Source organism: Chelonia mydas, chromosome 2 (genome assembly GCF_015237465.2).
Source record: "Chelonia mydas isolate rCheMyd1 chromosome 2, rCheMyd1.pri.v2, whole genome shotgun sequence".
Taxonomy (NCBI): domain Eukaryota; kingdom Metazoa; phylum Chordata; order Testudines; family Cheloniidae; genus Chelonia; species Chelonia mydas.
In genome coordinates this window covers 56,562,022-56,706,200 of record NC_057850.1, presented here as the reverse complement: position 1 = coordinate 56,706,200, position 144,179 = coordinate 56,562,022, and the positions used below count along the sequence as shown (strand labels likewise).

The window sequence follows — 144,179 nt, the reverse complement described above, 5'->3', positions numbered from 1 at the left end:
CAGTTATTACTAACCTCTTGAAATGAAGCTCTGCTAATTAATCAAAAACTTCTTACAGGCTCAACAATCCAACCCGAACTGACCCTGAGAGTAAATGAAAACACAGAAGTAAAAACAAGAATCTCTCAGCCAAGGAAAACATCTTTATTCTTTAAATAGGCCGGGGGAAAGGCTATTTAGTACACGAGACTCCACAAAAAACCATCTTTTTCACTGTTGAGATGGAGCAAATGAGAAATATGCCATTAGTAATGGGGTTTTCAAAAGCACTCAGTGCTGGTTTGCATCCACTCCCATTGAAGTCAACGATAAAATGGTCATTGACTCCAATGGGAGCAGAAGTTAGGCCAGTGTTGAGTGTTTTTGAAAATTGCATCCTAATTGTGCTGTTGCCGTCCCAGGATTTCCTCAAGCTGCTGCAAAAGAGGGTAGTTTGGAAAATCAGTTGCCTCAGAAATTCACCCCCATTCATAGGACCAACACTAGGCCTCTGAACCATTGATATCCTTCTGGCAACTATAGCACTTATTCTGCCTTTGCCATAGGGCTTAAACTGTTCTTTATTGGAATTTGTCCTCAGAGCTCTTGCAAAGGGGTGTAGGTCACTCAGTGTGCACTGTGGGCATTGGTCTGCAGGAAAGAAAGCTTTTACAAGAAGAACTTTAGTTTTAGTTGCTGCTATTTTAGCAAATGTATACGCCCAGTCAAAGAATGCTTCTGGTTGTGGTTTGAAGCAGGCAGTGTGAGGAAGTCAAAGGGCTGAAGTAATTCAGGGATTTGGTTAAGAGGTCATAAAAAAGGATCAAAAAGCCACTTAGGAAAGTGTCATAAAAATTTCAAGATGAGGAGAAGACTAGTCTGCAATAAACTTGCACTTTCTTTCCATTGTGCCTTGCCAACACCTCAGATGAAGGACCTTTCAAAGAGCTGTCTGAATGTGACACCTTGTTACTGGTTTAAACATTGCATTAAAGAAGGTGTGGTACTACGCTGCATGTGTTGCTTTAAGGGGATGCCAGGTAGCTGTTCAGCAACACATGTTCCCCATGGTTCACTGGGCTGGATTCAGTTACTCTCAACTCCTGCCATATGGACCTTTCCCCATAAAGCCTTCCATTGACTTCAGTTGGGCCATTTGAGGAGTATTGTACTACTCAACAGAAGTAAGAATTTCTTCTTTGGAACACCCCTGGGATGGTGCCACTGATGTGCTGCCTCTAGCCCATTGTTATTTCCCACCCCTGTTTTCCTGAATGTGACAAAAGCACATGGAGCTCATTGGGAACTACCAATAGCCTAAGGCTGTACTTTAAACATTACGACCATTTAAAGTCATAGGAGTTTAAAGCAATTTCTGAAAAAATGTTATTTGCTTTAAAATGCCACATTTTTCACGCTTAAAAAGAGGTGAACAGATTTCCTTCAGCTTTTAAAAACACTCTCGGACTGAGAACAAGGACGGAAAGTTTCATCTCTGAAAGTCCTTTTGTTGCTGTCTTTCTGAAAGAGGCTGACTATTAAGTGCATGGAACAAGCTGTGCGATAGATCCAGAGTCCTCCTATTTCTCCCTACCCCCCACTGCCTCAAAATCTAACAACAACAACATGGCTGCTTAAAGGGTGCACATAGTAATTTAAAATAGATTTCCAAACATTTAGACTTAAAAACTTCTCCTTTTTAAGGAAAAGTTGGCTGGCTATCCTTTGGAAGTACTGTCTTTTAAAAGTTATTTATTGTTATGCAAACACTGCTGCTGTCTTCTCAGTCTTAAATTAGAATATTTATCCTCAGAGGTTCTAAGACCCTAACGTTAAAGATAAACTAAGACTGTTTGTTTCCCTGAGGAATCCCTTCCTCAGTTACAGCGCCAACCACATGCTGAAATGCCAGCAGTTTCACAAGTTCATTTTTATCTTGGGCTTGGATTTTAAACTGCAACGTTTAGCAGGAAGCTATTGTATGTATTCCCAGTGTATTCTTACATATAGAGTAAGGGAGTATTTAGCTCATGGTTCTGGATGAGGCTAACCAAATACTTTCAATTTAATTATAAAATAAAGCAAACACTCATTAAATAATGATATACTCTGCAGTTTCAATATTCATACTCAGACAGTCTTTCCAAGATATTATACCAGCAGTGGCGTTAAATCTATCGTTGCAGACTCGCTAACAATTAGAGATCTGCTGTCATAATTTTTAGCTTTCTGTCTTTCTCACTTCTGATGTGGATTAAAGTCTGCAGTCACAACTCTTGCTGATAGTTTAAAGATATTTGATCCTATAGTATTTATCCATTATTGGCTCTGTTTACCCAAGGGAAAATTAAGTGCTGTGCTTTAGAACAGTAAGATCTGTAATCCACTGATGCCTTAACTGATCTCTGACAGATGTTGGTCTTTGGGAAAAAAATGAAAAGCTACGTCATTAGCTTGGGAAGCCAGTTTTACAAACTTACTGTGCTTCTGCAGGTGCACATGCAGTTATTTGTCACAAAAACTATACAAGGGTGAGAACATTTCTGATGAAAATGGTGATTCCATTTTATTTTATTTTGCCTGCCTGACAGGTTAAAAGGTGCCTTTTAACACTGAAAACATGTTTTTTCATGCACTTAGTTCTGTTTCATCTTCCATGGATAGAAACCTTGACGTAGATACAATTAGTGATTTTTCGGCTTTACTGAATGTGCCTCTAGCTTTTGCAAAGTAAACCATGGAGACGTTTTTCTCTATAAAGTTTAGAGGGTTCAGAGGTTGTTTTTAACCTGGTAATAAGAAGAGTATAGATTGAGACCCTGTTCCAACACGACAGTATATACATTTGTCCAAGGAATAATATGCAGTAGGAACTCCCTCTGATGTTGGGGAGCGTGCTTAAAAACATACACAATAATTACTTAGGATCTGATCTCTCACCCTTACCCACACTGTCAATACTCATAAAGGCAAGTGTGTACTCACAATGCATACAAGAGCATCCTAGGTCAGTTAGTTTACCTGAATGTTGTCAGTAGGAAATATTTCCTTCCTTACAGATATTGCTTCTCAGTTAGACTGTGGATGGCTAATTTGAGGACCACAGCTAATCTGCAGACCACTCAGATTCCCTTCTGTCTAAGAAAACAGAAAATAGATTTGTCCTCAACTAACTGCAAGTCTGAAATGAACCATTCATACCATAACCTATAAGCAATCCCAACACTGGAACAGATTAAAAGCCCAGTCTTGATAGATGTTGACAGCCCTCACCTCCCATTGGCTTCAGTATTAAGGCATGCAGCACTTTGCAGGATAAGATCCAATAGGATTTAAACCTAGATCATCCTGGGGACTCTGACAGTGTCTCTGGCAATCCCCTCTAGATTGGTTCTGGAACAACATAAAACATGGGCTCCACAAAGAGCTGTTCTCATATACTTTGGGTAGGTAGCAACATGGTATATTACTTGTCTGAAACACAAACATGGATGAGCAGAATAAGCACAGAAGGTTAATTAAAAAGAAAAGTCATGACCCACTCTGATTTACCATAGGAGAGTTGCTTTCTGGTATAAATGTGTATAAATTCTGCTTAAAAGACTGAAGTGATTCACAGCAGACTGAGGGAAAAAACATTGAAAATACTATTTTAGAGTATTTGCTTTCAAACCAGCTGAAAGAACAAGGGTCCCAATTCTCCTACCTTTACTCACATCACTACATGACAGGTTTCAGAAGTAGCAGCCGTGTTAGTAGTATCCGCAAAAAGAAAAGGAGTACTAGCGGCACCTTATAGTCTAACACATTTATTTGAGCATAAGCTTTTGTGAGCTACAGCTCACTTCATCATGAAGTGAAGCCAAGACAGAGACATAATAAAGCACTAATCTAGGGGCCAGCTCCAGATCCTATCGATGTCAGTAGAATTATTCCCACTACATTTAATGGGAGCTGGATCAGGTACAGTGTAAGAAAGAGTGACAGAATAAAGCCCTTAACCCCAGATCCTCAAAGGTATTTAGGTGCCTAATTTCCATTGATTTCAATGGGACTTAGGGGCCTAAATACCTTTGAGGACCTGGACTGTGGGAACCATGTTGTATGTTTCTTAGAAAGATCTCCAGCATCACAGGCAGTTTCTGGACCTTTTCCTCAGTGTTATTATTTATCATTACAAAGGAGGTCAGTATAATTATTTCCATTTTACATATGGGGAAACTGAAACACAGAGATGGGAAGTGATTTGGTTATGGTCATCCAGCAACAGAATCAGGAACAGATCTCAATTCTCCTGACTCCTAGTCTGCTGTTCCATTCACGAGGCCACACTGCCTCCTCACAGCCTACATGTAATACATGCTTATGTCATATAAAATAGTTTCAAAGGCTAGAGGGATTGATTGTGTCAAAGGGTTGAACCTTTTGTTCATCCATACTACAGGTATTACCTTGCACCTGCCTGGTTTGCTTAGCTACTGATTCCAAAACGGTTCTCTAGTGGATTTGAGGGGAACGTCAGGATTTTTGATCATCAGTTCCATACCTTTTGGAAAAAGAGATCATGCTGAAGTATTTGTTTTGAGGGGGGAGGAATGTTACATTTATGGAGACAAAAACGAAGCCATCCACTATACAGTGGGGAAACTCCAGAGGCAAATGAGATCAGAGTCTGGTCACAAGATCTGTTAAAGCTACAACAAACTTTAAAGTTGTATATAACATGGCTGCCACAGCATCTCTAAAACAAGAGCAAAACAATGGTTAGCAGAAGGATTTTTGAGGTAGCCTGGAACAAAAATTAGGCAACAAGAAGCATCCTAATTTTTAAGAAGAAAGTTTTACTTTCCCTTGCAAATATAGTTTGAAGTAATATTCGAAAAAAATTGGGGCCAGATCAATATATCTCCATTGAATTCGATGGAACTAACCACTTTCCACCAGCTGATGTTTACAAAAACAGCTGTGTTAAAAAAAAGAGGTTAACAAAACTAGATGTGTGTAAAACAAGCACACTTAGAATTCTCTATATTGTCACAGTACTATGGGCCAAATTCAGACACTGTGTGAAAGAATGTAATTTTTGTGGCCTTAAATATACAACTTAGATCTTCTATCCCAAGCTCAATGAGATATATGAACGTACCTATTTGCAATGAAATATTTTTAATTGTTTTCATAACATGACAATGACAATTATGCAGCTATTGATGGGTTGGGTTATAAATGTTGTCCTTAAACAAAACTGTCTGTTTTTCAGTTGACTGGACTGCAGCTACATTTCTGCGCAGACTGTTACAGTAGGTGGTGGCAGAGGCAAAAAATGGCCATTCAGGTAAAAGGGAAAGTGTAAGTTCCCAGTCCTGAGAAAGGCAAGAACTATAATATATTATCTACTGAAGCCACTGTACCCAGCCCTTTCCAAATATGCAAGAATGATTGATTTAAGACACTATGCAAAACTTCCCTTTTTCAGTAAGTGTACAGTTACTATTGAAACATATGTGCCTTGTTTTAAACAATCTCCATGAAAGAAGGACACAAAAGGCTCATTTGGGCTAAAATTATTTCACAGATTATGGAATTTACTGTGTCTTATTTATATAAGAGGCTACCATCCCAGATGTGAACTGCCCAAACAGACAGAACTGATTGATTACTCCATAGATAAACTCATTTCACACATCATCAAGAAAAATTAACATTTGAAATATGGGAACAAGTAAAGAATCAATTCAATTCCAAGCAGAATAGTGCAATTAAAATTAGTTTGTTAAATGGAAACTAAAATGATTTAGAAAAACCTTGATATCTAATATTTAATGCTAGTCAGATTTGATTAACAGAATCATTACTTAGTCCAGTTTTTGTTTGCTGTTTGTTTTCCTTCTTAAATAACATTTATAGTCAAGTCTTGCAAGGCTATGTTATCACCACCAAACAAAATATAGGCTATATCGAACGGAGTGTATGACTGACACACAGTAAGCTGAAAGTCTGCTTTTTTGTGTCTTCATGAAAGATATAAATAATAATGTAGTTGTCTATAATACCAATGCCAGCAATAGGATTGCTTACAGTAACATCTGCTTTTGACAGTAACCCAAAATATAACTTGTATTAAAAAATATGTTCCCTTTGAACCATCTTTCTAAAAATTCAGGAATGAAATCCTGGCCCCACTGAAGTCAGTGAAAATATTGCCCCTGGCTTCCATGAACTAGAATTTCACCCCAGCAGCCTCTATATATGCAATCCCTGCTTAGTAGTAGTAGTATTTATACTACAATAGTGTCTAGAGGTTTTAACAGAGATCAAGGCCCCATTGTGCTAGGCACTGTACAAACACCTAGTGAGAGACCATCCCTGCCCCAAAGACCTAAATAGACCAAACAGATAAAGGGTGGGAGAGGAAGCACATATACGAGCAGTAGAGTGACAGGCCAAGGGCAAACAGCAGGTTAGTAACAGAGCTACAAATAAAACCCACGTCTCCTGGCTCCCAGTCCAGTGCTTGAACCCCAAGTCAGTGCTCTATCTACTGGGTCACACTGCTTCTCCTCTGTGTTTAACCACAAAGTATTACCCCAATGGGCTGGGTAGTTCCGAATTACCTATGCAAACTGTTGCTGGGGTAAATCGATAGTGGAGGGGACAAAAAGCTTTAAAAATCTCAGCAAGCCTCAAAGGTCATTCTCTCTCTCATGAGCTCTGCAATTTGCACAGTAGCCATTTCAGTGTGTCTCCGACATTCAGGGAGACAAGTTTTCCTCTGCAGTGATGTATTGGAAAAGAAATTAAAACCAAATTCCTCACTGAAATTTATACCAAATCACAGGTTGCATTGATAGTAAAGAATCCACATGTCTTGGGCACAAAGTAAAGACAATATCTGTATTTTATATTGTTCCAAAGTTCTGTCTTGGAATATCAGCCACCAATATCATTCTCCTTTCACTATCAGTAGCATCCACAAAGGGATTGTGTGTGGTTCTCCCTGATACTGGGAACTCCTTAAATCCTAGCAATGACATTCAGCTGTATCTATGAGCTCTTTCTGACCTGCAATGTATGACTATTCACACAACACTCACTAAATTTCCAAGATCCTCCTATTCCAGCATCCACTTGGCACAGTGTAAAATGTGGGATGGATTTTCTGGGGGAAAGTCTCTTGTTAGGTTGTTCTGGTCAGGAATGTAGAGTGGCAATCCCCAAACTATTGCACTGTGCATCACACCAGAAAGTAAACACAATTGCTAGTTTAACAAAGTTTTCTTTTGAACACACTGTATTGGATCCTGAGTGGGGAGAGGTGTGAGGCAAAGACTTTCCACCTTCTCTGGTCCAGTCATTTACTTCTTATGATGATGATGACTTGGATAGTGCCACAAGTGTGCTAGGCTAGAGCACCATACAAAAAATATAATACAAATTAACTCCCCCATCCTGCAAGCCTGTCTGTGCAAGGTGGGCCCTGCAGAGCCCCACTGACTTCAATGCAGGGATCTACCCACATGGAGTTCCTCATAGGATCAGGGCCTAACTTTTTAATTTGCAACAAGGTCATGGAACTAATTTTAGTGTGAACAGGTTTTCTGGCTTTCAGGTTGGGTATCAAACTATAATGATCACATGAGCTCAGGCAATACAAGGCCTGATGTAAACAATTAGCTTGGAGGACAGGCAAACATAGGTGCAACTGCAGTGTGGAAAGAAAAGGGGATGTGAGGGACATGCATCACCATTTGTCCCTCAAACTTTTGCTAGGATCCACTTTTTATTTAAAATGCCACATCTCATGTCCACAAGGAAGGAGGAACTTTCTGTAGGTTTTTGGCTGCCCAGTAGACTAATGAATGAATCCCGTCTTACTTTAAATGTAAAGCAGGCTGGGCTTGGGAGAAAAGCTTTGAACAATGGAGCATAACCAATTTTTCTCAGGAAGCAGCCCTTGCACTATTTGTGCACTGTTTAATGAACTATGGGAAGCCTGTAGCTTACAAGGCAAAGGAAGCTCCAACTGTAATTGATGAAGCAGGGAATGATATGAGCAAATTCAGCATTCACTCAGCAAAATTATCCATTTTCCTGTCTTGATAAGTTAAAAACATACTTCTGCAGATCTGTGACACAGAAGCACCTCAATTACTTTGCTATTTTCAGTGCATGTTTGGAAAGATTGGACCTTACTAATCTTTCAGTAGCAAGGGAGTGTGTCCAAAAATGTGACTCACGATGTGGTACTTCTGGAAATGTCCAGTTAGATTTTAAGAGGTGTGTTAGTGTAATCCCAGTCACTGTTATTTTTTTGCACTGTTTTTGCATTGCCTTTGTATTGTATGACTAGCTGCACTGAATTAGATATTGTCCTTTTATATTTGTTTAACAATCAGCCAACCCTGCATAAACCAAGCTCATGTGTGGTCCAAAGTTAGTCATCACAAAGCCAAACAAACATACGTTCAGACACCTTCTGTGTGAGCTTGTATAGCACAGGATGGGTTGTTTTAAGGGGAAAAGAATCAGGCCTACATACACCCTTGCAGTTGCAAGCCTGTATGGTGCAGGATAAGTCTCATATACCCTTTGCATGCATAACCTGCTCTTATTTTTCCATAATTTTGTGAAATTGAGTTTCATGTCATTTTTAAATTCCACAGCTAGATCATTTAGTCTAATACGAGGCATACCAAAGGACCTGGGCATTTTTTTAGAATACAAGTAGATATAGATAATAAGATTTAATTGCATCTGAAGAAGTGAGGTTTTTACCCACGAAAGCTTATGCTCAAATAATCTGTTAGTCTTTAAGGTACCTTGAAGATTTAATTTGTTTTTCTGTGCAGGGTTTGATACCCAATTCTGAAAAACAAAAACCAGCAGCTGTTTTGACATTATCCAACTTTTAATTAGAGCATGTGTCTAGTTTGTCAACCAATGAAATGATTATCAAATTCTATGGGCAGCAATACCAAAAGGAGATCTACATACTGCTCTTTTCAAGGGAAAAAGGTGCTATTGGGTTGACAGGCTGAAAATGACATTGAGGGAAAAACCAAATCTTAAAAGAACCCCAGGAAATATTTTCAAGGAGGGCAGTCTTTGGTGAATGTCACTAAGGAGATGCTGCCTTAGTAGAATTTACAGATCATTTTTAACTACTGCGCAATCTTTCTCTCTCAAATGCAAGGCAAGAAGCCCTGTGATGTTTGCTACTACCCACATCTAATTGCAGTTCACCTAAGATTTTCCAGCAAGATAGAAGTTACAAAAGACAAGCCAGAAGATAAATATTTCTGCAGATTTGCTACATTTTAGCCAGCCAAAAATATTCCTTCCACTGCCCAGCACGCAAACACCCGTTCTACTGCTAGGTTTTATGACTGCTCAGGATGGAAGTTGTAAATTATGTGATACTTTTGTGCTATAGCATAAACTGCTTTTCCCCCAACTTCTTTTGGGAAATCTAGCTCAAAAAGCAATTTTTGTGCAGGAAACTTAATTTATTAGCAATATCATTTTTAGGGATACAGTAGAGAACATTACCATAAATATGTTTTACAAATTCTAGACACAGATCACCCCTTATTATTGCCAGAGGCTAGAATCCTGGGATTCGATAGCACCATGCTCCTTCTCCACTTCTAACAGCTCTGCATTAATATAGTGCGAAAAACCTATATATAGAATACTTTTGTTAAAATCAGATTATACTAATTCTATATGAGGTGCTTTAATGAAAAATGTTTAATGGATGAAATACTATAAGACTGCAGTTAGAGTGCAGGTGCAAAAATGATATTCTACACTCCCTGGAGAGCAAACTTGTACATACTGTGAAATATCAATTAAAGTTTATAGTTGCCTGTGCTGGTTAAATGTCTTTGTCATGGGAAATTTTTCTCCTCTCTTATGAAGCAATCATTTTGGGTTAAAATGTGCACTGAATTATGTGGGCATTTTGAGTTATTAAGGAATAGGTTTGTTTTACAAGCAAGCTGTAAGCATTCTTTGCTGTTTTTATGAGGTCATCGACATGACTTTTAAATGGGGCTCTTGGCCAACACCGATTCTCACATCAGTTCATTAATTCACACAGCTGTCTTTAAAAACTACAAGAATAATATATACTGCAGTCTGAAAGAGAGAGGTGGATTTCAAGGCTGTATTTCAATCAAGGGGTCCTGCTGACATCATAAACTATGAGAAGACAGCTTAAGCTGTTTTGTGAACAGCAGCAACCCCTTGATTGAAATACAGCCTGTTTTAATTGATTTTTTTTTTTTACTATATGGAGAAAGGATACAGACAATCATCTTCCTGTGAGCACAAATATTACAGAAAAGGACATAGCCATGCGCAACACATGGCCTAGGGCACGTACAATACTCAAGGCTGGCAAAGGTCATTCCAAAAAACCTGCCCATGCTATATCATCACGTGCCAAGGCAGGTAGTGTGGCCTACAGTAGTAGGAAAGGTCCTGTAGATAAGGCACCAGACTGGGATTTAGAAGATCTGGGATTAGTTCCTGGCTCTGACACGGACTTTCTGGTGATGTTCTGTGCCGCAGTTCACAGTTGTCCACTTTTATGTTGTTTCCCTTCCTCCCCCTCCCCGCCCCCCCCCCCCCCGAGCCTTTGTCTGTCTTGTCTAGTTAGCCTATAAGATTTCTGGGTCAGGGATTGTCTCTTTCTCTTACCCTAGCACAATGGACCCCCAAGTCTTGGTTGGGGCCTCAGGGCACAACTATAATAAAAATCATAACAATAAATCAAATGATAAATAACCTAATAAAATACTTTGTGTTTGACATACAGAGCGACTATTTTAAAAATACTTTAGAGAATTCATCCTGGGTCAACAGATATGGAAAAAGAGGACTACAATGTGCCCTCAGGAGCACTGTCAAAATTTGGTTACCCTGCTATACTCATTTCCACAGGTCTCTAACACATTGTCGTTTTGCTGCGACAAGAAGTGGATGCACCAAAATATCTGAGATGGGGATAGCGGGGGGGCAGAGGTGTAAATTGTCATAGATCCATTGATAATGCAGCTCTGACAACTTACACCCAATGAAGATCTGCCGCAGGATCATCTTGTGGTATTTCCAGCTTGACTGCTAACAGGAAATTCCCCAAATCTCAATACAAAGCCAATTCTCATGAAATCTTCATCCTGGTATCTATAGTCAGGTGATTTGGATAAATTAAAATAAGCTTCTGATAGGCATATCTGAGCTGAACCTCCTAACCTCTGGAGGATAGTCCTTCATTAATGTTTTTCAACAGTTTCTACGCTGTTCTGGTTTCTGAATTGGGGCTTTGGGTGTTGATAATAGGATCCAGACCCTCTCCTCTCTAGACCACAAGTTCCAATCCAGTCCTGGTCAGTAGTGACCAAAAGCTAGAACCATCTAATGGCTGTTGTTTCGCCTATGTGGAATGAATTGATGGTCTCAGACCAGGTCCTCGTTACAAAACCTAGTACAACCGTCATGTGGTTGTGACGCTTCCCAGTGGTACTCAGGGTTGTGAGGCACCTTGCTACCACATGCTCTTAGCGTGGGGAAACCTTGTATGGGCCATCCCAACTCCACTGGCCATGGGCAACACAAGCACTCCCCTCTAGGTCTATGCAGGCCCCACTGTCTATCTAGAGGCTAGCAATATGCACACTCCAACTCCCGGCGTGTCTCCCTGGAGTGTCCAGCACCTATTCCACTGCACACTAACAGTAGTCACAGCTCTGCTGTTTCCAAAGAACCAGTACCCCCAGCTTGCCACTTCCTCCCCAGATCACTGATCAGCTTAACACACAGCACTTGGATATGTCTATAGTGAAATTAAGTGTAAGTTTACTGAACAAAGCACAGAGATTCAAAGTAATAGCAAGCAAAAGTACTGGAAACAAATGGTTACATGAAAAATAAAATTACAACATGAATTCTAGAGCCTAGACTTAATTAACAAGATACTTTCATGTCTAATAAAGTATTGCTCACCAGCACTTTACTGCAAGGCTGATTGTGATCTGGTTTTCACGAAACAACCCAGGCTATCAAACAATCCAGAAAAGCTGGACGAGCACAAGTCCATGGGACCAGATGTGCTGCATCCGAGGGTGCTAAAGGAATTGGCAGATGTGAATGCAGAGCCATTGGCCATTATCTTTGAAAACTCATGGCGATCGGGGGAGATCCCGGATGACTGGAAAAAGGCTAATGTAGTGCCCATCTTTAAAAAAGGGAAGAAGGAGGATCCGGCGAACTACAGGCCAGTCAGCCTCACCTCAGTCCCTGGAAAAATCATGGAGCAGGTCCTCAAGGAATCAATTTTAAAGCACTTAGAGGAGAGGAAAGTGATCAGGAACAGTCAGCATGGATTCCGCAAGGCAAGTCATGCCTGACTAACCTAATTGCCTTCTATGACGAGATAACTGGCTTTGTGGATGAGGGGAAAGCAGTGGACGGGTTATTCCTTGACTTTAGCAAAGCTTTTGATATGGTCTCTCACAGTATTCTTGCCAGCAAGTTAAAGAAGTATGGGCTGGATGAATGGACTATAAGGTGGATAGAAAGCTGGCTAGATAGTCGGGCTCAACGGGTAGTGATCAATGGCTCCATGTCTAGTTGGCAGTCAGTATCAAGCAGAGTGCCCCAAGGGTCGGTCCTGGGGCCAGTTTTGTTCAATATCTTCATTAATGATCTAGAGGATGGCGTGGATTGCACCCTCAGCAAGTTTGCGGATGACACTAAACTGGGAGGAGTGGTAGATACGCTGGAGGGTAGGGATAGGATACAGAGGGACCTAGACAAATTAGAGGATTGGGCCAAAAGAAGTCTGATGAGGTTCAACAAGTCCTAAGTGCAGGACTCTGCACTTGTCCAGAAGAATCCTATGCATTGCTACAGACTAGGGACCGAGTGGCTAGGCAGCAGCTCTGCAGAAAAGGACCTATGGGTTTCAGTGGACAAGAAGCTGGATATGCGTCAACTGTGTGCCATTGTTGCCAAGAAGGCCAATGGCATTTTGGGCTGTATAAGTAGGAGCATGGCCAGCAGATCAAGGGATGTGATCATTCCCCTCTATTTGGCATTGGTGAGGCCTCATCTGGAGTAGAGTGTCCAGTTTTGGGCCCCACACTACAAGAAGGATGTGGAAAAATTGGAAAGAGTCCAGTGGAGAGCAACAAAATGATTAGGGGGCTGGAGCACATGACTTATGAGGCGAGACTGAGGGAACTGGGATTATTTAGTCTGCAGAAGAGAAGAACGAGGGGGGATTTGATAGCTGCTTTCAACTACCTGAAAGGGGGTTCCAAAGAGGATGGATCTAGACTCTTCTAAGTGGTACCAGATGACGGAACAAGGAGTAATGGTCTCAAGTTGCGGTGGGGGAGATTTAGGTTGGATATTACAAAAATCTTTTTCACTAGTAGGGTGGTGTAGTACTGGAATGGGTTACGTAGAGAGGTGGTGGAATCTCCTTCCTTAGAGGTTTGTAAGGTCAGGCTTGACAAAGCCCTGGCTGGGATGATTTAGTTGGGGATTGGTCCTGCTTTGAGCAGGGGGTTGGACTAGATGATCTCCTGAAGTCCCTTCCAACCCTGATATTCTATGATTCTATCAGCTTGTCTCTTTGGTGAAGGATCCTTTGTGTTTCTTTGCATTCCCTGACACACCGGATTAGTTCTTGGATCTCAGTCATAAACAGGACACTCTTCCTCTGATTGTTTTTTCTTGTAGGTTTTCTCTCTTGTAGATTTCGCAATCTTTCAAACTGGTATCTGGCTTAGTATGCAAATAGGCATCAATTATTAGACACACAATACACAAATGGCCAGACAGTGAGAAAAGTACCTATTACTTCCTGCCTGAAAGAGGTATGTCACCTCTTGATGACCTGCCTTAACTCCAAGACCATAAGAATATAATTTTTATTATAGGTACATAATTCCATAAATATTATCTGTATGTACATTTTGCAATGGTGAGGAGTGGGCTCTTGGCTCTCAGGAGAGACCTCACATGCCACCCTTTGGTGAATGATTATGCATTTATCTGACCTAGGGAATCCCTGTAAAACCATATGCCTACCCTGTGCCTTCTGCCAGTTGGCACCAAGAGATCCCTGAGTCACAGTGGTGGTCAGTGATCACAGAGTGTTTAAGGTGCTTGCAAGAGGACTGATATATTTAGTGTCCCATTCCAACTGGCAGTACATAACAAGAGCTTCTCAGTGCCCCTCCAGGATCTCTGCCTGGGAAACTCAGCCCTTAAATGCACAGACCTGAATACCACATATTACATATGGTCGTCTCAGCAGACAGGTCCAAGTTCAAATGAGCACACAGACTCATGTTCAGTCTTGCATCATGAAGAGGTCCCTGAATGTCTATTCTGGGAAACACCAGCAAGGCAGTGTGGGAAATCTGGTACTGCTGCTGCCATACCTTACCTGCTGAGTAGACATAGGACTTCAGTGCCCAGCGTTAAATTAAGCCCTTTACACAAACACTTTGAGAAGAATTACAGTTTTGCGTCATAGCAAATATCCCTAAGAGCACGTGTACATGATAAAAACTGTAGTACTCAGGGAGTCTGGAAAAAATTATCTGGCCAGTAAGTTTACTTAAAAATACAAAGCACACCAAACCTCTGAGTCTAGAAAGAATTTCATTAGATTTTTTCCATTTGCTAATTGCCCCACCACACTTTGTAGATACACATATATAAATTTAAAACAATGTAAATTAAAACATTATAAAACAAAACTGTCACAATGTCACAGCTCAAAACATCCAGCAAATCTTCTGAACTAGAAATTCAACTCTCTCAAGCCAGTCCCTCTGACAAAAGCCTGGATTAGTAGATAGAAGTCACGAATTGCAAGTTGGGCTCTCTCAGAGCAACAAGGCTAGTGAATTCCAGACAGAGTCCAGGTCCCACACTGAGAATGCCCTACAACTAGCCCCCTCAGAATTGAAACCTGGCACTGACAGCCCCTAGAGCTGCTCCGAATACAAATTTTTCATCCTGTGAAAAACTTCAAGATATGAAAAAAAAATCATCTTGAATCAGGATGAAAAGCCAACATTTTGAAAATTTTTTGCAAGATAAAATTTTGAAAGCATTTTGTCAAATTCATCAAAATTGGTATGATTTTGTGAAAAGTGCTTGGTTTTGACAAAATGACATTTTCTGACAGAAAACTATGTTGATGAAAATGTTTCAACCAGCTCTAACAGTCTGGAGGATCTCATTTATCAGACTGAAGCACAAAGAGACAGGCTATCTTTAAGGTAGCCTAAACCTTCACTCTAGGAACTAGAGAAAGAGAGGAGACAAGAGGAGGACTATGAGAAGAACGGATCTTTTAAAATGATCAGTGGAATTTCTCTCTAAACTCTCCTCCCAATTTACTCTAAATAAAAGTTTCTGCAGTAGGTACTGCAAAGAGGCCAGCAGTGACACAAACATTGTACACTATTGTTGTGTATGCCTTGCACACTAATAATTGACCTTCAATTTGCAAGCTGTTTGGAAGCAGCTTTTGTGGAGATGAGCGACTTATACAAGGAAGGATGACAGTGTGTCCTGACCATAGGCTTCCACTATAGCTGACCAAATGTTTGATTTTCCCCAAGAAGTGTAAAAGGCGTATGTCAATCACCCTCATGATCCTCAGTCTTTGGACTGAGACAAAACAGGACCCAGTGATACGGGACAAGGAGCAAGAAGAGGGTACGTTTACAGAGTGTTTTAAAATGACCTCTCTAGAGCAGGGCAACCTGCAATGGGAATAGAGCTTTCCTGGTCACTGAGTAGAGTTCATTACAGTGGGGCATGGGCAGCAAGCTACCATGTAACATGAAAAGCAAGAGGAAATATCTAACAGAGAAAAAGACAGCCAGAGTGCCTGTATGAGAAGCTGGTCAATAAGCCATAGGAATTGGCTACTAGTCAAAACATCTGGACTTTGAGAAAGACCAGAACAAATAGGTTCACTCATTTAATTCATGGTTCAGTTTAATACAAGTGAAGCCAATGCCAAGGTGGATGCTGAACAAAGGGAAATGGGTTTACAGTTCCAAGTTTGTAGTGTGTAATGTCAGTAACTAGCCTGTAGAGAGACTGTAAGAACGTAGCTCGGGCACTAACTGTCTTACCTCCTCCTGTGATACTGTGCACACTAACAAGACTAGACAGCCCATAAATGACAGCATGACAGTGTAAATCACCATAGGCCAGATTCAGCCTGGCTCTTAACTGGATGCACAGTAGGAGAGGAAGGAAAGGACACAAGCAATGTTGCCTGCATAAAGGCCAGGCAAAACTGCAGTCCCTCCACTCTGGAGGGTGCAGAGACTGCTCTATCCCTACTCTTTATGGAGCTCATGGCATCCCAAGGTATGTGGGAGGAATGGGAAGGAGGTGGACGACATGCTCCCACCTGCACCAGTCCAGGGACTGGGACTGGAACTCAGGAGAGGAGCAAGCTACAGAAGTGTAGTAGCAGGCACACTCCCCATCCCTACGTGCTGGGGAACTTACAGGGTCATTCCTGTATTACTGCTTCCAGCAGAACCCCAAATCATGCTGCATGCACATGAGCTGCATGTATTCTACCAAGCAAGCTCAGAAATCCCCACCTAAGTGAGTAAGCTCTCTGTGAGTCATCTCTTTGTTTCCCTGCCTATTTTCTCCCATTTCTGCTCATTGTCCTTACACACAGACAATGCCATGTCCTCTGAGCCCATACCCAGCATGTAAGTGAATGTATCTCAGTACTGCATGCAATAGCACAGTATAATGTATTGCACCCCTGAACAATGCAGCCAGTTCCAAGGCCACAGTTGCTCCATTCAGACAGTGAAATTGCCTTTTCAGCATTCAAAATGTCTTCTCCATAGCGTTCTTTGTTCATCCAAAGGCAACGTTGTGTTTTCTCATGGCCCTCTTCTGGAATGGCCAGATGGGGTTAGCAGATAAGAGGCACGTCTACAGCCAAAAGGGAGCCAATCAGAGTCCTTTCAGGCCTACTTGTCCTGTCTAGCCATTCATGCTGCATCCCATATCCCACAAGAAATGGGAACTTAAAACTCACATCTTGGAGCCTCATATCCACCTGGATGTTCAAGACAGAGGTATGCCCAAGTTGCGTCTAGAACATCTCTGTATGTGCCTGGAAGTAGCAGCACTATAAAAAGGTGCACAGCCATATGAATGGAATCCTGGTCATGGTCCCTGATTTACCTGAGAGCCACCCAGAATTAGCAGACATGATCCTCAATTAAGAACATAAGAACAGCAATACTGGGTCAGATCAAAGGTCCATCTAGCCCAGTATCCTGTCTTCCGACAGTGGCCAATGCCAGGTGCCCCAGAGGGAATGAACAGAAGAGGTAATCATCAAGTAATCCACCCCCCGTCGTCCATTCCCAGCTTCTGGCAAACAGGCTAGGGATAATGACTAATAGCCATTGATGGACCTATCCTCCACGAAATTATCTAGTTCGTTTTTGAACCCTGTTATAATCTTGGCCTTCACAACATCCTCTGGCAAGGAGTTCCACAGGCTGACTGTGCATTGTGTGAAGAATTACTTCCTTTTGTTTGTCTTAAACCTGCTGCCTATTAATTTTATTTGGTGACCCCTAGTTCTTGTGCTATTTACTTTCTCCACTCCAGTCATGATTTTATAGACCTCTGTCATATCCCCCCATATCCAAGCTGAAAAGTTACAATCTTATTAAACTCGACTCATACCAAAGCTGTTCCATACCCCTAAACATTTTTGTTGTCCTTTTCTGAACCTTTTCCAATTCCAATATATTTTTTTGAGATGGAGTGACCACATCTGCAGGCAGTATTCAAGATGTGGGCATACCCTGGATTTATATAGAGGCAATATGATCGTTTCTTTCTTATTATCTATCCCTTTCTTAATGATTCCCAACATTCTGTTCGCTTTTTTGTCATGAGAAAAACCAGGAAAACAGGATGGGACACGAGTGATGACTTTCCATGCACTACAAACTGCATCTTGAAATGGCTTCTTGTTCATTACGAAGTGGAATCTCTGCTGCACGTTTGCAAAAAATAGATTCTCTTTGATGTTGCTGGCAACTTAAGGAAAACCAATTATACAGTCCACATGATATTTGAATGCTGCAGTAAACTGGGTAAAACTCGGAGACACTGAAGGCTGTAACAAACTCAGACTTCTGCAGTTATCGCCCTGGAAAGATCTTTTTGATTCACCATTACTTTCTGTGATCTGGGACAATTTCTAGAGACTGGGGTTAGCTGCTCTGCCAAGTGATAACGGAATGCAGCATGACTCCCTCTTTGGGTCTGAACCCATTTATTTACCTATTGTTTTTTAAGCCCAAACCAAAATTGACTGTGAAGAGCCAATCTGCTTTCCTTGTGGGGCCTGCGTTTTCTTGGGCTGGTGCATGTCATTATAAAGAAGAACATGACTGTCCAATATTACTCAGCTTGTCCATCTGTTAACTGTTCAAATCCACATGATTACTTTATTACATAGATCTGTAATATAGTGCTCAATTGTCTCACCTGGCTTCTCGTAAAGAAAATGTCTATTTATTCTATATAGGTTCTTATACCATGAATTTCCCAAGTGACATTTTTGCATGGATCATAGTATTCTTGAAAGTTTTAAATGACTTTGTCTAGCAGTTTGCATTCTCCTTTATTTTCACATTGGAATTTATTGTAGATCCCCATTATTTCCAACTTTTTCTTCAATACCACTTGCTTCCAGGAACAACTGGCAGCACCAAAATCACCTGCTTCAGTTCTCTCACAGTTTCCCTTCTGTACTGAAGGATACAGACAATTTCATTTGTTCCATTTTTGACAAAAGACCTAGTTTCTAACACCATGTAATCAAGACACGACACACAGGAGTCTTTGAAAGAGACCAGTCTGTATTCTCTGGCACCAGTCACATAACATTGGTCATGGTTTCTAAAGGTTACGCCCTGGTGACATGGCAAGGATCAGTATCCACTGACCTGAAGGGATGCTGCTCCACTCAGATGCTCTGATGAGGTGCTGCATGCCCTCCATTTAATTTAAATCAACAGGAATTGAGGGCTCCTGGCTCCAAACAGATAGCGGTCAGTGGGATGGTTGAGTCCTATGTGACTTCTCATTTGCCTATTAGCTAGAAATGCATGGAAAATGCAAATGGTGATATATTATTGCAATGGTTGTTCTAGCCAGTAGCTGTGTTTAATTAATTAGGTTGATGACTGAGATCTATAGGACAGCATTTGAAAGCAATGTGGGAGAGAAGTGTCTGGAAGCTGGTTGTATTGTTATAGTCATCCTTAGCATGCCTAGGCATTTTTGTTCTCTGATTCAATAACAGTACAGCTTTGGTTAAAGAAATCCAAGGATAATTTTATAAATTTTGAATGTACTGCAGGGAATATTTGGCAAGAAGGATGGGATCTTGTTAAGATTAGCTAAAGGTTTTCCAGTTTGCTCCCAGACAAATCATTTTTGGATCTGATCCCAAGAGAACAGTACATTTCTAGAAAAAAAAACCTTCAAATTTTCGTTTCTTTTGATGAAAATATTAAGAGCTTTGATGCTTATCTTAACCATTTGGAAAAGTTCTTTATAGCTAATAATAGTGCCAAAGGGGAAAAAAGGTACATAATGTAATGCTGTATTTTTGACCACTGTGGGAAGAAAAACATACACATGAATATTGACCGACTTAATGATACCCCAGAAGCCAAATTTTGTTTAAGGACATAATAGAGGGCTTTTAAAAGCTCTCATTTTGCCAAAAAAACCTACTTTTATTGCAGAATGTTACAAGTTATGCCTGAGAAACCAGATGCAAGTGAAAACTCTTTCCAAGTACCTGATGAATTTGACGAAAATGACAAGAATATATCATTTTGGGCAGTTCTATACAGTAGAACCTCAGAGTTATGAACACCTCGAGAATGGAAATTGTTCGTAACTCTGAAATGTTCGTAATTCTGAACAAAACATTATGATTGTTCTTTCAAAAGTTTACAACTGAACGTTGACTTAATACAGCTTTGAAACTTTTCTAAGCAGAAGAAAAATGCTGCTTTCCCTTTATATTTTTAGTAGTTTACACTTTGCACAGTACTGTACTGTATTTGCTTTATGTCTCTCTCTCTCTCTCTCTGCTGCTGCTGCCTGATTGCGTACTTACGGTTCCAAATGAGGAGTGTGGTTGACTGGTCAATTTGTAACTCGAGTGTTCGTAACTCTGAGGTTCTACTGTAAAATGCTCAGTGACAGATTTGTTTGTGCACAAAGCTCTGAGCTACAAAGATCACTCACTGCAAGCTACTCACACAAAAGACTTAACACTGTAATTTCTGTGGGGGGGAAAGTAGGAAATTCTTCAACTTGTGATTTCAAAAATATTTGAAGGCTTATTCTTTATTATTAACCTATTTAGTGAATCTCAGTGAGCTTGCAAAATGCAGCAGATTGTCCAGGCACAGTCCCCAATGCAAGCCCGCAACTGCTCTTGCTCAAAGGGGCTTGCCTGCAGACATTCGATCTGAACATAAACAGCACATGTGCACTTATAAAGGAGATAATTGAAATCAGTTTGCCAGTGAACTTAGAAGCCACCAGAGCCTTTGGGTCTGTACAGGGTCTTTTTATAGGATCATTTTCATTGTAGTCTGTTTACTGAGTTTATAATCTGCCATAAACATTTGATATGAGCCAATACTTTGCTAACTTCTAACTATATGTCAGCTTGTGCGTAAATGTTTCTTACTGACACCAAATGTGCATATGTTAAGTCAGAAATAGTATTCTCTAGAGTATAGCGGGCTTAAATATTAGTGTGGATAAGACAGTAGGTATTAAAAACACAAAATTGAAAATGTTGGAAATACTAACACTTTCAACTCAGCTGCTATGATTGGCTAGTGAGAGAAGGTGGATGAAGTAATATATTTTACTGAACTAACTTCTGTTAGTGACAGAGACAAGCTTTTGAGTTTACACAGAGACATTTTAAAGCATAGAATCATAGAAATGTGGGGCTGGAAGGGACCTCAAGGGGTCATCAGGTCCAGCCCCCTGCACTGAGGCAGGACCAAATAAACATAGAGCATCCTTGACAGGTGTTTGTTTAACCTTTTTCTTGAACATATGAAATGATGGGGATTCCACAACCTCTCTTGAAAGCCTGTTCCAGAATTTAACTAGTCTTGCAGGTAAAAAGTTTTTCCTAATATCTAACCTAACTCTCCCTTGCTGCAGGTTAATTGCGTTACCTCTTGTCCTACTTTCGGTGGCCATGGAGAACAATTAATCACCATCCTCTTTATAACAGCCCTTAACATATTTGAAGACTGTTATCAGGTTCCCCACTGTCTTCTTTTCTCAAGCCTAAGCAGGACCCGTTTTTTTAACCTTTCCTCTGAGGTCAGGTTTTCTAAACTTTTTATCATTTTGTTGCTCTCCTCTGGACTCTCTCCAATTTTTCCACATCTTTCCTAAAATGTGGCACCCAGAATTGGACAGAGTACTCCAGCTGAGGCCACATCAGTGCTAAGTAGAGAGGGACAATTACCTCCCATATCTGACATACAGCACTCCTGTGAATACCCCCCGGAATGATCATTAGCCTTTTTTGCAACTGCTTCACATTGTTGCTTCATATTCAATTTTTGATCCACTATAATCCCCAGATCTTTTTTTGGCAGTACTACCACCTATCCTCTCTTTGTAGTTATACATTTGATTTTTCCTTCCTACATATAGTACTTTGCACTTCTCGTATTTGAATTTCATCTTGTTGATTTCAGACCAATTCTCTAATCTGTGAAAGTTATTTTGAATTCTAATCCCGTCCTCCAAAGCACTTACAACCCCTCCTAGGTTGGTGTCATCGGCAAGGTTTATAAGCACTCCATTATCCAAGTCATTAATATTGAATAGTACTAGACACAGGAGTGACCCCTGCAGGACCCCACTGGATACACCCTCTCAGTCTGACAGCAAGCTATTGATAACTACTCTTTAAGTACAGTCTTCCAATCAGTTGTGCACCCACCTTATACGTAAGAACCTACCGCGTTGGAATCTGGGAATATGAGGGTTCTTTACTGCTGCTGCTGCATCACCACTGGAGTCTTAGGCTGGGCTCCTATGGGAGGTCCATGTGAGGCTGGGCTTGGCAGGAAGTACTGCCCAGCAGGACCTAAGTGAAGTCCCCTCACGGCCCACTGATTGGCTGGTACCAGTACTTAAACCAGGAAGCCAGGATGGGAAGCTGCCTGAGCAACAATGCAGACTGTCTACCTGTCTTCACTCTGGACCCTGCTTGTGATGACGCTAGAATCTGGCTTCTGACCCTGGTTTTTTCTTGGTTTTCTTCTTTGATTGCTGTCTGCAACCTGGTGTCTGACCCTGATCTTCTGATAATCTGACCCTGGCTGCCTGCTGCCACCTAAGCGTCAGTCTGCCCTCCAGCCTATCCTGGACTCTAACCTCTTGGTACCTGACTTGGCCTGACTCCCAATTCCTGCTCTGACCACTAGGTCTGACTACACTCATCCCGGTCATTACATTACAGTCATTTCATTTAGACCACATTTTCTTCATTTGCTTATGATAATATCATGTGCTACTGTGTCAATGCCTCACTAAAATCAAGATATATCACGTTTACTGTTTCCCCCCATCCACTATGCCAGTAACCTTGTCAAAGAAGGAAATAGGTTTATTTGGCATGATTTGTTCTTGACAAATCCATGCTATTTCTTATAACCTATTATCATCTAGGTGTTTACATATTGATTGTTTAATAATTTGTTTGAGTATCTTTCCATGTATCAAAGTCAGGCTGACTGGTCTATAACTCCCGAGGTCCTCTTTGCCAGTGATGCAAGTGGAATACATTTCTTACCTGTACAGGGAAATGTGGGGAGCATGTGACAGCCTCACATGACCCTCCATGTGACTCCTCCCCACCGCACCTGCAGCCAGGGCCCCTACGCTCTCCCTGTCCCTTCCCCATGATCCACCCCCCTTACCTGGTGGGGGAGGCCCTCTGTCCTCCTCCCGCTGCACTGGAGACTTCAGAACCGCAACAGCGAAAGGAGCCAAACGTGGGCCCCACGCCTGCAGCTCCTCCGGTGTAGCTTTACCGCCCCAGCCCTTCCACGCAGGGTCTCCTCCATCTGTACAGCAGCCCCGCTAGAGGATGGGGCTGGGGGCAGGGTTGGGGGAGGTACAGCTGCGCCAGAGGAGCTGTGGACGTGGGGCCACCCAGTAGCCCTATGTTCTGCTCCTTTCCCTGCTGCAGTTCCCGGGAGAGCCCTACGGTTCAGGGCTCTCCCAGGAACCGCAGCGGGGAAGGGAGCAGAACTCCAGCCCCGCCCCTGCCCTTCCACGGAGCTGTGTCTCCTCCGGCTCCATCTGAACAGCAGCAGCCCCGCCGGAGGACAGGGCTGGGGGAGCGGGGTTGGGGCAGTACAGCCGCCGGAGTTCCTGCCGGCAGGGCCGGCCCACAACATTTTGGCACCTGAGACAGGGAGCTCAAATGACACCCCCATACCCCCTCGCTTGGGCCAAAACTTTGAAACTCTGGGTCCTAGTGGTGCCCCCCCCCAGTCTGGCACCTGAGGCGGCCGCCTCAGTTTGCCTCATGGTAAGGCCACCCCTGGTCAAAGCACACAGAGCGGTGGAAATTCTGGGCAGTGGTGTGGCCCATAGGCCAGTCTGGCAATAGTGCTGCAACTTAAGTCCCCAGGGCTGCGTGTTCTGTGCTGAGCCTCCTAGAGGCAAAGTGCAGAATAGCATCCTGTGTTTATGCATGCGGGCTACAGCTTAGATGTTACTCTAAAAGCCTACATTTTTAATGGTTACACAGAGCTCTTCTTCAGCACTCACCCAAAGATGAGCTCTGTTGAAGCTTGAAAGCTTGTCTCTCTCCCCAACAGAAGTTGGTCCAATAAAAGACATTACCTCACCCACCTTGCCTCTCTAATATCCTGGGCCCGACATAGCTACAACACCGCTGCACACATTTTTAATAGCAGCAGAAAGAGTTTGTGAAAGTCCATATAGGCAGAGCACACTGGTAAACTTACTGCCTAATAGCTTTTGTTTAAGAGTTATTCAGTAGTATTTCAAATACTGTTTAATGTATTAAATGTAAATATTTGTTTGCTAAGCAAATTGTGTAATTCTGTCTCTCCGAGGGTGAGTGGGAGTTGTTACTAATATCTAAAATCAGGGTTTTGAAAACAATAGCCCTGGGCTTTGTCTCTGTAATGCTTCCTGAAAAGTACTGAAAGAACATAACACTGTCCTGGGCTTTAGCAATGAGTCCAGCTGAAGTGCAGGAAAGGGGAGTGTAATAATAACTGTACATAATTTAACCCGTCCCACCCAACATGATTTTTGCGTGAATCCATAATAAAAGTACCAACTGGATTTTGGATCTGATCCATTGTATTAGACTAGCTGCTTTGGAACCATTATATTGATCCTTGTGATGCTTTTTTGTCTGGTCATCTGTTAACTTACCATTAAAGCACCAGACATAATTCTAACTTTCTTCTTTGTTAGGTACCCAGAATCTTAAACATTACAGACACAGCCTCTCAGTTCAGCAGCCAAACAAACTATTGAGTCTTTCTCTGACAACTCCCCGCTCATTCCACTAACTGCACTTTTACATTCTTGCATTATATATATTTATTCAGTCTACAGATGGACTATTACAACGTTGATACTTGTGAAATCAGTCCTGCAAACAATTTCCGCCAGGTATATTGCTTACTACCACTGACCTCAATAGGAATAGCCATGATAAAGCTTGCAGTATTGGGCCTTTTGATCGAGCCCATTGAAGCCATTGATATTATATTATCTGGTCTGGAGTTAATATTATGATATAAGTTTCCATGTCAGATTCCTTAACGACGGGAAGCTGTTCCAGAATGAAGGTCTGCTGGGAAGAGATGGGATCCACCTGATCAAGAACATGAAGAGCATCTTTGAAAAAAGAAAAGGAGTACTTTGGCACCTAAGAGACTAACAAATTTATTTGAGTATAAGCTTGCATTAGCTACAGCTCACTCCATTGATGCATGCAGTGGAAAATACAGTGGGGAGATTTTATATACACAGAGAACATGAAACAATGGGTATTACCATACACACTGTAACGAGAGTGATCAGGTAAGGTGACCTATTACCAGCAGGAGAGAAAAAAAAACCTTTTGTAGTGATAATCAAGGTGGGCCATTTCCAGCAGTTGACAAGAACGTCTGAGGAAGAGTGGGGGGGTGGCATAAACATGGGGAAATAGTTTTACTTTGTGTAATGACACATCCACTCCCAGTCTTTATTCAAGCCTATTGTAATGGTGTCCAGTTTGCAAATTAATTCCAATTCAGCAGTTTCTCGTTGGAGTCTGTTTTTGAAGTTTTTTTGTTGAAGAATTGCAACTTTTAGGTCTGTAATCGAGTGACCAGAGAGATTGAAGTGTGCTCCGACTGGTTTTTGAATGTTATAATTCCTGATGTCTGATTTGTGTCCATTTATTCTTTTACGTAGAGACTGTACATGGCAGAGGGGCATTGCTGGCACATGATGGCATATATCACATTGGTAGATGTGCACGTGAATGAGCCTCTGATATTGTGGCTGATGTGATTAGGCCCTATGATGGTGTCCCCTGAATAGATATGTGGACACAGTTGGCATCGGGCTTTGTTGCAAGGATAGGTTCCTGGGGTTAGTGTTTTTGCTATGTGGTGTGTGATTGCTGGTGAGTATTTGCTTCAGGTTGGGGTCTGTCTATAAGCAAGGACTGACCTGTCTCCCAAGATCTGTGAGAGTGATGGGTCATCCTTCAGGATAGGTTGTAGATCCTTGATGATGCGCTGAAGAGGTTTTAGTTGGGGGCTGAAGGTGATGGCTAGTGGTGTTCTGTTATTTTCTTTGTTGGGCCTGTCCTGTAGTAGGTGACTTCTGGGTACTTTTCTGGCTCTGACTTACCAATCTGGTCAGGAGGGCTTTACAATAATTTCAAAAGGGGGCAGATGACAAAAGCCCACCAGTAAGAATCAAAAGGAGACCTTAAAAGAGGGCTAGATGTTGGGGGAAGAGAAGGGATGGAAAATTGCAGTAGGGGCAAAGGAGCAACAAGAATGAAATCTGGGGGATTCTGCTCTACATATAGAAGTCTATATACAAATGCAAGGTGTATGGGGAATAAACAGGAAGAACTGGAAGTATTAGTACATAAGCTAAATTGTGACTTGGAACACAGACTAGGTGGGATAAATCTCATGACTGAAATATTGGTATAGTGGGGTATAGTTTGTTCAGGATGGATAGGCAGCGGAAAAGGGAGAAAGTGTTGCATTATACATCAAGAATATATACACTTGTTCTGAGGTCCAGAACAAGGCATGAGGCAGAGCAGATGAAAGTTTCTGAATAAAGATAAAAGGGAGAAAATAGTGGTGACATCATGGGACAGCTCTACTATAGACAAGCAAATCAGGAAGAAGAGGTGGATGAAGCATTTCTAGAACAGATAACGGAAATATTGAAAACACAAGACCTGGTAGTAATGGAGGACTTTAAGTATAAAGACATCTGTTAGAAAAGTAGTATGACAAAACACAGCATTTCCGATAAGTTCTTGGAATGTACTGGGGACAACTTGTTGTTTTAGAAAGTGAAGGAAGTAACCAAGGGGCCGGCCATTTGAGACTTGATTCTGACTAACAGGGTGGAATTGGTTACAGATCTGAAAGTGGAACACAATTTGGGTGAAAAGCAGGGGCGGCTCTACCAATTTTGCCACCCCAAGCAGCTGCCGCCGAATTGCCGCTGCCAGAAGAGCCGAAAGCCGCCACGGCGGGAAGAGCGGTAGAGCTGCTGTCAAATTGCCGCCACGGGACACAGACTGCTGCCCCATTCTAAATGCCGCCCCAAGCACCTGCTTGGAAAACTAGTGCCTGGAGCCAGCCCTGGTGAAAAGGATCATGAAATGATGATTTTATGATTCTAAGGAAAGGAAGATGTCAGAGCAGCAGAACAAGAACAACGGACTTCAAAAAAACAGACTTTAACAATCTGAGAGAACTGATAGGTAAAGTCCCATGGGAAGAAAATCTAAGAAATAAAGGACTTCAGGAGAGCTGGCAGTTTCTCAAGGAGACATTATTAAAGGCACAACTGCAAACTATCCCAGTGAGAAGGAAAGATAGGAAGAATAGTAAGAGGACAACATGGCTCCACCAGGAGCTCTTTAATTATCTGAAAATCAAAAAGGAATCCAGAAAAAGTGGAAATGTGATGAATTGCTCAGGAGAAGTACAAAAGAATAGCACAACTATGTAGGGACAAAATCAGAAAGGCTAAGGCACAAAATGAGTTATACCTAGCAAGGGACATAAAAGCAATAAGAAGAGATTCTGTAAATATATTGGGAGCATGAGAAAGTCAAAGGAAAGTCTAGGACCTCTACTTAGTGGGGAAGGAGAGCTAATACCTGATAGCTTCAAGAAGCCTGGGGTGTTTAATGCCTCTTCTGTTTTAGTCTTCACAAAATGGGTTAGTGGTGATTAGATACTTAACCAAATTAATATTAACAACAAGGGGGAAGGAACACAAGTCAAAATAGGGAAAGAACAGGTTAAATAATATTTAGGTAAGTTTGATGTATTAAAGTCAGCAGGGCCTGATGAAATTCATCCTAAAATACTTAAAGAGTTAGCTGATGCAGTCTTGGAACCATTAGAAATTATCTTCAAGAACTTGTTGAGGATGCGTGAGGTCCCAGCAGACAGGAGAGGATAGTATTTATCTTTAAAAAGGGGAACAAAGAGCAGCAGTGCAAGTAGGGCGGTACGCAAGATATTTGTAGCAAGATATTTATAGCTGGTACGGTGTACCAGAAAGAAACAGGAGGAGCAGCTGTACCGCCCCCAGCCCTTCCATGCAGGGTCTCCTCCATCTGCACAGCCGCCCCACCAGAGGACTGAGCTGGGGGTAGGGCTGGGGGTGGTACAGCTGCCCAGTGGCCCCACATACTGCTCCTTTCCCTGCTGCAGTTCCCGGGAGAGTCCTGCGAGAACTGCAGCGGGGAAAGGAGTAGAACGCCGGCAGCCAGGGCTGGTCTAACCATGAGGCGAACTGAGGCGGCTGCCTCAGGTACCAGACTGTGGGGGGGCACAACTAGGACCCAGAGTTTCAAAGTTTTGGCCCAAGTGAGGGGGTATGGGGGCATCATTTGATCTCCCCGCCTCAGGTGCCAAAATGTTGTGGGCTGGCCCTGCTTTGACCCCATCCAACACACCCCTCTTGCCTCCATTCCTACCCCCTACATTACAAGTTGTTAGGGGCTCCTCTGGAGGAAGCCTTATGACTCTTCCACAGTGCTTTCACCGGAGTATCCTCCCCTGCGGATATACATGGCTTTTAGGGCCCCTTTACACCACTCTAGCTCTTTTACTTGGTGTAAAGAGACCAGAGTGCAGGGGAGGAACTCAGCCCATTTTTCCCGATATTCTTTCAGGATGATTTTCTCCATTTATCATGTGGCCCTAACATGCAGTGTGTGTCATCTCGACTCTGGGACTAGAGGCGAGTGCAAAAGTCTCTCAGACCAGACTCAAATACTTGTCAGAAAAACAGAGGTCTGGTCAGTGCATCCTTCTAGCTGGCAGCTCTCAGTCTTCCACTAACAGATGATGGCCTCTCTTCAGCTTGTGCATCAGATAGTTTTAGTAAGATCTTGTCTATAGCAAAGCTATTACAGATGCTGATACCCAGCCCTAAGAGCCAACACAGCTCCTGGCCTTGTGTCATCTTCATCAGCCAAGTTCCCTTAGGGCTTTCAGTAGCGACTATATTTATAACATTCCCCTTGAGCTCTGATTCACTCAGCTCTCAGGCCGAGTATAGGATATGCAGAACAGCCTGCCCATAATGAAGACTTTCTATATGGCTTCAAGACCCCTACTGAGCATGCTCAGTAACTACTACACTTGTCTTCTGGATGTTTCTGGGCTCTTCCCTACCCCTGTTCTCTGCACATGTGCAGAAGCACAGATGATTTCAAATATCCATCTTTATTCACCACTGCTGCTCCCCCCTTTTCTGCACTTAAAAACAAAATAGTGCAGTATCAAGCATACGGGTTACAACCATCACACACAGGAAAGTATTACAGTTGAATGCATACAAATATCAGTTCCATTTTTCCTCAATGCAAAATTGATGTATGATTTTCATGAAATATTCCCATTGCCAACTATGATGAGAAGCCAACCAACTAGAAATTACAAGTTGTGGCTCCCCCCAGTCCACAAATTGGTTGCATTGTGTGTCTGGTGTTTTAAAATAAAATGTTTAGTATTATACTGCATAGCCCAAATACTGTTTCAATACATACTTCAGTGAATGATTAATCAGATCAACTATGAATATTCTTTAAAATATCTAAACATATTTTGGGCCTGATTCTAATTTATACAGGGCCCCTTTACACAGCTCTGGTAATGTAAGGGGGGGTCTTAAAAAGGGGAAAGCTGTAACTGGGTTACCTTGGGCAAATTGCTTAATCTCCCTGTGCCTCAGTTCCCCATATGTAAAATGGGGATAATCCTACCGGGCTCAGAGGGCTGTAATGAGAGTAAATGTGTGGGAGATGCTCACATACTACTGTGATGGGGGGCCTCGTAAGTAAACACAAAGGATGAAATTCCATCCTCAATTCATTGTGCTCATTCATTGCTGGGGCTCCTGAAAGCAGGGATCATAGGGCACATGCAGAATGACTCTAGAATACTGTGACAGGTTTCAATTGGTCCTCCGAGCCCCGAGGGGGCGATGGAGAGCTATGGTCCCACTGGCAGGCCTTAGTCACACCTTTCGGGCACTGGGGAATTAGCGGGAAAGGTGTGCCGGCCCGGAGTCTGCAGCGCGCCCCTCGGGCAGGGGGAGCGCCGGCCTGGAGTCTGCAGCGCGCCCCTCGGGCAGGGGGAGCGCCGGCCCGGAGTCTGCAGCGCGCCCCTCGGGCAGGGGGAGCGCCGGCAGGTTGGCCGGGGTAGGGGAACGCCGGCCCACCCAACTCCACTGTGTTCCAGCCCAGGGCCCTGACAGTGGCGGGAGCCGAAGATCCTGCCGCTCGGTCAGCAGGGGGCCACCCGCGCCCGCTGACCAAACACACCCACCCCACGGTGCAGTTCTGCCCCTGGGCTACCTCCTACCCGGTCTCTCAAGCGGGTCTCTCCGGTCCCTCCAGCTCATCCAGGTATTCCGCTGCTGGCAGCTCCAGCTCCCTCTGTGTCGGACTCACGCTGGCCTGGGCTACAGCCGGTCCCCTCCAGGTCCTCAGCGGCTGGCAGTCCTGGTCGTCACAGGCCTTCCTCCCGGTCAGGTTCCTCCTGGCCCAGGGCCTCCCCGGGTCGGCAGCAGGACCACGAGGGAGCAGCCAGCAGCCTGTGTCTGTCTCCCTCCCTGGTGCTCTCCCCACTGGGCAAAGGGCCCTGCCCTTTGTACTTCCTGTCCTGCCCCTCCCCTTCCAGGGATTGGCGTAAGCTTGGTCTGGCCCCGCCCACTCAGGCTGAGAGGGTGGCTCTTTACCCTCTGGTTCGGAGGGGAGCCACCCTGGCTCCCTACATACCCCACCCCTCAAATCCAGCTCCCGAGCTGGCGTCCTCACCCTCTCCGAGGCGGGATAGGAAATCCGCATTGGTGTTGTCTCGTCCCACCCGATGGTGAATCGTGAAGGCATAGGGCTGCAGAGTGAGATACCACCGCATCAGCCTAGCATTATTGTCCCTCATCTTATTAAGCCACTTCAGGGGTGTGTGGTCCGTAACCAGTATAAAGGGGGCCCCCCGAGTATGTAGTAGCAGAGAGCATCGACTGCCCACTTAACTGCTAGGGCCTCTTTTTCCACGACGGAGTAGTTCTGTTCTCTGGAGAACAGCTTCCGACTGAGGTAAACAATCGGGTGTTCCTCCCCGTCCACCTCCTGTGAGAGGACCACCCCAAGCCCTACGCCTGAGGCATCAGTCTGAACGATAAAGTCACGATGAAAGTCAGGGCTGAAGAGTATTGGACCGCTACACAGCCATTCTTTGATAGTTCGAAAGGCCGTCTCGCACTTGTTGGACCAATGCACCAGGCGGGGACTGTCCTTGGTCAAGAGCTCTGTTAGCAGGGCCGTAATGCTTGCGAAGTGGGGTACAAACCGCCGGTAATAACCAGCTAAGCCCAAGAATTGACGCACCTGCCTCTTCGTGGTCAGCACCGGACATTCCTGGAGTGCTTGGACTTTCCCGACGAGGGGGCGGACCTGGCCCTGGCCCAAGGTGTACCCCAGGTAAGTGGTTTCCTCCCGCCCGATTCGGCATTTTTTTGGATTGGCCGTAAGCCCGGCTGCGCGGAGGTCCCGGAGGACCGCCGCTACTTGGTTAAGATGTTCCTCCCAGTTATTGCCATAGATGACCACATCGTCCAGGTAGGCCGCAGCGTACTTCGTGTGTGGTTGCAACACCCGGTCCATCAAACGCTGGAAGGTTGCCGGGGCCCCATGTAGGCCGAAAGGCATCCGGGTGAAATGGAATAACCCTGAAGGGGTGGCAAACGCAGTCTTCTCCTTGGACCTGGGATCCAAGGGGATCTGCCAGTACCCTTTGGTGAGATCTAAAGTGGTGATATAACAGTACCGAGGTGGTAGAGGAGCTCATCGACGCGGGGCATTGGATAGGCATCAAATTTTGAAATGGCGTTTACCCTCCGGAAGTCAATGCAAAACCGCTGGCTCCCATCTGATTTTGGTACGAGGACAACAGGGCTCCGCCACTCACTCTGGGAGCGCTCAATAACACCCAGATCCAACATTGCCTGGACTTCCTCCTCCACGGCCTCCCGCATTCGCCTAGGCAATGGCCGGGTTGTCTCTCGGACCACCATCCCGGGTTCTGTCTGGATCACATGGTAGGTGAGCGTAGTCCGCCCGGGTTTCATGGTGAATGTCTTGGGGAATGCCCTTACTAAGCAGAGTGCCTGTTCTTGCTGCTTGACTGTGAGTGTCTCTGCTAGCTAGTCACCATTATCCGACTCCTCGGGCGGTTGGGGCCCCAGGTCTGGTTCGGGGGAATATGGGGCAACTAGGAGCCCTTCCTGGTCCTGCCAGGGTTTTAAGAGGTTTACATGATAAATCTGTTTTTCCTTGCAGACGGGTTGTGTTCCCAAGTCTCCCTCAAGAGGTCCAACACCCCGCGGGGTCGCCGCCCATAGAGGAGCTCGAACGGGGAGAACTTCGTGAACGCCTGTGGGACTTCTCAAATTGCCAGTAGTAAAGGAGGGAGCAGCTGGTCCCATTGGTGGAGGTCCTGGGTGCGGAAAAGCCTCAACATTCCCTTCAGGGTCTGGTTAAACCGTTCGATCAATCCGTCAGTCTGGGGATGGTAGACTGAGGTCTGCAATTTCTTAATCCCCAATAGGGCACATACCTGACGGAACAGCTTAGACGTGAAGTTGGTCCCTTGATCAGTGAGTATCTCCCATGGGAGGCCCACCCTTGCGAAGATCTTCATGAGCTCCGCAGCGATAGTGCAGGCGGTGATACTTCTTAAGGGGATGGCCTCGGGGAAGCGGTGGCATAGTCCATCAGGACAAGGATGTATTGATGGTCCGCCTTACTTTTTGGAAGAGGCCCGACCAGGTCCATTGCTACCCGCTCAAATGGTACACCTATGACTGGTAACGAGACCAGGGGGGCCTTCCGTACCCCTGCCGGGGCTGCATGTTGGCAGTCCGGGCACAACGCACAGTAATCCTTCACCTCACGGTGGACGCTGGGCCAGAAGAATCTGGCCAGGACCCTGGCCACAGTTTTTTCCTGCCCTAAATGGCCAGCAGCCGGAATGTGCCAGCTTCAGGACCGCCCGACGATGAATGCGGGGGACCATGAGTTGGGTCCGGACCTCTTGGGGTCTCGGTCCAGGCGGTAGAGCCTCTCGTGGTTGAGTTCAAACCTGGGCCATTGGGTGGTGCGCCGCATCTTCACGACCTCACCATCCACCTGGGCTAGCTGCTCATAGGCAAACCGGAGTGTAGGGTCCTCCCTTTGATCCCAGCTAAAGTCCACCAGGTTAGGAGGAGGACCAGCCATTTCCAGGCCATCCTGCCCGGGGGTGAGACCTGAGTCAGCTCCAGGGTCGGAGCTCGAGTCAGGTCCTGTCTTCGTCTCAGGCAGGGCTCCCTCGAACACCTCTTTGGTGGGTAGGGATTGGAGCACCTCGACGAAGTCTGGCCAGTCATGGCCCAGGATCACTGGATAGGCGAGGGATGATGCCGCCACCACTACATTCATTAACTGAGTTGCTCCATTCACAGTGATGGGGACCCGAACCGTGGGGTATAATTTTATGTCTCCGTGGATGCACTGAATCCGTACTTCCCCAGTGGTCCGCTTGGTGTCCGAGGAGAGCACCTGGCGGACAAGGGTCTGCCCACAGCCCGAATCAACTAAACCTACCATGGGGACCCCGGTGACATCCATGGGAGCTGTCAGTTTGGCCACGGAGGGCGGACGGGCCCGTCGCTCCCCAGTGCGCACCAGGCCAAAGTTGCAGTCCATCGCAGGACAGCCCCGTTGCAGATGACCGTACTCGCCACATCAGAAACAAGGTCCTACCTCTGGGCACGCTAGCCACGTGGGGGCACCAGTGGGGCTGCAGAGTTGGCTGGGGCCCGGTGGTCGGGTTAAGCGTCCAGGGCCAGAGAGTGGTGTGGGCTCAGGGCGTCGGGAAAACTCAGTCCTGCCGCCATCTGGTCATCGGGTATGGTGGGGTGCATTGCTTTGGGAAGTGGGCCCCCTCCTTTCAAGTTTTGGTGCATTGGGTCCACGGTTTGTGGGTGGGCGGCCGGTCTTATTGGGGCCTCTGCCTCAAGAAAGTCCTCCATAAGTGGGACGGCCATGCTCAGGCTTTGTGGCCGGTGCTGCAACACCCAAGCCCGCCCCTGGGGCGGAAGGATGTGCACGAATTGTTCGAGAATGACCTGTTCAGTCACCTCAGCTGCGGTTCGACGCTCGGGTTGGAGCCATCGGGTACCTGTGCCCTTCAGTTCCTGGGCCACGGCCCGGAGTCTGGTGCCCAGTGGGTAGACCTTTTCCCGAAACCGTCGCCGAAAAGTCTCCAGGGTAATGTCGAAGGCATCCAAGATAGCCGTTTTCACTCAAGTATAAATGCGGTCCTCATCATCTGGGAGCCCACGGTAAGCCTTCTGGGCCAGCCCCGTCAGATATGGGGTGACGAGGGTCACCCATTGGTCAGGTGCCCAACTGGCCACTGAGGCAACCCGCTCAAAGGTCACCAGATAGGCCTCCGGGTCATCCTCCAGCCCCATGTTGGCCAGACGGATTGGTGGGGCGGGAGGGGTCGGGGAGGCTGCCCTCTCCGATTGAGCCCCATCGTGGCCCGGCCACAGAGTTGCAAGCTGCTGGAAGCATTGGGTTTGTTGTTCATGGTGCTGGGCCCTCAGGGTTTGAAGCAACTGCTGCTGGTGGGCCCCCAGCTGCTGTACGAGTTGGTGCTGCTACTGTTGCTGGCTCTCAGCCAGGAACTTGATAAGCCTTTCCATCTCCATCTTTCCAGTAGGGGAGCTTCGGAGGCCCCCTCGCGCTAACCCCTTTCTGCAGGGATAGGGATCGCCTGCCCACATTCTCCACCACTTGTGACAGGTTTCAATCGGTCCTCCGAGCCCTGAGGGGGTGATGGAAAGCTATGGTCCCACTGGCAGGCCTTAGTCACACCTTTCGAGCACTGGGGAATTAGCGGGAAAGGTGTGCCGGCCCGGAGTCTGCAGCGCGCCCCTCGGGCAGGGGGAGCACCGGCCCGGAGTCTGCAGCGCGCCCCTCGGGCAGGGGGAGCGCCGGCAGGTTGGCCGGGGTAGGGGAATGCCGGCCCACCCAACTCCACTGCGTTCCAGCCCAGGGCCCTGACAGTGGTGGGAGCCGAAGGTCCCGCCGCTCGGTCAGCGGGGGGCCACCTGCGCCCGCTGACCAAACACACCCACCCCACGGTGCAGTTCTGCCCCTGGGCTACCTCCTACCCGGTCTCTCAAGTGGGTCTCTCCGGTCCCTCCAGCTCATCCAGGTATTCTGCTGCTGGCAGCTCCAGCTCCCTCTGTGTCGGACTCACACTGGCCTGGGCTACAGCTGGGCCCCTCCAGGTCCTCCGGGTACTCAGCAGCTGGCAGTCCTGATCGCCACAGGCCTTCCTCCCGGTCAGGTTCCTCCTGGCCCAGGGCCTCCCCTGGGTCGGCAGCAGGACCACGAGGGAGCAGCCTGTGTCTGTCTCCCTCCCTGGTGCTCTCCCCACTGGGCAAAGGGCCCTGCCCTTTGTACTTCCTGTCCCGCCCCTCCCCTTCCAGGGATTGGCGTAAGCTTGGTCTGGCCCCACCCACTCAGGCTGAGAGGGTGGCTCTTTACCCTATGGTTCGGAGGGGAGCCACCCTGGCTCCCTACAAATACCCTTTTAGTTGTATTGCAACTCATAGGCGCAATACACAGAGTTAAGCATGGTGTTTCAGACTTTGACATTTCCTAGCTTTTGTAGGCTTACTTTAGAACTTTAATGTTGTCTGGATAGAGTTTCCTGTGCTTTACTAGGAGAGGCATTGTGTAGCTATATACATGTTAATAATGCAGGTTTCATGAATTAGAAGTAAAGATGGTCAAAGCCTACAGTATAAACTCAAAATTTATAGCTGGAGGAAAGGGGAGGGAGTTACAGTTCAGACATCTTGATTGCAGGCTACAATGAATTCTTGTGTACTTCAGTTTTACAGTGCTCAGGATGATAGTTATGGTAAATACATTCCTGATGGCACATGTTTTTAAGGGTCTTGCCTTCATCTTTTTTTCAATTAAGCTTTTCTGTTAGCTACATATATTTTAAAAGACCATTTTCACTTGCTTTGTAGCCAGTGACAATATCAACTTAAAGCAAAGCTGGAGAGAAAATGAAAATCAGTTCAACTGTTATAAATTAATAATTGAATGGGTGAGATTTTAATGGAAAGAGTTTGCAGTAACCAAGACGTTAGACAGAACCATTATTCAAATCAAAATGTCTTACCATAACTTCAGATCAGTCTAAAGCCCTTTTTAAAAACACATTCCATAAAATAAGGACGGGGCTAAGACTGAGTTCCCAGACAGACAGCAATAAAATCTCTGTCATGCCACTTCATTACACATTCCATCAATGCCACTTGTTTTGTTTCAATTTTGATATCATTTAGTCTGCCTTTACTTTTTCCTCCTACAAAGTAGATTACTCACTATGAGGGAGATGTTCAAAGGCACAATTAGCAGTTAGGATCACAACTCCCCACTGGCTTTCAGTGGGAGTTGGGCTCCTAAGTGACATTTGTGCCTTTGAAAATCTGCCTGTATGGATAGACAAGGCCAAACAGAGCAGATGGAACTTCAGTGACTTCAGTGCAGTTCACTGGGGCCCACAGCCGTGCACCTGCTATGCACAATGCATACTGTTGGGAGACAGGGCCACCAGGGGCAGAGAAGGGATAGTTCGCCTTGTGCCCCCGTTTGAGAGGGGCCCAAACCAAGTGGTATTGTGACCTGGAAGGCAGGGTTGCATCACCACTCAGGTGGGGGCTGCCGGGCCAAACCTGAGTGGTGCTGCAACCTTACGTGGCAGGTCGCAGCGCCCAGAGTGGGGAGCCAGGGCCAGTCCCAGAAGAAATGAGCCACCACTACAGTCCCAGGATTGAAGTAAGTGAACATTTAAAGTTTCATTGGTATTTTAATTTTATAAATATCCAAGATAAAAATGTATAATACATTTGCCTGATGGCTGACATTAAATTAGAAGTTGTATTAATATAATCATCAACGTTTTAATTTTTTAATCTGCCTCTTTTGCCACTAAGTGTATGTGTAGACACTATGCTAAGTTAAAGTGAGAGTGGTTCAGTTGTTCATACCATGTGAAAAATTTCTGGGGGCACCCCTTGTTCTCACTTACACCAGGGTTGACTCTGGTTTAACAACATTTGCCTGCATAAGGAAAGAACTGCAGCTATTGGGCCAAAGTCACTTCATTTCTCCTCTCCCTCTATTTTAGAGCTTTTCATAGAATGTTTCACCGTATAAAATGAAATTCTGGCCTCAGTGGGAGTTTTGCTGCACAGTTAGATTCAACTTGCATGAATAAGGTCTGTAGTGGACTTCGCAATGTTTTGAAATCTAGACTGTGGATTGTGGAATACAGGAATTGATGTGACAGTTACCGTAACACATTACTACAACTAATAATTCCCAACAATGAGCTAAGCACCTCATAAAAATGACTAATAGATTCTATCCTTGCCCTGACGTGCATACAATCTCAGATAACAAATGGTAGTCAAAAGCAAACCAGAAAGAAGAGTGGGGAAATGAAGCTGAGGATGACATGTCCCCAGGGTAACACAGTAAGGAATGTACAAAGCTTGAGGATCCTGTAAAAACTCTTTTAAAAATGTGTTATTTTTATTCTCCATTGTTTCTCATAGGTGAGAAGAAGAATTTCCATCCGGTGAAATAATTGTAGTTAATATACTGAACAATGAGACCTTCAGTAAATCAGATAAAAAGAACGAATGGCAGAGCTGGAATTCGCTAGCTGAAACAAGGTAGCTAGTTAATTAGAGATGACCTGCCTCCTTGATATTGCTTAAGGTCTACCGTTACGTTCTTAACACCGGGTCCTGTGAAAAATCCATCTCTAAGAGAGGAGAGTCATGGAGCTGCATAATCTCAGATTTAAAAGCTTTATTGTAGATGTGACAATTTTACTTGCTGTTAAAATAAAAGCTACTATTGCAGCAAAAATCATGTGTTTGTATTTCAAAAGAGTCATTCCACATCTAAAATCCTCAAATCAATTGGACATTGTTAAGAACAGAATTGCCAAGAAAGTTCTGGGAAAGTTATGCAATACAATGAATGTAATGGAGCCTCATAAAATCTCTCTCTCCAACATCTGTATATGAGAGAAAATGCTGTGGGGCAAGTCTCTGAAATGTCTGGCTGAGCTTCCTTCCCCATCCCCCGGATCTGAATAAGACTTCGATTCACTGTGCAACTTCTGATCTTGATTTGAATTGTTCCCTCAACAAGATCCGTGCATAGCAGGGACATTCCCTCTGCAGATCTCACTACTTTATGGCACTGTCCCATCCCCATGGAGGCCGCTCTGCAGGTCTGGGGTTTGCACTGGGAGAGGTGACTGAGAAAGCTGAAGGTGTGTGGGGGGATACACATTGTTCCCCTCCACTCTGGCCCTGCAGAGAATGCCTGGAAAGCATGATACTGTCTGGGGCCACAGCTGAACTGGACAAATATAACTGGTGTGTCCTAAAGACAGAAGTCTTTGTATCACTTTACCAACTTTATCTACAATAATCATACATACTATTTATATACTATACCTATATAATAACTATGATATAATATGTATACTCTCTAAATACTATGCCTTTATAAATGTAACTATAGTATACTATGTACGCTATAACACTATATTACTGTGTTGATATGACATGTAACAAGGCTTCTCCATTTTTTCCCTGGTGTGGACCACATCTTAATATTGTCTCATGGATCACGTCCCTTTCCATTTTTGATCATATAATGTTTCAGTGGCAGCTACAGCATTTGCTTACATGAAAGATTGATATTAGGGATATATTTTAGCTGTCTTTAAATGCAAATATCAGCTGAAAACAAGGACAGGAACCAGCAGCATGTGACCAGCCAGTATGCCGCAGACCATGGGCCACAATCTGATAGCCACTGGCATACGTTATATCTCTACCATATGAAGAATCTGATACCATGTTTCCCCTGAGACCCTTTCCAGATTTGCCTTTGTAATTAAACAATATCATTTTGGTATTCATGATATTGCCTAAACTTCCCTGTAGTCAGTATAAAGAATAGCTACCACAGGGAATACATGTCTGAAGCAATATTTATAGTAATCTCAGGTAACTGAATAAAAAGCCTTTTAAAAAGGTGATCGCTCTTTATTGTATATCTTACATTTATGAATGACCTAATAGCCAAAGAATAGGAAGTACAAATTGTTTTATCAAGTTTTGTTCAGAAAAGAAGTTTGGTTTCTATTGGGATTTAATACAATGAGTACATTGCAGTAGTAGAGTCATAGAAATTAGATCTGGAACTGAATGCTGACAAATTCTTCAGTACCATTAGCTCATCTAATCTATAATTCCAACCAAAACAGGATTGTTCTCGACAATAAATTCGAGATTTTTGTCCAATCTACTTTTAAATGACTCAGGTGATGGACTTCTGTCATTTCCCTTAAGACAATTTTCCCATCTAATAAATCTGTTAGGATATTTTTCATGGTATTCAGACTAAGTTTGCCTTCCATTTACACTTCCTTTGTTCTTTCCTTCCAGTTCATTTTTTAAAAGCATATATTATCATCAAAACAGAAAATAATTTTTCTGTAATCGTTACGTGTACCAATACAATAATATGTTTAAATATTTTTTTCCAGTAAAAAGTCCACTTTTTTAGAGTAGGTCCTAGTCAGTTTGTCTTCCATTTTAACTCAAACACATCACAATATGATCCAAATTTCAGAAATAACATAATAGACAATACACACCGGGCCGTCTCTCTGCCTTTGATGTTCACAGAGAGAATCATTTTATAGGACTGACATACTGTAAAAGAGAGGGTATTAGAGGTGAAATTAGGAACAAATGAGAGGCCCCAACCCAATGAAATATATCTGATCAACAGTGCAAGATATCTTTATCTTCTAACTCCTTCTAGTCTCCTCTCCCCACCAAGGTCAGCCACTCTGAGGAGCAATTTATAAACTCACAGCTCATATTGTGGTTGCAGTTCCAGAAATGACATGAAATTAAATCAGTCTTGAGTGCAGTAGGATACAAAAGTTACCTTCCTAGTTTAGTGAGCCCTTCACAGCTCCCAATAAATCTTCGAAAGGTAGCATTCCACTACAGGTTGCCTATCTTTCTTTCCTTACAAAAAGACCTTGAAATGGAAACAGAGGGGTTTTCTTTGAAGTCATATTTCATACCATAGAAAAAGCCATGCACGGAAGCAACTGACTAAGTGGTTCCCCCTTTTTGTTCGAAGCATTTTATGAAAAGTTTTAAATGGGACTTTTCCCTTAATCCCCAGCATTCCTAATTGCTGCAGCCACATTAGGTTAAAAAGTTGCTGAAAAAGCATGAGCTGATGTCAACAAAGACTTCTTTTAAAAAAGATAAAGGCAAAGCTCTTTAAAACATGTGGGCCAGCAGCAAAGTAGGGTACTTAATCTAACTATAGCCTCTCCTGCAGATTGTAAAACTCAAGCAAACATAAATTAACAATTGGCCTGGAATTGATATCGATCACGGATGTGTATGTAGTATATGCATGTATAATTATTAAATATACTAGACCAGATTCATCTCGGATAGAACATCCTTAATTTCAGTAGAATTAGATCTAGGCTGAATCATTCCCAATCAGATTAGATGTTTGCATTTATACTTCATAACGCAGAACAAAATAGATCTCTCTCTCTCTGAAGACCACATATTGGGCTTGATTCACTGCGGGTCTGTAGGCTTTTGTTGGTGCATAGCCTTGCACAGGTCTCCCTGCAATAGTAAGTATGCTTGGATGGGATATGAGGTGTCCCAAGACACTCACAACCTCCCTTCTACTGGGAGACTTGTAGCCAACCAGCATATCTCCAAAAGTGAGTGGCCAGGGGGATGCACCAATTAATCACATCCACATTGAAGCCTGCAACAGCAGGGCTCTTCTGGAGTTCTTACCTGATATTAACATGCTCCTCCCTTGATGCATCCCCCAGAGGGAGGGTGGCAGTTGAAACACTGGCTCCCTTTCCTTTCCCTGGGGTATTCCCTGGCAAAGAAGCCCTTCCTGGCACACCAGCAAAGGTTAACCTAGTCCACTCTTTAATAAAGTGTTATCCTAATTTCTTTGATATTGGACCAATAAGATTCTCACTAGCTTAAATGCTATATATTAGATATGGACTTAAACAAAACCTTGGAACCTAACCCCTTCCAAACTTATATCCAGATCCAATTCCAAACTTTGTGACTTAGGTCCACCTCTATTTTATATACAGAACCGTCCCAATCTCTCTCTCTGTGAATGTGCTCTGAAAAGAACTCCCATATGAGAGAGCTGTGAAGACTACATTTTTTGTTATGCTGCCTAAAGTGTTATTGGAAAACTTTGTAGGGCAGCTCAAGGGAGTGAAAATGATTTGCCTAGGATGAATGTAACCACCAGTGCATTACTTCACATAATCTAAACAGAGTTTCAGGCACACTTCATCTATCATTCCTTGAAAGAGAGAGAGGCTGAGTTAATGCTCTCTGACAAATATTATGTTTCCCAAGCAGCCCTGGTGCTGTCTTCCACATTTCCTGACCTACTTTGATTAGATATATAAACAGAAGGAGTAAAACATAGTTTGAGTTTTGCTGTTAGAAATACAAGATAAGGATTCCATAAAGATTCATCAACACCCTAGTGCTTTCTGAGTGAGATGTGGAGCACTCAGAAGATCACAGATTCTTTCTCAGTGCTGTAAGATGAGTCAGTTGGCTAATAACTATGATTTATAACAGGGTTTTAATAGATCTCTGGGCTTTCTAACTAAGGCAGGAAGGGGTAAGCGGTAGGGTGTCACACCTCAGGATGATTGCCTCCCCTAAGGGAGGCTGGAAGGAAGGGAGACACTAAGGTGAAGTGGGACAGTAATCTTGCACCAGTGAGATATCTAATGTCTGACATTGTTAAGGGTGCTGGCAGACTTGCAGCTGCTAATAAGCATCACTCAGAGCACTGCTGATGAAGACACAAAGAAGCTAGAGAAACATGTGAAAGGGAGGGAAGTTGATCAAGTCCTAATGAAGGATTCGCAGATAATGGCATTTTCCCCTAAATCTAAAACTAATGTTTAGGTCACGACATAAAGCTGACAAAAGGCAAGAACATTCCATCTCAAATCCACTGTCTTCTTTACAAAAACAATTCTTAAATAATGAACAATTCGGCATGTTTTATTTATTGCAGTGAATGCACAAGAGAATGGGTTAGTCAGCCCCAAAGAACAGTTGTACACAGTTTGTTATTTATTATTATTTATTTTTAAATGGCCCCATCCGAAGCTCTGGGAGCATGTACAAAAAAGTAATCAAAAGAAAAATGGAACGTTATCATGAACATAAAATCGTCGCACACCCACCAAATTAGGATTCCTCCACTATCCAGTGCAATGCGCTCTGTCCACATTCCCAGAAAGAAGCTTTTACAGCATAACCTGAAGGTCAGCAAATGATGTACCTGATACAAAAATTAAGATTCTAAACCCTTTGGGTGGAGAACTACCAATAAGAACAGAAACATTTTTCTTATCTCTGATTTCTATAACACCCTCCCAAAACTTTTGCTCTCCCAAGGAGGAATATTGAATATTGGCGAAAGTACAGAACTACAGAGCATTGATCTGGGTTTTGGTCCCAGCAATGTCCCTGACTTGGGTGACCTTGGACAAGACGTGTGTAAGCCACACCCACTCAGCATAGCACTCTGTCCCCCTTTAGTAGTGGCTGAGCCACACACAGAGGTTGAGGAACCTACTACAGCCTCAGCTAACAGAGCTGGGTCTTTTAGTTCAGACAGTGGAGGCTCATTCTTTAAATCCAGAGGTTCTGGGTTTGATTCCCTCTGCCAACTAGCTGCCCAGGGGTGTCATGGTACACATGCAATTAGAACTGGGTGGGGAGTGGTTTTCCCCTCCTTCAAGAATTTTTGAGATTTCAATAGTCTTTCCTGTCCTATCCCAGGACAAAAAGTCAAAATTGCAAAAATCTTTGCAAACTAAAAATGCAACAACAACAACAAAAATCCAGACCAGGTCAATGAAAACATTGTTTTTATAAACGTCAAGGGTTTCAGCTTGATTTCAGCCTTCTTAATTTACTCTGCTTCCCTATCTGTAAAATGAGAGTAAAGTCAGATACCTCCACGTGGAGCTCTGAGGTGTACAGTTATTCAGTAGTATTTGGAAAGCACTTTTTAAGATGTTTGGATGAAAGATGAGTGGAAAGCACTTTTTTTCCTGGGAAATGTTTTTACAGCTCCACTTCATGTTTCTATCTAAAATTTTCTGCAAGCTGCTAACCGGATAATTACTATAATGCAAAGTGGCTACGTAATACACAGTAGTGAGGAGTTTAGTTCCTTCACTGAAAAGAGGGAAGATGCTAATTTTATAGATGTCTAACTTAAAGTCTCTTTTGGGAGCGTGAATACGAAGAAGAGCATTCTAGGGTCATTTGTGTTGTCATACTATTCGTTATGTGCTGTCCCAAGGTACTTCCTCAGCTACCAAGGGTGCTGTATGGCCTAGCCAGTTTGCATGGTCTCTTATTCACATCACTCACACACTCTATTTCTTTTCTCCAATTGTACCTTTAATCATTAGATTCCAAGCACTGCAGAATATAGCACAGACATGTAACAGGGGGAGCCTTTCACCCAGCTTTCTCTACCACAACCAGCTCACTCTCCCAGGCCTCCCCCCTTACTTCCTCTTCCTGCCAATTCTATATCTTCCCTAGGGAGCTAGTTACCTCATTAGCCCAATCATTGCTCCAAAGTGTCAACAGTCCCCACCACAGCAGGTTAATTGATTCCAATTAGGCCTGTAATCTTCTACAGCTAGCACTCTGTCACCTGCACCTATTTGTATTATGTTTAGTGGAATTGTTGTAAATGATGCATGTTCATATTTTGAAAGAAGGTTTTCAGAAAAATACTTATGAAAATCATTTCTCCTAAGGAAGCAAATCAGCCATTAAGGAATTTCCTTTGTGGGTTTGCTTTTCCTTAGATTGGATGGCTCTTGAGCTACTATCAAGTAACAATATTTCAGGTAACTTTAGGTATCTCCATTTATTACAGCACAGAGTTAGGTTCTATGAATATCCTAGATTTTGTGCAGTAAACCTCCTCATCTAATAAACAAATTACCTAGGTAATAAAATTGCAAATTAAATCCATAAAGCAGTATGCACTAACCAAGGCCCAGAGTCTAAAATTAGCAATGCTACTTGAGAGTTAAGGTGGTACTCAGCATCAGTAAAAGTAGTAGATTTTGGCCCTAATAAAATAGTGGTCAATGTACCCATACCAGTGTATCTTGTGAGTCATAAAGCAATAGAATATACATAATCAGCCAAATAACTAGTTACTTAACCCTGCTATTCTAGACATCTAGCTTCCATTCAGCATTCTCTACTAATAAAAGAAAGGGACAGAAGAAGAAGAAAAAGCTGCTCCCTTTGAATATATATAGAGTCCAACCCCACCTCTCTCCCAGGTGTTAATATTTAGGGATCATATTTTTTCTAGCAAGCTTCAGCTAGCCCATGGCACTTGCCAGGTTGATCAGTTAATGAGGAGATTGATGTATCTTCTCTAGCTTGTTCAGAGAAGCTTTAGCCCTTTGTTTGCATCAAGATACTTAGGGGTGTGAGAATAACCATCTGAGTTCACAGATGGGCTTACAGACTTGAGTTTTCAGGGCTTGTGCTCTACCTTGCCTAGGCAGAATGCTTGTTTGCTCCTGTTTGAAACCTAGTTCCTGGTTCAAAATGTAAGTTACCTCCTGGGTTCAAATGATGCTCCATCTTTCTTCCTGGGCTTGAAATGAGATGAGAGCTGCTGTCTCATGAGATTTTGAGCCCATAAAAGTTGGAGTCATTGGACCTGATTCTGAACAAACTCACAACAGGAGCAGCTTATTCAGGAGTAGCTCTGCTGGAGTCAGGAGGGTTTCAGTAAAGCTATTTTCTCCCTTTCTCCTTTTGCAGAGTTCTCCCTGCTCTTCCTCACAATGGGCCTGACTCAACTCTCACTTGGGGAATTCACCCCTGTGCTGTAGCCACTTTGTGTTCTGTGATGGGTGGGAGCAGGTCGGGGAATGGGTAGATGGTGAGGAGAAGGAGGCATGGCCAGGATGGATCTTCACCCTGGCAATTGTGTGTCACTGTGCATGTCCATAGGGGCCATTGTAACAGAGGGCACAAATTCCTCAGGATTGCCTTAGCTTGCACCTGGAGCCATCCCCCAAATAGAAAGGAACCAGCTGCTTCCCTCAATATCTGCAGCATCCCACATACCCCTCCTCTAGCCTACTCCTGACATGTCACTGGCTGCCCTGTTGCTGCCTACTCCAGCCACATCAGGGATCTGATCCGAAGTCAAGGGGAGTCTTTCCATTGACTTGAGTAAGTTGTGGATCTGGCCCTTGTGTTACTGTGTTCTGTTGCAGGAAGCGGTAACTGCTATGTAGTTGAAATTAGCTTAATTAATAATGACCTGTGTGGGAGAGCACTATAATAGATAGCTACTTTGCCAGTACTTTTACTGCCCTTCCATTCCTGGTGGTGCTGAACTGTGATGCGAGTAGCTATAAAATGCCAACATGAGAAATTATAGCACGGGCATCCACAAGTGTCTGTGACTCGGAAAGCCTTTGGAAGGGTCGTCTGGCTTCAGTTTGTGGAAGACCACGCGCATTCCAGTAGCAGTGCCCCCTGTTGTGCATTTCTCGCCAGTGACTGCACCGTTCTGTTATGGTGCTGCTGGGACACTGGATGCCCTTAAAAACATTCCCATGGTGAGGATTAGACAGCAGTACTGCAGTAGTCCTGATATTTTGCTGTGCGCTTATACCTAAGGCATACCACAGACACAGAGTGTGCTGTTATTTAGCAAAAGCAAAAACAGTTGGTCAAGGTGACCTCTCCAGCAAGTTAAATATTTGCTTGTTTAATAAGGGCACACCCGTGGCTCAACACTGTTTTGGGGGGTTGTCTTTCTTTGACCCTCTTTAAGACAAACAACACGTGTTACAGCACCTGTTGTTTTGTCCTCCCACTTATTGCTCGGTTGAGTCAACCTCCCCTGAGGCGAGTAACACAGCTCCTGGGGCTGCACCCAAGCACTGGCTGTGCTCCCCAGCTGTACGCTTCCTGGCAGCAAGCGCTGTGCTGAGTGCCGTAGTTACTGCTACTGTAACCAAGATGCTCGATGAGCAAGAGCACTCATTTGTGCCGTGGCCGCTTTTGAGGGCGTGAGGCTGTGGGGTTCACCCAGACTGCCGAGGGGCTCTGTCACTGCCTGCCCTTTAACCTTCAGTCCTTCTGTGCTGTGTACAGCCCTGACGCCAGCCGCCTGCTCACAGCACAATGGCCTCACCCTGGCTTCCACCAACAGGCTTACTCCTTGCAGGGTGACGCTAACAACCCCTCCAGTCCCGAGTCTCCCCCAAACCGTCTCCTCTGCAGTGTCCTGTTCCTGTCACTGGCCCCTCACAGAAGTTATTCAGTTGGCTGCCTCCAGAGAGACAGAGCATACGCCTTCCGAGTGGTTTAACCAAAGACACACACTTTACTTTATTACATAGCACTCAGATAATTTTCTAATAAACAAGAGTAAGTTTATTAACAAAGACCAGAGATTTAAGTGATAACAAATAAGAATAGAAGACTCATGTATGGTTACCAGTAAAACAAAACAACGCACACTTTCCAATGACTAGAACTTAATTTCAGCAAGTCACATTCTTTGTCTATGCAGGTTTCTCACTTACCTAACCTCTCCAGCAACTCTTGCATTCCAGGGTAATAGGATCCAGTTTTCAAAGGCTCAGAGGGTGCTGTACCCTATTGTCCCCTCAGTAATGGATGCCAAAATGGTTTTCTACCTCTGCTTATACTTCCCAAAGTCTATTGTCTCTGTTTAGAACCAGGAAGTTGTCTTGGGGGTGCAGGATCTATACTCATGGTGATCACTAAGCAGTCTCCCCACCCCTAAACCCTCCTCATTTAACTTGCTGGCTTTGTTTGCCTTCTATGTAGATGTACTTTTCATTGTCCTTCAAGGAATTACCTGCCTCAATTTACATTGGATATGCAGGAAAACAGATGAAACAACATGCCTTTGTCTAGGACAGGCTGGGATTATAAATGACTTGCAAAACACCTTTTAACAACATATTTCCTAGCATATATAATGCTTTACACACCGCCAAGGCCAGCGTGTTACCAGTTCACATACAATACTCTCATGACAACTTTTAGATACAAATTATGACAACAGTGTATTTGGGCAATGAGTGTGTCAGGCCAGATGTGAGTTATGATGTGGTGTGCCCTCTGTCAGTTGGCATTGAGGGACTCCCTGGGTCACCATGGGTATTGTCTCTCTAGAGCAGTGGTGGGCAACCTGTGGCCTGCAAGCTGCACACGGCCCATCAGGGTAATCCACCGGCAGGCTGCTAGACAGTTTGTTTACATTGACTGTCTGCAGGCACGGCAGCCCGCAGCTCCCAATGGGTGTGGTTCGCCGTTCCTGGCCAATGGGAGCTGCGGGAAGCGGCACGTGCTGCAGGGACATGGGTATTTTGGGAAAACAAAATCTAGTGATCTTACTGTTAGAAAACAAGAAACAATTACTGTGATGGTGAAGAAGCCCTTGGCACCAGCTGCTACTGTAGCAAACACCCTAGGAGTGTGAGATACTGTATTCTCTCATGCTTTGGTAGGGCAAATGGTTTGCTACTATTCTAGATGGAAATTTCGGTAATGAGGAGTCGTGTAACATAGGGCAGGATGTCAATGATGATTCAACTAGGCATGAGTTCAGCAACATTGATGCTGAATACATTTCTGAATCTGAAAATTGGTTTAATATGCCAGAGGTTACATGAATCTCTCAGGGTTTGCAAAGAATGTCTCAGGCTGCAAAGATAACAACTGAAATAAGGTAGTAGCAAAGAGCTTAGAAGAATTAGCATCTAGCAAACTAATTGCTCTGTCACAGGTAACAGTCTGGCAATACATACATTATTCTAGGGGGAAATCTTGGCCCCAGGGAAGTCAAAATAAGTTTTACCACTAACTTCATTGGGGTCAGAATTTCACCTCAGTATTGATCCAATCTGTGCTATTGCTACGAAGATGTTCACCTTGTTTACAGCTTTCTGGTAGGATCACTCTGTGGGAGAGGATGGATAGTCCTGTGGTCAGGGCATGATCTTAGGACTTCAGAGACCTGGAATTCACTGCTCCACCACAGACTTCCTGTGTGACCTTGGGCAAGTCAATTAGCCTCTGTTTCTTTCAGCTCCCCATACATAAAATGAGGATAATAGCTCTGCCCTACCTCTCCGGGGTGTTGTGAGGATACACACAATAAAGATGCTAGGCACATACTTGGGACAGATAGTACATTGAAAACAGTGCTATGTCAATGAGCGCTAGTGCAGGTATGTCCCCTCCAGCTTGGAATCAAACACCCCAGCTCAAAGTGTAGACGTACCCTAAAAGAGAGAGATTCTGATGATGCATCATTCAAATATATGCAACATTCAGACATGTCAGGTATATGGGATGGAACAGAAGATTTATTTTTGCTGAATATAAGATTACAAAATGCTACTTCGCTTTTACCAAAGTATTTTGCCTTCCATGACCTTAGCTAGTCAGATATATTAGAAAACAAAAACAAACAGCCAAGGATTGATAAACACTTAAATGATGTTTTATTTTTATTTTCTTCGGTCTCTCATCTCTCTCCCTGACTGGTCAGATTAACGTATATATTTATGACTATGCAGGAAATATGGGAGGGAAGATTTTCCCATGATTACACATGTATTGTTACTCAGTGTAGTAATCCAAGATTCAGCCCATTACCAATCAGTTTAGCTTTACCTAGAGGCCATTGTCCTGTCGCTGATGTAAAATAGATTTGCAGATAAAGAATTAAAAAGCAGTCTTTTAAAACAGAAAATGCTCAGTGCCGCAGTTAGAATTTCATTGTTTATATATGGAGTCATTAATACATGGTTTATGAGTTGCTTAGGACTAATTTGTATATTATTGAATTTATTCAGAAAACTGGATGATGCTTTTATGACTCTGCTGGAGAACAAACAGAGCTAACGGGTGACTCACAGCGCTTGTTCTGGACTGTTGACTCCATTCTTAACTCCCTCAGCACCTCCCTCCTTTTATCTTTCTTCAATGAACATTATGAGAAGTCTGCCCTTTGTTTCTTTTTGAAGAACACAGAGACACATAGCTCCTTGGCAGCCCCAAAGCCAGGTACCTGCATTCTCCTCTGATCTACCTGTATTTCGTCCCCTCTTCCATTCTATCCGCTCTCCCATTCTCTATGGTTCCAGTTCAGATTAGAGTTAAGCATGTGCTTAAGTGCTTTGCTGAACTGGGGCCTATCTGATTCAAAAACCTGCTTCCTGGATCATGCATTTTCACCCTCAGTTGTCATCTCTTGCCTTCCCCTTCTTTATCCTTATAACACTTTCCTCATCCCAAATAGACTTTTCCTGGTCTCTTGCTGACACCCCCATCTTTGGAAAAATTCCTTGCTTGATTTCTTTTCACTGTCTAACTATCAACATGGTCATTTTCCCTTTTTAAAACAAAGTTCTGGAGAAAGTGCTTTTCCTTGCCTCTCTGACCCCTATCGCTAGTTTGCTGCAGCACAAACTCCTTCACTACTTTCACGCCAGCTTTCAGTCCTTCCCCAGTACCAGCCTTGCTTCTCCCTGCTTGCTTAATCACCTATGCTTCTGATCATGATTCTTTTGACTCCTTTTATCTGACATCATTTCACTGTGACCTTTATTCCTCCTCCAAAATGTTTATTCAATAATACTACAGGGTAACAGAGAACCTTTAAAGACAAGATACAGTTCATTTGTCTCTGATGAAAGAATGAAGATAGCAGTGCAAAGTCCTATTAGCTACTTGACCATATTAATAAAGAACTCCATAAAATAACAAGATTGTTTTCACATGTTCATGGTTGTGTTAACCATGGAACAAAAAGTATGGTGAAATGTTTGTATTGTGTTCATTGTAATATCATGAAACAAATGAAAAATTAGAATAGAAAACCTGGAATCATGGGGTGAAATCCTGGCTCTATTCAAGTCAATGGAAGTATTGCAATTGAGTTTAAAGGGACCAGGATTTCTCATATTCATACTAGACAAGTAGAGAGATGCTTGCCAAAAACAAAATTAAGCAAGCAAACTCAGATCATGTGCAATAAGATGCCCTCATGAACCTTACACATATAATGACAACGTAAGAGTTGTGAAGAATAAGATATGAGCCCATGTGGAGGATTAGCAACAATGTTTTTGACTATGACAAAAGTTTTCTCTGGTGGAATTATCCCATTCTACTGCCAGATAATCAGTCCATTGTGTCTTCATCTTATTTTTCCTTGCCAGATCCATCTTACGTAGTGCTTTATACAAATATGGAATAGCTTTCTCATTAAACTATTTTTTTAGAAGAGGAAGCTTCCAAGTAAGTACTTTGGTCAGTTATTTGTGTAATCTTCTGGTGTGTGTTACATATTTAAACTGGTAGTGAAATAGGTCAGAAGGAAGTGAACTGAAGAGGCAGCTTTCTCAAACATAATAAGTTTTTATCCTTTTATATGTCCATGTCCCCTCCCTGTATGTATCCCTTTTCCATCTATGAAATATTACTCTCATGTGATCATCTGGATCTATGGATGAAACTGGGTTACTATAGCAAATATGGAGATTTTAAACTGATTAGATCTTACTGTGTCCAAGCATTTGTCCAAGGTATTATTAATATATCTAATCATATAGCTGTAGATATATATATATATAGCTGTGGGAGGAGGTTGTCTTCTTCTGCAGCATGGGGCATGGATCATTGACTGGCTTGAACTAGAGTAAATGGTGGATTCTCTGTAATGTGAAGTTTTTAAATCATAATTTGAGGACTTTAGTAACTCAGTCAGAGGTTATGGGCCTATTACAGGAGGGGGTGAGTGAGGTTCTGTGGCCTGCAATGTGCAGGAGGTCAGACTAGATTATCATGATAGTCCCTTCTTCCCTTAAAGTCTATGAGCCTATGATATCTTGCTTCTAGGACAACATACAGGGCCAGTGCTGCTTTATTAATTAATTATTATTATATTTATTATTTATTCTATCCTGGTTGAATATGAAGTAGTTTCTTCTCCAACTTTGAATCCTTTCCTTTCTAACCACTCATTTGAAATTGCTTATCGAGTCATCACACCATTTCTTCCTGCTTTCCAGTTTACAATGCTTCAAGGGTTTTCTTGGCCTTCTCTCCTTCATCCATTTTCTCTTGCTGCTCATCATCCAATTGCTCACTGTTTGCTCGCTTTCCAGCTTCAAGGCTCTGATCCCTGCTCTCTGCCCTCCCATGTGAGCCAGGATCTGGAAGGCTCTGCCTTGTGAGGGGTGGAGGTCAGAGGGTCAGTAAGACCCTCTCCCTATTCCACAGTGTGAGCCAAGATCTGGGGGGTATCAGAGCCCCTCGTCTTCCCTACATAGCATCCACCAGTGAGAAGGGGCTCAAGACTCACCCTTCCCCCGATGTAGTTCCTTCTAGGAGGAAGGGGAAAGTCAGAGAAGTGCAGGGGAGTGTGGAAAGGAAAGGAGGTGGGTCAGAGCTATTGAATGGGAGATGTCAGGGGGGACTTCAGATCTCCCCAGATCCTCCCCATTTTTGTCCAAAACATGCCCCCACAGTGATGGGGAACTGGAAAAGTCTTGTTCAGTGGACAGCACAGGCACACAGTGCTGAGAGGAGATGGGGAGTTGAGAACAGGCTTGCTCGGTTCATGGCACAGAGCTATAATGCAGAGACCAGGGTGAGAAGCAAGAAATGGGCACATTTGCTGCATGGCACAGTACACAGCATTGAAATCTCAGTTGGGAGCTGAGAACAGGCATGCTTGGATCATGCACCAAGAACATAGTGCTGAGGTTGGGGTAAGAAGCAGAGATCAGGCATACTTGATACATGGCACAGACCCACAAGCCCTGACACCGTGAGGGGGGGAGGAGGTACCCACTAAAATGAATGGAGCAGTTGACACTTCTCAGAGCTATTGTTTCAGGCTTCATTCAGCTGACAACCTCTCACTGAGATGAATGGGCTATTTCAGATGTCTCTGAGCCTCCAGTGCTACAGATGGATGTGCAGAGCCCCTTCCCATATACTAGGCCCAGATTGGGGCAGGGACTCCGCATCTCCAGTCTCCTGCCTCTTCCTGCCTCCAGCTGGTACTTGCACTCCTCACAGTCCACCACTTTCCCTCTTCCCCAAGCTGGCAAGAGTGTGGAGCATGGAGTGGCAAGTAGGAACTGTGTGTGTGTGTGTGTGTGTGTGTGTGTGAGAGAGAGAGAGAGAGAGAGCATCAGAATTATGCAGTGGGGTATGTTGTGGGTAATCTCTTTCCTCCAGACACCGCACACCCATGTCCCCCCCCCCAAAGTCTGTCTTCCTCTTCAGTAAATGTCTCCACTGTTTCCATGCTAGCCCCTGTGCCGCTCTTGCATCCTCTCCCCAGCTCTTCAACCTCCGAGGCCTGTGCTGCTCCATGGGGAAGGGGGCTGAAGAAGGAGAACCAGGTTGGACAGGCAGATAGAGGGGACGTGAGGAGAAGATGAAGGGGAAGTGAAGGGACTAACATGCAGCCAGGGAAATCATTGCCAAGGAGGCAGAAGCAGTGGATGGGGAGAGCTAGAAATTAAATGCCCCAAAGCTTCATTAACACAGTTAGTTTCCCAGCAGTACCTCATGCCCTTTCAGAACACTGAATTAGCTACACTCAAACCTCTAAAAACCATGAGATGAAGAGTTAAGGTAACATAAACTTAATCTTCTCAAAACCAGGAAGTAAAGAATTAAAGTACACATTACCCCTGCAATGTAACCTTAACTCTGCCCTCTTTGGGAGATGCCCCGACACACTAATAATGTACAAAGTAGCACTCTACTCTCACAGCTACTAGTGAACACTGTGAGAACGGAGCCCATGAGCACTGTTGGACACAGTCTAACATATTCTCTTTGCTAAGGCAAAACCTGGGTGTAGCAAATGGGAGCTACTTACACCTACTTATGTTCAAACATTGAGCCCATTCCGCACAATCCACCCAGACTTGCTAAATGTTACCACCCTGTCACCTGGGTGCCCCTCAGTGCCACCTGGCAGAGGGCCCTCATTTACTGTAATGCATATCAGGCCTGATGCACTCATTACCCCCAACACGCTGTCATCATAATATGTATCAAGAAGGTGTCATGTGAGGTATCATAGGTAAATTGGTGACATGCTGGTCCCAAAAATCATTGTGTGACATATGTTCGAGTTGAGTACAAAGAATTATAGATGTGTGCTGGAAATATGTTCTTAAAATGGGTTTAGGAGGCAGGGCATACACCCAGCCTGCCCTAGACAAAAGAATGTGTATCTACATGTCTGACCAGCCTGATTACTGTCAGAGGACGATGAAAGGACATTTATATAGAAGGTAAACAAAGCCATTAAGCTAATGAGCTGTAGAGAAGACAGTTTAGAGATCAAGTTGGGGGGCAGTTTCGAAGAAGCTACATGAATTCTTTACATTAGTCTTCACTGCAGAGGATCATGAGGGAGATTCCCACATCTGAGACATCCTTTTCAGCTGACAAATCTCAGAAACGATCCCAGAGTGAGATGTCGATAGAAGAAGTTTTGGATCAAACTAATACATTAAACAGTAATAAATCCCCAGGACCAGATGGTATTCACCCAAGAGTTCCGAAGGAACTCAAATATGAAATTGCAGAACTACTAACTATGGTATGTAGCCTAACTCTTAAATCAGCCTCTCTTACAAATGACTGGAGGATGGCTCACAGTTCTAGGTGCCTTGAGCGGATATCACACACCCTTCCACCCTGGCCCTAAAGATTCCAAGACATTTCCACGACTCACAATGCCCCGGACTGTCCAAATACTGCTCACAACCCATAGGACAAGACCACCTTGGTGCACCACTACTTACACAGTCTATAGCAGTGGTTCTTAAAGTCGGTCCACTGCTTATTCAGGGAAAGCCCCTGGCTGGCCGGACCGGTTTGTTTTCTTGCCGTGTCCGTAGATTCGGCCTATCGCAGCTCCCACTGGTGTGGTTCGCCGCTCCAGACCAATGGGGGCTGCGGGAAGCGGAGCGGGCCAAGGGACGTGCTGGCTGCCCTTCCCGCAGCCCCCATTGACCTGGAGCAGCAAACCGCAGCCAGTGGGAGCCGCGATCGGCTGAAGCTGTGGACGCAGCAGGTAAACAAACCGGTCTGGCCCGCCAGGGGCTTTCCCTGAACAAGCAGTGGACTGGCATTGAGAACCACTAGTCTATAGAACCCAGCATTAAAATGAGGCTTAAGTGATCCTTTGAAGTACAAATGAACCTCTCCTCATATCACAGGAACAATTATGCCACCCCGCGCCAACTAATCCCCCACCACTCAATACAACTACAACTAACACAGGGAGTGTAGCTGGAATGCATGCTGATAAAATGCTGGAATTCAAATCTGTGGAACACAGCACAAATAATGGCACATTCTCTTAGAATTTCCTCATGTCTACGTGTTGCGGCACCCACATCTCTTATGGAACCATTCCCAGTGGCTATTGCCAGATCTGAGGGGCAGAGTTAAGGTTCTGTTGCAATGGTGGCGTGTACTTCCGCTCTGTATTTCCTGGTTTTCAGAATTTTGAGTGTTGCTGAATTCATTGTTCTGGAATGGCATGGACAACGCTGCACAACTTTAATGCTGTTTTGTCCCTCTCTCCTCCTTCACTCTCCAGCCCATTTCTGCCCACATACCTACCTGCTTTGAGTTTCAGCACTTGTCTAAACCATAACTTCCTACTGCTGACTGCTTTAGAGAATGCAATCCTCCTTTCGGGTACATCAATACAATTTCATCTCCCCAAATCATGCTCCCTATCCCAGATTTCAACTTTGCTTCCCAAACTCCTGGGATCAGACTTGACCATGAATCTATTTCACTTCCCATATCTCCTTATCTCTAATACCTCCTTCTCATATCTTCTCTGTGCCCCCTTGTTTACATGACCAGAATTCATCCTTGTCAAGTGAGCTGTAGCTCACGAAAGCTTATGCTCAAATAAATTGCTTAGTCTCTAAGGCCACAAGTACTCCTTTTCTTTTTGCGAATATAGACTAACACAGCTGTTACTCTGAAACCTTGTCTTGAATCTACCTCTACTGAACTCCTTAGTACACACCTTAATCATTTCCTGACTCAGTTACTATAACAACTTATTTTTTGGACTTCCTGATTCCCTATTCTCTACACTACAGGGGATCCCAAATGCTGCAACCAGTCAACTCTCTGACTTAGAAGTCAAGATTCTCCCCTCATCCTTCATCACCATGACTGGCTTCTTATCCATTTCAGAATGCAGATCAAAATTACTCTCCTGCTTTTGGAAACTCTCTGTGAACTTGCTTTGCCATGCCTCTTTGAGGCTACATTCAGCTACCCGCTTAACAGCTCACTCCATTAGTTTGAACTTGGTCCCTGATTCTCATTTGCATGTTAAAACGCTGTATGGTATGACTGGCATTTCTTCATGAATGCATCTTTCCATCCTCCTTTCAAGATAAGTAGCCTGAAGGAAGAGGTTCTTCAATCCTTACCTGCTTATACCATTCAGCTGCCTCTTCTCTGACCCTTCTCCCTGCTGTATCTATTTTTCCCTTGCTGCACTCTGCTGGGCACTGGACCCAGTGCTGTACGACGCGCTTTCCCTCTCCATTCTATGCGTTGCTGGGAAGTGTTTTGTGATGCTGTATATGAAGGATGTATTAAAATAAATGGCATTATACACGCGATTAGGGAGAGCATGATGCGGAATGTTTCTTTTCAAACAGGAAGGCAAAATCACTGTGGTTTGCTTACAGTGCAGCTTGTAATTAGTGCCATTAGTGTAAGATGGCACTGTATAATGGAATCACCAAGTAGGTGAGCTGAAGCACGAAATTCTTTGCTTACTAGGCTCTCTGGTCCTAAAATAGTCTCAATCTATTCCACTGCTAAATAAGGGCTCCAGTCTCTGTGGAGGAAGGGAGTGTCACAGCCCTACCATCTCCCAAATTCACCAGGAATTACACCGGTCTCTGCCAGCAGAACTGCATACAACTCAGGTGGACGGCAATTAGTGTTTCTGCCATTGACCTCCACAGGTTTTCTACCAGATGTGGCCAGCTCTTACTCCTATCAGGGGTCCAAAGGAGCTCCCCTGGCAGGAGGTTGACTGGTGCACTACTGAATCAGCAGGCTCCCCAGATGCCCTGGCCACACAACTTTTCCTGACACCTCCAATCAGTATTGGCTCTTTTTTCCTTAGAACTGAAATTGCTTTTTTTTTTTTTTTTGCCACCATATGCTGAGGCCCTGGCAGGTGCCACCAGCAAAAAAAACATCCTCCAAGGATTATTGGCCCATTGGCATCACTGGATCTTAATACTTGTTTAAATACAGATCTGTGTGTAAGGTGCCCAGGTAAACAACATACATTTGACAATTTTCACTAGTCAGGCTTCCAAAAATAGTACGAAACAATTTAAATAATGATTTACAAGTAAGCATGTATATGTGTAAAATGACTGTATTCATTATATATCATGTTTGCCTTCTCAAACTGTTTTTAAAGTCATAAAAGTGTTTATCCCCTCCCCAAATTACTACTTTTCTTGGCACCCTGATGCACATTGGTTTGGGATTCTGGAGCGAACGGTGGGATTTGGGACCGCCCTGGATTTCCAAGCTGTGTTGTCACCCTGATTTGTGGAAGAGCTGTGGTTATAAATTTCATCTGGCTGTGAACCTGCTATGTCTAGGTCACAGTAAATAAAATAAAATTAAACCACTTGGAGATCGGGGAAGTTGCTAACAACAGCAGTCAAATGGTCCTCTCTGCCAGCCAATCCTCAGAGTGGCTTTGGGGTTAGCCTTGGATGTGTGTATGGGAGGGATGGATACTTTCAACCATAAGGACAGCTGCTAAGTGAGTACAAGAGGCAAGAACATAAAAGAATGAAAATGAAACATTTCAAATTAAAAGTTAAAACCTTAAGAGCCCCCCACTGAAAGCCCCATGTGCAAACTCCTCTGAATTCTGCACACGAAAGGTTTACAGAATCAGGCCATAAAACTCCAGATGGTGATTGCTTCTGTTCTGAAGTAACTGTGTTGCTTCCCTTAAAAGAATATTCTAAAGATCAAAACTTAAGAAATACTAGAGAGACAAGGTGGGTGAGGGAATACCTTTTGTTGGACCAACTTCTATTCGTGAGAGAGACACGCTTTTGAGCCATGCAGAGCTCTTCTTCATAGCTTCATGTGGCTCGAAAGCTTGTCTCACTCACCAACAGAAGTTGGTCCAATAAAAGATATTACCTCACACACCTTGTCTCTCTAATATCCTGGGATCAAAACAACTATAACTACACTGCATTCGGAAATATTGTCATTCACTGCCATCTAGTGTTAATCTGAGAGACTGCCAAAAACAGCAAATGACTGTCCTCTCATTTTTATAGATGTAGTGGTTTTTCATTTACAGACCCCTAAAATATTTTGAATGGAGGAGTGGACCCCTTTGGAAATTCAGCCTGTGGCCTGAGGACCCCTACCATAGAAGTTTTAGACTGAAAACTGACTGAACAGAATTCAACTATAAAGGTAGCATGTGCTCAGCCTGGCACTTGACACAGCATGAGAAAGGGCATTAAACTGTGGGCTTCTATAGTACTGACACCACTTCTGACTTTTGACCTGTAGGTGGGGGTATTTGCACACTTTTGATGGATCAGAAAATGGAATGCCTTTTCTGGGATCTGAAACTTTATTTTCACGATCACCTTTTGCGGGCCCCTTAGACAGACTGTGGACCTCGAGGGGTCTGCAGGCCACAGGTTGAAAACCACTGGCTTAGGCCAACATTTTCATACATGTGGGGCTGAAGTTAGATACTTAACTTCATAGTTTTAAAAAAGTGGCCTGATTTCCAGAGGTACTGAGCACCCCCATATTTCACTGACAGTAGGAACTGCAGATGCTCAGCAACTCAGTCAGGCCATATGTCAGGACTTCCCTGGAGCCCCAGACCCTGGATGCCCATCCGAGGACTTCTTGGCTTCATAGCAGGGAGGAGAGACTTGATTAGAGCTGGATCTCCCAGGGCTTCCAGGACTTACAGGCTCCTGGCTCGGACTAGCTCTATTTTAAAGTAATAGCTCTGTTTAGTCAGTGGAAGCTGCATGCACTTGGAACCTTTGAAAGCCAGACCACTTATTTTGATGCCTAAATATGAACTAAGGTGCCTGACTTTACCCTAGTTTCAAAATCTGACCCACTGCTACCGCAGTTTGTCTGTGGGGTGTCACTCTGGGAGTGAAGAGCCACCTGATGAGCAATCTCAGAAGAGATTCCTGGACATCTTTACAGACGCAGCTCTTAGGAGAATGGTCACCACTTGAACTTGAAAGCGGGACGAAAAGGGGAGGGGCAAAGCTGGGAAATGTCCTTCATCTTCAAAAGAAGCGATCAATAGAAGCTGTGTCTACTTGCACCTGTGGCTGCATTCAGGCCACAGAACTCAAGAGGCAGCAATGGCTCAGTAAGAGTTGCATTGAAGGGCAGAGGCACAGTGGCCTTCCTGAGCCTTCCTGTTCTCCCATAGGAATCCAGGAATCTTCAGCAATCCGGCAGCTGACTGCACTTCACCTTTGGTAGTCCCAGCAGAATAGCTGTGAGAACAGAGAGAGCCTGTTTCTTTCCCTGTTCTCATTCAGCAGCAGTGTCAGGGAGTATGAAGATGAGCAGATACTAACTAGCTCCAGCTCTGGACTATAGCCAGTTTTGGGTTAGAGATGTTGAGTGAGGTGATATCCTCACTGAAATCATAGTGTGGTGTTATCTATGCTACCTCACTCTAGGCAGTTTTAAAGCACAAATGCCATTAACTTGCACTGAGGGTCCTCGCCTTTTGTGTAGATTAGTGAGGTTCTACATAGTATGACATCATTCCCAGTACTTAATTTACCATTACCTGAATAATAAGGTATTCTTTAGAGAATGAGCAAAATGATGTGCAAAGGCTAAAAGTAAAATATGTCTGAACACAAAGGCAGAGCACTAATGGTGACAACCAAATACAGACATAAGCAGTTTATTGTTACCATTTCTGAAACCGAAAATACATTGCAGCATTTCAACAGTGCAGTTTAATTAATGTTTATGGCATACATACATGTATATTATTTTATTGCACATATGCATTTTACATTCTGTAAATAAATAACAAGACCCAAAGTGCAGATTAAGCTAAAAGATGAGTTCTTATGGTAGAACCCAGAGTAAAGGTATGTCTACAATGCAGCTGGGACCATGCTTCCCAGCACAGGTAAATACATACATGGTAGCTCTGAGAGGCTTTGGATATGTACCCAGTGGGTTGGGCAGGTTTGGACTCGGTTGGCTATCCTGAACCACCACTCATGGTGCCACAGCCACACTGCTATTTCTAGCACACTAGCTGGAGCAGCAGTAGCGTGTGTCTGTTCACCTGCGCTGGAAAGCACCATGCCAGGTTTGTCTACACTGAAACTTAAACATACTACGTATAAAGGACAATAGTTCAAAGTGACTGACAGAACTAAATTCTGCATTCTGCTATTTGTATTTTAGGATGTACTTATCTGATGGCAGAATCTGGCCTTTCAGTTGCACAACAGCTTCACAATCTTACGTTTATTTTGTACCTTTCAGGGCCTGATCCTGCAGTCCTTACTCAGTCAAAACTCCCAATGAAATCAGTCTGGCTCAGCTTCTTGTTTTATATTAAATGATTTTTGACATGAAGTGATTCCCTTCCTCATTTTCCCCAAAAAGTCAGGTTATTATAGGAATTAATATACTTTGAATCCATGAAAAAAAGATGTTCATAACAGCAGAACAAGTCAGTAAATACAGAGCTAAGAGGTTTACTGCATTTCTTGTAAACCCTAATTAGGAACCTGTTCTATACTTGTGTACATGATGTGAGTACCATTAACATTACACATGGGCATTAGATGAGAGGAGACCCTAAAGTAAAGCAATTTTACAGATAACATATGATGTGACAAGTCATGTTCAGAAAGAGTTGTCATTTTCAGCTGTGCTAGAGCTAGGGACATTTTGATTTTACAGCTTTTAACACAGTATCCCATTTACTGTTCATGCGTTCTAACTGCTGTTTCCTAAACTTATGCTGAAATAAATCATTACTGTCTTCATCCTCAGCCTCTGATACTATCTCCATTTTTTGTATGATCAGTTTAATGAGCTCATGCTGTTTTTCCAAGAGCGTTGACATATCCTTAAGCCTAAAACAAAATAAGTATATACATAGAGAAAATTTTAAAATCTAGTTTTATAGCAGATTTCATAGAATCATGAACATTAAAGATGCAAAAAACCTATTAGATCATCAAGTTCACTCCTCTGCCAAGAAAAAAAAAAGTTCCCTAGAGTATATTTAATATCTCATGCCATGGTGCTTCCCCCATTTCAGGAATATTGGGTTGGAAAATGAGCTTCATGGTCCTTAAGAAAAGTGATATATAACTATACATTTTAAATATAAGAGCAGGGCATGAAGTAGAATTATCACTTGCAGGGCATGATCCTGCAAAACCCTTTCTATCCACAATAGTTACTCATTTGTATAGTCCCACTGACGTAAAAAGGGCCAGATTTTTAAAAGTATTTAGGTGCCTAAAGAGGCAGATTGGTGTCTAGAGGATTTTCAAAAGTGCTTTGGCACCTGCCTAACTAAATCTGGCCCAAAGGGACTACTGACATTGCTGAGGATTTAGTATTAGTCCTATAGAATGCAATTTGACATGTACATCTTTTTGTTATCTTTTACAAAAGAAATTAATTACAGAAATGGAAACCATCCCCAGAAACTGTCTCCCATGAGTTATTGAATGAGTGTTTTGAAAACTCCAGTGGTGGTCCAGTGGTAGAACAATGATACTTAGACTGAGGCTCGGGAATTGCAAGGGGCTCCTCAATGCGTTGCCTGTGGCTCTTTGCAGCACATGATATTAAAACACTCAGATTTAATTATTAACCAATCAGGATCCTTTTACTACGTTATTAATCAATTGTAGAATACTTGGTTAGTCATTTTGCTGTGAGAATTATATATATACACACACACACACACATACATACAGCAAAATGACTGACCAGGTATATGGTAAATGAAACAATGAATTCACACTTCTGTGGCTCTTTTGGGCAATGTTGATCGCTAATTTGGCTCCTGAACCACTGAGATCTATCACTGGCCTAGAACATGGAAGACCTGTGTTCAAGTCCCTGCTCTGTCACAGATGTCCGGTGTGACCTTTGGCAAGTCATTTAGGCCCAAATTATTTTAATAAGATTTAGGCTCCTAAATCAGTTATGGGTTACAACGCTGAATGCAGCAACACCTAAATATATTTAAAAATCTGAACCTTAGTGTCTCTGCACCATAGTTCTTCATCTGTTAAATGAGGACAATAAGACTTCACTACCTCACAAGGCTGTTGTGCATCTAATACATTAAATATTGTGAAATATTCAGATATAATGTGATGAGGGCCATCTGAGTACCTTAGATAGATTTAATTTCACTTTATGAGTACAACACTAAGTGCTATGACACTGGCATTAACTGAAAATATATTCACAATGCTGATTCTGCTTATTAGTGCAGAAATAAAACAAAAAAATTAAATACCTGTATTTCTGCTTCAAAATTTCCAGTTCTAAAGTTGTGTCAGCACTCTGAGCATCTGTGACAGAGTCTTCAAAACCAAAGCAATAATTGAACACGCTCTAAACAAGAAATTGTTTAGACATTACAATTCAGACATTACAGTGATGCACAAAACCCTAGGGAGATAAATGCAGCAATTTCTCCTCCCTAGAGTGAAGGTTGCAGCTTCTATCATAAAGCTATATTTTAGCACCCTTATAACTTTGGTTTAGAAAATGTATTTGGCCTGAAAACAGCTAGATTCACTTTGTCAGCAAAATAACATGTTCCCTCAAAGTCTGGAAAAAAATATTCTGTGCTGCAGGTCATTAAACTATTACCCTTGTTTGTACTATATTAGTTTATCTCATATTTCTTTGACTTTCTCTGCCAAGCTTCTCACATGGTTATACTTCCTTGAAAACTCATGACCAACTATAGTTGCTTAATCACAACTTGTTTCTTCAAAGTTATGTTATTTTTGTTGTGGATAGTTTGAGGCCTAATCCTGTGCCCAGTGATGTCAATGGAAGATTTTGCCATTAACTTTAATGAGGGCAACATTGTATCTTCTGGTCCCACTCCTGCACACAGAAAAATTAATGACAACATTCCTATTGACTTCAGTCCGTGAAAAACAGAGCCCCAAGTGTGTGTCAGCATTTTACTCTAGGATACATCAACTTACCATAAATCCACAGTATCTTGGCCTATTAGGATACACAGTGATTGATTCCTGGTCCACCCGACTTAGGAACCAATATGGCAGCTTCTTCTCTAAATTTGTGTGAAGATTGACCTAAACATATTTTTGCATTTAGAGTAGTAATTAACATAGCATAACACAATTCTCTTTAGATCAAAATACATGATTCGGATGATGTAAATGCCCTTCATCTCACCAATGTCCTACATTCTGGTAATAGGTTAAAAAACCCCATTTGCTTCATTGTTTTGAAATGTAGGCCTTCATCCAATGTATAATATGTAAGTCTGGTTGTTATGGCCAAAAAGAGGAAAAGTCATGTGTTAGTCATAGCAAGATAATGCAAATGTAAAATATTTATAGAGAAAGAACACAAAAAGTCACTGGAGACACTTGTTTAGTGGATGCTGGGTGGGCTGGGAAACATCTGGAGTCCAGCATGGTTTGTAAAGCTCAGTCTCAGAGCTCAGGATGAGTGGCTTTGTGCTTAAGGCTCTGGATGCAGACTTCAGAGACTTGAATGTCCTGCTCTACCATAGATATAATGTGTGACCTTGGCCAGTCACTTACTGTCTCTGTGCCTCCGCTCTCCATCAGCAGAATAGGAATACTAGTAATTCCTTGCTTTTCAGCAGTATTGTAAGAGTAAATACATCAATAATTATGAGGCTCTCAGATACTCTGCTGATGAGGGCTATGTAAGCAGCTGAGATGCTCAAATAAATTGGTTAGTCTCTAAGGTGCCACAAGTCCTCCTTTTCTTTTTGCGAATACAGACTAACACGGCTGTTACTCTGAAACCTGGTATTGAGGGTTTCAGTGGGATTTGGGGAGGATCGTGCAGTTGTCAGAAGGTTAGATCAGAGAGGATTTCCATCACTTGAAGAGGTTGGGTTTGCAGGACTATTAATAGGATTAGTAATAACAGGAGAAATTAGGAGAGATTCTGCAATAGGATGATGGTTGGGTTCTTGTCTCTGTCGTAGGATCTGAGACAATTCAGCAGTCGGAGTGGGCATTATGATGCCCTGACGTGCAGGGGGCATGGGTCTATGGTAGGGCCGCTGTAGGGTAGCCTAAGCTGCCTTGTGTAAAACCGATTCCAGTAGGAATTCTCCCCTGGCTTGATTCAGCGCTCCACTGGCCTTTTTACACTGCTGCTGCTGAGTGATGAATCCCTCTGTGATGGGGTGTACAAACTCCATCTTGTGCCCGCAGGGGTTAACGGACAATACTGGATCCAGGTAGCCTGCCTGCAGCACATGCTGCAGCTTGACAGGAAGCTTAAAAGGGAGCCACTCAGCTCAGAAGGGAAGAGGCTGGCGAGAAGACAGACCTACCCTGAGGGCTCCTGAACAAGGGCACTAAAGAAGCCTCTCTGTGAGGAAGAGGACTACCTGCTGAGCTGGGGCTGAAGTTGTCTTTTCTTTTGCTATCTTATATTTAACTTGGAGACTTTGGGGGAGACGGATGGTAGGAAATGACTTAGGGAGGCAAGCTCTAGGGCACTCCAAATTGTCCCACATTTTATAGGGCAATGGGTCTGAGCCTGGTGGAGTGGTAGGGCCCAGGATTCCCTGCCAACTGCTCTTGTTGCAGGAGGGGCATAAATCTCATTCCCCCACTCCCCCAAGTAATGAGAGACTAAGGATGTTGAAAATGCTGAGGCAAGGATAAGCCACATACAAGAGTTAAGAACTGGATGGAAAGTCCTTGCTGCTGGGAGGTGAGAGACTGCAAACTGGGTTCTGGCCCTTTGAGGACTCTACTACACCCTCCATCCATTGAAACTGTTAAGGAAATACTGAACATGTATACTTATTTCATTAAACATGAAATACTAGATCAGCTCATTTCCATTATTCATAGCATTGGTATTTCATGTATTTGTCAAACATGGAAAAGATCACATAGGTCATTTGAAGTTTCAAAACACAGATATTTGAGTTTTCTGATAGCCACCTGTGCTCTACATCACTGGATGACTCCTAGTGACCACGCCTGGGGAATAGCATTCAACTAGTCTGATGCCCCATCCTTCAGTTTCTCATCTGTGGTCTCGCTCTCTCTGGAGTCAGGTTACTCCTTATCTTCTCTTTCCTGGTTCTGGGTTTACCACTGGAGCCTACTCAACTCCTGTGGCTACTTCACCCCTCCTGGCCTCTTACCAGACTCCTTAATCCAGTACAGGATCCCAGGGCTTGCTCTCCCACTGGACTTCCTCTTTGTTCCTGGAGGCCGACTTCCTCCTAGGAAGCAACTGCAGACTTCTTCCCCTGCAGCCCTCTGCTGCTTTCAGCCTCGTGGTTTTATAGTGCTGGCCCTGCCGTTCCCCATCTGGGCTTCACTCTCAATTAACCTCGGCCCTCCTTTTTTCAGGTGATGCAAAGTGAACTAATTGGCCTCTTAGACCTTCATTATCCCTATCAGAGCTGGTGTGGGGCGCACACTCCATCACACCAACCAATAACTAAATAAGTGCAAAACATGCATTTCTTCTTCAAGAATTGCCTCTGTATTCCATCCCAAACCCCTGCTTTCAGTCATTTGTATCTCTAGCAAAAGAAATTCCTTTTGAGATGAAATTTCTCATTCCGTAAGCTAAAAGCAAATTTTTAAAAGAAGTTTGAACATAGTCAGTTCAGCTAATTGTGAGTTTTGTGAGCATCAAAAGAGAAAGGTTACTCACCAGTAAGCGTCGTTCTTTAAGTGTATTGCCTCTGCACACTTCTGGGATATATGCTGCAGCATTGTGAAGCTCTGGGAACGTTCTAGAAAGCAGTGCAAACCAGAGCCACATGTGCACCCCCTCTTGACATTGAGTTCCTGAACGTTCAAAGTTGGAACTACAAAACAGCTGTACGCTCCCAATCACCTCGGTTCCTTCCACTAAACTTTGGAGCCCTAGAGAAGTAGAACTCCAAGGTAGTGTGAGGATGCAGAAGCAATACATTCTAAGAACTACAATTAATGATAAGTAACCTTTATTTCTTATTTGACAATTGCATATTCTTCACGTTTTCACTCATGGAAGTCTAGTGGTCATACAACCTACAGATAGGTGGGCTGAGTTCTAAATAAATGTGTGTATAGAACTCCAAGCAGCAGACCTGCAGATTTCTTAAGTGAAAACATTACAAAGTCATGTCGCCTAAGCTGCCTTACTCCAGTAAGCAAGCCCCAAGGCCTAGATTTTTAAAGGATTTGGGGCACCATAAATGCAGATAGGTTCATAATCAGGTTTCCAGAAGTGCATAAATGAGTTAGGTGCTCATATACTTTTGAAAACCCCACCATCTGCATCTTTAGGCACCTAAATACCTTTGAATTAAGTCCCTTAATTACTGTCATTGGCTACCATATAACACGTTTCAATACATAGCCTCTGCCCAACTGAGTGAGCCTCTAATATGTTGCAGTGGATCTGGTATCCTTCACATTTTCATGAATCTTGATCATTTTTAGGCTAAATAGATTCTCCCCTTCAAAGGGAAAGCAATAAATCCCCAAAATTACACATACTATTTTTGGCTTTTATGCTCACATAACTAAAATTGGCTGAATTGACTGTTCAAACTTACTTTAACAATTTATTTTTAGCTAAAAGCATGAAAAATTTCATCCTATAAGGAATTTTTGTATAGTTATACAAATGACCAAAAGCTGGGATTTAGGATGGAATGCACTTGTCAACCTACCTAGCTTACAGAGATATATGAATATAAGTTTACCATAGTGATAAAAATTATATTAAAAACGACACTAGAGACCAATAATATTAATGCTAAATAAACCAGTTCTTTCAAGGTGATGTTTAAGCAATTATATCTTCTACTTACACCCTAAAACCTAACATACACTACGAACCTGCATTGCAATCCTTTTCAGTGCAGCATATTTTTGCACCTCAGCAATGTCTCCAACAGCCAAACCAATCTAAAAATACAACAACATAGAATCAAACAAGTATTTTTAATTACGTGATTTTTTACATTGCGTGGTTTAAATTATATTCCTCACTGGTATTATGATCTGAAAAGCCTTTTGCTAAATCATATTGTATCAGCAGAACATTACCCACTAAACACAGAAGATTTGTGCATGCCTAAAATCCATAATCAAAAAAGTTAATTGTTTGTTTAATTATATTTTCATTTTCTTAGCAAATTATATTTGGCAGACCTTATGCTCTTTTTAACTACTTCTAAGAACTGTTCAAAAACTAATACAGCTTCTTTAAGGCCCTTTATTGCTTTCATTGACTTCAATTGAAGCAGGATCAGGCCAACATCCTGTAAAATAAAAATCTTTGTATCATTTCTTCTCAAACATGTTGTTTAACGGGGCATAGGCAAAGATGATGCATAAAATATTTTCTCTCTCTCGCTCTCTTTGCTACAGTTCCAGTTTGCTGATCCTTTTTATTTACATCAGTCCTACCATTTAGTGTTCAACAAGGTGAGCTGTAGCTCACGAGGGCTTGTGCTCAAATAAATTGGTTAGTCTCTACAGTGCCACAAGTACTCCTTTTCTTTTTGTGAATACAGACTAACACGGCTGTTACTCTGAAACTTCCAAGGGGATAAGTGGTTCATTTATTTAATACAACCCACTGAGATTTGCTTAAGCAATTTGTTTAAATATGGCTCTAAGAACGTCAACCTGTAAATTACTACTGTTAGGTCTAGATATTGGCTTTTATGTCCTGGATGGCGGCACTGTTAAGTCACATCAGTTCAGGAGAAGCACTGGAGAAATTATGCCTCAGACAGGCACAGTCTCTGCTATGGCTTCTCCATGGACATGGGTAGGGGACACAAACTGCTCCAGCCATTAGGCTGGTACAAGGTTGCTCTCCATGATGTGCCACCCTTGCTCTGTCAGCTGGGGTGTGGCCATGATCTTGCTTCCTTCCCTGTCCCTTTTTGGGTTCATTGCTTCCTAAGGGAGGGGGAGGAACCAGTAGTCTCTGGACTCCATGGAGCATAGGGGCTAATATTGAGGGAGGGCAACATAAGGGGCTGGATTCTTGCATGCCCACCTTATACTTTGCAGTTGCACAAGGGCCATCACAATCTGGCTCTAAATACATAAATACTTAAACTTGTTCTGCAACAATGACAGAAAAACACTTGTTTTAGGTAGTAAAATGAAGGAAGAATGGAGAAAAGAGAACCAGAGAAAGGCAAAAGGGAACACCTCAATGTCTTATTTAAAAAAAAAAGTCATGTTGCTAACTAATGAACAAAGGTTTCTGCAAATCAGCGTGCATATACACAAATTATCCTATCCAATAATGATGTGTATAAACAGTTATGTTCCCAAATCTCCATATTTTACTATGTGAAATACTTACCAGCAAGTTCATAAGAAGAATTGGAATAAGCAAGGTGAAGACAATGAGAACTGCATAACTCAGGAATGGATAGGGCAAATTATCACTTAGCAGCGGATCAAGGAAAGCTTCATGATAATTAATATCTCCCAGCATCATAGCAAATGTCTGCATTACAGAAAGGAACGGAGTCTTGTAATGTTCCTGAAAAAAGAAATAAGGCAGGCAATGTAAACAGGTACGTTTTTAAAATCTGTAATGTCCCCTCTTTTTTTTTCTTCTTCCAGATTCTCTATTCATGAATATTGGTTGTGGTGTATTTAAAACTTGCACATAGATTTGTAAAATTTACAAATACAAGATAGAGTGGACCAGATCTTCTGCTGGTGTAAACTGGTGCAACCCCATTGACTATTCAGCCTTGCAAAAACTATTGTCCTAAATACCATACCGAGTGATTCAAACTGGAGTGATGCACTTCTGGAGTGGATTAATTTCTGACTGGAGAGAAATGAGGGGACACAGAATCAGGATATTCTCTCCTATTCTATTTTTATTTACAATGTTCACGTAGGGACAAATTGGGCTCCCATCTGCGCTTCTGTAAAAGGGCTTCTGACAGTTGAATTTGACAGTTTCTCTGATGCACAGGGCACTAAGTCAAATACTTTACAGAAGTCTATTATATCAACACATACCCCTTTATCAACCAAACATAATTTCATACAAAAATGATTCCAAGTTCATTTAACAAGACCTACAGTATTTTCCATACAACCTTGTTGACTGGTATTGATCATGTTGCCATTCTTCAATTCTTAATTGACTGAGTCAAGTGTCAGCCTTTCCATTATTTTACCTTAGATCAATGTCAAGGTACAATTATCTAGATACAGTAACCTAGGTTATCTAGGTTTTTTCCTTTTTTAAATACTGGCACCCTGTTAGTACTCTTCCAGTGCTCTGGAACTTCCCCAGCATTCCAACATTTATTAAAAATTAACACCAATGGTCCAGAGAACTTCTTGTCCAATTTTTTTTTTTTAAATCTTGGGGAAGATCTATGCAAGAAGAGCTCCAACAACTCTGGGGTTCTTATGGGGCAATCTATCCTTCTATATTTTCTTTTATAGGGAAAAACAACAGTAGCACCTTTTGGATTGGTTTCTGAATTATTATAGATATGTTATTTTTTCAAAGATAGAAATTATTTTTCACTACATTATAAATTGTCCTAATTTTAGACTATTAAAGTACCTCATCAATTGTATCTATCAAATATCTGAATACAGGAAACATACAAACAGGATTATTAACAATGACAACAAATAACTATGCCATTAATCTAACCTGTGAACACAGAAGGACAAAGAAGCTGAGTCCAAAGGCCAATATCAGGAAAAAGAACACAACAGCAATCCGAATCAAAGTCCTCAGAATTTCCCAGAACATTACAATGTAGATTCCATAGTTTTCAAATCTAAGAAAATGTTTGTAGGTAAAAATTAACCACCATCAAATACTATGACAGGTTACTTTTCTTGCCATATCTGTAAAGCAGAGCACAACCCTAATGCAAGCTGCCTGGTTGTCATTTTGCTTCTAGGAAAGATTTTTAAATGGTCAGTACATTTTTCTAATTTCATGCACACAAAAGTGGAAAAAGTCCAGTTTGTTACAAGTTTAGAATAGGGGTTCTCAGATTTTTTAATATGGTGCATCACATTTTAATTGAAAGATGATTGTCTCATGGCTGGCCTCTCTCCCATTCATGATCCCACCTCCTCTCCCATCTAAGAATGCCTAACCCCCCTGTACCATGTACAGCAACTGATTACATGTAAAAGTAATATTAGAAAACCAGTCAATCTATTATAGCTGTCTTTTAACGTGACTTAGCCACTAGAAACAAAGAGAGCTGGTACCGTGAGATAAGCCAGCTCTCCAATTTATAAGATCTTCCTTCTTTCGCAACGAGGGATAAAATGTGCTACACCTCTAAAAGCTGCAGCAAAAAGCTCACAGTTGAGGTCAAGGGGCAAGCTACCATGGCTTTAAGACACCTTTGTAGCCTCCTGATTTTGTGCTACAGAGGGCTGCCTATGTAACAGTTGTTTCAAGCTGGCCTATGCACAGAAGTGCTACCCACAATCCCTGCAGCACTATGTCTCAAGTCACCGCCCCCTCCTGCCTGTGATATTCCCCTCCCACTCTCTGCCTCATCCCCAAAGCTGCCCCAACACCAGGGATTACAGCGGGGTTCTCATAGGGCACTGGAGATGCCTTATAGAAAGCTTGTACTGGGTGAATTCCCACACTCCCTCCCCCAGCCAGATTTAGGCCTTTCACAGCTCTTTGACACTGCCGCAGCAGCATAAAAGGGCCATAGCAGATGGAAAAATCCCAACTTTAGCGTTTCTCCAATGATATATTATGCGTTAGTTCAGAGGAGCAGTTTTAGGAATAGAGGACCTAATCTTTTTCTGTTTTATGTTGTGTATATCAGGAGTAACTCCATTGAAGGCAAAGGAGTCATACGAGGGTAAAATGATGTAACTGAGAAAAGAGTCAGGCCTAATAGGTTAGAAAACTGATGTAAATGGTACCTAAAAGTTTCTGCTGGAATACAGAACTAAAAGTGCTTTGGGGAGAGGAAACATTTCCCCAGGACAAAGAAGGATGGTCGAGCAGTTAGGGTATCAGCCTTAGACTTAGGAGACCCTGGTTCAAGTCCCTGCTTTACCATGTTGCTCAGTGCTGTGAAAAATTTTGTAAGCTGTGTAAGATAGTTAGATAGAGTTAATCCCTGTGTAGCTGCAGTTAAGCTGACAGAAGAATTCTTCTGTCTACCTAGCTACTGCCTCTCAAAGAGATGGACTAACTATATAAATGGGAAAAAAAATCTTCTGTTAATGTAGGAAGCATCTATACTATGGTGCTGCAGTGCCATAGTTGTGTTGCTGCAGCAGCTGTAGTGTAGACCTTTAGAGTATGTCCACACTTCAAACTAAAGGTATCAGTTCCAGTTGGAGGCAATGTACCTACATTAGCTCTTATTGGGCTAGCATGCTAAAAATAGAGTGTAGCTGCAGCAATGGGAGGGCTAGCTGCCCTGAGTACATGGGTTATGTACTTAGGGCTGCTACTCCTTTCCACCTCTGCAGTTATATTGTATTTTTAACATGCTAACTTGATCAGTGCTAACGCAGGTACATCTTCTCAAGCTTGAATTTATACCATCAGCTCAAAGTCTAGAGGTACCCTAAGGGGATACCCTGCACACCAAACCCAGGCTCTGACTGAGGTTTGAGCCCAAGCTCCCCTTCCATCCATCAACAAATCAATCTGACTTGGGTCAGCAAGCACCTAGGAGCCTGGCGCTGAGATCTTGCTGGGGGGGCATGGGTCAGAGCACAAGTGCCCCTGTGACGCAGGTCTCCAAGCCCTGTCATTTTGCAGTGTGGACAGAGCTCAAGCTGTAGACCTGAGTCAGAAGATTTGCGCAGATCAGTATGGCCATGTTAGCATAGCTGAGAGACCCAGGTTGAGCAACTGTAAACCCAGGTTTACAATGCAGTGTGACTGTTCAAACACAGGCTTGGAAACACCGAGTCCACAAGCCAACGTCCCACAGACCCGGGTTTATAAAGCAGAGTAGACATACCCTTAATAGCTCCGTGTCTTGGGTTCCCAATTAGTTAAATAGATGTAATTACTTCCATAGCTCACAGGGATGTTGTGAGGGTAAGTACACTACCGATTATGAGGTGTCCTGACGCTATGGTCAGGGCCGGCTCCAGGCACCAGCGTTCCCAGCAGGTGCTTGGGACGGCAGTTAGAAAGGGGTGGCAGTTCCTTTGGCCACGGCAGCAATTCGGCGGCAGCCTCTCTGTTCCACCCACAGCGGCGGCAATTTGGCAGCAGCCTCTCCCCTTTGCCGGCCGCGGCGGCAAATCGGTGGCAGCTTCTTCCTTTTGCCATCCGCGGCGGCAGTTTTTTTTCACTGCTTGGGGCGGCAAAAACTGTAGAGCTGGCCCTGACTATGGTAATGAGGACCATATTAGTACTTGATAGACTATCAGTCAGCCATGGAAAAATCTTACCCATCCCAGCTCCTTGTTAAAATACGAGAGAGGAAAATTTTTTGGTTTTTCATTTAATCGATGAAATGATACTACAAGGCTCCTCTGGAGTAAAAAACAAACAAAAAAAACCACCTTTTCCTCAGTTGCGGGGCAGTCTCCATAGGTAAAAACTAAAGGGCAGGCTTTCTTAGGCTAGTGGAGGCTGCTTTCTTCTGGATATAACGCAAAACAAGAAACATTTCCTTTTATTAGGCGTAACTAATCTTTCTCTTCAGACCTTTTTTCTTTTTAAGATTTTTCAAATGATAGCAAAAAAAAAATCCTTTTTTTCTGAAGCTGAAAGGATATACAACATAACATTTTAACAATTTTGTATTTAGGCCACTAAAAAACCTAAAGATCCTTTGTTTTCTTACAAAGTGACATGGAGAGTGCTAGTCACATTATCTATTATTTCTTCAATTGGTGTTATGTGCTTTGAAGTTTTCATTATGAAAAACAATGAATCACAATTCAAAATTCCTTAGGGAAAACAGAAACAGAGCAAAGGCCTAATCCATGCATGTGTTATAATTTTACCCATGAAATTATTCCTATGAATTAAATGTTTGTATTCTAAGTGTTTGGAGAGTCAGGACCTAAATTTTACCTTTGAAGATAAAGCAAGAAGTTCATCCAAGATAAATATACAGAAATTGCTCCACATTCCCACTGCAGGTGAGCTGGGATATTAACAAATAAGGAAGACACAAAAATTATGCTTGAGGTATAAATTATCCAGTCTAATAGATTAGAGTAATCCAACAGGTACTTCAATTTCTAGGATTTGAAAGAGAGAAAAAATTAGCATACTGACAAGTATGAAACCATTAAAAATAATAAATTATATAATATTTTTCTGTCCTCTTAAGTTTTAGTGTATCTTGAGTATAACTCTAAGTTAGCATTTCACTTATAATAGAAGAAAAATCCAGCAGTGTTTTTAATATCAAACAAAATTATTAAGACAAATAGAGTATGATAAATTATATACATATACCTGTTGAAAGAGCTGAAATATCTCTTTGCAGATTCCAAATAAACTCATGGTAAAAACTAAACACATACATACTCTTATGAAGTATGAATCCTGAAACAGAAACCAGAAAGGACAACAAAATGGTAAATATAATAGAAACTTTGGCTGAAATTCTAATTAGGACACTCATGTTGCATTGACAAGTCTGACAATTCACAGGACAAAATTTTCCAGGAGAATATCATTAAAAATAGTAATAAAAGTGTTCTATTAACATTTATGGTGAAATCCACTCCACCTGCATTGAGTTCAGACAATGAGGCTCTATACTGATAATGAGGCTCTATACTGGAGGGGTTGCAGAGGTGAAATTCAGCCCTACAACTCAGAGTCTTCGACCAGGACTGCTGTGCAGCCTCCCTAGAGCGGCTATTCAAGCCTATGAGCTGAAATGGTAGCCACTGCCCATCTATACCACTTGCACAGAGTGTTGCACTGGATGTGTGTAATCGTTGAACCTGTGGCCCATCATCTCTGCACCATTATTATCTTCCATGCTGGCCTACAGTATTCACGGCTAGCAAGGGGATCCTTTCCATGGTACTTAAAGGGTGTGCGGGCACCCTTAACTGGCTACTCTCCCTTGATGTCTCCCAATGCAGCCACTATGAAAGACATTAGTGACATGGAATTCCTCATACTGACCCCCACACCACTGGTGAATTTCATACTCACTAAATAAATTCAGACTATGTCTTAGTCATATCTTTTCTCAGACACATTCACATGCCAGCAGCAGAGCTGCTCTCACCTCCTTGCCAATGTGTCAACCATTATCTCAAATGAACAAATTAGTTTTAAATCTACACCATAGGCCAAGCTCTGCCTCACATACACTGTGCTCCCTCAAGTACTTGGCTCACACCTGGTCATATCTTGACTTCAGAGTTACTGCATGGTTTTAAGCAAGGCAAGGCGAGGGCAAAACTTGGCCACATATTCCAGCAATTTCCACAAGATGCATAAGCCTTGACTGCAAAGTCACACACAGAGTTACTGTATGTCTTGTTTCTGGATGTTTTTGTCACTGATCTCGCCAGTACACCGTGTGTTGTGGATTTTCCTCCTAGGCCCGAGGCACATTTAATCATTTATAATTATATTAACCATGTGTATATAACTGACACACTGAAATTAACATTATTTTCAATATTTTGGGGTTTTTGTGGGGAGGAGATATTGCAATATAATTTAGATTTCCTCTCCCCTTTTCTCTGTTCCATTTGTTGATTTATATTCACCTTAATATTCATTTTGAACATCATGATATCACAAAAGACAACAAACATGCAGTATTTTAAAATCATTGTTTGAGTGTTCTTGGAAACCTGAAAAGAAAAAGAATCAATACCACCACCACCACACCAAACATTAAAGTTGCATATGTGTGATATTGCTATTGTAAACTTCACCGCTATTTTTCAGTTTTCAGGTTCTTATCTCACCACAGTACATCAACATCTATCCTTCTCTCTAGTTTCCTCTGCCGATTAGCTTATTTCTTTTTATTTGTGTGTAAAGCACAATGCTGACTCATGGTGCTGTATAAATAATGAATTCCCATCTATATCAACAGAATATTGAGGATACCGGGTTAAGCAGATGACAAAGTTACGGTTGCGTACACAACCTTTACTTGTGTGTATGTGTTTTGATTAAGTCTTTTATATGCAATAGCATTCTGTTTCCCAAGTAGGATATCATAAATATTGTCGCACAGCAGCCCTTCTTCAACACTTTTACAATTTACAAAGTGCCTGGGGGTTGTGGGAAGAATCCTGAAAAAGAATCTTGAAAATCCTTGAAATATGTGCAGGAGCCTTTCTTTAACCCCTTACAAGATGAACACAGGCTGAGGCAATGGCTTAACAGTATTCCTTCGCTACATTTTTCACTATAGCTACAGCAGAGTTAGTCATACACAGTACAACCCTTCTTAGTTGCATACTTTTTTGAGCTTCGTGCAAAATGTACTGTGCTTGTGTGGCCTGTGAATGTCAAAGACACAAAACATGGCCAAGTAAAACCCAATGTTCACTGGAATATTCAAAAGCACTATCCATGCCAGATTTCAAACTTGCAACTTTGGACATTACCCATTTTGCTGCTTTTTATTTTTAAGAAAAAGACAGAAAGTGTATTTTTTCAGACACTTCATACTAAAAAGCAGCTTAATCCCTTTTGTTCAAACTCTGCCTTAGGGCAGAGACAGAAACCGGAAAAAAAATGTGCCCAAGAGGTAAAATTTTCAGAAAATGAGTAAAAATAGAGAAAAATACTGTGGAATTTATACAGGAATTACCACTTCCCATTCCAGGACAATAGCAGCATGAGAATAGATTGTTTGGATGTATATGTTTTATAATTATATGCCTTATTGTTGCAAAGTGACTAATAATTCTAGAAAACCATTTCAATTATCATATTGCCCTGTTTTAAAATGATAAATTGTAACTAATTAAAAATAGTACCTCATACTCTAATGGTCCTGTTTGATGGGTTTCTGTTGCATTGGAAGATATTCCTGGTCGTATGCGGGTGATCAGAAGAGTCAGAGGAATGAGACCAAGAGAATACACACTGAGGTTCATAATATGTGCTCGGAACCCATAGGCCATCCTGGAAGATAAAAAAAGGTTATATTTGTGAGGTTGTATTTCCAATTGTCCTTTTGTGATCATGGGGAAATGCACTTTAAGGTTGCAACCATGCAATTACAACTGTATAAATATTCTTAGTGACTGGCCTTGCCAGGAGTTCAAGGTGAACAAAGGCTTAATGGCTGACTTTAGGGTCTCTGGGCCCAACTCTGCTCTTGTTTCCTTTGAAGTTAATGAAGTTACACCAGATTTTCTGTAATGGAACAGAAAATAAAACTTGTGCCAATATAGATGGGGGTGAGTTTCTGCCTCTTGTAAGTTCAAAAGAATCTGCAAGAATCTTTGCTAACATTCAAGCAACCTTTTTATTTTATCTGCTAATGGTTGAGATATTTAAATATTCTTATCAGGGTGACTGGATGGGAGTGAAACTGACTTAAATTCTACAGTTAAAATTATCTTTCTTTGTAACAAATCTTTTCCATAGGACATATAAACATTTTTATAGCAATGGGTTTCTTTGTATATTCCATTTTATTGAAAATCTGATAAGAGATTAAAAAATACAATTTACTCTAATATCTCTTTTGGCGGTCCAATTAACAGATACATACCACTTCATGAGCAAATATTCTTTACATACAGGATGATTGAGAAGCTCCATGCGATTATGACGTACCATAGCCTACAAAATGTGTAAACAAATGTATCAAACATACAGTATATCCAATTCAGTTGAGTGACCCAGTTACAAACCAATTGTTTAGATTACCTATTTCAGTACACTAGAACCACCTTTATCTGAGCCTCAATTATCTGGCTCTCCATATCAGCCAAACCACCGACTGCCCGGAGCTGACAGTGGGGAGTCCCACCATCCATTCTCCAGTTTATCCAGATGTTTTATTATCCCATTTGGCCCAGGTCCCAGTTAGATCAGGATCCCACTGTACTTTACATGAATTCTAGCCTACTGAAAGGTACAGTACATTTGAAATGATCTTATTTATCTAATTTTATTATGATTGAATTGGAAAGAACACAATATTCTTTGAGGCTAATGTTGTGTGAGAACATTGGAATTTGTTTTAGATCAATAAAACATTTTGCAATCTGCAAGTGAAGAAAGGAAATGGCGAATACATCATGGCCACTTGTACCCTGGCCAAATCCCTCCCTTAAAAATGCTTTTTCTGCAACTCTGTTTACATTTCAGGATGTGGTCACTAGTGATGAAGGATGAGTTTGCTTAGATACATGCACATCCACACACACTGTACCCTCTCAAAGTATCTGAAGTGCAGGCCCACCTTGATTATCACTCCAAAAGGTTTCTTCCCCCCCAGCTCTCCTGCTGGTAATAGCTCACCTTACCTGATCACTCTTGTTACAGTGTGTATGGTAACACCCATTGTTTCAAGTTCTCTGTGTATATAAATCTCCTCACTGTATTTTCCACTGAATGCATCAGATGAAGTGAACTGTAGCTCACGAAAGCTTATGCTCAAATAAATTTGTTAGTCTCTAAGGTGCCACAAGTCCTCCTTTTCTTTTTAAGTTCATAACGTCTATCTATACCTAATAACTGATTAAAATATTTATTATATAAACTATAAGAACTTCCACTGGCAAATTAATGCTCAAGTTTCAGCCCAATGTGCTTTAAAACTGCTGAGTTACAACCCCTGGAAAAGAGGGTTTACAATGAAAAAAATCGTACCTTTAGCTCCAACAATACCAATGTACAATATTTTGATAGTTAAAAAACAGAACTTACATTTAGAGTGGTAAGCGGTTCATAGACAATTTCTTCATCTGCCTTTACTTTTTTGTTAAGTATTAGTGGACACTGGAGATACCTGAAGTTATATTCAATCTGTACAGTAAATACACATATTAGTGTGTGTTTATGACAATATTGATGTAGCAGTTCAGTCTTGGTACATCAAAGCAAACAAAACAAAAAATAAATTAAATATTCTTCAGAAAAAATATGACAGTTGTGGCAGAATAACTATCAACATGGACACTTTGTACTTATCAATCACTCAGTAAAACTATGCAATCTATACGACCAGCTATGATTATTATGGATTTTCATCACTATCAGTAAAATAAATGGGATCTTAAAATACTCTTAAAGAGTATTTCCCCTAAAATATTATAATTTTAAATAATTGTTCTAGATTTTTATTTTATTTTAGCATTGACTACAAGGTAAACGTTATATAGGTAATATAAGAAAGAAACCTGATAGTATTATATTAATTTTCAAAATGATCTCTTAATGTTGTGGACACAATCCAATGAAAATCTACATGAGATGTTTTAATATAAATCCAAAATTAGCACAATTGTAAAAGCAACAAAGACTTAAAAATATATCCTGCTTCCTTGGATATCTGTAAGGTGACTGTCTGTTCTTTTAGATTTTGGAAGTGATAATAAGATGTGCCAATTTATATTCAGAAGCCATTTTCAGGTTTGGAATAAGCACATCCTGGTTAAAAAAACAACCTCGTTTACAGGGGACGTGAAGGCATTTATACAAATTAATGTCTAACAAATGGAAGAAAGGGGAAGTTGATAGTAATTAATATAAATCAGAAGTTATTAATGTAGAAAATTGATATGGGAAGCCAAAGGACGTAAGAAGAAAGCTATGGCCTGCAGAGTTTTTTAAAATATAGTAGGAACAAAAAGAATCCTGACAATTGCATTGGTCCATTACAAGATGGAAATGGTAGAATTATCAACAACAACAGAGAAAAGGCAGAAGTGTTCAATAAACATTTCTGTTCTGTCTTTGGGGAAAAAACAGATGATATAGTCTCATAATATGGTGATAACACTCCTTCCATTCCATTAGTATCTCTGAAGGATGTTAAACAGCAGCTATTAAGGTTAGACATTTTAAAATCAGCAGGTCCAGATAACTTGCATCCAAGACTTCTAAAAGAGTTTGCTGAGGAGCTCGCTGGATCATCAATACTGATTTTCAATCAGTCTTGGAGCTCTGGAAAAGTTCCTGAAGACTGGAAGAAAGCTAATGTTGTTGTGCCAATATTTAGAAAGAATAAACAGGATTACTCTGTTAATTATAGGCCTTACATCAATCCCAAGCAAGATAACTGAGTGGCTGATAAGGGACTCAAGTAATAAAGGATTAAAGGATGGTATAGTAATTAATGCATATCAACATGAGTTTATGGAAAATAGATCCTATCAAACTAACTTGATATATTTTTTGATGAGATTACAAGTTTGGTTGATAAAGGTAATATTGTTGACGTAATCTATTTACCTTAGCCTTCTCTGAGGTGTTGCACTTGGTATCATATGGCATGCTGATTAAAAACTAGAATGATATAAAATTAATATGGCACACATTGAATGGATTAAAAACTGACTAACTGCTATATCTCAAAATGTAATTGTAAATGGGGAATCATCATAGAGCGGGTGTTTTTCTAGTGGTGTTCTGGAGGGATCAGTTCTTGGCCCTATGCTATTAACCATTTTTTTATCAATGATGTGGAAGAAAACATAAAATTATCACTGAGACAGTATGTCGATGAAACAAAAATTGGGTGAGTGGTACATAACGAAGACGAGAAGTCACTGATTCAGAGTGATCTGGGTACCTTGGTAAAAGGAGTGCAAGCAAACAATACATGTTTTAATATGGCTAAATGGAAATGTATATGTATCAGAACAAAGAATGGAAGTCATGCTTATAGGATGGAGGGGTCTATCCTGGGAAACAGTGATTCTGAAAAAGATTTGGGGGTCATGGTGGATAATCAGCTGAACATAAGCTTTCTGTGGCCAAAAGAGCTAATGTAATCCTAGGATGCATAAACAGGGGGATCTCAAGTAATAGTAGAGAGATTATTTTATCTTTGTATTTGGCACTGGTGTGACTGCTGCTGGAATACTGTGTCCAGTTGTGGTGCCCACAGTTCAAAGAAAGATGTTAATAAATTGGAGAGGTTTCAGGAAGAGTCACAGAATAATTAGACGATTAGAAAACATGCCCTATAGCAAGACTCAAAAAGCTCAATCTATTGACCTCAAAAGAGAAGTTTAAGGGGTGACTTGCTTAGTCTATAAGTCATGGGGAACAAATATTTGATAATGGACTCATCAATCTAGCAGAGAAAGGTTTAACATGATCCAATGACTGGAATAGCAGCTAGACAAATTCAGATTGGAAATATGGTGTAATTTTTAACAGTGAGAGTAATTAACCATGGGAACAATTTACCAAGGGTCATGATGGATTTTCCATCACTGACAATTTTAAAATCAAGACAGGATGTTCTTCTAAAAGATGTGCTCTAGGAATTATTTTGGGGAAGTTCTGTGGCCTGTGTTATACAGGACATCATACTAGATGATCATAATGATCCCTTCAGGCCTTGGAATCTATATGCAACTTTATGAACACTGAAGACAGCTGCACCACTTAAACCAGGTCTGTGTTTGACTCAAAAAATGAACATTTCGCCTGTTCTCATGGTTAAGAAATTAGCATATATTCTGGAAAATTTATAACCTTTGATTCCAGATTCATTTCAAGAGGTATTTTAGCAAAGTTGATGACCTATAAATTGCTAAAGTTTAAATTATAGTTATAACAATTTCTAAACATGAAAATCACAGCAACTGACCTTCAAAACAGTTTGCAGGACAAAGAGGAAAATAAGACAACCTACCGGGACGCATATATTTACATTATGTGTATGTTATGTATCTGTATGTGTATATATCATTTTGTGTGGGTGTGGGTGTACACACACACACAAAATTATATACACAATTATATATACACAGACACAATTATATACATCCACTGAACTGCTAAGCCAATTGTGAATGTGTCCATTTCAATCTCAACTACTATAAAAAAAATGATCAAGGGTATGGAACACATTCCATACAAGGAGAGACTAAAAAGATTAGGGCTATTCAGCTTTAAAAAAAAGAGAGAGATGACTAAGGGGGATCTGATAGAGGTCTATAAAATCATGAATGGTGTGGGAAAAATGAATAGAGAAGTGTTATTCACCCATTATCCAATATAAAAACGAGGAGTCACCAAATGAATTTAATAAACCTCAGGCTTAATACAAACAAGAAGAAGTATTTTTTTCACACAATGCACAACTAACCGTGGAACTCGTTTCCATGGGATGCTGTGATGGCCAAAAGTATACTATATTCAAAAGAGAACTGGATGAGTTCATGGAGGATAGGTCCATCAATGGCTATTAGTCAAGATGGTTAGGAATGCAACCCCATGCTTGGGGCAACTCTAAACCTCTGAAAGAAGACTGGGTGGATCACTCCACAATCACTCTATTCTGTTCACTCCCAGTGAAGCTTTGACAACTACTAAGCAAATGGATCACAGTCTGTCTCGGTATGGCAGCTATTATATTCTTATGTTCTAATCTCATGCAGAAGGTGAAAAGGGGATATCAGGGACATCTCTTGGTACAAGATATTTCTTCCCTTGTCAATATACAAAGTTGACAGCATCATTTCCATAAATATTTCACCAACTGGCCCATATACTCAATAGATGACTACAGTATCAGATTTGAAAGGGCCTTCAGTTCAAGGAACTACATAATATGAATACTGTAGCCTTTTGTGGGTTCCTGATTAAGTAGAATGGCTTTAGCAGTGCTCTCCTCCAAAAGCGAAGTGTGGAGCTGTCTCCTCCCCTTGTCTCCAGACAGATGTGTAGATTTTAAGGATATTCTTCTATTGCCTTTAAATGGCAATTCTGATTTCATTAATCCTCTTTCTTTTTCTTCTTATCCCAGTTTGGCTCATGTTACTGAACCATCTGGGGAGGAACATGCATCAACACTTTAAGTATGACATCAACACAACTTGTGCTGAAGTTGCTGGAGTCAAGGATGCCGACTGTACTGAAGCATATTATGAAATTGTGTGATGACAGCTTCAAAGGTTAGAGAACAAACAGGGATGTTAAATACACACTTCATGATTTTAGCACCAAAACCATCTAAGGTCTAACCCTGCAATTCTTGAAGTCAATGGAAATTTTGCCATTAAGTTTAATTGGAGGACACTGAATCAGTTTGGTAGGGCGACGTACTGGGAAACTGTTTTCACCAGTTGATACACGTACACAGATTGACAGAGGTGAAGTCAAGTGATAACAAGTATTCACCAGGCTAGTCAACATGTTTGGCTGTGGCTTAGATACTGGAGTACTAAGAAAGACACTGAGGACTTGAAAGATCAGAGTTCTCAAGGAGTTTGAAACAGACATCAAAAGCACCCAAGGTATCTGTGGTAGCAAAAGATCACCACAGTGTAGCCTTAACTTGAGCTTTGTAGGACACTCATTTTCAGTTGAGTTCTCCTGGGAAAGGATTTTTTAACACCTACTCCTTTGAAGCCAAAGTGGGTCCTCCCATCTCGTATTTACAATAGATGAAGGAACAATTTATGATGTGGTAGTGTTTCTGTAAAGTCTGTCTCAGCTGACCTATGCAAAAGCAGGTAGTAAAAGGAACACCATTACAGATTGCAATGAAAAAGGGACTGATAATGACTGCACTGCATCTTAAGATGGGGGGGCTGTTGTCTGGCTTGCTGGGGGAAGGAGTATACCTCTTTAAGAGGCAGAGAAGCACTAATGCTGGTGCAGCCGAAGAGCAGCTCAATGTGGGGACACTGAATCGTCCCTCCAGGTGACCAGACCCAGAAGGAAGGGGAAAGTATATAGAGTAAGTCAGGTGAGGAAAACCCTCTCTCACCTGGACCAAGGCAAGGTGGGGGATTTTTTGTCTTCCTCGCAGCAGGTTCAGTGGGGCATAGGTAGGGCAAGCAGGAACAGGAGTTAGGCTATGATGTCACAACTCATGTAAGCATGGGGCAGATGTCCTGTGCAAGTACTCCACAGGAAAGGGATAGAGTGTTCAGATAAATGGATTGGTAAAGGAAGCGTTTGTTAAACGAGTGGAAACAGGGGGGTTTGGAGCTGCCATAACTAGAACAGCAGGGAGCTATCCCCTCTCCCTTAGAGCCCATCTTAACCCTAATTCGAGGGCGGGGGGATGGTAAGGACCCAGCAGTGGATTGGCTGGGAACCAGGATGGAAAAGGGGTAAGGCTAATGGAAGCCCCCTGGGTAGATAGTGAAATGATCATGGATTTACCTGCACTGTACACTGTTATCTGCCAGGTACTCCCAGACAGTTGCAGTCTAATTAAACCATATCCAGTGTCTCCTGTCCTTCATCTGGTATAACTGGACAATTAGAGGCAGTTGGTACCACTGAACTGCATGACCAGGTAAATTCATGCTACCAACTGATGAGGTGATTTAAATGATTTATTCTAAACTAAAGGGATTCTTGCCAATCACACACTGGGAGCACAGACCCACCAGTTTACTCAGCTTACCTTTGGTGAATTTCAGTTGCACAATGATCCAGATATAAACTATCTAAAACATGTTAAAAAGGGATTAAACTTTACAGAGTAAGCAAGTTTAAGCAGATATAAACTACACTGATGATTTGCCAAAGTTCAAAAAGTGCCAAGTTCACTCAATTTACTACGATCCAAATTTCTAACAAACGATTTATCACTACTAATATATTGCAGGTACATTATGACATATCTTACTGTAATAAGAGTTTTAATAATTAAAAGGTACTAGTTTTAATTACTTTTTTTCTTCCACTTACACAGAAGTCTTGACCTGTCTTTTCCTCTGAAGACTCAATCATACAGTTGTCCAAAACCAACTTTCAGGGTAAAAAGAAAAACAATTAATTTGCATAAATTAATTATGATGATTGCTGAAAATTAGGACTGTTCAGAAAAAAAGGAAGACTTCCATACTTTAGAAAAAAAAAGTTTCCATGGTCTTTAACAATACAGCAGCCCTTCTAACAAAAATAATGATTCAATCCACATTTACAGCATACACAGAGATGTGCACAACTTATACTTGTACATATATGTTAACAAACGAGAAATTTTACCTTGTTTACATGGATGTACGACAATTTGCACTTGCATGTGCCAAGTCTTTATAAATACTCACACTTGCAGATTTACTTGAAAATTTCACAGAATTTTTAGAATGAAGTAAATTCTTAATGTGTAGTCTAAACAATCTTACCTTTAACGATTCAGGTACATATTCAACCATTTCCAACAAAGGACACTTATTGGCAGTAGAAGAGTGAGAAAATGTTGTCACAGCTTCTTCCCATCTGCAACAATAAGTTGAAATAGTGGAGAATGAATTCTATGCTTCTCAGCAAAGGATAAGAAGTTAAACATCAACTTTATAATGAAAGAAAAAATGGATTATGTTATTTTGAAATCTAATCGTTTTTAGACTGGATGAGCTATTATTTCAGAAATTATTCTGCAAATTGCAATGTATAACAAATTTACATGCCATGAAGTGAAAAACAGCAGTTGAGGCCAATGTTTAATCCGGTTTTCAGATAAGCAGTGATGTTTTGCAAATCACAGGATATACTGAGCTCTTCTTAAAAGCTTGGACTCATTATGAGCCCTACACTGATACCGGAAGTCTGTATCTTGGGCTCACAACATTCTGAAGGTAATAAAAAAATACTGGGTGTCATCCTGCTCCTCTTAGCATGATTGGTGGTCACTCATGGTACATTTCCATCGGTCCTGAAATGGGCCCATCAGGCTCAGCAAACTGATGGCATATAGAACACGTCCCATCTAAACTTCAACAAAACTCTCATAAGAGCATAAGAATGAACAGAAGAAGATAAGAACAGACACTCTGCGTGAGACCAAAGGTCCTTCTAGCCCAGGATTCTGTCTTCCGACAGTGGCCAATGCCAGGTGCCCCAGAGGGAATGAACAGAGCAGGTAATCATCAAGTGATCTATCCCCAGTTGCCCATTCCCAGCTTCTGGCAAACAGAGGCTAGGGACACCATCCCTGCCCATCCTGGCTAATAGCCACTGATGGACCTATCCTCCATGAACTTACTTAGTTGTCTTTTGAACCCTGTTATAATCTTGTCCTTCACAACATTCTCTGGCAAGGAGTTGCACAGGTTGACTGTGCGTTATCTGAAAAATACTTCCTTTTGTTTGTTTTAAACCTGCTGCCTATTAATTTTATTTGGAGCCCCCTAGTTCTTGTGTTATGAGAAGGAGTACATAACACTTCCTTATTTACTTTCTCCACACCAGTCATGATTTTATAGACCTCAATCAGATCCCCCCCCAGTCGTCTCTTTTCCAAGCTGAAAAGTCCCAGACTTATTAATCTCTCCTCATATGGAAGCCATTCCAAACCCCTAATCATTTTTGAACCTTTTCTGAACCTTTTCCAATTCCAATATATCTTTTTTGAGATGGGACAACCACACCTGCACGCAGTATTGGAGCTAGTTAACAGGGGACTTTTGTGAGGGAGTTCTCTGGATAAAGGAGGAGCGTTTACATGACCCTTGGGGTAACACTATTGTCTGTAGTGTGTGTGTTTGTGGTATGCTTGCTGCTTTACTGAAATATACTGTGTGGTCTGTTTATTTTGGGGACCCTGTGCTGAGCCTAGCCCATCAACCCTTAACCAAGGGGCGGAGCTACTCAGGAAGACTAGGGGTTTAAAAAGCCCGCTCCTAAGCAACCAGAGGAGCCAGTGGCTAATGGGAGTTTTGCAAGGGAGTTTAGAGAGGGAGTGGGAGGGGGGACTAGATGCACTTAACATTCTTTAAACTTAAAGCCAAAACAACCGCCTGATAAAAACAAAACATCAACAAAGGAATGAGCTGCAGGAGTAAAAAAAGAATGCAGGCACAAGTCCAGCAACAGAGTGGGGACTATGCAGTGTATGTACCCAGTGCAGCATGTATGATTACCTGCTCTATGGGCAGGTGGCATATGTGTGCATTTGGTGCAAGGAGCTCCTGGCCCTCAGAGACTGTGTAGACCAGAATGGCTGAACTGTAGGAGCTAAGGCAGACAAAGAGGTACATAGATGAGACTTTCCAGGACACAGCAGAACAGTCCCACCCCTGGTCTGACAGCCTCTGTGCTGTTGAGGAGAATGAAAGTCTCAGGGAAGGAGAACATCCAAATGGAGCAGAGGGAAATGATCCCATAGCTGGGACCCTCCTTCCAGATGATGTCGTGGTATCCTCTCATAATGACGATACCTCTCCAGGGGTAGGAATTCCAGTTATTAGGAAGAGACAGGTAATAGTTATGGGGCATTCGATCATTAGAAACATAGATAGCTAGGTTTGCAATGACTGGGAGAACCGCATGGTGATTTGCTTTCCTGGTGCAATCTATTAATGGAGATTCTCTATGTTCTAGTAAGGAGGAGAGGATGGAAGATGATAAAATACAGGTAGAATCTGATGAGAAACAGTCAAATGAAAAAGTGCTATTCAAGTTTCAGAGTAGCAGCCATGTTAGTCTGTATTCGCCAAAAGAAAAGGAGTACTTGTGGCACCTTAGAGACTAACCAATTTATTTGAGCATAAGCTTTCGTGAGCTACAGCTCACTTCATCGGATGCAACCGATGAAGTGAGCTGTAGCTCACGAAAGCTTATGCTCAAATAAATTGGTTAGTCTCTAAGGTGCCACAAGTGCTATTCAACTATATCATGTAATGTCAGACAGCTAAAAAGTGAAAAGTTTTTAAAGTGCTTATACACAAATGCTAGAAGTCTAAATAATAAGATGGGTGAACTAGAGTGCCTCGTATTAAATGATGACATTGATATAACAGGCATCACAGAGACTTGGTGGAATGAGGATAATCAATGGCACTCAGTAATACCAGGACACAAAATATATCAAGGACAGAACAGGTCGTGCTGGTGGGGGAGTGGCACTATATGTGAAAAAAAGCATAGAATCAAATGAAGTAAAAATCTTAAAATGAACCAAACTGTACCATAGAATCTCTATAGATAGTAATTCCATGCTCTAATAATAAGACTATAGCAGTAGGGATATATTACAGACCATCTAACCAGGATGGTGATAGTGACTGTGAAATGTTCAGGGAAGTTAGAGAGGCTATAAAAATAAAAAACTCAATAATAATGGGGGATTTCAACTATCCCCATATTGACTGGGTACCTGTCACCTCAGGACGGGATGCAGAAATAAAGTTTTTTGACACCTTAAATGACTGCTTCTTGGAGCAGCTAGTCCTGGAACCCACATGAGGCAATTCTTGAATGGCCATACTGGGTCAAACCAATAGTCCATCTAGCCCAGTATCCTGTTGTCTGACAGTGGCCAGTGCCAAATACGGACGGAATGAAAAGAACAAGGAACTTATCTATTGATCCATCCCTTGTTGTCCAGTCCCAGCTTCTGGCAGTCAGAGGTTTAGGGATACCCAGAGCATGGCGTTGTGTCCCTGACCATCTTGGACAATAGCCACTGATGGATCTGTCCTCCATGAACTTATCTAATTCTGTTTTGAACCCAGTTATACCTTTGGCCTTCACAACATCCCCTGGCAACTTGTTCCACAGGTTGACTGTGAATTTTGTGAAGAAGTACGTCCTTATGTTTGTTTTAAGCCTATTGCCTATTAATTTCATTGGGTGACCATTAGTTTGCATGTTATGTGATGGGGGGAAAATTACACTTTATTCTCTTTCTCCACACCATTCATGATTTTCTAAACATCTATCATATCCCCCTTAGTTGTCTTTTTTGTGTAAGAGCCTTTGGTGAGGGACCTTGCCAAAGGCTTTCTGAAAGTCCAAGTACACTGTATCCACCGAATCACCCTTGTCCACGTTTGTTGACTCTCTCAAAGAATTCTAATAGATTGGTGAGAGATGATTTCCCTTTAGAAAAGCCATGTTGACTCTTTCCCAACAAACCTTTTTCATCTATGAGTCTGATAATTCTGTTCTTTACTATAATTTCAACCAATTTGCCTGGTACTGAGATTAGGTTTATTGGCCTGTAATTGCCGAGCTTGTCTCTGGAGTATTTTTCCTAAAAATCAGCGTTACATTAGCTATCCACCAGTCATCTGATACAGAGGCTGATTTAAGTGATAAATTACATACCACAATTAGTAGTTCTGCAAGTTCATTTCTGAGTTCCTTCAGAACTCTTGGGTGCTGGTGACTTGTCACTGTTTAATTTATCAATTTGTTCCAAATCCTTCTCTAATGACACCTCAGTCTGGGATAGTTCCTCAGATTTGTCACTAAAAAAGAATGGCTCAGGTGTGGGATTCTCCCTCACATCCTCTGCAGTGAAGATCAATGCAAAGAATTCATTTAGCTTCTCTGCAACAGCCTTTTCTTCCTTGAGCCTTCCTCATGTACTTAAACATTTGCAACAGTTTTACCCAGCAATTTTAAATTAAATCCCTGGAATTATGTGACTTGTGCTCAGGCTTTGATAAAAATCCTGCATCTTTGTACCATTACAGTAACATATTGTAGGGCAAGAACTACTCATTCTCTTGGTTTCTTGCCATGTTTCTTGTGGTTCTTGAACAATTGCCCTGACATGGAGAGGATTTCCTTCCTATAGCTGGTTATTATTTATTTACCATTTCTTCCCGATTCTCATTATACATATTATATCAATATTAATCTTTTGAATATGGAAAATACATATCTGATCAACCATAGTATATTACATGCTCAGTACTTTAACCGCCAGCGAAGAAAGAGAAGACAATGGACACTAAACACCTGAAACTATTAAAAAGTGTTGTATAGGCAGCTCACCTTTTATTCAGAATGACAGCAGACACTACATCTTTATGCCTCTTGTGTATCGCTTCATGGAAAAAAGAGGCTGATGCTTTGTTCAAGATTATTTTGGCACCATCATCAAGAAGCAGTCTCACTGCTTTCGCGTGCCCTTCTTTTGCAGCAAGATGAAGAGCTGTGTTCTTTTCAGAAAGACAACATACCAAAACATTATTAGGAATCACTATGCTTAAAAGAAATGTACGACCCTTTCCCCCTCCCCTTCCACTCCTCAAGAGCAAGATTCTGCTCTCAATTCATAGAGCCATAGGACTGGAAGAGACCTTGAGAGGTCATCTAGTCCAGTCCCTTGCACTAATGGCAGGACTAAGTACTGACCATCCAAATCACTTCAGTGGTGGTATAAAAAAAAAAGACTTTTGTTCCAAGTGCTTAATTGTATATGCCTGTACCATTACAGAGAAAACAAACTGCATATAGGAAAGGGCAAAGCGTATACAAGGGATACTAATTATTAATATCTCATAGTTTTGCAATTAATAAAAGCAAGATGTTAAAAATAAAACTGTCCTGTTCAACAGATCCACAGAATCTATATTTAGGGTCAGGAAGAGAAGAATCTGAAATTAGTTTCCACCAGTATGGTACTACACATATGTCTGAAGGGAATTATTTGCAAGCAGCTCTCTGGAAGGAGGATTTTGCCTTCAGTGACTTGCACAAAACCAAGGTAAATAGTTGTGACTTTCAAAGCACTAAAAGGCCTTAGAAGCACAAGTCCCATTGCAAGTTAGTGGGCAGGAAGAGACGTGCTTCTAGATATCTTTGGCACTTTTGTGAATCTCCCCAAATATCAAACCATCCAGTCTTCTCTGAGCAATGTACAAATAAGGGACTACACAATGGCTTCTGATTAGCTTCTAGTGGAATCTGAAGTGCTGTTTTTAATCTAACAGGTCCTAAATACTTTGAGCCCTGACTACCTAAAAGATTGTCTCTCTCCCATTTTGGTAAAACAACAGTTGCTTGAGCTGAACATCCCCTGGTTTCTGAAAGGGGGCTGTTGATGCATCATTTTCTACAAGAGGTCTTCAGCTCTGGAACTAGATTCCTCTCCTGGCCAAAAGATCTTGGTTTTGACAAACTTCAGAGCAAGCTGCAAGCATAGCTACTAGGCTTTGCTAGGGGGAGTAGACTGAGAGGTTTGAAGAGGTTTGTTGGTGAGTCATTATTTATGGTGGGTTTCCTTTCATTGTTATAAGCTCTTCATATCGTGAGCTTATTATGTTGTTATATTCTGCTATATTGTTATGTGGGTCATGTGGCATAGTTAGTAGAGTCTAAAGTGCTTTGTACTTTACGTTTTGTGTTAATGATGTTGATTTTCTGTTGTGTACAGCTCCTAGAACTTGGATGGGCATTTCACTAATTATAAATAAACCAAAACAATATATGTTAAGAAGAACAAAACAGTTAGGGTTTTATAACTGCCAAAAGAAATATATTATCATAAACAGAGTCTCTCATAATCTTCAACAGTGAAACAAGTTTGCTAACAGGGATTATCTGTTTGATTGCAATGAGACAACAGAGTGGAAACAAACAAAAATTATACATATACGTACCCCTTCTTCATCCACTCTGTCCGTAGATTTTACATTAGTATCCAAAATTATTTGCATTGTGCGAGTGTATCCTCCGAAGGCAGCATGGTGCAGGGCTGTCCAGCCTTTATAATCACTTTTGAAACAGTAGATATGATGTTATTCACATATTTTTACAAGTATAACCTACAACCTTGAGCTCATGGGCCTGATTCTCCCCTCCCTCACAATAGTTTCCCCACTGTTGTTCTCCATCAATGTCAATGTCTTTTTGCTGAGTAAAGTACAATAGTCTCCTACTAGCACTACATTCAGGTATGTAATGGTAATCTCAACTGTGTAGAAGTAATTGGGTCTCAAAAGCAGATATGTGATCTTGTGGGATCTTGCCTGTTTCACGGGATTCGCCTCTGAAATGAGTGAAAAACTTACAAGACCCTGGTACTAACACTTAACAGCTGATGCTGCATACAACACTGTAGTACTATTGAATTGTACATTTAAGGCAACTGACAAACATTAAAAGCAGACAATTTTATTTCTATTAAAATTATTTCATGTTAATATTGTGACATCCTATGTGTTAGTGAATTGTCCCGGACTAATAACGCATTATATGAAAAGCCCCCTGAATCAGGTTCATTGTAGAATATACTTAATGACTTAAACAAAAGTGTAATATACATGTTAGTGTACATGTGATCATTCATACCTTAGCTTTAATGCACACTTGTGTGGACAATCCAGCACAACTTTAGAGGTGAGTACAAAATGTAAGTAATAAAGTAGCTCAGTAACTCTAATTATTTTAAAGAAAGAAAACCCATACGCTTACCACAGGAAGAGGGCACCCTTCTTCAGTAGAAATTGGACAACCTTTTCATGACCATTTTGGGCTGCCAAGTGAAGGGGAGTCATTCCCTTCTTATCACCTTCATTCAAAAGCCTTGTGTCATTCATGTCTCTGAGAAGTCGCTGACAGGTGTTGATGCGCCCATAGCTTTAAAAGATTAACGTACAAGTTAATACTGAGAAAATCTGGATGGATAAAATGGCATTGATACATTGTGTAGACTGCATCACTTACCTGGCTGCAAAATGCAATGGAGACTTCTTGTCTCTACTTTTAGAATAGACAGAAACATTCAAGTCGAGCAAGCTATTTACAGAGAAGGGCACTCCTTGTCTGCATGCATAATGTAGTGGAGTGCACCCCTTGTCATCTTCTTCCACTACAAGATCTTTAATATGTTTCATCTGTTGGCAAAAGGAAATGGTTGTATACATATTACCAATGTTACTGTGGGTCCTAGTTAGTTAGCAGTAATTTTCTGAAGCTACATTTAAAAAAAAATCTTTATGGAACTTTAAGAAAGGTAAAATTAAAACAACAAAAACAAGAGAGCCTTTTAAAAATATGTATGCTGATTGATGGTTTTCAGTGAATTTACACTTCACAAGAAGAACTCAGCAACTTGCAGTATTGGGCCCTCAAGCTCTCTATTTATCCACAGAACAGGTATATACAAGAAGTACAAGATTCTTTTACACTGCCACACCATGCACCTCAACCACATCAGGGAGGAAAATGAAGGCATGTCAGCCTACATGCCTCCTGAATATTTGGTCTCTCTGTGGGGCCATTAAGAAGGAGGCCAGTGAGGATGTTGGTAATTTTGCAGTGTGGACACCTGCAAAGCCATCAGCAGGTGAAAAAATTTGGTCATAAATTACCTGAGGCTAAATTTGCCCACAGTAGTACAGAGAGGCAGAAACTGAACTCCTGTGCAAGTGGGAGCAGCTGCACTACAGCGGAGATTCAATCTCAGGAGGTGGGAGACAGCATTTGCCAACACCCTCCTCTGGGGAATTCAAATGGAAGTGAAGACCTTTACAGAAGACATGTCAAACTTATTCAGAGGAATGGAATAAATTCTGTTTAATTGTGTTCCATGGGCTGGGGTATAAATTTAGGAGTATATATTCCCCACAGTATACAGTGGAATGCCCACTGATGTCAGTAGGTTTGCACAGAGAGCAATAGGAGAATAGAGCCTTTAGGTAGTAATGAAACATTTAGTTATTTATTCAATGCCTCATTGTCACATTCACTACTCAGTGAGGGAATATGCTTCCCTTGAGGCATCACTATTTCTGCTTTGTGTTTCTCTTCCTTCCCCGTCCTTTCTCTTTCCCTCCTCTAATTTTGTGAGTTTCCTCTTTTCTCTGCATTTCCCTTCCTGCGGCAACTTCCAATTCCCAGTCCAGTGTACTTCACTTCCAGCTCCTAACCCCATTCCATCCACTGAAATAATCAGTGATTAAATAATTTTAAAAGTTGACAATGTGACATGCAAGTATCATCATTGTTCTTTAAAGTTGATTCTCCAATCAGATTAATATGGGGAGTTCACACCTCTGACTCATGGTTTCAAGCTGTCTGCACATTCAGGCAGATGTAACTGCAGCAGTTATACTAGGCTCACATCTGAAAAGTTATCTCTGCAGCTATGAGGGCTAGAAACTTACTATATTTTCTTTAAATGAAAGCTTAGATTCCAGAGAATCTGAATATTTCATATGGCCCATATAAATACATCAAACAGGCCAAATGCAGAATTATGTTTGATACTCCTGTTTTAAAATATGGCTGGGGATTTACTGAAATCCAGGCAATGGAGACTTCCTGAAGAATTTGCTGCAGCATATCCCAGGGTTTGAGTGCCTATTAATGGGCAAAGTAGGAGAAAAGGTTCTATAATATATTGCTAATCTCCTGAGCCATTCAATCCCCTGGCAGCAAATAACTTTATTCCTTTGCCTGCCAGAGAGATCCGTATTATTGGCTTGGTCATGTTTATTTTTATATTTGTATCTATTTAAATTAACCTGTGGGGACAGTGAGGTGAGTTTACAAATAAAATGAATTTCCATAAATGTTCTGGAAGAAAAGAGAATCCTTAAACAGTTGGACAAAGATACTGAATTCACCAGAGAAAGATACAAATAGATCCTCACTGTACCTGCAGAAATTTCTCATCCAGACGTTGTAATCCTCCAGGCTGCAGTACTGTCAAGTGCAAGAAATTCCGACCAAGCTGATCTTTTAGAGAGATATTTGCTCCTAAATAAATATGGAGATAAATACTAGCAATTCAAAACTGCTGGCCTCTGATAACTAGCCATGTTTGATTAAAATACATACGCTAACATGAAATTAAAAATACAATTATTTCAGCCAATACAACAACAAATATCACACCAAGACTTCTACTGACTCTAAGCTTTCAATTTCCAGTAATGTATGAATTTCATTTGTTCCACTGTAGCACTCAGATTTATAGGGGTCTAATATTCGGAAACGTTGAGCCTCCACAACTGCTGGTGTGAATGGAGGCTGCATGATCAACACCTCTAAATATATCAGGTTCATAGTGTACTGCTGCCATAGTCATATTGTTTCAACTGGAATTCTATGTTTTAATATCAGTTTACTTCCGTGCTGTTATATGAATAATCTATTATAACACAATAATAGCTGGGCAACACGGAAATGGAGTGTCTTGCTTATTGGAAGCAAGAGAGTGTCTTTCTAAAGTCCATAATAGTTTTACTATAAGCTTTCTATTTAAAAAAAAGAATTGTTGTTAATAAAAATTAATGTTATAAATACTAATGAGAGAAATACTCATAAGAATATTTACAGTAGCTTACTCTTAAAAATGTGGCAACTGACAATTAAAGATGAACCTTCATTAATGGTGCAGTAGTTAGTAAAGTTTCAGGTGACACTACACTGTGACCACTTACTGCAGTTTAGGTTTAATACTTAAAATCCATTAATGGTCAGAAACATGACCATGTCAAAGTGGTATCTTCATGTTCAATAATTCTGTTCCCTCTCTGTGTACTCAATAGTGCAGAGCTGCCTTGAGCTTGTGGAGAGTGCAGGGGGAGTGCACACCAACCCTTAGGAGGGTGCAGCATGTGCTTTCCTTCCACAGCCCACACACTCTGTAGGTTGATGTGGAGGGGCAGGGAGGCCCTGCCTCCTCCTTTTCCTTTCTGAGGATTTAGCACTCTAGAGGGTGCTAGCATGGAGCAGTTCATGTGTTCACTTGTGCCTACCATCTAGGTAGGAGGCTTGAAGAGGAGTCCCTTGGGAGAGAATCTTAACTTCTATGGACCCTTCTTAGAACCCGCCCCCCCCCCCACATGTAATACTTCTTTGTTCCTTTGTACCTTTTGAGAGTAGTAAATTCACAATTTTCCATGATGCACAGGAAGTAGCCAGCAGAAGTGGTGACCGACCCTCAATGTCAACACTATCAATATTTGCTCCCTGCAATGAAAAAACCCAGGTTTATCATGGATTCATGAACAAATTCTATTTAGCAATAAATTGTAAACTGAGCAGAATTACAGGCATGGTTAGACACTTTCACATGCTTTAAATTATGTAAGTTCAATAAACAAATTCCTTCTTAATTTAAATGAATTTAGGTCAAAGTTTTGAAACTCGAGTGCCTAAGGTTAGGTATCTAAATCCATATTTAGTCATCTAAATAACAGCATCTTGATTTTAAGAGGTGCTGAGCTGGGGAATATCAAGTCCTTTATGTGGAGTTAGGCAAGGCCGGATTTAGGGGCAGGTGACCACCCAGGTTGCTGGGCTTGGGGGGTGCCAAGCTTGGAGTGCTGTTTTTGTTGTTAGTGACAAAAGGGAAAATAGAATGTTTGAAGTAAAATGTTTCAGGTACTCTGTATCTGGATTCATTTTTCATTAACATCCTAGAAAGTTCTGGATCTTTGTAGAATCGTGTGGAACCTTCCAGACTTTCTGAGAACTATATTTTCCTTGAACCGCCTAGAATGTTGTCAGCCATGCCCTCGCAGTACATAAGGGGCAGGGCGTCGCCAATCAGTCAGTTAGTGAGATATAAGCGTGAAGTGAAGTGAAGTGAAGTGAATGTCCAGCTGCAATAATGTGAACCTTGCTTTATTGTGTAATTGTGAAAGTGTACTTGTGTTTTAAGATTTGAAGAGTGTAAGTAGCAACTAATAAAGGACATATTTAATGATGATAGATATCTACCAAACCCCTCTCTACGCAATAATATAAAAGAAATACTGTTACCTCTTCTGACATGCTTAACACGTAATGTTTGATGACTTTCTAAGACTGTGGAACATAGACTTTTGCGCTCCCTAATACTGTCTCTTTTCCCCCCACAGAAAATAAAAGATGCCCCTGAAGAAGCCTTCAGGAGCTCAGTATAGGAAGCGAAAAGCTCAATTGCAATCTAGTTTGCAGCAAGGGGCAAATATGATGGGAAAATATCTGAAACAGAACAATATAGACTGGGCTTTAGGCAGTAGCAATCGTCCCAGTGCAGAAGAAATTGAAGAGTGAAGTATAAATGATGGAAGTCATATTACTAAGGAATTAGCAGATTTACATGAAGATAAGTAATGGAAATGTGAGGAAAGTTATGGAGAATCGTCCAGTTTTCCTGACAAGCTAAAGGAGAGTGATGATAAAGAAGAATGTGGCTCACATGAAAAGGAGAGTAATAACAAAGAAAAATCTGGTTTACATGAAAAGAAGAGAAAATATAAAGAAGAATCAACCTCACATGATGACAGAAACAGTAGTGAGAAAAATTGCACACCACAAATCGATACATCAGATCCTGCTTTATGGCCGGCGATCCTAAACTCTGCTGATATTGATCGTAACATTTTGAACAGGCCAGGCAAAACTGAGGATATGACGCTTCTAGTAAATGAGCGGAAGTGACATTTCTCAAAGTCACCCTGCGAAAGAGTGCTCGAGAATGGTGAGAAACTGAATGGACAATGGCTAGCTTATTCAAAATCAACTGAGAAAGTGCTCCAGTTTTGTTGCAAAATATTTGACAAGAATGTCAAATCATTGCCTGCACTTTCCAGCTAAAATTACTGACATAACTTAGCTGATGCTCTGAAACAACATGAAAAGTCACCCAGCCATTTTACAGCCTACTCCAAATGGATGGAGGTTGAGTCCAGGCTCAAGCTGAATAAATGCGTAGATGCAGAAAACCAGTGCATTAATAATGTAGAAACCCATTACTGGATGAATGTGTTCAAGTGTCTGATCTCAACTGCCCTCTTTCTTGCAAAGAATAATTTGCTCTCCCGGGCTCGCTGAATAAATTGTTCACTAAACATAACGGTAATTTCCTCGGTTTGGTAGAGCTCCTTGGGAAATATGACACTGTCACGCATGAATACCTACATCAAGTAGTTCGTAAAGAAGCTATGACCCATTCCTGTAGTAAAACAATTCAAAATGAATCGATTGACCTTATGGCAAGGAAGGTGTTTGACAACATATTTATGCGACTCAGCAAAGCGAAGTACTCTGCCATAATAATAGACTGCACTCCTGATATTAGTCACAGTGAAAAGATGTCATTTACAGTAAGATTTGTTGATGACAAGGATGGCTGTATCCAAGTAAAGGAACACTTTATCTATTTTCCAGTCTGTGGACGACTCTACTGGAAAAGGCCTAACAGAACTATTTATGAAAGTTTTGAATGAGAATAAAATAAAGCTTTAGGACTGCCATGGCCAAGGCTCGGACAACAGCATGAACATGAACAGTGGTGCTGAGGCAAGGATCTTTGTACTGAATCCAAGAGCTTTCTTCATGACTTGTGGCTACCATTTCCTCAACCTGGTTGTGTCATATGTAGCATCATCTTCTTTAGATTCAGTATCTCTACTCGGAGTACTGCAAATAAAACACGTCCTATTTTCAGCATCAACTATCAGGTGGAAGATCCTCATGGACAATGTTACAAATCAGACCACAAAGCCACTAAGTGACACTTGCTGCGAGAGCCACATTGACAGCGTGAGGCCAGTGAAGTACCAAATGACTGATGCGCTGATGGCACTGGCACAGTCAAGTAAAGCCAAGGCTGGAATGCAATACGAGGCTCAAAGCCTGACAAACCAGATCACTAACTTCAAATTTCTGGTCTCAATTGTGGTTTAGCAAGATATCCTGTTCCAAGTAAACGTTGTAAGCCAGGCGTTACAAACTCAGTTGATGGACATCGTGACCGCTACTACTTTGATGAGAAGCTGCCTTGATTTCATTGTGGCCTACAGAGACAATGAATTTGAGGATGCCATCACTGCTGCCAAAGAAATGGCAGAAAACTTAGGAGTTGAGCCTGTCTTCAAGGAAACTTGTATTCATCCGAAGAAGAGACAGTTTGGTTCTGAGGGCAGAGATGAGGTGATGGGAAGCTCGGAAGAAAAATTCAAGAGTGTTTTTTTGCTCAGTCATTGACATTGTTTGGGTGTCCATCAAAGAAAAGTGTGGATAAATGAAACACCATGAAAAGACCTGGGTTTTTTTGTATGACCTTAGTAAGCTACCAGTGGACAGGAAACCACTCTTGAACAACTGTACAGACCTTCACCAGACACTGACATGTGGGGAATATTCAGAAGTCAATGATAAAACCCTCTATGGTGAATTGGACAATATTTGTCACATTTTGCGACATGAGACACACTCTCCACTCCAAGTTCTCCAATTCATTTCTGAAGCAGAGCTGAAGGACACTTTTTCTAATGTGTGGATTCTGCTCATGCTGCTGGTCATAGTTGCGAGTGGTGAGCACAGTTTTTTGACGTTTGGGCTCATTAAAACATATCTTCAATTGATGATGGCTGATGTGAGACTGACATCACTTGCTATTTTATCATTGGAAAGTGGCATTGGCTAGTATTTGGATCTCTCTGATGCTGTGCTTCAGTCCATGAGGGCAAAGACGAGAAAAGTGACCTTTTGAACTCAAGGACTAGGATTAACATTCTAAGACTGTCACCTACTGTAATACTATTGAATACTGGTCCACCCAATGTTGGTACACAGTTCAATATCTTGATGTTAGTATATTTCAGTTATTCTTAAAATTAAAAAGTTTCTATAAGCTTAGAGAAAATCTTTTTGATTTGTGTACATGTGGCATACAGATTTACAGATCCTAGTGTGCAAATTTATCAACTTATATGACATGGATAAATCATACATGCAAATTGTGCATCAAAGTTATGAAATGGGCTAGAAATGCCATAAAAATAAGGTATTCAAAAGTTTAATAAAATGTGGGGGCACCAAAGAGACTCTTCACCTGGGGCGCCATTTGGTCTAGGGTCAGCCCTGAAGTTAGGTGCCTATTTTAATGGACCCAAGTTTGAAAATAATAGACTTAGTGTCTGGAAATGTACCAAAATTACAGCCCTGATTAATAAGGTTCCCTACCTATCCACATAATAGGCAGCAACAGTGCAAGCCTCTTCCGAACCACCATACCACTGCATTTTACACCTGTCCTGGAGGAATCACATCCAGAAATTAATGTAGTTTGATCTCTATGCCCATTAAATCATTGTCTTCTCTGCTCAGACAGCCAGGGAGTGCAACTAAAGGGCCAATACGTGGCAGCTTCGATGGTGGATTTTGTGATGTGGACGTTTCTAGAGTTGAGAGACGAACTAATCTAACATCTAATGCAAGTCTGATCCAAAGTCAATTGAAGTGAATGGGAGTCTTTCCATTAATTTCAACTATCTTTGGATCAGGCTTAAATCACGAGAGAATTATTAACCAAAGCCACAATCAATATTTAACTTGAGGAATAATAAATCTTGTTGTTCATAGAAAAGTGGTAAGTTGATTGTTATATACATAACGACCAGAAACACCAGGAAGTTATCCAGCAAGACCATGAATTTCTTAAGGATAACAAATAATTCCCTGCCCCCTGCCTTTCAGTTACCATTCATTCAATAACTTAAGAGGGCAACTGAAAAAAAAGTGTTCATTTCTGATAAGCCAATCAAACAGAGATTTTCCTATCCGATTGTCAATCAGAGATTAAATATAGTTTCAGATGACACAGCTGCAGCGAGTAAGTAGCCATTTACATGAACATTCTGAGTGGTTACCTTTACTCCAGACATTACTATTGTTGACCTCTCAGGAACATGAATTCAACAATATTGTACATCCTATACGTTTTAATGTATTTAACAAGATTAAGAGCAGTATATTAAAATATATATTTAACAAGGACATCAGGAATAGAAGATAATGTATATTTATAACATGCTCTACAGTGCTCAGTAATTAGTTCTCTACAAACCTTGAATTTTCTGACTTTTGTGTAATTTAGTTCTCCTTAACATTACTTTAATGTTATTCCTGCATTTAATATAGTTTTTTTGATTGAAAAGGGAGACAATGAAAATATGAAAGGAAAGAAGATGAAAAAAAGAATAAAGGGCTAATAAAGAAGCCCCTTAGTGATATAAAATCACTTCAGGGAGAGAAACTTTCATTAAAATGTTCTTAACTCAAGATGCCTTAACTGAGGCAGTCCTTAAGAGAGACATCCTTAACTCAGGAGGTCTTGAGCATGTAAAGAGATCTCAAAGCTAACTTGTCCAGTATACAAACAGAATTCTAAATCATGATAGCCTGAAGTCCTAATGGAAAATGATACAACCAATTCTAAAGCACATTTGTGAACATTTTGACTTTGCTGTTCTGATTTTTTTAAATTACTCACACACAACTGAATGCCTAATATGTGTATGCAATTACATCATTTGTGTGCACAAATCAGATGCTTTCCAGTAGCAGACAAAGAACTGTCTATGTGCATATGCAAATACCATAGTTGTGAATATAACTGCACAAGTATTGGATACACAATTGACCACAATTTGCAAATACCCTTTTTAAAATTAGATACATAAAGTTCAAAACATTTAAAATAATGACCTAGATTTTCTTTTTCAAGCTTAATTTGTTTTGCTTCTTAAGGCCCTGATTTAGCAAAACCCTAAAGCATATCAATTTCTGTTCAAGAAATAACTTATGCATATGCTTAAGTCCCACTCAAGTTAAAGCATCTGCTTAAGTGTTATGCTGAATCAGGGCCTACATGAGGACGACAAAACAAACCATTAGTTCAATTTTTAGCTGCAGGGCTTGATTCTCCACTGCTTTGCATCTTGTGCAGTCATTCACATTGGGCACGAGTACAAAGTGGGTGTATAATGCTACAGGAGAATTCTGCTTTTGTGGGGATGATCAGGCTCTCATTTTCTAAAACACGACGTATAACTTTATACCTGTTAAGAATGTTTTGACAGCTGCCATTTTTATTTCCAAGTAGAAAAAGCACTTACAATAAGATAAACGTTTATACAAGCTTACATGCCTTAAATGCAATGCGGATTATTAAAGGATACAAGTGATAATCAAACCCAAAGTCAGTATTTCTCTCTTTTTACTATGGAGACAATGGGCAGAATCCTTAGCCATGTTGTGGCAGGAAAGCTGCACTAAACTGGGAGCTCATGAGTCCCATAGAGCAGCGAAATCTCTGACTGACACAATCAGCTCTATACCACCCTTTCCCATTTAACCCTGCTCATATCCAGTGTAGAAGATGCCACAGAAGCATGCAAGGAGAGAGGAAACAGAGGTAACAGCTGAAATGTGCAGTGTTTTGTTGATCTTAGCTGGTACTTTGGGGGTTATTAGAAGACACTGCAAATTACAGGCATCCTGAGGTGGTCTTAATTAAGCTCCAAACTGCATCAGGGAGCAAGAAGCGCAAAGACAGCACATAGTCACTGTAATAGAATGCTAAACTGTATTATACTGTTCATCCACTAACCAGCGATGAGTGTATAAATACCTTATGTAAATGACCCTCAGCCATACCTGGAAGACCACTGAAGGATCTTATGATGAACATATCTGGTGTGTATAAGCAAGCTCTGAGCCCTGTCCATACCAGATACAGAAACATTACATGGTGTCAGGAGTAAGATAAGAACAGAAACAGAAGGAAAACAGCTATAAAGGTTGCAGACAGAAGGAACACAGCAACAAAGGTTGCAGGATCTCATCAACATGCCAGTCTTCAATGCTCCAGAGAACTTCAGTTTGGATAAACCTTCAGAATGGACAGACTGGAACAATATTGTGAAAAATTTTGCATTGCTACCAAGCTGCACAAAGAAACTGAAGATATACAGGTATCATCTTTAATTTATGCTATGGGGAAGCAAGCAGATCATATCTTTCAATCCTTTAAAATTACTGAAGACAGTCACAAATATGACTATGAAAGGGTTTTGGCTATGTTTGATGAATACTTCATACCTCAGAGAAACGCTGTTTATGAAAGAGCATGTTTTTACCAGAGAACTCCGAACCAAGGAAAAATGTTGAATGTTTTATAAGAGCTCTACATATATTGGCTGAAAACTGATTTGGGGAATGCAAAACATAAATATATCAGAGACACATTGGTTATTGGGTTAACAGTTAAAAACCTTTCACAGCAGCTACAACTGAAGATAGATTTAATTCTAGCCATAGCTATTCAAATAGCAAAATAGTGCTGAAACAGGAAAACCTAGAGAAACTTGACAAACTTAAAAACCTGAAACTAGCTTAGCAACTGCAGACACTTGAGTCTTAAAAATCACTATCATAAAACCCCGATGCAAGAAGAGAGGGACACATTCCAGCCTACATGCACAAGGTGTGGAAAAAGTCATATCCCAAGAGATGATGAATGTCCAGTTAGAGGCACAGGTTGTAATAAGCATGAAATATGGACATTTTACAGCTGGGAGTTAACTCAGATTACAAACAATCAAGAGCCCTTGTTTTGGGGACCTATCACTTACAATGACATAGAACCTGCCTGGACAGTGAAACTGAATATTCATGGCATGACTATTGACTTTAAAATTGACTCAGAAGCTGATGTCTCAGTCACCTCAGACAGCACTTACAATCACCTTCAACCCCTCCCAGAGCTGAAGACACCTGACACAGCTCTGACTAGCCCTGGAGATACTCTGAAATGCACAGGCCAATTCATCAAGAAACAACTTACAAACGCAAAAGCTTTGCATTCAGAGTGTATGTGATTAGGGGATCTAAGACCAACAACCTTCCCAGCACCCATGATGGGCCTAGTGAGAAATGTGGAGGAAGGTGATGATATCGGACTTTGGGGCAGAGATTGAGCACAAATCAATTTAAGAGATAATGCTGAACCACAGTATACAAACACCCTGTACCAGAAAGACCTTGGAAGAGGCTATGGCAGATTTATGCAAATTCAGAGGATATCATTACCTGGTCATTGTGGACTATTTTTTCAGGTATATAGAAATAATGTACTTGAAAGACCTAACATGTTGCAGTATTATCGAGAAACTGAAGAGCACTTTTGCTTACTTTGGTATTCCAGAACAATTAGTGATGTACAATGGACCGCAATTCATTGCGGCAGAATTTAAGTCATTCCAAATGAAATATGATGTTGGTCTGGAAGCTGACAGCTCGCAATCCCCTATGTAATAACCTTGTGACCCCCTGAGGGGTCCCAAGCCCCAGTCTGAGAACCCCTGGTGTAAATACTGTAAATGGTAAGAATGTAGAACTTAAAGGGGGAGATGTAATGGAATGCTAAAGCTAAACTGTATTATACTGTTCAGACATAGGTGGCACTTTGTGTAAAATATCTTATTTCAATGAACCTCAGCCAGACATGGCAGAGCATTAACAGATCTAATGATGAACACATCTGGTGTGTATAAGCAAGTTTTGAGACCAGTCCATATTGGGTACAGGAACATGATAGTCACCTTCACTTTCCAGCATGGATCCTATGTTGAGCATAGCTCAGCCAGACTCAAGAATGCAACACAAACATTCTAGAGAACATCAGAAAGGAATGCAAGTTCATTCTTAACAAATACAGTGTTAAATACTGGATTTTCATCCTTTAGGCTCTAATTGTTTGTGCACATGGACTTCCACATTCACAAACTAGTGCCTACCCTTCACAGGTGAAAACATGTATGTGCCTGTTACTACTCAAGAATAAGTTTAAATAGTCTAATGCCAAGTGTCAGCATTTGCTGATATTTAAAAAAAAAAAAAAAAAAAAAACTGGTTCCGTAGCTCACTTTTACTAAAGTTCCTAAGACAAGGACAACTACTTGTATGGACTAAAACATTTCTAACATTTATTGTCTATTGACACAACATTAAGGGCAAAATCTTCAGCTAGTATAAATTGGCATAGCTCTACTGACTCCTGACAATTTGCTCAGCACTGTACTAACACAGAGGATATAGTAATATAGTACAACATACAGTGAATATAAAAATCTTATAACCTACATCTGTGTTAATGTGCACCCACATTCTAGCCAGCAGCAGCCTCAACTATGTTTCCCCTTTTTCTTTCCCAGTTATTCCATGAACAAACCGAATAAATTTCCGTGTGTGTGTGTGTATGTGTACAAGATATTGCTGGACCACACATGAACCCTTTTCCCCGCCTAGAAACATCTGTGTGATGCCTGTCACACACACACACACACACACACACACACACACACAGTGGGTGTGAGATTTCACTTCTGAAAAAAGCAAATTAATTAAATTAAATGTATATTTAAATTTTATTTCCTTTCCTTGTTAATTACTTTAAAAGTGAGGCCAACTGAATCATTCTGGCATATTCTATAAACACTTCTGCATGTTAAAACTCTGTCTCAATAACTCAAATACAAATATAGATTCAGTTTTGCAGCATCATTATGAACCCCTACAGAACGCTACAGTGGAATCATAACTACAGCAGTACTGTAATTTGCAGCTGTGTATTATGAAATATATTTAAACAAAAAAACCTGTTCCTGAAGAAACATCCCTCTTTGTAATTTCCTGTACTTGCTAAACAGGAAATTATTTTTTAAGTAAAAGTCTTTAATAGATGTTTCTATACAACCTGCATTAGTAGCTAGCAACAATCTTTGTTAATATATTCCTTGATTAAATATTTACCATTGAAATTAAATACTCTGCCAGTTCATAGTGATCAAATAATGCAGTCCTGTGGGGAAAAAACATATAGTTATTTTAGAAAGATCAATGAACTTTAAAAGTAAAGCCCAATGCTTTTCTCCATCTGCTGCCTTCTTTCAGTGCTTTCAAATGATTTTCTTTATATAAACAGAGAGAAAGAGAGAGACCAAAAATGCTTCCTCCATAATAAGCTCATAGAATAAATTATTGTGGACCTTGTGGACTCCCTGTATTCATTTTTAACCATGTTCAATTATACAGATATGCTAAAAACTCATTGAGTGAAATCCTGCCCCCCCCCCCCCCCCCCCCCGTAAAGTCAACGGTAAAACTCCTATTGACTGCAATACAGCCAGAAATTAGTACCTTTTATAATACCACAAAATGTTGATACAAAGTATTATGCACCAGGAGCTCAACTTATTCTGTGTACACCTGAAACTCCAAATGATTTCAATGGGATATGGCACCCGGAACTCCCACTGACCCTACTGGAATTTTTGTATGTGTACAGAATGCCAGATCAGGCCCTGCAATTGCATTGACCCTGCTCAGGGAATATTCTGACCATGGTAATCAATTCCATACCAAAACTAGAAAACGAATTAAAACATACCTCAGGGCAAACTTTTGTAGTGATAATCAAGATGGCCCATTTAGACAGTTGACAAGAATGTGTGAGGATACTTAATATGGGGAAATAGATTCAATATGTGTAATGACCCAGCCACTCCCAGTCTCTATTCAAACCCAAGTTAATGGTATCTAGTTTGCATATTAATTCAAACTCAGCAGTTTCTCATTGGAGTCTGTTTTTGAAGCTTTTCTGTTGCAAAATTGCCACCCTTAAGTCTTTTACTGAGTGACCAGAAAAGTTGAAGTGTTTTCCTACCAGTTTTTGAATGTTATGATTCCTGATGTCTAAATGAGCCGTCTTGATTATTACTACAAAAGTTTTTTTCCCCTGCTGATAATAGCTCATCTTAATTAATTAGTCTCTTACAGTTTGTATGGTAACTTCCACCTTCTCTGTATGTGTGTGTGTATATCTTCTTACTATATGTTCCATTCTATGCATCCGATAAAGTGGGCTGTAGCCCACGAAAGATTATGCTCTAATAAATTTGTTAGTCTTTAAGGTGCCACAAGTACTCCTGTTCTTTTTGCGGATACAGACTAACACGGCTGCTACTCTATATACAGGAGATATCTCCTGCCAGGAAGACCAAATATTTAGCATATGGACAAAAGAAACTCCAAGATGACAGGACATAGGTTTTGTAAAATATTCAAACTGAAGCCTTAACCCAGGACTCTAACTGGGTCTCATCCCACACACGCTTGCTGCCCTTAACAGATTAGAGCTACTACCTACGTTATGGAGTCTTCTGAGGAATCCTGTTAACAATGAACTCTTCTTGTGATGCCTGGTGGCGCATTCCTCAGCCAAAATTCATTGGGTAGTGACAAAAATCATCTGCTGTTGAGCAGAATGCCTGCTTTCCTATTTTCCTGCCTTTCTTCAACAGCAAAATCCTGATCTTGCTACTGCTGCTGCTTTAATTTACTCCAGGCTGAGATGCCGTTACATGTAAAAATGGCCATTTACAAATGCGTGATTTGCATAAGCAGGCATAGAAACTGTGCATAGATGTGCAGTTGCACAGTGATTTTTCTGAAAATCAGGCACTAAATGGCTTTGTTACAGAACAGTGAAATAGACTCCAGTGCGTTTTTGACATTCCTTGTTCATTCATTTGTTTGGGAAGGTCCACTGAATCCTGGTAAACCAAGTTTAGCATTTATTTGGGCCTGGTGCCTCAAGAGGCTTTTGATAGTTCCAAAATGTCATCTATCTTCCCATGAGTATCCCTTTTCCAGTACTGCAATTTCTTTCAGCTTGTCTGCCCACTGACCCTACACTAGTTTTCCAGTTCAAAGAGGCAGCGTACATTGCTGAATGTACCACGTGAGATGCCAGAATCTCGATCTCTCTCTGGTCTTGACCCTAGGCACAGGACACCAGGCATCCAGCAGCTTGATCAATCAACCAATTACAATGTGTCCTTGTGAGATCACCTACCTACTGAATCCCCATATCAGTGAGAAACCCCTCCAGATGTGGATGCACATCCCCTGTTTTCTCTCATTAGTTGAAGTTATATTGTTGGATATGGTTGGAACTGAAACAGTGATTATGAATATAATGTTAGAGGATTCTCTTACCTGTGAAGCAGTGTTTCCTTATTCCCATCTACTGCATCAATAATAGATTCATCACCAGAATACGATGACATCATTAATTTAACAATCTCAGTTGCTCCTTGGGTGGCAGCAAAATGAAGAGCTGTGCATTTTTCATTCTGCAAACAGGATTATACGGCACAATTTAAAATAAAATTATTTTTCAATCAATTCTATCTGCTTAAAAGATTAGTCGTAGCCTGACTTCAGTGATATGAATTGCCATGCAGGAGACCACACTTCAGTTCGTACACTTGGACTCTTACATATTAGGCCACAGAAGTCTAGAAATAATGCAGTGTTAATTAGATAATTTTTAAGGTCTACCAGATACTCTTAGTCATTGAACAGCAGCCCCTTGAACTCAATGACATAGATGGACTGTGAAAAAGTCCAAGCTGTCCTTTGTAGCTAGAATAATAATGGCCACACTGAGTAGCTTTGAAGGTTGGACGCTGAAGCAGAGGAAATCATCTGTAGGTAGTCATTTTTTGTCATGTTAATTATTATATTTGATTTATTTCCTGAGGTACATTTTCCAATTTCTTCATTTTATAAAAAGTAATTGTTTGCTTGTTAGCCCTTATTAATGTGATCTGTTTGACTGGGTGAATCATATCCACCCTTTATAGATGTCTGAGCAGTCCTGTGTTTTTCCTTTTGGCTACACATGTGTAACTTTTAATGATCAGAAAGTCTCGTTGAATTGAAATAGTCTTTTTCATGATGCCATATCCATGCTTAAATACTCCCTGCACCATCCTCTCACCAAAAAGTAAAAGCACAAGTGTTGTATTAACAGTTTCACCACCAGATGATCTCATTTAGATTCTACATATCCAAACAACAAATACATAAAGGAAAGACCTATCTTTTTGTCATTAAGAGCCAAGTCATGCAAATCCTTACTCACATGAGTAATCCATATTCACATGAGTAGAATTCACTCACACAAGTAATCTAATATGTATTTGCTAAAAAACTGAATGAAAAACATAAGACTGTTAATACAACACTTCAGAGTAACAGCCGTGTTAGTCTGTATTGAAGTGAGCTGTAGCTCACGAAAGCTTATGCTCAAATAAATTGGTTAGTCTCTAAGGTGCCACAAGCACTCCTTTTCTTTTTGCGAATACAACACTTGTTACCTAGGTCCTACTTATTACAATCAGACTAGTGGTCAGAGCGTGGCGAGCAGAATTTGACTTTTTAGATATAAAAAGTACTACAGTCTTTAGGTGAGTAAATGTTGCTTGATCCACCATATCCTTACTAATAGTCCTTACTCACACAAGGAGTCCTGTGGAAGTCAATAAGATAGCTTGCATGAGAAAAACAAACAGGGTCTGGTCAATAATTTGTTCTCCTAGAGCATTCAACGTTCCGTTTGTCACTGCAGGCCTTTTCTGCAAAGTTTCCCCCTGGAATAACTGTTTGTAAATACCATATGCATTTCATTTAGCTTTTATAACAGAAATACATTGTTTTAAATGTCCCAACTTCCAGCAAAGTGATGTTAAGAACTGTATAACTGGAAGTGCACTTCAGAACACAAATACATGCCAGTAATATTTTTGCTTTCAAGCCTATCCTCACATTTCACAGTGTTTCTTACAATTGGCTTTCAGAATTGAGGAGCAGCTTCTGACACTGCTTCATCTGCTACAAAGGGGACTTAAAACTGCCTTAGCCAGCTGAGGATTTCTCCTGACTTCAGCATGTTGCTCCCCATCTTCTCACTTGCACAACCACACTACCTTCAAACAGCTTCACAACTGTTCACAAGTTCACAACTACCTTCTCTTGTGGTGAAATACTGGCTCCATTTAAGCCAACAGGAATTTTGCCATTGACTTCAAAAGGGGCCAGGATTTCATGCTTTGTTTGTAGGAGTTTTCTTGTCTTTGGATTTGCTACAATCTCCCTCAGGAACCTTTTCTCATTCTACTCTCCTGGATGACACCACTAATCTAATCAGTGTTGGAGCAAGGGTTTTCTCTTCTGCCATCTGGAAAAGTCTTCTTGTCTTTCTCTATCTCTGATTCTCCATTTATTTACAAATTTCACCTGAAACCTTATTTTTTTCTCATTTGCTTATTCCTCTTAATTTCCCTTAACTATCTTTGGAATTGCATTATTTCTCTGTGTAAAACTTTTCAGGATACAGTTTGTAAGGGAAAAAATCTACTTAAAGTATTTCTAACAGATACAAGTATATCATTAGGGCCCTTCATTTTTTGTTTTTATTTAATCTTTCCCAGGAATTTATCAGTGTTTATTACTACAACAACAAAAACAGATGAAAATAGGTGGAAGAAACGTAGATTACGTGGGTAAATATTGAAGTTTATTTCAGTGGACTGAAGGATGGGAAAAAAGTATTCAGTAGATTAATGCTTTGATGAATGGAATTCAATGTGGTTTGCTGCAGAACTAAAACAGAACTCAAAACACAATGCCACCTCTGAGTTTAAGAAAACAATATATCTCTAATCCCCAAATAAAACTTTTCATTTGAATAAACAGTTTACTCTTGTAGACTTAGAACTATTAGCCTATAAATGTTTACATTAAATAATTGGGCCACATCATTTGCAGTGCATACACTCAATTTAATCCTTTTCTCCTGTTTTTGTTTTTTTTAAACTTTCCAATACTTCCTTATGTTCTGAAACTTATTCTGATACAGATTTTCATTATCTTCCCATTTTAGGATGTCAAATCTTTAAACTGTTATCTGCTAACAGCTTGAAACGTGCATGCGATGGGTGTGAGATTCATCAGTAGGTTCAGATGCGCATGCACTTCAGAGCTTGCATGCTTGCCTGTTTGTTTATTGTGTGTATCTTCTAGACTAAAACATAGCCTGACTTCAACAGGCAGCTTTTCATATACACACAGACTGATGTTTTATCGTAATACATATATCTCATGCAAGACATTGTATTTTCCTAATAAAACAAGTTATCTTTATATATTTGAATAATACAAAAATAGGGTGAAAATCGGAAAAAAATGAACATTACTTTCTGTAAAACCTGTGATTTTTTCGGTAAAATTAGTTTAAACTGAAAATGAAGGGGATTATGTATTGTATTACATTATATTACCTGTTTCAGATCAATCTGTGCTCCAAATTCGATGCACATTTTAATCATTTCCAAGTCTCCACTCTGAACTGCCAGATGGAGAGGACTGCACTTTCCATTATTGGTAAAATTGATGTGACTTTCAGTAGAATGACCTAACTCTTCACCTGAGAAAGAAAATAAAATACAAAACGTATTAAATAAAGATAACACAAGAAATCAAGATTGAAAAAACAAACAAATATAGGGATATATTTTCCCCCTAAATACCAATATGTAACTCCTGTTAACACTCACGGAGTTCTGTGAATGCACTGAGCATATGAGTTATGGCCCTCGTTGTACAAGCACTTAGTCATATCTGTAACGTTACTCATTGGAGCATGCTCATTGAACTTGTAGAGAGTTATAGTGTGTAAATGTTTGCAGGATCAAAACCTTTGTTTGCATAGCCCTTTGAGAAGCAAAGTACTAAATACGCACTAAGTGTCACTACAGGTATGTCTATATTTGAATTGGGAGATGTGATTCCCAGCTCGCTTAGACTTACCCGCATTAGCTCTGCTCGAGCTAGTGTCTAAAAATGGCAGTGTGTCTCAGCAGGACAGGTGGCCACATGGGCTAGCTGCCGCAAGTATAATCCCACCTGACCCCTGGGTACGTACTCAGGTGGCTAGCCTGAGCCACCGCCTGTGCCACCATGGACACATTACTTTTTTAGGCACTAGCACAAGCAGAACTCATGGATGTACATCTACACAAGCCTCCCAGCTCAACTATAGACATATCTGTAACAGGACAGATGGCCCATTAAATGAAACTGGGTTTAGTTCTCCTGTCCCAGTCTAGGTGCTCCCAGTTGGGCCAATTAAGAGGATGGGGCAGCACCCGCGGGCCTATAAAAGGTCAGTTAAATGTCAGAGCTGGGTGAGTCAGACAGGAGAAGGGAGAGAGAAAGCTGCCATAGAGAGAAGACAGTCCCTGGGAGAAGTCTGAAGGCAGGAGAGCAGCAAGAAGGGTTTGCTGGCTGGCTGGCATCCTCAAGTCAGAAAGCCAGGGCTGGAGAGGGCTAAAGGTAGTAATAATAGGAGGAGGAGCAGCAGCAGCAGAGAGAGGGATTCCTCCTGGCTCTAAGCCAGAGCCAACAGCCAGAAAAGGCTGAAGGAAGGGGCAGCAGCAGAAGGGCTTACCAGCTGATGTCTCCTTGCTGGAGAGCTGGATCCAGCGAAAGAACGAAAGGAGGATACTCCCAGAAGAGAGGCTTTGGGAGTTCCCATGAGGAGAGCGGGGTTGCCCCCCAAAAGGAAGGCCTGGAGTAGCTGTCATAGCTGAGGAACAGAGGACTGACAAAGAGTCCAGGTACAGCGGAAGATGCCAGAATGTGGTCGGTGTTATGTCAGTGGCCAAAAGGATAATGTGCTTTTTAAGGACTACTTGTACTGGGGTGATATGGACTATGTTTTGGAACTTTTACTGTGGACTATTTGCACTATGTTTTATTAACACTGTATGAACTGTGTGTGGATTAGAAGATAAGCCTCCATGGAGATACTGGGGACTCAGAAGGGAAAATGAGGCGAGGGGCCAACTGAAGGGCTGCCTTGAGGCCACGAGAGCGCAGCTGGGAGGAGGCTACTCATTTACAGTACCCTATAACTAATAAGGATGAAACAAAAGAGATTTGGAACATTTATTTACCTTTTTTTAAAATAATTTCCATGCATGCTTTTGCACCTGAAAAGGCAGCTGCATGGACAGGCATACATCCAGTTTTGTTTGATTTACATAACTTTCCTCCATTTTCAAGCTGAAAAATAGCGTTCACATATAGTTAAATGGCATGCTGCAAATTATGACCAAATAACACGTTATCATAGATGTACTTTCTCACTTGTAATGTCTGTGTCTATTCTATGTTTTGATGATCTTTAAAATACATGATTCATTTGAAAAAAAAAAAGAATAGCAGGCTAGACTTATATATATATAAATCCAATAAACAGTGAAGTATAATTCCTCAAGGAGCATGCTTGAAGTTTACCCAACGGTTTTCTAAAATTCACATTTCCAAAATCACATTTCATTTGGGGTTTCCTGGGGTTTTTTAAATATACTGGACCAAAGTGGGGTGAGTTTTTTCACCTTTCTCACAGCAGACTGGGGACCCAGTGGGGAAGCTTAGTAGATAGTAGGTATAGCAGCTGTCCAGTGTAGGCACAAGGTACAGAGGGAATACAGTTCCCCGATAAACTTGATTTGGAAAGGGATTTAGGGGAAGACACCCCCAAGGAAGCTGGGAAAATGGGGCTGGGACTCCTAACGTCTGGTACAGTGGGGAGACAACCCCTAATCCCCTTTTTCCAGTCCCCCATAACCATCATTCAATGGTACTGGGGTCCCAGCAACAGACTGGGACCAGGTTGGGAAGGGGGAGGGCAGACAGAAGTTCTCCCAAATAGGAGAAAACAATTAAGGAAATAATGATGACCCACACTGTATGATTTATTGCTGGGTATTCCCAGATATTTTAAGTGAATAAAGTTGCAGCCTAATTAAACTACATCCATTGCCTCTTCTCTTTCTTCCAGCTTGGCCAGGACAAGCTATTTTTCTCAGGAATGGGCATTGTTTTAACATAATGCACTCAAGAATCTTGTTAACACATTTTTTCATAGTGCTGCTGTAGGTACAAAGAGATTTAAAAGATTCCCAAGGAAAGACAGGCATATGCTGGCAGATAAAACACACTGCATTTCAGAAAAAATAAAAAAAATATACCTCATGCAAGATGTTAAAATGTCTTTTTTCTAGCTTAAGACACCAATTTTGCAAATAGATGCACCCTTACATGTAATGGAACTATATGAAAGCACTAGGATGTGACACACTTATTTGCAGTATTATAAGAGGCCATTGAAGTGAACGGGGCTCCACTCAGGCACATGCAACTTGCCGTACTGGGGCTTTAATTTATGCTTACACTTCTTTGGTTAAGCAGAGCTATACAAAGTAGAAAAACAGACAACACATTGTATTAAGATAAGTAGAAGAACATTAGGGGAAATCAAATAATTCTACGTACCAGAAGCGTCAGTGCCTCAGGATTTTCTTTGTAACATGCTACTATTATAGGTGTGTTGCCAGTTTCTCCTTCCAGATTAACATCTGTACTGCTGTGTTGGACCAACACCTAGAAAGTAAACATAAGAATGGCCATACTGGGTCAGACCAATGGTCCATCTAGCCCATTATCCTGTCTTCCTACAGTGGCCAAAACCAGGTGCTTCAGAGGGAATGAACAGAATAGGTAATCATCAAATGATCCACCCCATCACCCATTCCCAGCTTCTGGCAAACAGAGGGTAGGGACACCATTCTTGCCCATCATGGCTAATAATCACAAAAGAGAACCTTTAAAATTTTGCACTAATATAATTGCTTATCATGCATCATTTCTTATTATTAGTGTTCTGTTTGAGGAACACCAACAGCATGCAGAGTAATGGAAGGAGAGGAAAGGAGTTCCAGATATATGTACCACAGCGCAAGAAGATACAGGTGAGAGTAGGCCAGGGAAACAAAGCTTATGTTTACAGTAGAGAGTCACTAGTAATTGAACTAGTGGGACAATACTGCTGTAAGCACCAACAGTAAAGTGACTACACACTAGCGATACTATTTTGGGTCAAGTTCTGATTCAGTTTTGCCCTGTGTTTACACTGGCACTGAACTATATACCACTGAATTTCTACTGCTGTCTGGAGAATTTGGCATATTAACTAGCTTTTGGAAAGGGAAACAAAGGGAGAGTTAGGTTAAATAGAGGAAAGTGTGTGGGAAGACATGAGAGCATATATGTAAGCATGAGCAGACTGGTGCAGAGTCTTGAAGGTGAATTTAGGCCCATATCCAGAATTTAATTTTCCAATTCCATGTTCCACATTTATTTTTAAACAGACAATGCGTATGTGCAAAATTGTGAGGAGGAAGCTGGAGGTTTTGGCAGCTGTTTAGGGGAATCTCTGACATCTTACAGAACTTTAGTTACATTATGGACCACAGTGGTGTTTTCTTCCTTTTTGTGTTTGAGAAAACTATCAGAAGAGTTTGGATTCAATTTAGAAAAGTTCTTTTTTGGTGATGTTATAACAAATGCATGAGCTAGTAACTTCCAGAATTCTACTTACACAACATATGCCTCGTCAAAAAATGGGGAAATAGTTTTGCTAAAAATTTCAAAGTTGTTTCTGAAAAAAGAAAAGGAGTACTTGTGGTTTCTTAGAGACTAACAAATTTATTTGAGCGTAAGCTTTCATGAGCTACAGCTCACTTCATTGGATGTGTGCAGTGGAAAATACAGTGGGGAGATTTTATATACCCCGAGAACATGAAACAATGGGTGTTTCCATACACACTGTAACAAGAGTGATCAGGAACGGTGAGCTATTACCAGCAGGAGAGAATAAAAAAACCCTTTTGTAGTGATAATCAAGGTGGGCCATTTCCAGCTTGACAAGAATGTGTGAGGAACAGTGGGGGGGAAATAGTTTTACTTTGTGTAATGACATATCCACTCCCAGTCTTTATTCAAGCATAATGTAATGGTGTCCAGTTTGCAAATTAATTCCAATTCAGCAGTCTCTCGTTGGAGTCTGTTTCTGAAGTTTTTTTTGTTGAAGAATTGTGACTTTTAGGTCTGTAATCGAGTGACAAGAGAGACTGAAGTGTTCTCCGACTGGTTTTTGAATGTTATAATTCTTGACGTCTGATTTGTGTCCATTTATTCTTTTACGTAGAGACTGTCCAGTTTGACCAATGTACATGGCAGAGGGGCATTGCTGGCACATATCACATTGGTAGATGTGCAGGTGAACGAGCCTCTGATAGTGTGGCTGATGTGATTAGGCCCTATGATGGTGTCCCCTGAATAGATATGTGGAAACAGTTGGCAGTGCGCTTTGTTGCAAGGATAGGTTCCTGGGTTAGTGGTTTTGTTGTGTGGTGTGTGATTGCTGGTAATTGCTTCAGGTTGGGGGGCTGTCTGTAAGCAAGGACTGGCCTTCTCCCAAGATCTGTGAGAGTGATGGGTCATCCTTCAGGATAGGTTGTAGATCCTTGATGATGCGCTGGAGTGGTTTTAGTTGGGGGCTGAAGGTGATGGCTAGTGGCGTTCTGTTATTTTCTTAGTTGGGCCTGTCCTGTAGTAGGTGACTTCTGGGAACTCTTCTGGCTCTGTCAATATGTTTCTTCACTTCAGCAGGTGGGTATTGTAGTTGTAAGAACGCTTGATAGAGATCTTGTAGGCGTTTTGTCTCTGTCTGAGGGGTTGGAGCAAATGCGGTTGTATCGTAGAGCTTGGCTGTAGACAATGGATCGTTTGATGCGGTCTGGATGAAAGCTGGAGGCATGTAGGTAAGTATAGCGGTCAGTAGGTTTCCAGTATAGGGTAGTGTTTATGTGACCATTGCTTATTAGCACTGTAGTGTCCAGGAAGTGGATCTCTTGTGTGGACTGGTCCAGGCTGAGGTTGATGGTGGGATGGAAATTGTTGAAATCATGGTGGAATTCCTTAAGGAATTTTTTTCCATGGGTCCAGATGATGAAGATATCATCAATGTAGCGCAAGGAGAGTAGGGGCATTAGGGGACGAGAGCTGAGGAAGCGTTGTTCTAAGTCAGCCATAAAAATGTTGGCATACTGTTGGGCCATGCAGGTACCCATAGCAGTGCCACTGATTTGAAGGTATACATTGTCCCCAAATGTGCAATAGTTATGGGTGAGGACAAAGTCACAAAGTTCAGCCACCAGGTTTGCCGTGACATTATTGGGGATACTGTTCCTGACGGCTTGTAGTCCATCTTTGTGTGGAATGTTGGTGTAGAGGGCTTCTACATCCATACCACTATGGATGGTGTTTTCAGGAAGATCACCGATGGACTGTAGTTTACTCAGGAAGTCAGTGGTGTCTCGAAGATAGCTAGGAGTGCTGGTAGAGTAGGGCCTGAGAAGGGAGTCTACATAGCCAGACAATCCTGCTGTCAGGGTGCCAATGCCTGAGATGATGGGGCGTCCAGGATTTCCAGGTTTATGGATTTTGGGTAGCAGATAGAATACCCCTGCTCGGGGTTCTAGGGGTGTGTCTGTGCAGATTTGTTCTTGTGCTTTTTCAGGGAGTTTCTTGAGCAGATGGTGTAGTTTCTTTTGGTAACCCTCAGTGAGATCAGAGGGTAATGGCTTATAGAATGTGGTGTTGGAGAGCTACCTAGCAGCCTCTTGTTCATATTCTGACCTATTCATGATGACAACAGCACCTCCTTTGTCAGCCTTTTTGATTATGATGTCAGAGTTGTTTCTGAGGCTGTGGATGGCATTGTGTTCTGCACGGCTGAGGTTATGGGGCAAGCGATGCTGTTTTCCACAATTTCAGCCCGTGCACGTCGGCAGAAGCACTCTATGTAGAAGTCCAGTCTGTTGTTTCGACCTTCAAGAGGAGTCCACCCAGAATCCTTCTTTTTGTAGTGTTGGTAGGAAGATCTCTGTGGGTTAGTATGCTGTTCAGAGGTGTGTTGGAAATATTCCTTGAGTCAGAGACATCGAAAATAGGATTCTAGGTCACCACAGAACTGTATCATGTTCGTGGGGGTGGAGGGGCAGAAGGAGAGGCCCCAAGATAGCCCGGCAGAAGAATCTGTCCTAAGAGTATAGCTGGATAGATTAACAATATTGCTGGGTGGGTTAAAGGAACCACTGTTGTGGCCCCTTGTGGCATGTAGTAGTTTAGATAGTTTAGTGTCCTTTTTCTTTTGTAGAGAAGCAAAGTGTGTGTTGTAAATGGCTTGTCTAGTTTTTGTAAAGTCCAGCCACAAGGAAGTTTGTGTGGAGGGTTGGTTTTTTATGAGAGTATCCAGTTTTGAGAGCTCATTCTTAATCTTTCCCTGTTTGCTATATTGGATGCTGATCAGGTGGTTCTGCAGTTTCTTTGGGAGTATGTGGCACAATCTGTCAGCATAGTCTGTGTGGTATGTAGATTGTAATGGATTTTTTACCTTCAGCCCTTTTGGTACGATGTCCATCTGTTTGCATTTAGAAAGCAAGATGATGTCTGTCTGTATCTGTACGAGTTTTTTCATGAAGTTGATAGATTTCCACTCCATACGGCTAAATTCAGTGCCTTGCATAATGACAGATTTCAGAGTAGCAGCCGTGTTAGCCTGTATCTGCAAAAAGAAAAGGAGTACTTGTGGCACCTTAGAGACTAACAAATTTATCTGAGCATAAGCTTAAGCTTTCATAGCTTATGCTCAGATAAATTTGTTAGTCTCTAAGGTGCCACAAGTACTCCTTTTCTTTTTGCGGATACAGACTAACACGGTTACTACTCTGAAAGTTGTTTCTGTTTCACAGGATTTGGAACAGTCCCATTTGCTTAATTTGCTTAATTTCAGCTTTATCAATATTTGTATTGAAATTGTTTTCAACATGGTTATAAAATGTTTTGTTTACTAAAAACAAAGTTTTCTTACTAAAAACCATGGTCAGGACAAATCTTAATGGATAACTTTGTTGGTAAGTCACTTTTGCTTAGCAACTTTTGAGTACTGTTTATCTCTTTTGTGAGTACCTGCCAGTTGAAGATCTTAAAGGGCTATATTTTCAGTGGGTGTAGGCTTCTTGTGTGTGAATTTGTACACTTGGAATTTTGCATACAACTAGTGAAATTGTTTGCCCAGGTGGCTCTTGAGCCCTTTATGCATGTATATTTACTTGGACTATAATCTTACCTTAACTATTTCATTGTGAAGGCACTGCACAGCTAGATGAAGAGGTGCCATCATACTGGAGTTTAGAATGTTTGGGTTAGCGCCTCTGCTGAGAAGTAATTTAACACTTTCAACCTGGTTTTTTTTTGTGGCCCAGTGCAATGGGGTGTTTCCAGAGGAGTCCATCACATTTAGCGCTAGGTCAAAAGATAAAAAAACAATAAACATACTACAATAAACATGCAGCTGGCAAATGTTCTGATGCAGTTAATAGACAACTGATTTTCCTGTGAAATATATTTTCAGTAGAGGTTCTCTGTCACAGGGTTTGTTTGTTTGTTTGTTTGTAGGTTTGTTTAAATAAATCATCAACTGTGAAAGACTCTTGCTGCTATTACTAAGGTGCCAGTTACATTATAAATGAATTACAATTAATTAATTACGTCCTATGCTGAATCCACAATGTTATTATTGAGAGGTAATATTACATTAAAAATGTCATCATACAACAACAGAAGAGAGCAAGGATGAACATGTAACAAAGATACCAAAACAATGTTAAGAAAATCATGATTCCTCTGTGAAGATGGCAGTAATAAATCCGAACACCAATCTACACCACTGAAGTAATGAATACTTTTATTTAAACTATTAAATTATCTTCTGTATCATTAAATAAAAATAATGTATTACCTTCATTGGAAGAATCATCTAAAATCATCTCCATTAATTCTATGTGACCTCCTCCTGCAGCATGATGCAATGGAGTGGCCTTCAGTTCATCCAATTTGCTAAGCCCAGAACGATTTTTCTTAATTAAACTCCGTAATCTGCAAGCACTTCCATCTGAAATCACCTAATTTTGGGTGCAAATATTGTAAATTGCTTTATTTTTTTCCAGTAAACAAGACTTTAGTAACACCATATGCTAAAAAGTAGATCAGAATAAAATTTCTCTCTGTCTTGTTTGCCTATCAGTTTCAAAAGCAGTTGGACTACATATATTACTTTTACTTAGGACCTTGCACACGTTTTTCATTATGTGACATATAAATGTGTGATTTGTTCCTGGCCTTACCATTCAATTAGTTTCTAAAAGTAAAAGCAGTTATTTCTGAAAATGTTCAACTTTTTCATTGATTTATCATATAAAATCTTATAATTGATTTGAGCTTTCAATATATCAAAGACAAACTAAATGGATCAACCAAATATATAAACCAGCTGGCAACAGAAAATTAAAAAACAGACACTTTCATACCAATTCAAACATGAAATACAATATTTAAAAGTGTAATTCAACATCCTTACTCCAACTTCTTCTAATTTTCCCTTTTGCTAAAAAGAATGGCAAAGAATAAGAATCAGAAAGTACCACGTGAATTGCGTATATTTTTCATATTATTGCTCCTGTCTTACAGCCTGATAATGCATGTAAATAGCTGTATTCAAATACTGAAATGAGTATGTGCTCTTTGCAGTTGGTATATTCAGAAACCTCCATAGTTCACCAACTGCACTACTCCATGCTGAAGGAATCAAATCCTGCTCCACTGAAGTCAATGGCAAAACTCCCATTGACTTCAATGAGTGCAAAATCAAACTCAAGACAAGCAGCAAAAAGAAATTAACAAAAATGTAAGTAATCTAGACTCAACTGTTTTCCCTTCTGCATAAAGTCAAAGATCTTCCCACCCACCAGCCTCTATTCTGTTCCCCTGTGTCCAGGAGGGGAAGAGGTTAACAATGAAGGAAAATAAACAATCTTGACCCTTTCCCTGAACAGAACTTTACACTGAGACTGAGAATGATTTGGGGCTGTGCCTCCAAGTCACAGTTCAAGGAGAGGGGGCTTGTGCCCTCAGGATTCTGGACTGCTTTGGAGAAAAAAATCCATTAAAATGTTCACAGCTGCAGGAAATTATGCAGATGCATGTCAGACAATAGAAGGGCTCAGACAATCATTACTTAATGAGAGTAAACACTGAGATTCAAAACGTTAAAGCTTTCCTACCATTAACATCTAAATTGTCAATATCCCATCCCCGAATATACCAAGTAACCTTAGATCAAACTCTGGTAAGTTCTCAAGGGACACAAGGTGGGTGAGGCAACGTCTTGTATTGGGCCAAATTCTGTGGGTGAGAGAGACAAGCCTTCAAGCCATACACAGCTCTTCTTCATGTCATAATAGCTAATAATAATCTAGGGATACCCAATATCACAGTAGCGAACATCTGAGGAGCAACAGGGCTGCACCATCACTGCAGGCAAGTTCTCAAGCGGCATTTTCCTTCCTTCCTCCCCCCCGGGCTGTGCATTTGGACTGTTATCCGTGGAAATACAGTGTGTGGGGGCGCGGGAGCGTTAGCGGGTGTAGGGGGAAACAGAGGGTTGCTGACATTGACCCTTCCAAGCCTCCTCCCGCCCCACGCCCTCTGCTGCCTCCAGCCTCTCCCATCCCCTCCCCCACACCTTAGACAACTCAGCCCCCCATCTTCCCCCCTTAGACCCGGCTCCCCCGGCAGAACCTTCCCCGCGCCCTCAGCGCCTGCCCAGCCCCGTCCTTGCCCCATTCGCCAGCCCGTCTGCCCCGCTTCTCGCCGCACCGACCTTAAAGACGTCCTGCGAGGCGAGGGAGGCGGCATCGGCCTCGCACACGACCCCCTCGTAGGAGCCGCACGCCGCCTTGTCCCGCGTCTGGAACATCCTCAGCAGGGCGCGCTTCATGGCTCTGCCCGCCGCCCGCCCCAGCCACCTGGAAGGGAGCGAGAGCAGCGAGTGAGTCCCGCACCGGCGGGGGTCGGGGGGGGAGGCGCCGGCGGCAGGGCGCGGAGCGCTGCAGGCTAGGGACACGCCTCATGCCGCGCACCTCAGCTCCCCCACGGGCGGCCCCCGCCGGGAGCCCGACGAGGCTGGGGGACCCGCAGCGGGAAGAGACTCTAGGGACGCGAAGCGCTGGGGACACTCAGGAAACGTCTCCCCGCCTGGCCAAGGAGACCAGCCCTTGCCCGCCGCCTTTCCACCAGCCGGCAGCCCCGGCCGGCACGACTCAGGGAACCTTTTCCCGAGCTGCGCCAGGGAGGCTGAGCCCGGGGTCTTTCCCCTGCCGGCCAGGAGCGAAGCACTGCGCTGAGGGGGCGAGGAGAGCGTTCGGTGAGGGAAGGAAGGGGGTGAATTTTGCGCCCCCCAGGGGCCTGTGAGAGGGAGATTCAAGGCTGCCAGTCCTAGAGGGGCGAGGTGGGTGAGGTACATGGGACCAACTTCTGTTGGTGAGAGAGGTAAGCTTCTGAGCCACACAGGGCTCTCCTTCAGGTCTGGATAAAGGCTCTCCCAGCCGCATGCAAGGTGGAACAGCTTATTTTAGCATGAAAACCTTCAAAATTGCCCTGGTGTTCTTGTTGATCAAATAACTGGACAAGCTCTGAGTCAAAAGAACAAGGAAAACCCATATTTACTCAACTCGCCAGCAAAAGCTTTGAAAACGTTTGAAATGTCAAATTTTGATATTTCCTTCAGATCAAGCAAGATTTCCCTACTGACACTGAGGGACCTGAACAGCCCCATCTTGAAATCCCAATTTTAGCCCCAGTAAAATTGTGTATTATTATGATCACTCAGAATGAAATTATGAAAATGTTCATCTTTAAATCAAATTTTTAAATCAAATCAAATCTTTAAGTGTTTTGTGGGGCGCCAGTTACAAAAATATAACCATAGTGATGTCAGTATGGTTACACAGTTGTAAATTAATTAGGGTGTTAACTAATAAATTCATTTCTTGAGTGCTTTAGGATTTCCAGCATGTCAACAAGTATGAGGTATTTATAGAGCTCTGGGTCATGCACTAAGTATAATATTAAATGAAAAAACTCCAGTGTAGTTAACTGAAATGAAAAAAAAATGCAAAAACTTAATGCATTGTTGCAACCTAACTGCTAAAGAATCAAATCCTCAAATCAGAAAAATTCTACAACAATGTTGTCTTTGCCATAGTGCACTGCTGGCAATGCTGAGCCCTGGGCACTCTGTGGAAAGGGGGGCAATCCTGGCTCTACTAGGCTCCCAGAAATAGAAGGTAGCCTTTGGACTGATCTGTTTTACGTTTTGCTTCCTCTGATCCCCCTGGGTCATTCCAGAAGCTGGGGATTGGCCAGAGGTTGTGGCTAATCCCTGTCCACGCCTCAACATGCTGCCTATACTGAAGGCTGTGAAGGAGGGTATGATAGGGTCAGCTAGCCCCATGATAGGCAGATGATTAAACTGACTTCAAAACTGTTAGCTGGGGTCAGAATTTAGTCTTGCATTTTTATGCTCTACATGCATATCTGCAGCACTGTATAAATAGTTATAATTCTATATACATTTAATATCATGAACTATAATCCTATATATTATGGTATACATTTCTGAAAAATAAAAAATAGAAATTATTAATTTGTTTAATGTGGCTGACTTAATGTCGCTTTAACTTTATTATTATTTCTGAGTTTTTTATGCTTGATTTCTCAACATTTACATTGCATTAATATTATTTTTTTGCAGTTTATTTAACCAGGGAGTTGGAGAGAGTTCAGGAGAGGGAGGGAATTTAAAAAAGCACTACAAAGCATTTTAAAATACTAAGTACCTAAGCACGAAAGCAATTTTAACTGAGACACTTTTAACCTTGGGGTCCTTACTGAGTTATCCTGAATTTAGGAGACCTTAACAGAGGGGTTCTTAACTCAAGTAGCCTTATCTAAAATGTTCTTAAGAAGTATGAGAGCCTTAATGTTAAAATGGTTTAGAGCTTTATTCATGTTAACTTTCAGGGAACCTAAAAACTGGGGAGGGGCGAAGTTCTACTGCACATGCTCTAATATGTACTATATGAATCTTCAAAAATGTCATAAAGGTCTCTATAAATTATTTAACAACCTGGTTATTGTTACAATTAATTGTGACTGAAGCAAATAGGGTGGTCACTCATACACTACAGTAGCTCAGAGGGGAAGTCACTAATGCCTAGCAGTATGAATTACTGAATAGTTAATTAATTATGAAGAAGCCCGTCTCCAAAATGGTGAGTTGTAAGTAATTTGTAGGTTACACTGTTTCTCAGAGCTCAGTACGGACTGCAATACTGTTTGTTCTCCTTTCAAGACTTTACTTTTAGGCCTTGTCTACACTACACAGTTTTGTCGACAAAAACCAGCTTTCATCTGACAAAACAATGGCGGTGTACACACTGAAATGCTCCTCCTACCAATGTAATTCCCCTGCTATGCTGACATAATAAAACCACCTTGATAAGAGGCGTAGGACTTATGGGTAGACACTGCATTCCTTACGGTCATTCTTGTTAATTTCACGGAAGAACTGTCCCCCACTGGGAGCCCTACTGCCCCCCCGGGGTCCCTGCTTCCCACTCCTCACCAGGAGCACAGCAGCTGACTGGACTCCAGGCACAGATATTCCCACCAGAGGGGAAAAGCCCCAGGCAGCTGCCCCCCACCCCCACTCCCAGCTGGGAGCAGTAAGGCGAGAAGTAAGTTTAACATTTGTAAGTTCAACTTTCATTATGAAGAGATTGCACTACAGTACTTGTAATAGGTGAATTGAAAAATACTATTTCTTTTGTTTTTACTGTGCAAATATTTGTAATAAAAATAAATATAAAGTGTGCACTATACACTTTGTATTCTGTGTTGTAATTGAAATACATATATTTGAAAATGTAGAAAATATGCATAAATATTTAAATAAATGGTATTCTATTATTGTTTAACAGCACGATTAATTGCGTGATTAACTGTGATTAATTTTTTCAATCGCTTGACAGCCCTAGAAAAAAGTGATTTTATTTTCATTCTGACATGACTAAAAGAAGGCTAAATCAAATTTGGTTAAAAATTATACAAAAATCACATTCAGGCTGAAATCAATCATGGAAAGTTTCAGACTAAAATTTGTTTTGTTTTAAAGAAAATTATGGTCAACTAGTAAAAGGGGTTAGTGTGGAAAACATGGCCAGGATTTTCAAAAATAGGTGCGTAAAGTTAGGTTCCTAATCTATATATAGGCACCTGAATAAGTAGAGTGATATTCAAATATGCTGACAGCCCAGCAGCTCTCTCACTTAAGTCATCCAGATTGGAAAACCTTTGGCTTTTACTGTACAGTAGTTCTTGCAATAGATGGACCAAATTCTGTTCCCATTTAAACCAATGTGAATCTATTGGGAGTCAGATGAGTTACCCTGGTATTCCAGTATTATAACTGAGAGCAGGATTTAGCCCAGTGGATTTACGTTAAAGCGTTTAAAGCGTTTGGGCTTAAGTATACCAAGAGTGGAATACTGAAATGAATTATGGAGGAATTTATGCAGTCTTTAGCATACACAGAGGTCATTGAGACTTCAGCAACTATAAATAAGTGCAAACATGTAATACTAAAGGGAAATACAGTGTTACATTTTGCTTTCAATTCATGTGTGGATCTGCAAATGACATCACTGGAAGTTCTATGTATGGATCAAGGGTAGTACATAGCCCCCAGTTTCCCACGGTCATCTAATCATGTACCCAGTAGCACAACTGTATACTGTTAAAAACAAAATAGTTCAATAGCTGGGTCACCAAACTGACAAGCAGAGCATAGAAGAATTGCTATAGCACGCACAGTAAAGTGTCAGAAGATCTATACCATGTAAATACACACTTTAAGTCCAATAATGGCTTCCCCAGATGAGCATATTAAGGGAGAACAGGTGCCTCTTTCCACCAGAGCTTACTGCCTGTTCAGGAGCCACATAAAAGGCTGTCTAGTATTCCTGAGCACAGGGGGCAGAGGGCATGGGTGGATATTAGCACTGCTGGCAGCACTCTAACTCAAAATAGGCATGTTCAGATAGCTTGAAGGGGTGGCCTTGCTCCATACATGAGACCTATTCCATAAAAGTGTAGAAACAGCCATTGATGAATGATCCCCACAGCATACTTGCATCCCCATCTCTGAGCACTTCCCCAGTAATTCCATCAAGAGCAGGCAATAGCGCTCCCAGCCACCGCTAAGAGCAATTCCTAGAGTGGCTTTGGCAATGGGGGCCCTTGTTTTAGTGTACGCTCCTATTTTTTATTAGAAATACAACAAAACATCTGACATTCTAACTATACTAAGAAAAAAATAAATGCCATCTTCTGCAGGGGTGTTTACTTTGTTATGAAGAGCATAGTATAGCAAAGAACTAATCTGTAGTTTGTATTTAACTTATATTTGTTAGGATCATATCAGCCATCCCCTTTTACATAAAATTCCCATGGACTTCATAGAATCATAGAATCATAGAATATCAGGGTTGGAAGGGACCCCAGAAGGTCATCTAGTCCAACCCCCTGCTCAAAGCAGGACCAAGTCCCAGTTAAATCATCCCAGCCAGGGCTTTGTCAAGCCTGACCTTAAAAACCTCTAAGGAAGGAGATTCTACCACCTCCCTAGGTAACGCATTCCAGTGTTTCACCACCCTCTTAGTGAAAAAGTTTTTCCTAATATCCAATCTAAACCTCCCCCATTGCAACTTGAGACCATTACTCCTCGTTCTGTCATCTGCTACCATTGAGAACAGTCTAGAGCCATCCTCTTTGGAACCCCCTTTCAGGTAGTTGAAAGCAGCTATCAAATCCCCCCTCATTCTTCTCTTCTGCAGACTAAACAATCCCAGCTCCCTCAGCCTCTCCTCATAAGTCATGTGCTCTAGACCCCTAATCATTTTTGTTGCCCTTCGCTGGACTCTTTCCAATTTATCCACATCCTTCTTGTAGTGTGGGGCCCAAAACTGGACACAGTACTCCAGATGAGGCCTCACCAGTGTCGAATAGAGGGGAACGATCACGTCCCTCGATCTGCTCGCTATGCCCCTACTTATACATCCCAAAATGCCATTGGCCTTCTTGGCAACAAGGGCACACTGCTGACTCATATCCAGCTTCTCGTCTACTGTCACCCCTAGGTCCTTTTCCGCAGAACTGCTGCCTAGCCATTCGGTCCCTAGTCTGTAGCGGTGCATTGGATTCTTCCATCCTAAGTGCAGGACCCTGCACTTATCCTTATTGAACCTCATCAGATTTCTTTTGGCCCAATCCTCCAATTTGTCTAGGTCCTTCTGTATCCTATCCCTCCCCTCCAGCGTATCTACCACTCCTCCCAGTTTAGTATCATCCGCAAATTTGCTGAGAGTGCAATCCACACCATCCTCCAGATCATTTATGAAGATATTGAACAAAATGGGCCCCAGGACCGACCCCTGGGGCACGCCACTTGACACCGGCTGCCAACTAGACATGGAGCCATTGATCACTACCCGTTGAGCCCGACAATCTAGCCAGCTTTCTACCCACCTTATAGTGCATTCATCCAGCCCATACTTCCTTAACTTGCTGACAAGAATGCTGTGGGAGACCGTGTCAAAAGCTTTGCTAAAGTCAAGAAACAATACATCCACTGCTTTCCCTTCATCCACAGAACCAGTAATCTCATCATAAAAGGCGATTAGATTAGTCAGGCATGACCTTCCCTTGGTGAATCCATGCTGACTGTTCCTGATCACTTTCCTCTCCTCTAAGTGCTTCAGGATTGATTCTTTGAGGACCTGCTCCATGATTTTTCCAGGGACTGAGGTGAGGCTGACTGGCCTGTAGTTCCCAGGATCCTCCTTCTTCCCTTTTTTAAAGATGGGCACTACATTAGCCTTTTTCCAGTCATCCGGGACTTCCCCCGTTCGCCACGAGTTTTCAAAGATAATGGCCAAGGGCTCTGCAATCACAGCCGCCAATTCCTTCAGCACTCTCGGATGCAATTCGTCCGGCCCCATGGACTTGTGCACGTCCAACTTTTCTAAATAGTCCCTAACCACCTCTATCTCTACAGAGGGCTGGCCATCTCTTCCCCATTTTGTGATGCCCAGCACAGCAGTCTGGGAGCTGACCTTGTTAGTGAAAACAGAGGCAAAAAAAGCATTGAGTACATTAGCTTTTTCCACATCCTCTGTCACTAGGTTGCCTCCCTCATTCAGTAAGGGGCCCACACTTTCCTTGGCTTTCTTCTTGTTGCCAACATACCTGAAGAAACCCTTCTTGTTACTCTTGACATCTCTTGCTAGCTGCAGCTCCAGCCAGACTTCCTTGTGTGGACTTCAGCCAGAATTCCTTGTGTGGAACAATGGCAGGCTATGCCCCCAAATAAAGTGCCAACATTAGACTGTTACACTGGTTTTAGTGATATTCTTGAGACTGATTATGTTTCCGTTTTCTTTTTCCATCACTGTCAGAAGTCTTACTGTGATGTGTAGAGGAAATGTTGGGAGTGTGAAAAAAATAATATGAACATTTTTAGTTCCCAAGAGGAATCAAATGGAATCATAAGGCTACTGACCACAGATTCAGATTTCTACATAATGACTTGACATAAGAAACTAATTCAAACAAGCAGTCAAAAAGTAACTCTTCTTAGAACCGTTTTCCTTAGAGTGGACTGAAAACACATTTATACCATTTTCTTTCAGATATGAGCTCACTAATGGTAAAACAATGGCTCCATTAGTACATCAAAATTCCACAGAGAAAAATTTAATTGAAAATATGACTGTAATAACTGAATTGCATGTGGTAAATATACTAGGGCCCAAGGCAGGCAAAACTTCAAATGAAGTCAAGTTTCATAGGCATAGGCACTGCAAAATCAGCCCTGCATAAATAAATGGAAAGATTACACTATCATTTTTAGTATGAAGGTGATCCCATTTGGCAGTATTGACAGATAGGAATATTGTAAAATATTTATATGTAAAGTAATATTATTTAGAGTTTTACATTATTAACTTAATTGAATAAGCCATATTAATTCCTGGTATAACTCTACTGAAGTAAGTGGAGTTACCCAGAGATTAATTTGATCCACTGTCTAGATTTACAAAATTATGGTCCCATAGTAGTTTGTAATAAGCACACTGGTACTCCTTGACCTTAAAGAACAACAATATTGTCTTTATATACTTGTCTTTTCCTTTGCATAATCCTGTTTCTTTTAACTATGAATTTAATTTAAAACTTCACACAAATCTCATGAATCATTTTACTGCATTATCTCTTAATGGAATTTTACTAAGGACTACACTGATTGCTTTCAAGAAAGTGGCTTAACTTGCTGTAACAAATATGTAATGTGCCTCATAAAATCAAAATGGGGACTGGAAAACAAGAATGGATATTATCACCAAATCCTTAAATGCTGAAAAATATTTTTAAAATATACAGTAGGAATATAAAACAAGATCTTGAACTGTAGTACTGCCCTAGAATATTGTAACATAAATGTGGAGAAATGAAAAAAGTTCGAATAGACAGTGAGATTTTTTTTGCACTGTCCAAAGCTGATGAGGTGGAAATATGAAACTTGAGTACCTGAAGTTAATAGGTATTCACACTGAATATAGGCCCCTCCACCTAATAAATATATCCCTAATCAGGATATCTCACAGGGCATCAATTGAAGCCTGACAAATAATTAAGCCAATTACAGTGGTTGCTGCTTAAAGGAGACAGATTCTGCTTAATGGATATGGTGTTCTTGTGACAAATTGATGCTTAGTTCTGGCTCTGTTTCTGTCTCCTGCTGGGTCTGTATGTTTACTCCTCTGACAGTTCTGTTTAGATTTTCTGAGCTGTGATACAATCGAAAAGTGCTACTGCCTGCTCTTAGCTTGATCCTTCCACATCAGCTACACATGCGAGACCAGCGGTGGGCAACCTGTGGCCCACAGACGGCACGCAGCCTGTCAGGGTAAGCTGCTGGTGGGCCGCCAGACCATTTGTTTACATTTGCACGGAACCCCACAGCTCCCAGTGGCCACGGTTCACCATTTACCGCCAATGGGAGCTGCAGGAAGTGGCAGCCATGCCCACACCGCTTCCCACAGCTCCTATTGGCCGGGAATGGCAAACTGCAGCCACTGGGAGCTGCAGGTGCCTATGCAAATGTAAACAAACAGTCTGGTGGCCCACCAGCAGCTTACCCTGACAGGCTGCGTACACCACTGTGCTAGACTATCATTGTGGTCCTTACAGTTAGTGCCTGTTCCTAATTATTGCCTCTTCCTAATTACATAGACCTGTTCTGTATGTGTGACAACCTCACTAGCTTCCCGGACAACAACATCACTACTGCAGTGACATTTTTCATTAACCAGGAATTCTGTTTGCTCAGGACAAAAGGCCATCTATAGAGATACCTTGGTTAAATAGATCTTACTCTATCTAGCAGTTTAATGAGTTGGAAAGAGCCCTGCGTTGGACTATTTTTTTAATCCCACTCTCATTCCACCCCACAATACCCACTCCCACCTGTTCCCACATTGTTTCTTGCATTTTTATCCCACTCCTACCCACAAAAACCTTAGATCTCACAAGAGACAGATTCTCCCATGTTGTTAAAAAAAAGAAAAAGAAAAGAAAGAAACAGAATTCAGACACCATTTTTATGTGGTAAACTGACAAGAGATTTAGCGTTTTCCTGAAAATTACCATAGTCTGTTTTGGTTGTTCACCCAATCCCACCCACTACAAAGTATATTTCACCCACAAGATCCCAGTCCCACTGCAGAGATTTTGAAAGGCGCTTCCAATCAAGGACATCTGTTCTTCCAGTGGTGAATATACATAACTTGCATTACCATTCATGGGTAATAAGTACCTTTATCAATAGCAGACTAAACCATAGGTTGTTTAGATATAGCACTGTGTTTCAAGAACAAATAGTGGAGCTAGGCTATTGCTAGCTGAGGATCTGACCCAATAATTCAGCACACTGCTTAAGATAACTGGTTTTACTGTATTGAGTACTGGAAAGGCATAATAAATAGGACTGATTCCTCAGTGCTTCTATGTTTGTTTCAGTTCTTATTGGACAGTTGAATGTTCCAATGCATTCTGTATTCCCTATTGAAAATGCATATTGAATTCTAAGCCGGGTGTCCTGGAGTCTCTATTGTGTGAGCTGCCTGTTGTCCTTTCTTTATAAAGTGCGTAACTGCCTTCCAGAAATGTATTGTAACTACATTTAGCAATTGAAATGATAGAAATGTAAATACATTTGGATATGTAAAATATCAGAAAAATATCAGAAAAAAATAGTACTCAGAAAACTTGGAACTTGCACTTTTATTTTAAAATTGAGAGAAAAGAGCTTTTTCTAAGTGCTATACCAACTTGTAAAATTGCAGATTTAAATAAAAATGGCAGTACAGTTACATACCTTTCTTGTCCATAATTTTCAGAGGAGAATTCATTAGTACCGCTATCCTAGTATGGAGTACAGTGCTTATATCCTGGAAGCAGGTTTCAATGAACCAGAGGTTCTCAAACTTATTCATTCTCACAGGTGATCCATAGAATGTTTCATGGACCATTTCCATCCCTCCCAAACCCATTTGCAGGTATGCAACGTCCCACTGGTAACTGGTTACATCGAAAAGTAATATTAGCAGTAGCATACGCTAATATTTTCTGAACTGTTTTTGATGCAATAAGTGAGGCTTTTTTATTTTTGAAAAATTAATCACTCTTTTTGCTCTTTATTTCATGCCCTCTCTCACCTTTCTGTTCCTTTCTCCCTGGCTTCCCTGCTTATAGTTCTAGATTGCTTGATACTCTTCTTCTCCTTTCCTTCCCTGAATATATTTAACTTCCACTTCTTTCCCTTCTCTCTGGGCATACTGTCTAGCCATCTGGCTCTCTTCTCCTCTGAGTTTGCTGATATTCCTTTCCTTTTCCATACTAACAACAGATACCAATTTCTCCGACTTTCCAGTGTATCAATGGCCATCAGGCTGCTCCTCCTTGTCTCTAATAGCTTTTTTAGGTCTCTGTGTCCTTTGCAGTAATTAACCTGGGCACCTGGAGAAGCAGCTGAAAGCAACGAACAGAACCAGCATCCTAGCAGAAGCTTGCTCTCTGCAGGGCACCAGAAGTCACCAGAAGTCTGTAAACCACAGGCTGGGAATAGTTCAAATAGGATATCCATTTTTCAGAGTACAATTATGGGACATACTGGTTATGGCAGGTTACACTGCTGTCACCTACTTCCCAAGAATATCTGATCAATCATTTGACATTCAAGATGTCAGTAAAAATGTATATATTGATCTTAGCACAATGGGGTCCTCATCCATGACTATTTATATTGTAATATAAAAACAAATAATCATAATAATTCTGCTTTCAATTATGTTGATGCAACTCCACCGATACCCCACTGAGCTGAACTTAGTCCATTAAGTTATTCTTCTGGGTGGGATGGGAGAAACGTGCTAAAAATGTTAGACTATGTAGTCAAAAGGATTCTTACAAAATATTGCAAATGTATCAAATGAAATCTCTGCTTTCATTAAAAAAACAAAGAAAAATAAATTTAAAATTGGGTTATAGTTTTGCTTTAGACTTGCCTAATTATATATGGTTGAACATCTACTATGGAAATATGAAATGGAAATTATATATATTTCCTTTTAAAATTAGTTATGCTGATTAAACCAGCAGAATTCAGGAAACTCCAAGTGATGGGTCAGCTTTCATTCTGACATGTCAGTTGAACCAAGAAGGTAATCAATAATTAAACACATTTTAAAAAACAAACAAATCCTTCATCTGCATGAAATGGATTTCATCCAGCACTCTGGCAGTGGGACAGTTTGTACGATATGTCCTGTGGGCTCAATGCAGCAAGGCACTGACCACTTTTCTCCCAACCTAAGCAGACGAGGAGTCTCATTGAAGTCAATGGGACAACTCATTTGCTTGAAGTTCAATAAGTGCTTCGCCAGTTCAGGGCCTAAATGCTTAAAACCTTACAGGGGCAAGTCCTGCATGCTTAGTAGAGTACAACACTGAATTGGGGACCTATGTGAAATATTTATGCTGCATAGTGTGTTTAGTAGAAATGAACTCATCATTACCACAGCTACATTATTCTTATCTAATAACTGCATAACCTCTCCAGAAGCAACTATAATTAATTATGTTTCAAACAATACTTAGTATAACTATAATTAATGTACTATAACTGACATGCCTTGTTTAGATATACTTTTTTTCCTAAGGCAGCAATGCTTATTAGGATCTATTTAAGGAAAGAAACAGTATATTTCTTATGGTAAAAATAAAAAGCTACTCAGTGAACAAGTTTACATGATGAAAAGACACTCTGTGGTGTATTAAAGAACTGACATTTTCATATTAATCTCATTTTTCTATTAGGAGAAAGTGGATTTTATTAAAGTTCATTATGGCACTTAGAATACAGATTCTTCATTAGTTCAAAATTATGCTAACTTTATATCTAAAATAAATTACAAGATAATTCATCTTGTATTTTACAGCATAAAGAAGCATATTTTAAAACAAACAAAAAGAGTAACATGCCTAGGCTGCAATTTTATTTGATCTACAGAAAAACAATATTATACTTACCTTTCAGAGAGATTTGCAGAGGCTGATGATCTTTTGATGGTAACACCTACATAAAGATATCAAAAATAAGACTCTCTGAATCTTGATTTGCTGATACTTTTATACAGTGGTTCCAATCGAGCATGCATCCTGCAGTTATGTCACAGGGTGGTTTGCACTGTTTGCGAGAATTTTTATTTACTAAAAGTGTCCCTGTAATGGACAAAGTGGGAGGAGTATCAATATCCATAAAGTGACTCTTAAAGAAATTTCTTTTAACATCTGACTAAACCCATCCATTTTCATTATGAGCTGCAAATGTACCTATAAATATACCTAGCATTTCAGAATTTTTTTCTAATGCGATATCACAGAGCAGTTTTAGATTTGGTAGGTGGTCACTAGAGGGTATTTGTTTACCTATTTGCAGTGAACTAATTGGTTTTAATGGATAATCCAAACATCAGTGGACAAGAATGTAGTCTACTTATTGAGATCCATTGTACTAATAAATGTTTCAAAAAAACAGAATTAGTGTATAAAAGCACAATGTGATCAATACCTAATGCAATATGGAATAGTAGAAAGAATTGCATGTACTTTCTTTCTGAAATATAAATTGCACTTTATTTTCTCTATTTTACTTTGAAACTGCACAAAATTGTTTGGTTTATTTGAACTAATGGGTATATCTACACTATGAAATAAGGTCGAATTTATAGAATTCATTTTAGGAAGCGATTTTATACAGTCGATTGTGTGTGTCCCCACTAAGCGCATTAAGTCGGAGTGCATCCACAGTACCATGGCTAGCATTGACTTTCGGAGCATTGCACTGTGTGTAGCTATCCCACAGTTCCTGTAGTCTCTGCCACCCATTGGAATTCTGGGATAAGCTCCCAATGCCTGCTGGGGCAAAAACATTGTCGCGGCTGGTTTTGGGTACATGTCGTCAGTCGCCCTTCCCTCCATGAAAGCAACAGCAGACAATCGTTTCGTGCCTTTGTTCCGTGCGGACACCATACTGCTTTCAGCAGACAGTGCAGTAGGACTGCTAACAGTCATCATCGAACCACCGCTTCCGCTGCAGCTCTGCTCTGCCGCTCTTGTCTCGATAGCAAATTTCTCCATGTTGGCTGTCATGGGCTCCCGCTGCAACTCTGCTCTCCTGAATCCACCTTTCAGGTCCTCTTGTCGTTCTCTATAAATATCTATTCTCGTGGCATCTGTCGTCAGCCAGCACTTCTGCTGCAACTCTGCTCTCCTGCAGACGCCATACCATGGCAAGCATGGAGCCTGCTCAGATCATCACGGCAGTTATGAGCATTGTAAACACCTTGTGCATTATCTGGCAGTATGTGCAGAACCAGAACCTGCAAAAGCAGGCGAGGAGGCAATGGCAGTGCGGTGACGAGAGTGATGAGGACATGGCCACAGACTTCTCTCAAAGTACAGGCCCCAGCAGTTTGGACATCCTGGTGGCAATGGGGCAGGCTCATGCCGTGGAACGCCGATTCTGGACCCAGGAAACAAGCACAGACTGGTGGGACCGCATAGTGTTGCGGATCTGGGATGATTCCCAGTGCCTGTGAAACTTTCGCATGCGTAAGGGCACTTTCACGAAACTTTGTGCAGGAATACCAAGATGAGAGCAACCGTCACAGTTCAGAAGTGAGTGGCGATCGCCCTCTGGAAGCTTGCAACACCAGACAGCTACCAATCAGTCAGGAATCAATTTGGAGTGGGCAAATCTACTGTGGGGGCTGCTGTGATCCAAGTAGCCAACACAATCACTGAGTTGCTGCTATCAAGGGTAGTGACTCTGGGAAATGTGCAGGTCATAGTGGATGGCTGTGCTGCAATGGGATTCCCTAACTGTGGTGGGGCAATAGACGGAAAGCATATCCCTGTCTTGGGACCAGACCACCTTGGCAGCCAGTGCATAAACTGCAAGGGGTACTTTTCAATGGTGCTGGAAGCACTGGTGGATCACAAGGGACGTTTCTCCAACATCAACATGGGATGGCCGGGAAAGGTACATGACGCTCGCATCTTCAGGAACTCTGGTCTGTTTGAACAGCTGCAGGAAGGGACTTACTTTCCAGAACTGAAAATAACCGTTGGGGATGTTGAAATGCCTTTAGTTATCCTTGGGGACCCAGCCTACCCCTTAAAGCCATGGCTCATGAAGCCATACACAGGCACCCTGGACAGTAGTCAGGAGCTGTCCAACTATAGGCTGAGCAAGTGCAGAATGGTGGTAGAATGTGCATTTGGACATTTAAAAGTGCGCTGGCACTGTTTACTGACTTGGTTAGACCCCAGCAAAACCAATATTCCCATTGTTATTACTGCTTGCTGTGCGCTCCACAATATCTGTGAGAGTAAGGGGGAGATGTTTATGGTGGGGTGGGAAGTTGAGGCAAATCGCCTGGCTGTTGATTACGCACAGCCAGATACCAGGGCGGTTAGAAGAGCACAGCAGGGCACGCTGCGCATCAGAGAAGCTTTGAAAACCAGTTTCATGACTGGCCAGGCTATGGTGTGACAGTTCTGTTGGCTTCTCCTTGATGAAAACCTGCCCCCTTGGTTCACTCTACTTCCCTGTAAGCCAACCACCCTCCCCCCTTTGATCACCGCTTGCAGAGGCAATAAAGTCATTGTTGTTTCAAATTCATGCATTCTTTATTAATTCGTCACATAAATACAGGGATAACTGCCAAGGTAGCCTAGGAGGGGAGGACAAGGCCACACTGAACTTCAAAAAACTTATTGAATGCCAGCCTTCTGTTGCTTGGGCAGTCCTCTGGGGTGGAGTGGTTGGGTGCTCGGAGCCTCCCCCCCCCCGCCTGCGTTCTTGGCATCTGGGTGAGGAGGCTATGGAACCTGGGAGAAGAGCGGTTGGTTACACAATGGCTGCAGCAGCAGTCTGTGCTCCTGCTGCCTTTTCTGCAGCTCAACCATATGCTGGAGCATGTCAGTTTGATCCTCCAGTAGCCACAGCATTGCGTCCTGCCTCCTCTCATCACACTGTCGCCATCTCTCCTCTTGCTCCCGCCACCTGTCCTTGCATTCATTTTGTGCTTTCCTGGACTCTGACATTGCTTGCCTCCACACATTCTGTTGAGCTCTTTCAGTGCGGGAGGACTCCATGAGCTCAGAGATCATTTCATCGTGAGTGCATTTTTTTTGCCTTCTTATCTGTGCTAGCCTCTGGGACGGAGATGATAGGGGGAGCGTTGAAACATTTGCAGCTGCGGGAGGAAAAAAAGGGAGAGTAGTATTTAAAAGACACATTTTAGAGAAAAATGGGTAGACTCTTTCATGGTGAACCAAGCTGTTAACATTACATAGCACATGTGCTTTCGGTACAAGGTCGCTCGCCCCCCCCCCCCGACATACACACACAATTCTCTGGGATGATCACTTCACCCCACCCCCCACCGCATGACTAACAGTGGGAATGGTTTCTTTTCAGCCGCAGGCAAACAGCTCAGCAGGAACAGCCACCTCTGAATGTCCCCTTAATAAAATTCCTCTATTTCAACCAGGTTATCCACTCTGAGGATAACACAGAGAGAAAGAACGGATGTTGCTTGAATGCCAGGAAACACCGGGACCATATGCTGCCATGCTTTCTTATACAATGATTCCAGACTATGTGCTACTGGCCTGCTGTGGTAAAGTGTCCTATCATGGAGGATGGAGTAAGGCTGCCCTCCCCAGAAACCTTTTGCAAGGGCTTTGGGAGTACCTTCAGGAGAGCTTCATTGAGATGACCCTGGAGATTTCTGCTCCATCCCCACACACGTTAACAGACTTTTCCAGTAGCTGTACTGGCTGCGAATGCATCCCAAGTCTTCAGGGAAAATCAATCATTAAACACGCTTGCTTTTAAACCATGTATTATATTTACAAAGGTACACTCACCAGAGGTGCCTTCTCCGCCTTCAAGGTCCGGGAGCCCACCTTGGGAAGGTATTGGCTCCAGGGTGATAAACAGTTCCTGGCTGTTGGGGAGAACTGTTTCATCCTCCTCATCTTCCTCGTCCCCAAAATCCTCCTCCCTGTTGTGTGAGACTCCCCCCTTGCAGGGGTGCATGTACAGGGGTGGGGTAGTGGTAGGGACACCACCTAGAATTGCATGCAGCTCATCATAGAAGAGGCATGTCTGGAGGTCTGACCTGCAGCAGCCATTTACCTCTGGATTTTTGGTAGGCTTGCCTGAGCTCCTTAAGTTTCACACCGCACTGCTGTGGGTCCCTGTTATAGCCTCTGTCCTTCATGCCTGTGGAGATTTTTTAAAAATATTTTGGCATTTCGTCTTTTGGAATGGAGTTCTGATAGCACGGATTCATCTCCCCATACAGCGATCAGATCCAGTACCTCCCATTCAGTCCATGCTGGAGCTCTTTTGCTATTCTGGTACTGCATGGTCACCTCTGCTGATGACCTCGCCATGCTGGCCAAATAGGAAATGAAATTCAAAAGTTCCCGGTGCTTTTCCTGTGTACCTGGCTAGTGCATCTGAGTTGAAAGTGCTATCCAGAGCCGTCACAGTAGAGCACTCTGGGATAGCTCCCCGAGGCCAATACCATCCAACTGCATCCACACTACCCCAAATTCGACCCGGTGATGTCAATTTCAGTGCTAATCCCTGTGTGGGGGAGGAGTACAGAAATCAATTTTAAGAGCCCTTTAAGTCAACAAAAATGGCTTCATCGTGTGGACGGGTGTAGGGTTAAATCTATCTAACGCTGCTAAATTCGACCTAAACTCATAGTATAGACCAGGGCTAATGCATCTTAGGCCTCATCTGCTCTACAGAAAGAATCATGCTACACATAACCACTGTTGATATGCTTTTTTGATATGGGAACAATCTGTGTGGTTTAACGCATCTATACTGAACAGTATTTCCTAGCACAATCATATTTCAACCAAGTTGTCTAATCACATACCAAACTGCACAACTGTATTTGTGTAGGCTGGAGAAATCTGGCTCACAACAGTATGTTATACTGCCTCATTTACTGGGTGCCACGATCAAATGGATTATGGGAGTTTTTCAAAATATTCCTTCTCCCAACTCATCTTCTGGTTTCACAGTCCATCAGTTCCAGAGGGCATTTTCAAACCAGGGTGTTTTGTAGTTCAGAGTAGTGCATTCTCTAGCTTTGCTGTTTTCACACTTGATTGTATAGGAAGAGGACAAACCAGAAATGTATAAAACACAGTAATCTAATCTAAAAAACATAGTAATCTAAAATATCTAAAATCAAAGCAACTCCTGATGCAAAAGTTCATCTCTTGAGCCTACTGATTTGTGCCAAATGCTTTCTGAACTGTTGCTCAAGTCCAGCTCTACTTATTAGTGGGATAAGGTTGTGATTAAAGCAAACTGAGAATGAATAGTTGGCCCACTTTGAAATGATCAAAACAACTATGAAATTTCTGTGGCTGGATCTTGCCCTAACATTATAGCACTATTCTATCCATAGGCAAGTATCCATCGCTGTGGAGAGGGCAAAGGGGCTCAGACTTTGACTTCAGCCCTGGGCCTCACAAGTCTAATGCCAGCCCTGGCAACCCCATTAATACAGGGTTGTGACCCACTTTGGCGTACACACCCACAGTTTGAGAACCACTGCCTAAGTGATAACCACTTTTGGTGTAAGATATTTCTGTAATATTACAAATTAAGGGATTTGAGAGGGAGTGGGGCTCACAGTTGTAATAAGGTTATTCATGGAATCTACTTTCAGTGTTTCCAAATCAAAAATGTTCAGAATTTCTGTTCTGGAAGAAATTCTGAAATTGTCTTTTGATTCCAATTTGGAACAAAATCTAATTTTGAAATGTCAGAAATAATTAAATGTTCTGATATAATGTGGGACAAGAATCCCATTCACCTCCATCATAACACACTGAAATTCTTGAAAATGTTGGTATTTGTGTGGGCAGCTGATGTCAATATCAATTAGAGCTGCTTGGAAAATGGAATTTCCATTCCATGAGAATTCTGACATTTCAAAATTTGATTTTGTTTCAAACTTGAATGAAAAGACAAAATTTCAGAATTTCTCATAGGACAGAAAAAATTGGGGAATCCAGCCTACCTGATGTTGCTCTGGTATTAAAGTCAAACCACAACTACTCCAATATGGACAAGTGATCCTCATCTGTCACCTCATTTATCTAAGGCACATGTTCCCCATTACCTGCACCTCACTATCTTCAGTGTATTTATCCTCAAAACACCCCTGTGTGGTAGGGAAGTATTATCCGCAATTTACAGATGGGGAACGGAGGCACTGAGAGACTAAAAAGGGTATGTCTACACTACAAGCACTACAGTGGCACAGCTGCAGTGCAATATCTATGCTGCTGTACTGTAAATACTTAGGCCTTGTCTACGCTACACAGTTTTGTCAGCAAAAGGCAGCTTTTGTAGACAGAACAGCGGAGGTGTACTCACTACAATGCCCCTCCCACCAACAAAACTCTCCTGCTTTGCCAGCAAAATAAAACCACCTTGACGAGAGGCACAGAGCTTTTTGCAGCAAGGTTAGATTGACAACTGTAGAAACTGCATTCATTACATTGCAATAACTGGCCTCCAGGAGTCCCCCCCTCATTCCTGGCATGCTCAGCCCCTGTCCCCAATAGCCGAGCCCAGGCAGGGAAAAGACCACCACTGCCTCCCAGCCTGGCTCTCTGAAGCAGAAGCGTCTCTGTCCCACTCCCTGCCCCACTGCCAGGGAGAGCTACCGAATGTGTTGGGAGAAAAAGGCACAAGGGGAGAAGGACAGAGCCCCTCTCCCTCCCGCCCCTTGCAGGCCAATCGGGGGGGGGGGACTTGACCCCACATGTCCCCCCCCCATATGTGGGATAGCTGCCCACAGTTCACTGCTCTGTCGATGCAAGAGCTGCTGTTGTGGATGCACTCTGCCAAAAGAAGGAGCATACTGTGGACATGCAACAGCAGTTTAATTACAGTGGTGGCTGTATGTCAGCATAACTTGTGTTGATAAAACTTTGTAGGGTAGACAAGACCTTAGGTACCTCTACACTTAAACTGCTACAGCAGCACAGCTGCAGTGCTGTAACACTTCAGTGTAGACAATACCTCTGCAAACAGGAGGGGTTCTCCCATCAGGTAGGTAATCCACCTCCCCAAGAGATGGTAGCTAGGTTAATGGAAGCTGTCTAAACAGGGAGTGAGGTCAGAGTAGCTGTGTCTCTCAGTGGTGTGAATTTGTCACACCCGTAAGAGATATAGTTATGCCAATGTAAGTCTCCAGTGTAGACCAGCCCTTACAATAGCAACACAGTAGTAAATCTACCCCTCGAGAGGTGGTAATTAGGTTGACGGAAGAATTCTTCTGTTGACCTAGCAGTCTCTACGAGAGGGCTTATGTCAGTTTAACTACATCTCTCAGGAGTGTGAATTGTTCACACCCCTGAGTGACCTAGCTAGGTTAACCTAAGTTTTAGCAGTAGACCAGACCTTAGTGATTTGCCCAAGGTCACACAGAAAATCTGTTGTGCAGCAAGGAATTGTACCCTGGTCGCCCAAGCCCTGAACACTGGATCATCCTTCCTCTCCTCAGGAGAAGGATGCTTGTGAAATATGCTTCTGGCAGACTAAAGGGGAAATGGAGATGTCTACTGATGTGCAGCGTTAGGTATATTTGGTCCTGTCTCAATGCAGGGGGAGGGACTAAATGATCTCTCGAGGTCCCTTCTAGCCCTACATTTCTATCATTAATGATCTTAAATACATCTGCAAAATGACTAGTGTGTTCTCCCCAACCTTTGAGAAAACAATGGAGAATGTTATGTCAGGGCACAGGTCTTTGCAGCAGCCTGAAATATGAGATGTGTGTGGGAGTTGGGTGGGGTGGAGGGAATACTGAGAAGCGGCTTTTGCCAGATGAACAAGATAATCAAAGGAGGGATATTTTGTAACACTGTTGTGCCAGTAGAGAAACTGCAGAGAAGGTGGGCTTATATTAAAAACGTGCACCACTGATGCTCACAGAGCTCTCAGGGCAATAGAGTTGCAAGGTTTTACATATAAATGATAGCATTGAGCTAGGTAGATTAGTATTGCTGAGTGACATGATTCCTATTTCCAGGTATATTAAAGGCTGATTCTTTCTTTGTGAATAGTTTATATTTCTTTTTATTCCTTTATCAGTGTGTAGTACTTACAATATGCCTCAGTACTAAAGGAAGAAGAACACTGGGGTTTGGAAGCCAGAAGAGCAAGGATTCAGAGGATGGGAGGAGGAGTAGTAAGGAGCTAGCAGGAGGGATGTGGGACCAGGAGCAGAAGGATAGAGATTGCCAGGTGAAGAGAGGAGCCAGAGCAAAGGGACAAAAGCAATTTTGAGGAGGGGGAGACTGGTGAGCTGTGAGGGACAAACTGGCTGTAAGTCAGGTAGATGAGCTTCAGGAGTGTTGATTAACTAGGAGAAGGAGTAGCAGTGTGCTGGCTAATAGGGAAAGGGGGAAGCTAGATAATGCGCTACTGGCAGGCCAATTTGAGATGGGGCAATAGAAATTGCTTAGTCAGGATGAAAAGGGACAGGGCAGGCATGAGGGTGGGGTGAAAGCCAAGGAGGTTGTTGAACCAACAGAGACCCAGAAAGGAAGAGATGCTTCCCTGACAATTTGTTAAAATCAAAGGGCATTAGCACTGCAAGAGTATTGCAAATGCTTTTTCCTAAGACCAGTTCAGGTGCACCACTAAATGGACATGTCAGAACAAAGAGGCAAATGCTAACATGATGGAATGCTGGAAAACTTGATTAAAGGCACATCACCGTTAAAGAAGTTCAGTAGGGCAGCTTATTGGCATCCATAAACATTGAGTCAGCTTAAGGCCTGGTCTACACTATGGGGTTAGGTCAAATTTAGCCACGTTAGTCATTTTAAAATCGACCTGCATCCACACAACCAACCCAGTTCCGTCGACACTAAAGGGCTCTTAAAATCGACTTCTGTACTCCTCCCTGACGAGGGGAGAAGCACTAAAATCGACCTTGCTGGGTCGAATTTGGGGTAGTGTGGACGCAAATTGACAGTATTGGCCTCTGGGAGCTATCCCAGAGTGCTCCATTGTGACCGCTCTGGACAGCACTTTGAACTCCGATGCACTAGCCAGGTACAGGGCTGGCTCTTTTTGCTGCCCCAAGCAGCATGCCGAATTGCCGCCACCGCGAGCAGCTGAAGAGATGGGAGCTGCTGCTGATTTGCTGCTGCGGGGGGCTGAAGATAGAGGCTGCCGCAGAATTGCCGCCACTACAGAAACGCCCTAACGGCACACGGACTGCCACCCCTTGCAGATTGCTGCCCCAGGCACCTGCTTGGAACACTGGTGCCTGGAGCCGGCCCTGGCCAGGTACACAGGAAAAGCCCTGGGAACTTTTGAATTTCATTTCCTGTCAGCGTGGCAAGCTCAGCAGCCCAGGTGACCATGCAGTCCCCCCAGAATCACAAATGAGCTCCAGCATGGACCCAAAGGGAGACACTGGATCTGATTGCTGTATGGGGAGAAGCATCTGCGCAGGCCGAACTCCGATCAAAAAGAAGAAATGCAAATATATTTGCCAAAATCTCACAGGGCATGTTGGACACAGGCTACAACAGGGACACACCATGTGAAAGTTAAGGAGCTCAGGCAAGCCTACCAAAAGAGAAAGGAGGCAAACGGTCACTCCAGGTCAGAGCCCCATACATGCTGCTTCCATGATCAGCTGCATGGCAGTCTAGGGGGGACCTGACCACTATCCCACCACTGTCCATGGACACCTGCAACGGGGGGAGTCTCATGCAACAGGGAGGATGATTTTGGGGATGAGGAAGAGGTGGAGGAGGAGGACCAGGAGGAGGAGAATGCGTAGCAGGCAAGCGGTGAATCCATTCTCCCCAGCAGCCAGGACTTTTTCATCACCCTGGAGTGAATACCCTCCCAAGGTGGGATCCCCGACCCTGAAGCCGGAGAAGGCACCTCTGGTGAGTACACATTTGTAACTACAGTACAGGGTTTAAAAGCAATTGTGTTTAATGTTTGATTTGCTCTGAAGAATTGGGATGCTCTCCTGGAGGTACTCTGAAAGCCTTTGCAGAAGGTTTCTGGGGAGGGCTGCCTTATTCGTCCTCCACGGTAGGACACTTTACCATGCCAAGCCAGTAGCAAGTATTCTGGAATCATTGAAGCACAAAGCATGGGAACTAATGGTCCTGGGTTTTGGTCGCATTCAAGCAACATTCAGTCTATATCTTTCTGTGTTAGCTGCAGTAGAGTGATATCATTCATGGTTACCTGGTTGAAATAGGGGAATTTTTGTTTCTGCTGACAGGCTAAGGGGTATAAATATAAAGATAACCCCTGTGTAAAGGGAACTTAGCACTTGCATTGCAATGGCTTCTGGCTGGCTCACATAAAAGAAGGAAGTTCTTACATTTTGTTGTAGACTTAGTTAATTAAGACAGATTGCTGAAGGCACACTGCAAACAATTTATTACACATTTGTTTCGTAGACAGATCCTATGTTAATTTTTACTTAGTAGCTTGGAAATACTAAGGGGCAAATGCTAATACTTGTATACATGGTGAGTAGTACCTTACTCCTCATGCAGTCCTGTTAGACTCAAAGAGCAAGATACTACTCAATATGTGCAAGGACATAAGTATCTGGCCTTAAATTATTAAGGTTTGTTGACAAAACTATTTCAAACCAAATCATTAGGGCCCAGGTTCTCTATCCTGGCCAAACTAGGAAAATTAGAGGTGCCTTAAAAAACCCACCCTTTGTTTTTTCCATATCCTGGCCCCTGGCATAAATCAATGCAATCTCAAAACTCTAATGTACGTTGGTTGCAACAGTCTATTAGTGGCTGTTTCACAGCTGAGACTAGTAAGAACACCTCCAACTGTCTCCAGCACACCCTTGGAAGCTGCAAGGGAGGTAGCAAGGTAGCAAAGAGCCATTCCAGCAACTGTATGGTGCACTGGGAACTTTAATATATTAGGACTATTATGGCTGTTTCCGGCCTGCTTATGCCACCAGTGAGGTGTAAAGGGAGCAGATTGCAATGGAAAATTTGGCCTGGTTTTCACAACTGAAAAGATAAAATATACAGGACTGATTCCTTGACATACCTGTATTTTTTTCAGTACTTACTGAGTTGCTAAATGTTTCCAATATATCCTACATTAACTATTAAACAAGTATAATAAATTGTGAGCTTCTTTTCCTTTGAGTCTAATTAATTCATGTGCTGAACTTTCTTTATGTATAATAGGTATTGTATCCCAGACTTATTTTATATTTGCATTCAGGAATGAAAAATGTTGATAAATACTTGAAATATGCCTCATTTCAACATGCATAGAAGTGTGACATAAATAAGGCACACAGGTTCATGCAGATGTCATACATCAAAGCATATGATGCAAGAAAATGGCTGAAATCAGAAATGAAAATAGAACTCTGAAGAAGTTGTAGCTGGTTTCTTGATTTTAAATTAGAGAGAAACCCCACTATTTCTTAACACTAACAAGCAGCAAAAGGTGTAGCTTTTATTGGGAATTGTATCTTAACAGATATTGATTGGTAAAGCTAGACAAATACCTCAAGAAGTGTTTTGTGAATATTCATTAAAACCCCATTTTCTGATGTTATGCCCTTTCAATAGCCACAATCAGTGGCTAAGAATATTAAGAAATGCTGCCATGTGTTTGGCCCAATTGCAGAATTGGTTTGGGGACTCAGGCCATTTCTAGACTAGAAAATTCTGCCAGAACAGCTATGTCAGAGATGCAATTTGTGACCACCATAATCTACAGGCAAAAGCCCTAGTGTAGACAACGCTTTTGCTAGTATAGTTTGTTTCACAGGAAAGGAGTGGGGGTGAAGGACTGGAATAAGTTATATTGTCAAATGCATAGTTTTGCCAGTATATGCTGCATCCACACTGGGAGCATTTAGCTATACTTGTAAAGTGCAGTCCTAGGGCAAGCCTACACTACAAAATTAAGTTGACCTAAGTTATGTTGACGTATAGCCACTGCAGTAATTGAATTGGTTTTGCATGTCCACACTCCACTCTTTGTGCTGGCAGTGTGCGTCCTCACCAGGAGTGCTTGCACTGATTTAACTGCCAGTGTGGGGTATTCTGGGACGGTTTCTGAAAGACAGCAACAGTGGATGCAGTGTCTGCACTGATGCTGTGTTGACCTAACTACATCGACTTAATTCCACCTCCGCAAGAGGTGTAGGGCTTAAGTCGGTCTAGTGGGCGAGTTATTTTAGTGTAGACACTTAGAGTTAGGTTGAGGTGTCAACCTAACTCGGTAATGTAGACCAGCCCCTTGTGTAAATACTGCATCAATCTCTTTGATTCAGTTAGCAATGGGCCTGTGGGACAACGCAGCAGATTCTCAGATGTAAACATTTAATGAAACAATTGTGCTAATTCCCTTTGGTCTCACTGAAGGTTTCATCTCAGGAACTCAGGAAACCAGATCCTCAGTCTCATAC

At 41.8% G+C, this 144,179-nt stretch overlaps 1 protein-coding gene across 1 annotated transcript; it reads right to left on the bottom strand.

Annotated features, from left to right (window-relative positions):
* Positions 1 to 59,280: 59,280 nt before the first annotated feature.
* On the bottom strand, positions 59,281 to 119,875 carry TRPA1 (transient receptor potential cation channel subfamily A member 1). The gene is made up of 27 exons (XM_037892449.2): positions 119,759 to 119,875; positions 117,839 to 118,001; positions 117,167 to 117,342; positions 112,468 to 112,575; positions 111,084 to 111,192; positions 109,407 to 109,552; positions 106,279 to 106,415; positions 104,032 to 104,080; positions 94,314 to 94,413; positions 93,095 to 93,195; positions 91,159 to 91,328; positions 90,907 to 91,071; positions 90,093 to 90,207; positions 88,483 to 88,649; positions 83,883 to 83,976; positions 83,443 to 83,502; positions 77,485 to 77,583; positions 76,322 to 76,392; positions 75,579 to 75,726; positions 73,069 to 73,158; positions 72,679 to 72,848; positions 69,295 to 69,424; positions 67,966 to 68,148; positions 66,477 to 66,545; positions 62,592 to 62,702; positions 61,886 to 61,983; positions 59,281 to 60,476 (listed from the first exon to the last, which is right to left on the bottom strand). Exons 1-27 carry the CDS (start codon positions 119,873 to 119,875, stop codon positions 60,278 to 60,280), a joined length of 3,345 nt encoding a protein of 1,114 aa, XP_037748377.1. The 3' UTR covers positions 59,281 to 60,277.
* Positions 119,876 to 144,179: the final 24,304 nt, after the last annotated feature.

Bases quoted from the DNA above. Each gene is read 5' to 3' on its own strand.
- TRPA1 (XM_037892449.2), bottom strand. From the start codon at position 119,875: ATGAAGCGCGCCCTGCTGAGGATGTTCCAGACGCGGGACAAGGCGGCG. The intron at 77,584-83,442 runs GTAAGTGGAAGA...TTTACTGTACAG, and splicing joins AGACAGGTCAAGACTTCTGT to ATTGAATATAACTTCAGGTA. The intron at 60,477-61,885 runs GTATTTAATTTT...ATTTTGTTTTAG, and splicing joins ATTTTGAAGCAGAAATACAG to GCTTAAGGATATGTCAACGC.